Source organism: Panthera tigris, chromosome B1 (assembly GCF_018350195.1).
Source record: "Panthera tigris isolate Pti1 chromosome B1, P.tigris_Pti1_mat1.1, whole genome shotgun sequence".
NCBI lineage: Eukaryota > Metazoa > Chordata > Mammalia > Carnivora > Felidae > Panthera > Panthera tigris.
Genome location: NC_056663.1, coordinates 203988836 through 204110731, shown reverse-complemented (window position 1 = coordinate 204110731; position 121896 = coordinate 203988836). Strand labels below are relative to the sequence as shown.

The 121896-nt window shown below is 52.9% G+C and overlaps 5 protein-coding genes across 13 annotated transcripts; 3 read left to right on the top strand and 2 right to left on the bottom strand.

Moving 5' to 3' along the window:
- The first annotated feature begins 277 nt into the window (after positions 1–277).
- Positions 278–34691, top strand: PDE6B (phosphodiesterase 6B). The gene is made up of 22 exons (XM_042982769.1): positions 278–760; positions 4974–5126; positions 5431–5520; positions 22172–22312; positions 22403–22477; positions 23413–23477; positions 24357–24423; positions 24602–24649; positions 25351–25500; positions 25793–25936; positions 26389–26454; positions 26854–27000; positions 28344–28451; positions 28804–28913; positions 29097–29184; positions 29555–29655; positions 29796–29903; positions 30492–30555; positions 30879–30953; positions 32100–32183; positions 33448–33604; positions 34524–34691. The coding sequence occupies exons 1-22, from the start codon at positions 293–295 to the stop codon at positions 34583–34585; spliced, it is 2571 nt and encodes an 856-aa protein (XP_042838703.1). The 5' UTR covers positions 278–292; the 3' UTR covers positions 34586–34691.
- A 1611-nt stretch (positions 34692–36302) lies between these two features.
- Positions 36303–37926, bottom strand: ATP5ME (ATP synthase membrane subunit e). Its single transcript, XM_042985220.1, has 4 exons — positions 37800–37926; positions 37524–37578; positions 36863–36961; positions 36303–36377 (listed from the first exon to the last, which is right to left on the bottom strand). Exons 1-4 carry the CDS (start codon positions 37833–37835, stop codon positions 36352–36354), a joined length of 216 nt encoding a protein of 71 aa, XP_042841154.1. The 5' UTR covers positions 37836–37926; the 3' UTR covers positions 36303–36351.
- Positions 37927–37931: 5 nt separating this feature from the next.
- Positions 37932–44864, top strand: MYL5 (myosin light chain 5). Its single transcript, XM_042984806.1, has 8 exons — positions 37932–38066; positions 38284–38385; positions 41963–42070; positions 42259–42334; positions 43115–43219; positions 43690–43768; positions 44427–44475; positions 44763–44864. Exons 1-8 carry the CDS (start codon positions 37932–37934, stop codon positions 44862–44864), a joined length of 756 nt encoding a protein of 251 aa, XP_042840740.1.
- Positions 44780–53385, bottom strand: SLC49A3 (solute carrier family 49 member 3). Of its 5 annotated transcripts, none has more exons than XM_042985216.1 (10): positions 53223–53385; positions 50152–50310; positions 49754–49967; positions 49516–49592; positions 48378–48515; positions 48124–48240; positions 47231–47383; positions 46832–46989; positions 46496–46605; positions 44780–45943 (listed from the first exon to the last, which is right to left on the bottom strand). In XM_042985216.1, exons 1-10 carry the CDS (start codon positions 53355–53357, stop codon positions 45771–45773), a joined length of 1434 nt encoding a protein of 477 aa, XP_042841150.1. In that variant the 5' UTR covers positions 53358–53385; the 3' UTR covers positions 44780–45770. The 5 variants fall into 5 exon arrangements, 4 of the variants coding, with proteins under 4 accessions (XP_042841150.1, XP_042841151.1, XP_042841152.1 ...); XM_042985217.1 differs by having other exon boundaries at positions 44780–45903; XM_042985218.1 differs by lacking the exon at positions 48124–48240.
- An 11820-nt stretch (positions 53386–65205) lies between these two features.
- On the top strand, positions 65206–118602 carry PCGF3 (polycomb group ring finger 3). 5 transcript variants are annotated; one of them, XM_042985212.1, is made up of 11 exons: positions 65208–65429; positions 80685–80725; positions 81046–81195; positions 85525–85642; positions 86917–87013; positions 90408–90463; positions 99552–99662; positions 100603–100691; positions 110719–110856; positions 116862–116942; positions 117396–118602. In XM_042985212.1, exons 4-11 carry the CDS (start codon positions 85534–85536, stop codon positions 117441–117443), a joined length of 729 nt encoding a protein of 242 aa, XP_042841146.1. In that variant the 5' UTR covers positions 65208–65429; positions 80685–80725; positions 81046–81195; positions 85525–85533; the 3' UTR covers positions 117444–118602. The 5 variants fall into 5 exon arrangements, with proteins under 5 accessions (XP_042841148.1, XP_042841149.1, XP_042841146.1 ...); XM_042985211.1 differs by having other exon boundaries at positions 81043–81195; XM_042985215.1 differs by lacking the exons at positions 116862–116942; positions 117396–118602 and adding an exon at positions 111954–114101 and having other exon boundaries at positions 65207–65429; positions 81043–81195.
- The last annotated feature ends 3294 nt before the right edge of the window (positions 118603–121896 follow it).

Below are 121896 nucleotides of genomic sequence, written 5' to 3'. Positions count from 1 at the left end.
CTGGAGGATTAGGTGTGAGGGGCTCCTCCGGTGGAAGCCAACTCCCTACCCCCAGCTTCCCAGGACCCCTGCCACAGGCAGAAGCCCCTGAGCTCCCATCATCACCCACCCCTGGGAAAATCAGACCAAGTCCAAGATCTAAGGCAAGGGGGGCAAGCGTGGGTGAGTCAGCTGGCGTCCTCCCAGTCCTCAGTAATCGTCATTAAGAAAGGCTTTGCTGATGACAGTGTTTGCTGGGAGTCTGTGTGTGCCTGGGGACCGGCCACGACTCCTGGACGGGCAGTGGGACACCATGAGCCTCAGCGGGGAGCAGGTGCAGCAGTTCCTTGACCAGAACCCCAGTTTCGCGGACCGGTACTTTGGGAAGAAGCTGAGCCCCGAGAATGTGGCTGGCGCCCACGAGGACGGACAGCCGGTGGACTGTGCCAGTTTCCGCGAGCTGTGCCAGGTGGAGGAGAGCACGGCCCTGTTTGAGCTGGTGCAGGACATGCAGGAGAGTGTGAACATGGAGCGGGTGGTCTTCAAGATCCTGCGACGCCTCTGCACCATCCTGCATGCCGACCGCTGCAGCCTCTTCATGTACCGCCAGCGCAACGGCGTGGCTGAGCTCGCCACGCGCCTCTTCAGCGTGCAGCCCGGCAGCGTCCTAGAGGACTGCCTGGTGCCCCCCGACTCTGAGATCGTCTTCCCACTGGACATTGGGGTTGTGGGCCACGTGGCTCAGACCAAGAAGATGGTGAACATCAAGGACGTGACGGAGGTGGGTTCTGGGCCACGACTGGTGCGGTTGGCGAGAGGTCCCTACCCGTCCCACGGCCAGCCTGCAGGCCATGTGGGGACCTCTTCTTTTAGGAAGGCAGCCGGGGGCAGTGGGGTGAGTGGGGTGAGTGGGGTGGCTTGGTCCAGAGCTCACAGAAAGGAAGGAAGCCAGCCTTGAGGTGGCTGGGAGGGTGGCCCGGACAGGCCCTGCTGCCTCCCTGACGCATAGGCCCCTGCACAGGAGCTTGCGGTTGGGGGGGGGGGGGGGGGGAGGGGTCAGAGCAGGGGCTGTGCAAAGGCCCAGAAAGGAAGGGCCAGTTGACCCTGGAGCCTGGAACTCACAATCCCATAGGAGACCATGCTGCTTGCTCGCACAGGCAAGTTTGGGGGTTCGGGAGAAGCAGCAGGGAGACCAGGGCTGGTCCAGGTGGCACAGGAAGGGTAGGCAGGAATTCGTGTTGCTGAGAAGCAGGAGGACAGGCTCTTGTTGGGTGGGAAGGAGGGCGAGTGTGGGGCTAGCACAGCAGGAGGACAGGGGCCCTGGGGTGGAGGCCAGGGCGGTTGGCACTTGAGGGAAGGAGGTGCCTGTTGGACATGTGTGAGGGGCAGGGGCCTCCAATGTGGGCATGGGGTTGAGGAGCTCCTAGAAGGAGCAGGAAGAGGCCGCTGGGGCAGAATGGGAGCCACTGCCTTCTCCCCTCTTCTCCCTTCTCGCCTGTGAGAGGGGCAAGCAGGAGCCCCGAGCTGGACCAGCCTCTTCCACTCTCAGTGAAGGAATCTAGAGGGGGTTGCCCACCAGGGTGGGTTTCTCTCAAAACAGCTTCTGTCCCCTAGTTCCTGGAGGCGAACAGACACGTGCACGTCCCCCCAGGTCCCTTGGGAAGGAAGTGGTGGCAATCCTCTTAAACTTATCTGCTCTAAACAACCCCAGGTCCAGCGACCTGAATATAGTAATCTCTGGGATTAGCTTCATCTCCACTCCCGTTTAAGAAATGGGTCACCCATGCATCAGAATATCAGGAGCCTGAATTAACAGGAAAATAAGGAATTCGGCAGTGGGGAAAGGTGCAGGGGGCTTGCACTGAGTGACTTCCCCTGCTCCTTCTCTCTCTACATCTTGACCCCTCCCTTCTTGAGTCTGAGGCAGACCCCTCAGCCCCCAGGGGCCTGTCCTCCGATTGGCCTCCCAAGCCTGTGCTGGGTGAGGGTCTGGGTCAGGTGGCATGGCCATCCTGGGTCCTGTGCCTCCTCTATCCCTGGGCCCTCGGCTTCTTCAGACCCTTCCGCCTCCATGAGGACAGCCTGCCCTAACCTGTCCCCCAGTGGCTCAGGGGCATAGCACTGGCCTCAGTCTTCAGGGCTGTGCTGGCTCTTCTTTATCTCAGACGCGGTAGAACTGAGAACAGAGCCCACATCAGCCAAAAAGCACATTTCCATTAAGTATGTCACAAAGCTCTAAGCATTGCCGATGTCAGGCTCCCAGACCCAGGTTGTCGTCAGAGGGGATACTGAGACAGAGCCTTGCTCCGTCTGAGGTTCCAGCACCCTACTCGCAGGATGAGAAAAGCATGGAGGCTGTTTTTGGAGGGTAGTGTGTGCCAGCGGGGCAGGGAACCCTTGCAGGCAGCCAGGACAGCCAGCGTATGGTGGCAGGAGGACAACGCAGGGCTGCAACATCACCCCACCACTACTTTGCAGCTCCTGAGACCCCCAAGGGTTCATGGCAAGCAGCCAGGCAGAAAGGACATGGTTCTGGGACAGTCTCTGACTCCCCTCCAAAGAGCTGTGGGCCCAGAAACAGTCCATCACAAGGGTCCTGCGTATTGCCAAGGCATCCAGACCCCAGTTGGGGCAGCCAGCCGCTGGGGGGTCGAAGGAGGCTAGACTGGCGTTAGGGGCACGGCTTTGTGGGGAAGGTCTAGGAGCCAGGCCAACTCTGAAGAGGGAGGAGGGCGACAGCACCAGGCCGGCAGTGCAGAACATGGATAGATGCTGCAGGAGAGCAATGAAGAGAGTCTGGGCAGTAGGGACAGGGTTGGGGGCACTTTCGAGCAGTCACGGGACCCCTAGACCCACTGAGGCCGAGGGGGAGGGAGGTGCCAAGGAGACACCAAGTTCCCCTCCATGGGGTGGTGGGTGGCTTCCAACCCCTGGACTGGGGGCACAAGAGGGCAGACGTTTTGGGAATGAGGTTTAGGATGCCGTGGGGCTGGGGCTGCTCCTACTCTCACACTCTGCTACAGGAAGCTCTGGTTCCAGGACTTCTGGGAGCCTGAGCATAGCCCCCTGCCCACAGTGTGGTAGGGGCTCTGAGTGAGGTGGGGTCTGATTCAGCAGAGAAGCCGGGGTGGGAGCGTTGACATGGACACAGTGGAGAAGAAGACGCAGGCAGGGAGCCTGATTGGGTACAGGGTACAAGGGTGTGGCACGCAGGTGACTCCAGCCCTGGGGTGACTCTGCTCAGACCGCACAGCTCTGGGCCAGAACCTTCCTGAGGCTCCCTTCACCTTGTACCTAGGGTGTTGTGGGAGCTGACGAGCTACCTGCAGGGACAAGGAGAGGCTACAGCCACGGGCGTCAGAGTTAGGGTCCCAGTGTGGCAGGAACAAGAGGGGGTGTTGGTACGGAGGGGGGCACCTGGGAGTGGGGGTGCTGCTATGGCGGGGGACACCTGGGAGCAGGGGTGCTGGTGGGACCCCAGATGGGAAGAGGGGAACACAGCTGAAGGACAGTAAGGAAAGTCTGGGGCAGAGTCGAGGGCCTGCCAGGAGACCCAGCCGTGTGGCCAGGAAGGTAACTGGAGAGCTCACAAACATCAAGGATGGGAGCGTGAAAAGGGCCCTGAGCTCGTGCCTGTGCTCGGCCTGGGGTGAGGTGGAACACCCCCCTTTGTGTCACGGAACGCTGGTGCCACTGCCCACGCTGCTGCCACCTCCGGGGCTCAGTATTGATTTCCCTTTGTGGCTGCAGGTGACAGCTACCTCTCCAATCATCAGGCAGGAGAGGAACTGAGAAGATTGGTGCCAGACGCATGCACCTCTTCATGAGAGCATGGGATGTCCTCGTCCCCAGCAGGCTTCCTCTGACCTCCCATTGGCCTGAACTGTGGCCCAGCTGCCCATGCAAGGGAGTCTGGGCAGCGGACGCAGCGTCCTTGGGCCACATGAGGGCGGAGCCACAGAGAAGGCGCGGGAAGTCACATGGGGTCAGTGACTCCTGTCTGCCACAGGACCAACAGTCCTTGAGTAAACCCCAAAGAGCTCTTTTAACAAGTAATAATAACCAAATGTAGGGAGCGTTTACGGAGATTGCCTCGCTCAACCCAAGCTGACAGGTGAAGAGAGGAGCCCAGGGCTGTCCCACCCTGGCTGGAGGTGACACGGTGGCAAGCCCAGGCCCTGACCCAAGCAGCCCAACTCTGAGCCATTCACTGCAGCTCTGTGTCTGGTCACTTGGGCCTCATGTAAATAAATATGAGCACCAGGAAGTATGAGGGTAGAGCTGGAGTCACATCCACTCTGAAGGACAGTCCCAGTCACCTGGGGGACCTCATCCTGGTGACACTCCATCACTTGTTCCCTGTGGGAAGTCCGTCAATCAGCTCCCAATCAAGGAGCGGCCCGGAGGAGCAACCCTAAAGCTAGCGGGACCTGCCCTGGGAGCCAGACGCGGACACATGCCTTATCATAGGGGCAACGGACCCCACGGAGCACCTGCTGGCTGGAGCATGACCCCAGGAGACTCCCAGGGGACCCTCCACCCCAACTCACACTCACCCTTTATTCAGCCAACACACTTTTTGGGAAGGAGCATGTGGGGGCTGGCCCAGAGGGAGGCGAAGGCAGGAGAGGGCCGCCTGATCTAGGAGGGGCTTTGGGACAGGTATCCAACAGACCTGCTTAACTGGATGGCAGCAGGTGCGGAGGGACCCAGGCCTGCCACATCCAGGCTTGTGAGGGCTCAGCAGAGTCTATGATGGAGAGCTGGGGTAATTGGCTCCAAATCGAGGGATAGGGACTGCGCCAGGCTAGAGCCACAAGGACAGGCCACGGGCTACGTCTTCCTGTGCTGCCTGGGCTCCCGACGCCAGCACCTGGGTCTTAGCACTAGCCTGGGCAGTGGACTCTGTGCAGCTTAGGCCTGGCCTCCCCAGGGTCAGGGTGGTCCAGGTCCACAGACTGACTGCCTCTCTTTTCTCCCCTCTTGCTGCCCAGTGTCCCCACTTCAGCTCCTTTGCTGATGAGTTGACCGATTATGTGACAAAGAACATCCTGGCCACACCCATCATGAATGGCAAAGACGTCGTGGCCGTCATCATGGCCGTGAACAAGCTCGACGGCCCGTGCTTCACAAGCGAAGATGAAGATGTGAGTGTTGGGGGCCCTTGCGGGCATGGGTGCCTCCGTATGTGGGCCACCCCGTCCCCAGGTCTGTCCTGTGCTGGCGGGGTGCACGTGTGTTCTCTTGGTGTCTGTGTGTGGACCTCCCCTCCTCTTAGCTCTGAGAGCTCACGTATGTGTGTCTCCTACACGCCATGGGCCTGCGTGTGTTGCGATCGGTGTCGCATATGGGCCCTGCTCCGGGCAGCCGGGTGTCTCTGCACCCTTGCACACCTGAGCACCTTCTGACAACTGGGGTTTTAAACTCCTGCTGTTGTAATTCCTGTCTCAGGTCTTCCTGAAGTACCTGAATTTTGGCACGTTGAACCTGAAGATCTACCACCTGAGCTACCTTCACAACTGCGAGACGCGCCGAGGCCAGGTACCTGTGCGTGCGCCCAGCTAGGGCCATCCCGCCCCAGCCTCCCAGCCCTCCAAGATGTGCACGTGTGTCCAGGTCCTTGTGCCAGTCTCTCTGGACAAAGACGGTGCGCGTCCAAGCTGGGCCAGTTCCAGAGAGCTCCAGGGAGGGTCCCATGGCTTTTGTGGTTGTGGGATGATGCTGTGAGTGGGCCGGCTACAGTGAGGCAGTGTCGGGAAGCCATCGTGCAGCTGGGACCCCAGAGAGGTTGGGTCTCTCATCCCGTCTGCCCACCCTGACTCTCCCCCAGCCCAGGCAGGTGTGAGTGCCTGTGAATGCTGCAGGCACTCCTTAGAAGCTCCCTCAAACCCTCTGTGGCAGGAGCTGGGGCGGGAGAAGAATGGACAACAGCCACTCATTGCCTGAGTCTCCTGGTGGGTTCAGCCCTTGCTACACAGGATAGCAATTGCTTCCGGGGCTGGAATCTGCTTCCCCCCAGCGAGGAGGGTGTGGGGCCTGATGCAAGCAAGGTGGGGCCTTGTGTTTCGGGAGGAGGTGCAGAGCTCACGGGCGCATGAGGTAGGTTCCCTCTGTGTCCTCCTGCCTCGGGCCTGGGCCCACTGGAGCCCTGGAAGACAGTGAGTGGGCCTGGCAAGAGGACAAAAAGGCAGCTCCTGTCACTCCGGGCCTTGGGCTGGGAAAGCTGTACGAGACGTGGCCTTCAGGCTGAGCCTCAGAAGATGCTGAGGATGAACTGGTCACTCTAGGCCATCCCCACTGTCTGTTCTGTCTGCAAACGCTGGGTGCATCCTGGGCACCTGCTGTAAACTTGCTTAAAATGATGAGAGGTTCCTGTGCTTCTCTCAGAAAGGTTGTCTGGGAGCCCCCTCCTGACCCACGAGCTACAGAAGGAGCCGCCTAGGCAGGTGGTCTGGGATCCCCTGAGGATCTTTTGGCCAGAGGCCAGCCCTATTGATGGAGAAGAGAAAAGCCTCTGAGAGAGACCTCCCACAGGCTATGGCCACATGGGGCTAGGGCCAAAGCCCAGGGGGACAAGGCTGGCCATCCTGGTGCTCCAGCATGGCTGTGCAGAGGGGGTGATGGGAGGATCCTCTGGTGAGGACAAGAGGGTGCCCTGGGCAGAAAGAAAAACATGGCCTGAGGCCTTAAAGGACATGATTGCTCAGTTGGGGGCTGGTCAGGCAGGGCACAGAGCCGGCTGGGGAACAGCTTAAAGGGCTGTGAGGCCAGCATGACACTGGCATCTAGAAAGGCCACCAGGTTGACGGTGCCCTTTGGAGGGAAATCGCTGTGAGCCCCACACTGTGGGAACAGGGGTTTGCACTGGAGATATGTCTCCCCTCGCCCATTTATTAATTTATGCAATAATTTATTTTCATCAGTTCGGAGTCCTGAGTATTTCGATTACAACCCTAGTCAACTTTATTGATTTTGTTGTTCAATCTGTTCTGACTGTAGCCACTGGGAGCCTCTCAGTGAGCTCCTGTGCCATCTGACATAACCCATTGACCCCATTATTCTGGGGTGTTTTTGTTCGTTGGGTTGGTGGATGGGTAGGTTTCTTGGTTGGGGGGGAGGGTTTGCACATCACTTTCTTTCTATTTTAATTTTTTTTTTACATTTATTTATTTTTGAGAGACAGAGAGAGACAGAGCACAAGTGGGGGAGGGGCAGAGAGAACATCACTTACTTTCTGATGCTCCAGGATCATTTGTGTATTTCCTATCCAGTCCTGAAATCAGCAATTCCTCAAGGACCCCTGGTTCCTTGTATTGGGGAATGTCTTAGAAACAAAGATCTGGGCACTGGGTGTGCTCATTGCTACTGGGGTGTCAGCTTCAAGGTCTTGTCAGCTGACAGAGTAAGGAAGTCTATGTGTGCATACTAGCCTGTGCATAGACACATCTACAAATATTTCTACATGTAACCATGAATCCATAGTAAGTTAAACTTGAGTTCTTGCTGGTGTCCACAATGTAACCTGACACCACAAGGATGTTCTGGCCTCCTCCTCTTTCTGGTAAGCAAGTTTCCACTCTGACAGCGAGATACCTGGCTTCCGTCATCCACCACTCATTTACTTAATTGTTCAATTCTAGTGCGTGTGCGCAGCAAGAACAGAATTGTTAACCCATGGGATACAACTTTACCAAGCAGAGGACAGTGTTTAGTCTTACAAGTCTCTGCTCATTTCCAAAAATACTTCCATCAGCACCTTTTCTCTGCCTCCTTCAGTGAGGTAATTTCAAGTGTTACAGTTTGATTTTCTTGTCAGAGTCTGCATTCTTTCATCCCCCCCCCCATCTGCTAAATTACTGTGCTATTGGCACACATTAAGGTTCATTCTTTGTGCTGTAAATTTCTACCGGTCTTAACAAATGCATCATGATAGTTATAAACTGTCACAGTATCATAAAGAATAATCTCACTGCCCTGAAAATCCCCTGTGTTCCACCATTCACCTCTCTCTCCCCATCTCCACTGAACCACTGGCAACCACTGATCTTTTTACTGTCTCCACAGTTTTGCCTCTTCCAGAATGTCATATAGTTAGAACCATGCGGTGTGTAGCTTTTCAGATTGGCTTCTTTCCCTTAGTAAAAGGCATTTAAGATTCCTCCACGTCTTGGGGCGCCTGGGGGGCTCAGTTGGTTAAGCATCTGACTTAGGCTCAGGTCATGATCTCACGGTTTGTGAGTTTGAGCCCTGTGTGGGGCTCTATGCTCCCAGCCCAGAGCCTGGAGCCTGCTTCAGATTCTGGGTCTCCCTTTCTCTCTGCCCCTCCCCCCCTCAAAAAAATGAATAAACATTAAAAAAAATTTAAGGGCACCTGGGTGGCTCAGTCAGTTGAGCATCCAACTTTGGCTCAGGTCATGATCTTGCAGTTCAGTTCACGAGTTCAAGCCCCAAATCGGACTAACTGCTGTCAGCGCAGAGCCCAATTTGGATCTTCTGTCCCCTTCTCTCTGCTCCTGCCCTGCTTGTTCTCTCACTCTCTCTCTCTCTCTCTCTTTCTCTCTCTCTCAAAAATAAATAAACATTATTTTTTTTTTTTACTCTAAGATTCTTCCAAGTCTTTTTATGGCTTGATAGCTCATTTCTTTTTAGTGCTAAATAACATTCCATTGTCTGGATGGACCACATTCACCTATGGAAAGACATCTTGATTGTTCCCAGTTTGGAGCAATTGTGAATAAAATTGTTAAAAACATTTGTGTGCGGGTTTTTGTGTGGATGTAAGTTTTCAATTCAGCTGAGTATATACAAGGAGTGGAACTGCTGAATAACATGGTATAATTACATTTAACTCTTTAAAATTTTTTTTTCAATGTTTTTTTTTTGAGAGAGAGAGAGACAGAGAGAGAGTGTGTGTGAGCTGGGGAGGGACAGAGAGAGAGACACAGAATCTGAAGCAGGCTCCAGGCTCCAAGCTGTCAGCACAGAGCCCGACGCGGTGCTGGAACTCACGAACCGTGAGATCATGACCTGAGCTGAAGTCAGCTGTCCAACCAACTGAGCCTCCCAGGTGCCCCTAATTGTATTTAACTTTGTGAGAAACTGCCAAAAAGCAACTGTGCTATTTTGCATTCCTATCAACAATAAATGAGAATTCCTATCATCTGTTTTCAGTATTGTCAGTTACTTGGATTTTAGTCATCCTAATAGGTGTATCTCATTTTTGTTTTGATTTACAATCCCTAATGATGAATGCTATTGAGCATCTTTTCTTTTCTTTTTTTTCTGGATTTTTCTTTTTTCTTCTTTTTAACTTTATTTTTTATTTTTTTAAATTTACATCCAAATTAGTTAGCATATAGTGTAACAATGATTCCAGGAGTAGATTCCTCAGTGTCCCTTACCCATTTATCCCATCCCCCCCCCCACAACCCCTCCAGCAACTGTGTTTGTTCTCCATATTTGTGAGTCTCTTCTGTTTTGTCCCCCTCCCTGTTTTTATATTATTTTTGTTCCCCTTCCCTTATGTTCATCTGTTTTGTCTCTTAAAGTCCTCATGTGAGTGAAGTCATGTGATTTTTGTCTTTCTCTGACTAATTTCACTAGCATAATACCCTCCAGTTCCATCCACGTAGTTGCAAATGGCAAGATTTCATTCTTTTTGATTGCCAAGTAATACTCCATTGTGTGTGTGTGTGTGTGTGTGTGTGTGTGTGTGTGTGTACCATATTTTCTTTATCCATTCATCCATCGATGGACATGTGGGTTCTTTCCATAATTTGGCTATTATTGATAGTGCTGCTATAAACGTGGGGGTGCATGTGTCCGTTCGAAAATGGCACACCTGTATCCCTTGGATAAATGCCTAGTAGTGCAATTGCTGGGTCATAGGGTAGTTCTATTTTTAGTTTCTTGAAGAACCTCCATACTGTTTTCCAGAGTGGCTGCACCAGCTTGCATTTCCACCAACAATGCAAAAGAGATCCTCTTTCTCTGCATCCTCGCCAACATCTGTTGTTGCCTGAGTTGTTAATGTGAGCCATTCTGACAGGTGTAAGGTGGTATCTCATTGTGGTTTTGATTTGTATTTCCCTGATGATGAGTGATGTTGAGCATTTTTTCATGTCGGTTGGCCATCTGGATGTCTTCTTTGGAGAAGTGTCTATTCATGTCTTTTGCCCATTTCTTCACTGGATTATTTGTTTTTTGGGTGTTGAGTTTGATAAGTTCTTTGTAGATTTTGGATACTAACCCTCTATCTGATATGTCATTTGCAAATATCTTCTCCCATTCTGGCAGTTGCCTTTTAGTTTTGCTGATTGTTTCCTTCGCTGTGCAGAAGCTTTTTATTTTGATGAGGTCCCAATAGTTCATTTTTGCTTTTGTTTCCCTTGCCTCCAGAGACGTGTTGAGTAAGAAGTTGCTGTGGGCAAGATCAAAGAGGTTTTTGCCTGCTTTCTCCTCGAGGATTTTGATGGCTTCCTATCTTACATTGAGGTGTTTCATCCATTTTGAGTTTCTTTTTGTGTCTGGTGTAAGAAAGTGGTCCAGGTTCATTCTTCTGCATGTTGCTATCCAGTTTTCCCAGCACCACTTGCTGAAGAGACTGTCTTTATTCCATTAGATATTCTTTCCTGCTTTGTCAAAGATTAGTTGGTCATACATTTGTAGGTCCATTTCTGGGTTCTCTATTCTATTCCATTGATTTGAATGTCTGTTCTTGTGCCAGAGCATCTTTTCATATACTATTTGACATCTGTATATCTTATTCTTTGGTGAAGTGTCTGTTCAGATATTTGCCCATTTTTAAATTAGTTTTCTGTTTTCTTATTGTTTCATTTTTAAAGTTTTTATAAATTTTGGATGCAAGTCCTTTATCAGATTTCTGTTTTGCAAATATTTTCTCCAAGGGTATAGCTTGCCTCCTCATTCTCTTAACAGTGTGTTTAGAAAAACAGAAGTTTTAAATTTTAATAAAGTCCAACTTATCAATTTTTCCTTCATGAATTATAGTTAGATGTTGTATCTCAAAACTCATCACCATGTCAATTGATACATGAATGGATAAAGAAGACAAGGCGCATATATATATATATATATATAGTGGAATATTACTCAGCCATAAAAGAGAATGAAATCTTGGCATTTGTAACAATATGGATGGAGCTAGAATATATCATGCTAAGCTAAATAAGTCAGTCAGAGAAAGACAAATCATACCATATGGTTTCACTTGTATGTGGAATTTAAGAAACAAAACAAACAAGCAAAGGGGAAAAGAGAGAGAGAGAGAAAGCAAACCAAGAAACAGACTTCTAACTACAGAGAACACACTGAAGGTTAGCATAGAGGAAGTGGGTGGAGGGATGGGGGAAGTAGGTGATGGGGACTACAGAGGGCACTCGTGGTGATGAGCACCGGGTGATGTCTGGTACTGTTGAATCACTATATTGCATACCTGATTTAACATAGCACTATATGTTAACTAACTGGAATTAAAATAAAAACTTAAAAAAAAACACCTCATCACCAAACTCAAGGTCATCCATATTTTCTTCTATATCATCTTTTAGGAGCTTTATAGTTTTGTGTTTTAATTTCTTTAAATGTTTATTCATTTTTTGAGAGAGAGAGAGAACATAGCATGAGTGGGAGGGGAAGAGACAGAGGGCACAGAATCAGAATCAGGCTCCAGGCAGGGCTTGAACCCACAAACTGAGATCATGACCTGAGCCAAAGTCAGAAGCTTAACTGACTGAGCCACCCAGGCGCCCCTATAATTTTGTGTTTTATAGTTAGGTCTATGAGTTAATCCTTGTGAAAAGTGTCAGGTCTGGGTCTAAACACACTTGTTTGCATATGGATGTCAAATTGTGCAAAGATGAACCTTTCTCCATTGAATTGCCTTTGTTCCTTCATCTAACTGCAGTTGTCTGAATCTATTGCTAGGTTCTCTATTCTGTCTTATTCATCTATGTGTCTATTTTTTCACCAATACCATAGTGTCTTTATCATTATAGTTTTATAGCCTTGAAATCAGAAACATCAATTCTCCAACTTGTTTTTTCTGTAGTATTATGCTGGCTATTCCATGGGTGGGGGGAGGGGCCTTTCCAATTAAACTTTAAAATCAGGGGCTCCTGGGTGGCTCAGTCAGTTAAGTGTCTGACTTCGGCTCAGGTCATGATCTCACAGTCCATGAGTTCGAGCCCCACGTTGGGCTCTGTGCTGACAGCTCGGAGCCCACTGCTTGCTTCGGATTCTATGTCTCCCTCTCTCTCTGACCCTCCCCCGTTCATGCTCTGTCTCTCTCTGTCTCAAAAATAAATAAACTTTAAAAAAATTTTTTTAAACTTTAAAATCAGTTTGTCTATATCCACAAAGTAGCTTTCTGGTATTTTAATTGGGACTTCGTTTAATCTGTACATCAAGTTGGGAAGAATTGGCAACAATAATGGGTCTTCCAGTTGATGAACAGACAATCTTTCTCCATTTCTTTAGATCTTCTTTGGTTTCTTCAGAATTTTGTAGTTCTTGCATATAGATTCCATATATATTTTGTTAATTTGCACCTAAGTATTTCATTTTTATCCTAATATAAGTGATATTGTGTTCTTAATTTCAAATTCTAATTATTTATTGTTGATATGAAGAAAAGTAACTGACTTTTGCATATTAACCTTATATCCTGTGACCTTAAAACAATCTCTTTCTTATTAGTTCCAGGAAGGTTTTTTAAATTGACTCCTTGGTATTTTCACATAAACAATCATATCATCTGCAAACAAAGACAGTTTTATTCCTTTCTTCCCAATCTATATGCATTGCATTTCTTTTTCTTGTCTTATTGCACTTGCTAGGACTTCCAGTACAATGTTGAATATGAGTGGTGAGAGGGGACATCCTTGCTTTACTCCCAATATTAGCAGAAAACATCCACTGTCTCACCATTAAGTTTGATGCTCACTAAAGGTTTTTGTAGAATTTTCATCTAGCTAAGGAAGCTCCCCCTCTGTTTCTAGTTTGCATAGAGTTTTTATTCTGAATGAGTGTTGGATTTATGTCAAATACTTTTTCTCCATCAATTGATATGATTGTGTTTTTTTTCTTCTTCAGCCTGTTAATGTGGTAGATTATATTAATTGATTTTCAAATGTTGAAACAGCCTTGTATCCCTGGGAAAAATACCACTTAGTTGTGGAGCATAATTATTTTTATACATTACTGGATTGATTTTGCTAATATTTTATTATGAATTTTTGCATCTAGGGGAACTGGGTGGCTCAGTCCATTAAGCAACTGAGTCTTGATTTTGTGTCAGGTCATGATCTCATGGTTTGACATAATTTCTTCCCTGTGTTTGGTAGAATTCATCAATGAATTCATCAAGGACTGGTGCTTTCTTTTTGGAAGATTATTAATTATTGTTCTAATGTCTTTAATATGTACAGTTCTGGGGACGCCTGGGTGGCTCAGTCAGTTAAGCATCCAACTCTTGGTTTCAGCTCAGGTCATGATCTCACAGTTCATGAGTTTGATCCCCACATTGGGTTCTGTGCAGACAGCTCAGTGCTTGCTTGGTATTTTCTCTCTCCCTCCCTCTTTGCCCCTCCCCTATTTGTTCACTCTCTCTCTCACTCTCTCTCTCTCTCTCTAAAAATTAACAAATAAACTTTAAAAAATGTTAAATGCATACAGTTCTATTCAGAGTATTCTATTTCACCTTATGTGGGTGTTGGCAGTTTGTGTCTTTCAAGGCATTAAAAAAATCATTTTACCTACGTTGTCACATTTTGGGGCATAGTGTTGTTCTTAATGTTTACTATTTATGTATTATTTTTTTTCTCCTGCTTGCTTTAGGCTTAAATTGGTTTTCCTTTTCTAGTTTATTTTTCTAGTTTATTTTCTAGTTTTTTTTTTCTAGATTATTGATTTTGGATCTTGCTTCTCTTCTAATATGTGCATTTAATACCATAAACATCCCTCTAAGCACCGCTTTCACTGTATCCCACAAATTTTAATAAGCTGTATTTTCGTTTTTATTTAGTTCAAACGCTTTATAAATTTCTCTAGAGACTTCTTCTTTGACCCATGTATTATTTAGAAGAGTTTTTTGTCTCATATATTTTGTAATTTTCCAGCTACTTTCTGTTTAATTTCGGATCCTTAGTTTAATTCCACTGTAGTATGATAATATATTACTCCTTGTGGTTTTTATTCTTTCACGTTTGTTAAGATGGGTTTTATGGCCCAGAATATGGCCGATGTTGGCGGCTGCTCCATGTGACCTTGGAAGTACATATTTTCTGCCATTGTTGCGTGGAGTGTGTGTTGGTGTCTGCTGTCTCCGGTGCTCTTTTGACGACTCTTACTGATGTTCTGGCTGCCAGATATATCGATTACTGAAAGAAGAGCACTGAAGTTGCCGACCTGTTGCTCTCTCAAGTCCCATCAGTTTTTGCTTCTTGCGATTTGCTGCTCTGTTGTTAGATGCATACGCATTAAGGATGTTATCTTCCTGGAGAAATGACCCCTGTACCATAATGTAATGTCCCTTTTTACACCTGATAATTTTCCTTCTCCTGAAGTCTGCTTTGTCTATAACTGACATGGCTACTCCAGCCTTCTTTTGATTAGTGTTAGCATAGTATATATTTCTCCCTCTCTTTACTTACTTTTCTAATTATCTTTCTTGTGCTAAAAGAACACTATAAAACTTGGTATCTTAACCATTTTTAAGTCTACAGTTCAGTGGTATTAATTACATTTATATTGTGTAACCATTATCACCATCCATATCCAGAACTCTTTACACATTTCCAAATTGAAACTCTATCCTCACTACTCACCCCCCAGGCCCCGTGTCCCCAGCACCTGGCACCCATCACTCTACTTTCTATCTCCATGATTCTGACTACTCTAAGTACATTATATAAGTGAGATCATACCGCGTTTGTCTTTTTGTGACTGGCTTGTTTCATTTAACATAGAGTCTTCAAGGTTCATCCATGTTGTAGGAAGTATCCAAATTTCTTTCTTTTTAAGGCTGAATAATATTCATTGTCTGGATAGACCACATTTTGCTATCCTTTTGTCCATCAATGGACACTTGGGTTGCTTCCACACTTTATTGTGAATAATACTGTTATAGGTATGGGTGCACAAACATCTCTTTGAGACCTTGCTTTCAATTCTTTTGATTACATACCCAGAAGTGGAATTGCTGGTTCATATGGTAATTCTATTTTTAATTTTGGGGGGAATTGCCATACTGTTTTCCACAGCGGTTACACCATTTTCCATTTTCCCACCAACAATGCACGGGGTTCAAATTTCTCCACATCCTCACCAATACTTGTTATTTTCTGTGTGTTTTTCATAGTAGCCATACTAATGGGCATGAAGAGGTACTTCATTGTAGTTCTGGTTTGCACTCCCCTAATGGTTAGTAGTTATTGATCGCCATTTCACATGTATATTGGCCATTTGTGTATCTTCTTTGGAATATCTGTTCAAGTCTTTTGCCCACTTTTGAATATGTTTTTTTTTCTTTTGTTGTTGAGTTTTAGGGGTTCTCTACATATTCTACATATTCACTCCTTATGAGATATGTGATTTACAAATATTTTATCCCAATTTAAAGGTTGCCTTTTTAACCTGTTGATAGTGTCCTTTGATGCACAAAAGTTTTTAATTTTCAGAAAGTCCAATTTGCCTATTTTTTTTCTTTTGTTGACTATGCCCTTTGCTGCCCTATCCAAGAAATCATTGCCAAATCCAATGTCATGAAGCTTTTTCCCTATGTTTTCTTTTAAGAGTTGTGTAGTTTTAGGTCTTATGCTTAGGGCCTTGATCCATTCTTAGTTAATTTTTGCAGATGATGTGAGGTAAAGACCCAGCTTAATTCTTGGACTCTCTATTCTATTCCATTGATCTATATGCCTGTCTTTATGCCAGCATTAAGGAAGCTTTGTAGTAAGTTTTAAGTGCAAGTATGAGTCCTCTTTGTTCTTCTTTTTCAAGATTGGCTATTCAGGATCCCTTGAGATTCCTTGAGATACAAGGATTTAGGATTTAGGATTTTTTAGGATTTTTTCTAATTTCCACAAAAGAATTTATTCAGATTTTGATAGAGATTACATTGGATCTGTAGGTCACTTTGGGAGGTATTGATATTGTAACAATATTAACTCTTCCAATTCATGACTAAGGCAGTTCTTTCTCTTTATTTATGTCTTCTTTAATTTACTTCAGCTATGTTTTCTAGCTTTCATTGTTACAATAATGCTACATTTTATAATTATCCATGTATTCGCCTTTATTGAAATCTTTATTTATTCATGAAGCTCTGAGTACCTGTCTTGTGTCCTTTCATTTCACCTACAGGGCTCCCTTTAATATTTCTTTCAGGGCAGATCTAGTGGTAACAAATATCCTCAACTTCTGTTTACCTGGAAATGTCTTAATTTCTCTTGCAATTTTTAAGGACAGTTTTGCCAGATATAGGATTCTTGGTTGACAGAGGTTTTTTTTTTCTTTTAGCACTTTGAACATACCAACCCATTGTCTTCAGACCTCCAAAATTGCTGATAAGAAATCTGCAGACAACCTTACTGAGGATCCCTTGTGTGTGACAAGTCCCTTTTCTCTCACCATTCTCAAGACTCTCTTTGTCTTGGGTGTCAACATTTTGATTATAATGTGTCTTGGCGTGGATATTTTTAATTCATTTTACTTAGAGTTTGTTGAGCTTCTTGGATATTAATATCCATGTGTTTCATCCAATTTAGAGGGTTTCCAGCCATTATTTCTTCACTATTTCTGTGTGTCCTTCTGCCTTGGTAGGGTCTAGCCCACCTCCCTCGCAGCTAGTGTCTTGAGTGGCTCTCATTCTGCCCTTGCTCTGTGGTCCCCTCTTCTCCCAGGAGTAGTTAATGCAGCTTTCTCTTGGTCAGGCCCCTTAACTTAATTGCTGTGAGGACATTTCCCCATTTCTTACCATCAGCTGCTCCCAAGCAGTGACCTCAGGCTAAGATTCAAATCCAACCCCATACTTTCCAGGTATGTGCCTCAGAGAGGCAAGTCTGGGAGCATTCTCTTGGCCCTATCCCACCATGCACACTTCCCCCCACTGGGTATTCCTCAGAGGCAGGGGACACAGTTCCCTCCAGGAAAGTTGCATCACAGGAAAAGCCAGGTTTTCAGTTCTCTGCCTGTCATATGCTGAGCCCTTACCTCCCTCTCCAGCTACCCCTGCTTGACTGCTCCCCTTTATAAACACAAATCAGGGCCTTGTCTGCCACTGTCATGGACACATCACAGGGTCCTTCTCCCTCTGCATCTTGTCAGCCCACTCCCACTCAGCAGTCAGAGCCATATTTTGAAAACTTAGGTCATGTCACTGGATGACCTCAGGGGCTCCCCTGCACTGCCCTCTCCCTCCTTCTGGCTCTCCCCACCCTTGCTCCACCCCAGCCATTGTCCCTCAAAGGGGCCTTTACACCTGCATGTCCCTCTGCCAGGAACACTGTTTCCACACACCCTGTGGCTCGTCTGCAGAGAGCTCTCCCCTGCCCTGAGCACCCCCACTTGAGCCCCACATTCCCTACCCAACCCTGCCTCCTGTATCCCCTCTGTCTATTCATCTACTTGCAACAAGCCATAAGGCTGTTTATTCTGTTCATGTTCTAGCACCCCCTGTCCCCACTTAGAAGTGGATTCTGAGACGCGGGGATTTTTGTCTGTCCTGTTGTCCAGTTATGCTAGACCTAAACCAGCAATAAGTATCATTCTGGCAAATGAATTGCCAACGCTTAGGAAATGCATTGTTTCCAGCTCCTCAGACCACACGCATGTACAGACATGCTTTAAGTCAGAGCTCTACTGTGGGCTTCAACAATGGATTCATGTTTCATTTGGGTGCTTTGATTTTCCACTCAGACATCACTAGTCCTAGTAAAAAGCTGTTTCTGATACCTCATACTATGAACAACGTTTTTAAGAACCCTAATTAATTTGTACAGAGCACAGGGCTCTACCTCACAATCCCTTTTGGAGCGGAAACTCTAAAGTAACTGAAGACTGGCACCAACACCGTTTACAGTTAAGCCTGGCACCCGCTCCTTGCTTTCTTTCCCCCTTGTGCTGTAGGAGAGCAGCCACTTGGGAATTAAAGCAGTTCTCATGAAGCGGGTGTCCCCCCCCCCTCCTCAAACCTTAGCAGCTCTCAGGGTCCTCAGACCTGCCCTCCATCCCCCAGTCAAGAACTACTCAACCCTGACTCTGCTCCCTGCAGACTCCACCCAGGGCCCCCTGCCAGCCCCTTCCTGAAAACACCGAGACCTCTTTAGTCAGAGGCGACAGAACCAACAGGGTACACATTAGGTCTGGTCAGAGACGGTGGAACTCTCCCTGATCTACCACATCAAGCTGACTGGCCCACTTTAGCTGAGTGATCCCCACTCCCCAGCAGTCCTTGTTGCCTCGTCGGTGAGGACTCTGGCCTCTCCACCTTCTAGGCTGCCTGTGTGCCATGGCCTGCTGGCTGGCTGAGAAGACCAGAGGATGCACAACTCCTGCCAGGACTAGACAATTTCAGAAAACCACACAGACAGTTGGGAGGAGATGTGCCCTATTCCAGATCATCTTCCACCATAAGTAGCCTCAGGAGCACAGGTGATAGCGAACTGCAGTGGGATAACGAGGAAGCAATAAGGTTGCACATTGGTTCATTTGTTTTAATATACTTTTCTTATTTTTTAAGTTTACATCATTTCATTTTAATAATGGCCATGTCTAACCACTGGGCATCACAATCTCTGAAGACTGAGCAACCAGTTCTCAAAAGCTTACAACTCACTAAGAGCCCTGGGAGCCAAGGCTGACCAGAGCTCACTGGGTCACCTTTCTTGTCTGCCCCCCACCCTCCACACATCCTGACCTCTCCCTCCTGGAGTATGAGTGCCAGGTTGGGCCTCACAAGACCAGCCTCTCCATTCCAGGAGGCTGTACAGGCCTCTGTGTTGTCTGTCCCCACATGCAATTGGGCGCCAGGGGACTCCTCACCATCACCCCCGTATTTCTCATTTTGGAGCACGAATCTATGAGGGGCAACACTGCAGCCCCCAGCTGATCCTGGCTCCCGGTCCTTCAATCACCTGGTGCTGGGTTCGCATAACATGTGGCGGCACTGGTGTGCTGATGACAGCAGGCACAGGCTTGAGGTCAACATGTGGTGGCCACTCCCTGGAGAGGAGCTGAGGTCCAGAAGACGAGAAGTGAGCTGCACCCCGAAAGGTGGGACATGTCCTGAGCCACACAAGGCCCCAGTCTGATTCAACAAGTTTTCCTATGTTTTAAAGGCTGGATTTCACTTAAGAATCTGGGTTTCTAACTTCTCTTGAAAACCTGAGGCCCATTTACTGACCCTTATATTTACTCCCTGAGGGTCCTGGCCTGCTAATCTCCAGCAGGCAACATAGACGTTGTCGGGCAACGGGTGTCAGAACTCTCCTTGGTCTGAAGTCAGGGGTTGGGGAGGCTATGTGGGAACTGGATGAGCAGGAGCAGCCTCAGATGGTCCCAGGTTGGAATCAAGGCGGTGGCAGAGAGGGCATCCGGGAGGCCCAAGCCACTGGGGATTCAGGAACAGCACCCCAGAGTGACACAGAGCAGGGACTGCATAAGACATCTCGCTGAAGTTCCAGAACACTCCGGGGCCAGAGGTCACAAGAACCGTTGCAAAGACAGAGAGGGTGCTATGTCGACCAGGGACTAAAATGCTCTAAATTCTGACTGCACAGGTGTGTGCCAACATAAAAATCCACCCAGCTGTGTTCCACCGCACTCGCCTACTGAATGTGCCAGACTCAACTCAGAAAGTTAAAAAAGGAAACAGGGAGAGAGGGGAATGCAGAGGCCCTCAGTGAGCCAGGACGCCTGGCTTCAGAACACTTGGATGTGTTGCCTAACCTGCTAAGCCCCTATTTCCTCAAGGCCATGGAGAACCTGCTTCAGAGCAGAGTCCAGCAAGTGGCAACGGGCCCCTGGTCTGACTGGGGCAGCTGAGGGGCAGGGCGTGACAGGAGGCGCTCTGCAAGGAGGGCAGGATGGGACGGGGTGGGGGGTCACAGAGGGTGTCCCTCAGATGCTGTACTGTGAGGCACAAGTCCTTCTGCTCGCTGTCCTCCTCCGGGGGGACAGGCTTTGGGGACCAAAGTACTCAGGTGACTCAAAACTTGGATGTGCGGCTCAGGCATACACCCCTCCCTGTGCCCCAGCAGGACCGGGGACAGCTGACTCTGACATCTCTGAGCACCCAGCCTTCCCCCAGCCTGACTCCCCCAATTCTTATATCTCTGGTGTGTGTTCTGGTCCTAGTCAGGGCTTTGTACCCAGGGGAAGCTTGGTGAGTATCTGTGGAATGGACACCCAGGTGACTAACACACTCATGTGCACACTCATAGACATGGGCTCCTGAAAGCCAAGCACTCTTCTCAGAGCCCAACTCCTTTTCCATCATTCCTCTTCCCAGCATCGTCATCCCCATTTTACAGGTGGGGAGGCTGAGGTCTGGAAGTTAGCCAACCTTCCTGAGGTCATAGAGCTGAAGGGAAGCAGATCAGCACCCTTATTCACCATGTGTGGGGGAAAAGGATGAAGGCTTCTGTGTCCAAGCCATTAGCCGTGGAGGACCAGGTTGCTAAGCCAGCGGCTCAAAGGTGAAGGAGACACAGTATGGTGGGTGTGGGTGACCACAGAGTCCTGCCCTCCCCTGCCGTGCATGTGCAGTCATCCAGGTAGCAGCTGGCTACAGGACCTGGAATTCAGACAGTCTGCCTTAGAGCTTCAAAGCTCACAGCCTTCTGTGCAATCAAGAAACACACAGGTTGCAAGGCACTCAGGCGTGAAGTACCGTGTAGCCATGAAGAAGCTATGCCTTCTGGCCTTATGGAGCTTGTGGTGGAGTAGGGAGACAATGAAACTGCACCTGCATGAGGTCAGAACAAAATGGAGTGTTGGGAGGGGTCAGGTTTGGTGGGTGCTCAGACATGCCTCCCAAAGATAACTTTAGGCTGAGACCCAAAGATGAGGAAGCCCTGGAATGAGTGCTGTAAAAGCAGAGGACAGAGCTTGTGCAAAGACCCTGTGGTCAATCACAGTGAGTGCTGAGGGCACTTGGTAATGCCTTGGAGAGGGATGGGCAGAGAGGGGGTGGGGCCAGGCCACCAGGTAAGCCTCATCCACCGATGGAGAGTGGTGGGTGGGACCAGATCTCCATGAGCCTTGTGCACCAATGGAGAATGTCAGGGATAGGGTTAGGGTTAAGCGCCTCCTGGTGAGAGGCTCCAGGGCAAGTGGGGCCGCCAAAGCCCATTCTGCCTGTGACAGTAAAGGGTGGGAGCTGCAGAAAGCCTGAGAGGGGCTGGCAGGAGGGGAAGCGGCATGGCGGCAGGAAGGACTTGCACCAAGCAACACTCCTTACGGGCCAGAAGACATGTGTGGTGGTGGGTGGCGCAGGCTGGAGTCACCTGCCTTTGGGCCCTGGCTGAGGAAATAGAGAAATTCCGCCCGGGGAAGGGGAGGGGAGAGCCCCACAGGGTTCATCTGAGCCTGGTCAGTGACCCTGGACAGCAGCCGGGGTTTAGTAGGGGTGTCGACATCCCGGGGAGGGTCTGGCCAGGGCTTCGTGGAGCGTGTCAGTGACCTGTTGCTCTCAGCTTGCTTTGTGACATCCAGAACACAATGACCCCATGTTCTCAAAACCCAGCTTCTCAAGGCTGATAAGGGAAGGCTGGTCAAAGCTTTACCTTTCAATTCTAATGCATTCACTCTTTCACTCATTGACCCAGCCCAAGGCCAGCACGAGACAGTGAAGGTCTGCAACGCGGCCAAAGCTTGGAGGGCTTACCTTCCAGTAGGTTTCAGGGCACCTGGGTCAAGGAGCAGATAGCCTTGTGCTTGGATGAAATCCTGGGTGACGGCACTCTGTGGAGATGCTGTTGGAAGAGGCACCATCAACCAGTGTCCCTCTGGGGCTCTGTGGTCAGCTGCATGTGTGCCTGTGTATGTTTGGTGTGACAGTTCACACCCAGGTGCTGCTGTGGTCACAGAGGTGTGTGTGTGTGTGTGTGTGTGTGTGTGTGTGTGTGTGTATGCGTGGCACCACAGGCTCACCAGTGTGCCCCCCCACCAGGTGCTGCTGTGGTCAGCTAACAAGGTGTTTGAGGAGCTGACAGACATCGAGAGGCAGTTCCACAAGGCCTTCTACACTGTGCGGGCCTATCTAAACTGTGACCGGTACTCGGTGGGCCTCCTGGACATGACCAAGGAGAAGGTGAGGCCCCACTGTTCCACCAGCCTCCTGGCCAGGCTTGACCTGCTCCAGACTGACTCACTAACTCTCTCCCCTCTCTTCCCGGCTCAGGAATTCTTTGATGTGTGGCCTGTGCTGATGGGAGAAGCTCAGCCGTACTCAGGCCCACGCACGCCCGATGGCCGCGTGAGTCATGGTGGAGGGGGGACGGGTCCACTTGGCACACTGTGGTTTCCCTGACTCCAACTCAAGTTCCAGGGCAGGAAGGGGTCTGTCCCAGCTTGACCCAGGGTGGGAGAGGGAGGGTTTTAGGAAGGGTGTGGGGAGGTGGGAACAGACCACTGGGGCCGGCTGGCTGCCTGACTGCTCTGAGTGCTTGTCTGCTGTCCCCCCTGACTCCACCCCATGCTCTTGGGCCAGGTGGGGCAGGTGCTTGTCTCCCAATAAGTGTCATCAGCCTGGTTGGAATAACCAGCATCCGTCCTGATTGGGTGCTCGTTCCGCTGCCCCACCCTTGAAACCACTGTAGCTTCTCCCTAATAGGGCCATGTGTATGTGTGTGCACACGCGTGTGCATGTGCATGACAGAGGCAATATGAAAAGTGCATGGGAACATGGGCAGATACCTGTGCCCCTTATCGTGTGTGCATCCAACCTGGTACACACCACCCAGCCTGGCCATGCTTCAGTCTCCCCACGTGCTAACTGTGCCCTCCTCACAGGGTTGTTTGTCAAGTGTATAGATGAGTTCCTGCACAAGGCTGGGCTGTGACCGTGACTTGCCACAGTTTGTGTGTGTGTGTGTGCACGCACGCAGGTCTGGGTGGCTGTATGCACATGTATGAAAGGGTACGGGACCCAGTTTGTGTGTGGGCTTGAGTAGGACACAGAGAGAATGAAGATAAGTGTGTAATGTGTGTTACACAAGTGTCATTGATGGTCTGCACGTGTGTGTGCACGTGAGGGTTGTGTATAACTCTGGGTGTGGAATGTGCTGTGTATGCACATGCATGTGTGTGTCTGGGTGGGGCACCTGGGTGGCTCCTCTCACCCCTCAGGGAGGCTCCCGCTGGGAAGCTGGCCCGGGGAGCACCTCACGACTGCTGTGGTCCATTTCACAGGAAATCGTCTTCTACAAAGTCATCGACTATATCCTCCATGGCAAGGAAGACATCAAGGTCATCCCGTAAGTGCCAGGGCTTTGAAGGAAGCACCACCTGAGGGTGGGAGCACCCTCAGACCCATGCTGGGTTGGCTTTGGGGATTTATCACAATGGATTCAGCAGCCTTTGGCCCCTCGCACAGACCATGGTGCTCCCTAATGCTGTAGGGCAAGGCAGAAATGGGGTGAGAAGGGAGGGTGACTCACCAATATGGGAGGAAATGAGTGGGGATGTGGGGAGGGAGGCACAGAGCATGTCCAGGGCGCACTTTCAAAGGCTCAGGTGAGCTGTCCAGGTAGCCCTGGCAGCAGCAACTGACCTTTGAGGCCTCAAGTCTCATCCTGGTTCACCCAGCCACCCACACAGGTGGGGGGGTCCCCAGAAGGCACACCCAGTGGGGCAAGATAGGGGGGATGTCTGTCCCAGTGGAGGCACAGCTAGGCAGAGGGCAAGGAGGGGCTCCAAACTAGACAGGCTGGGCAGAGGTGTTGGCCATTGCCAACTCTATAACTGCATGGCCATGTGACCCTGCAACCCCATAAGCCTGTCAGGACCCCACCCTGCATGTCCCACGAAGGGTCTGGGATCCAGGTGTGAGGCCACAGGATAGGTGACTGACACTGAGCCCTGGGGCTGGGTTGAAGTGTGGGGCCCCCAGTGGTGAAGGGGGCTGCTACAGGGTAAGGGGCCTCAGCATAGGCAGAAGAGGGATAAAACAGCACAGCCATCTCCAAACTTAACCCATGGCCTCCTCCTGATCTCCCTGAGGCACAACCTGCTAGCCTTCCCGCCCCGCCCAGAGCTCAGAAAAGGGAATGAACGTTAACACACACACTGTGCCAAATCTACATGCACACATCGGACAGCCCGTCCACCATCTGCCCCTCTGTTCTCTCCCCCAGCACACCCCCAGCCGATCACTGGGCCCTGGCCAGTGGCCTTCCAACCTACGTGGCAGAAAGTGGCTTTGTGAGTCTGCTGAGGCTCTGTCCTCAACTGGTGCCCCAGCCCTTCCCACCAGCACGTGCACCTCTCCCAGCTGCCCTGCTTCGCCTACTTAGAATCCACCAGGCTGGATAGTCTGGTTTAGAATCATATGGTACATTTGGCTGCTTCGGGTGAAATTGTTTTCCTGATCCTCTTTCAGATCTGTAACATTATGAATGCCCCCGCCGATGAAATGTTCAAATTTCAGGTATCTATCCATTCATTAGAGAAAGTATGCCGTACTTAGGGAAATGATGGACTGAATTAGTTTTCGCTCCTCAAGAAAATCTCAGGCGCTAACAGCAGCAAACACGTACTTCCCATGCTCAGGTCTCGGGTTGGTGGGGCAGGGCCAGGCCACAGTGAGGTTTCCTGCCCCTTGGGTCCTCCTCTGGGGACACAAGGCCCAAACACGCTCTTTTCTGGAGGGGGCCAAGAGTCAAGTGGGCCAGTGCAATCGGCCTTTGTCTCCAAGGCCTCTCCCAGGAGCTGGCCACTGCTCATATCTCACTGGCTATGACCAATGGACAGTGAGACGATTCGTGGGGCCCAACAGAATGGGATGCAAGGCCCCATGCTCGACAGCCATGAAAAACTTTAAAAGCATGGCAGCAGAGATTCAAATGAGTGTGGGAGCCTTCCAAGAGAAGGATCCTGTGTGACCACAGAACTCACACCATGAAGCCGCCCTGGTGGGCAAAGAGCATCATCCTTAGCTGGTGGGAGAAGGCACAACACAAACCCATAGACGTGAGGTGCTCGTGCATGGGGGGAGTGAACAGACAGGAACAACAGCCCAGTCACCGCAGTTTGAGGGCAGCAGAAAAGAGGTTCACACTCTTTGGGTGACAAGGCTGGGCCAGGGCCAGGCCCAGAGTAGCAGGTGTCTCTGGACGCCTCTCCCTGCAGGAAGGGCCTCTGGACGACTCAGGGTGGACCATCAAGAATGTCCTCTCCATGCCCATCGTCAACAAAAAGGAGGAGATTGTGGGGGTCGCAACCTTCTACAACAGGAAAGACGGGAAGCCCTTTGACGAACAGGATGAAGTCCTCATGGAGGTAAACACCTGTCCCAGGTGCAGCTCTCAGAGGTGACACCTGTGTGATGGCATGGGACACAGCCATGTGGAGTCCCGCCCCCCGTCACCTACTTTAGCATTTGGACCCAGCGTGAGGCCCAAGGAGCGTGGGGACGAGGGGGAGCTTGAGGCCCCATCCTGGAACCCCCTTCCACCCCGGAGACCCCATTAGAAGCACTCACTGCCCCAGAGTGACACTCCACACACCAGGACACGGGGCCTGGCACCCAGCGGGCACACGGCGGGTGGTGACGCTGCTTCTCTGTCTGCAGTCCCTCACTCAGTTCCTGGGCTGGTCAGTGCTGAACACTGACACCTACGACAAGATGAACAAGCTGGAGAACCGCAAGGACATCGCGCAGGACATGGTTCTCTACCACGTGAGATGCGACAAGGACGAGATCCAGCTGGTCCTGGTACCGCTCCTGTCACACCCTGGCCCCCTCTCCACAGGCAGCACATCCCAGTAGTTAGGGCACGTCCTGTGGTCAGAGGGCCCAGCCGGTCCTGGAGTCCCACGTGCTCTGCGTGGCCAGGGGCAGTCCCTGCCCTGTGTCCTCAGCTGTGAGCAGCGTCCAGAGCCCTCCTGGTTGTGCTGTGCAAGGGCTCCATCAGTTGTCCATGTGGACAGCACAGAACAGTGCCGGGGGTGGGGGGGACACGCAGGAAATGTGCGGTACCCCATAGGCACTGTCACTTACCTCTGAAGCTAGAGGCTCCAGCTGTGGCTTCCCAAGGCAATTGTTGTCTTGTGCCAGATGTCACCTTGTCTCATAGTCATGAGGGGTGTAGTGCTGTCACCTCGTCCCATGCTCGTGAGGGGCAGAGCTGGCACTTTCTCTCTCAGTGCCTTTGTTTTCTCTCCTAGCCAACAAGGGAACGCCTGGGGAAGGAGCCTGCTGACTGTGAGGAGGATGAGCTGGGGACAATCTTGGTCAGAACCTGACTCCCACCCCTCAGGTGGAGACTGGAGGGGCCTGAGGGTCGGGAGAGACTTCCTCATTCCTAGGAGACCAGAGCATGTCACTTCCTGATGTCTGCTGCTGTCTGCGTATCCCTGTGCCTGGGTCCGTGTGTGTGTCTGTGCATCACGTGTGTGCCCGGATCTCTTTACGTGTGTGTTTTTGCATCTGTTTTCCTGACAACACCCCTGTACTTGTTGTGGGGCCTTGGGTGGGGGCTGAAGCGCAGGGCATGTGAGTGTCCCAGCCACAGGCCAAAGCAACCGCAAGGGGGGATGCCACCACACAACTGGGGCATCTGAGGCTGGACAGAGGGTCCTGGGAGGGAAGAGAAAAGCCTCCCTCCCTCAGCCCCACAATTCTTCCCACAGAAGGAAGTGCTTCCGGGGCCCAACAAGTTCGACATCTATGAGTTCCACTTCTCTGATCTGGAGTGCACAGAGCTGGAGCTGGTCAAATGCGGCATCCAGATGTACTACGAGCTGGGCGTGGTCCGAAAGTTCCAGATCCCTCAGGAGGTGGGGTGGAGTCGTGGTGAGGGGGGTCCCAGATCCACTATGAGGTGGGGGGTCCTGGTGAGGGGTCCCAGATCCACTATGAGGTGGGAGGTCCTGGTGAGGGGGTCCCAGATCCACTATGAGGTAGGGGGTCCTGGTCAGGGGTCCCAGATCCACTATGAGGTGGGGGTCCTGGTCAGGGGTCCCAGATCCACTATGAGGTGGGGGTCCTGGTCAGGGGTCCCAGATCCACTATGAGGTTGGGGTTGTGGTGAAGGGTTCCAGATCCAGTAGGAGGTAGAATTTGGAAATGGTTGGGAGCCCCATACCCCACAAGAGGTGGGAGAGATGTGGTCAGAAGTCCTAGGTCCTATAGGAAGTTTGGCCACATGCTCATTACCGAATACGCACAGCAGGTATGCCTAGAACACATCACCGGATGAATGTATCCATGGATAGATACATGGATGGAATGTCTGATAAATACTTGTTCCTGGCAATTTGATCATCAAGTGCCTTGTTGGGCAACAGCGGGGCTTTGGCGTGGGGTGGAGAGGAGGAAACAGAAGGAACCCATCAGCTGTGCAGAAAGCACAGACCTCTCAGCTTGAACAAGAGAGCCCCCAGAAGTAACCCCAGGGAGGAGGGGTGGCCCTCCCAGCTCTGCCCTGAGCTCTGCTGCTGTCCTGCAGTTTTCTGCCACCACACTTCCACCTCGTGTGCCCCCCCCCCCACCGAGAACAGGTGCAACAGGCTGGCATTGTCAAAAGAAATTTTACTAAACACTAAAAGAAAACACAAAGGAAAAAGGTGTAGAAATCATTAATTGAATTTCTAAACTTCAGAATCATTTTCTGACACTAAAAATCACAGTGGAAGCAGCAGGGGCTCCCTTGGCCCACATTCTGTTGTCCAGAGACAACCGCCCGGCAGAAAATGTGTCACATTTTATTTCTGCATCACCCTTGCCAAGTACCCACAAATACTGCCCCGTTCAAACACGCATGCCCAAAACAGACCTCTTCTTCTAAAACACCCTGTAGCCCTTGCCTGGGGTCCTCTTCCCAATTTGGGGCTGGGAAGTCAGGTGGAGGCCCGGGAAGCCCCAGGAATGCTGGAGCTATTCCTAGCTTCGACTCTGTGCCCCACAGGCTGCTTGCCACCCCTCGTGCACCCTGCAGTGACAAGCAAGCCCCTCCCACCCAGGAAAGTCGTCAGGGGCCAGTAGTGTGGGACAGAAAGGGTCATGGAGGCCTCGGGTGCAGGAGTGAGCAGGGTTTTCACACCAAGCTGTCAGTCTGTGAATGCTCTGGCGGGACTGACGTTCAGTGTCCAGAGCCCGTGCTTCTCTTGGCTTCCCGCAGGTCCTGGTGCGGTTTCTGTTTTCCGTGAGCAAAGGGTACCGGAGAATCACCTACCACAACTGGCGCCATGGTTTCAATGTGGCCCAGACCATGTTCACTCTACTCATGGTGCGTGTACCGTCAGGGGCCAGACACGCCTCCCTGTCATCCCTCCCGTCTGGCCAGGGTCCTAAGGCCTCTCCTGGTTCCAAGGGCGGTGCCCCAGGTGCTTGGAGGTGGGGATTCCTCTGCGTGGGAGGTGGAGGCCTTCAAGGGCAGAGGGCAGAGGAAGTGGAAGCCCCTCCCACCGGTGTGCACCCCCAGCCCCAGAAATAGGTACAGAACACCAAGTCTGGGGAGGGCCCAGCTCCCCCCCATCCTGCTTGCCCCCCCACCCCACCGCCCCCCGCCCAGGGAAGGGAGGGTGGGCGAAGGGGCTGACAGAGCTGAGCTGCAGGACTGTAGGTGCGTGTCTCCTCAGACCGGCAAACTCAAGAGCTACTACACAGACCTGGAGGCCTTCGCCATGGTGACCGCTGGCCTGTGCCACGACATCGACCACCGTGGCACCAACAACCTGTACCAGATGAAGTAGGTGGCTCGCCTGGGCGCCCTGGGGCTGAGCAGGAGAATCTGTCTCGGGGTCCCACGGGAGGCGCCTGCCTACAGCTGGCTGAGGGGCAGGGAGGGGAAGGACAGGAAGCCTAGCAGCCGCAACCAGCCACTCTGGGGGCTTTTGACCAAAGTTTCATTTTAGTAAAACCTCCGTAACAGATCCCAGAATCCCTTAGCCAAGCTCCATGGCTCCTCGATTTTGGAACGGCATCACCTGGAGTTCGGGAAGTTCCTGCTCTCAGAGGAGGTTCGTGTCCAGTTAGTCACTCAGGGCGTTTCTCCACCCACTGACCGACTGACCGTCGCCTGCACCCCTGGCCCCTCCCACCTCGGTATCCCGCGGGTGCGGGCGGGGGCGGGGGTGGGGGGGGGTGGGGGGGTGGGGGGGTGCTGGAGGAGGGTCATTGGTGAAGCACCCACTGCAGGGCGGGGTGGGCTCAGCCCTCAGGCCAAGGTGGGGAGGGCCACCTAGGGGTCAGCGAGCGAGGCCACCGGGGTCTGGTGCCCACGACCCAGGAGGAGGAGCAGGCCAGCAACGTGCGAGGGACAGACGGCCGGATCCTGGGAGGGGGAGGGCACAGGCGGACCGCTTCTACCACCTGAGCCCCTTCCCGCAGACCCTGAACATCTACCAGAACCTGAACCGGCGGCAGCACGAGCACGTGATCCACCTGATGGACATCGCCATCATCGCCACGGACCTGGCGCTCTACTTCAAGTGCGTGCCGCCCTCCCTGCGGGGAGGCGTCGGTCAGGGGCTCTGGGAAGACCCAAGGGACCCCTAGGAGGTGGTCCTGGCTCAGGGGTGGGGTGAGGGGCTGGGGGTCGATCCCCTCTCTCTTTGTTCTTGGGGTGCAGGAAGAGGACGATGTTCCAGAAGATTGTGGATGAGTCTAAGAACTACGAGGACAGGAAGAGCTGGGTGGAGTACCTGTCCCTGGAGACTACGCGGAAGGAGATAGTCATGTGAGCAGCGGGGGAGACAGGGGCCATCTCTGCCCTGCTTAATCCTCAAACCTCCTGGGACAAAGGGTACCGGACCCTTTGGTGGGGACCACCCCACCCCCCACCCCCCCCCATGACCCGCAACAAGAACAGCTGATCTCTAAATGGCTTTGATACGTCAAAATAAATGTCCATCTAACCTGCTCCTCCTTTTCTGGGAAGACCATACAGGATTTGGGGTCAGACAGTCCATTTCCTTAGTTTGTGGATCTGGCAGTATTTTACTTACTTTATGAACCTCCACAGATGCATGTACAAAATGGAGATTCAGAACTACAGTCCTCCCCCAGGCCTATCCCAGAGATCCACCAAAGAAAACTGTAAATCACGGGCACTTAGAAGCTGCCTGATAAATATTTGTTGATTTTAGTTTGTAGCTGCAAGAAGGAGGGAGAGGTGGAGTATGAGGGGGGTGGGCTGAAGTGTGTGTGTACAGTAAGATGCCTACTACTAGAAGGACTCTGGAGCTTGGACCTGTGCCCAGAGGTGGAGGTGGAGGGGAGGGAGGGAGGCCAGCCTGGGCATGCCTGGAGCTCCATCTCCCTGCAGGGCCATGATGATGACGGCGTGTGACCTGTCTGCCATCACCAAGCCCTGGGAAGTCCAGAGCAAGGTCAGAAGTCATGCAGTGCCCCCACCTCTTGTCAGTGCCTCGTGGGATTGCATCTAGGGGAAGCCTGAGATAGGCGGACAGAGCCTTCATTTGCAAGTAGCACTGAGGGCTGCCCCTTTGCTCTGGGGATGGGCCAGCAGCCACCATATTGGAAAGTGCCAATGTGCTCACTGTGTATTAGGCCCAGTCTGAAGAATGGGGATCCCAGAGGGTCTGGGGCAGAGAAGACTGAAGACACAGAGGCTCCAGGCAAGAGCCTCCTTGGTCATTCTCTGACCAAGCACTAAGCTCCACAAGATGACTGCCTTTTACGTACCTCCCAGGTAGCTCTGTTGGTGGCGGCTGAGTTCTGGGAACAAGGTGACTTGGAAAGGACAGTTCTGGATCAGCAGCCCATTGTGAGTGTTAATTCCAGCATCTCCATTGTGGTCCCTGGGAAACTCAGGCCTCACTTAGTGGAAACAGGGGACTCCCAGGGATTTGGGGGTCCTGGGACCTCAGTCTCACTTTGTGGGGTCATGTGACGTGAGCTGAGTGTGAAATTAGGTGACTCAGGAAATGGGTAAAGTTATAGAAATAATAGGGTTTGGATAAAGCTGTGGTGCCCATGCAGAGATGGAAAGCCATTATCAAAGCTGGTAGAAGCAGGCTGTGGCCCATAACCCAGAGCCTCCATGGCCTAGGAAGCTCTACAGAACCTCAGCCAAGCTGTGAGCTGCTCCAGAAAGGCCTTCAAATGGGAAGACTACGGTGCCAGAGGGAGCCAGTGGCTGCAGTCCAGGGGCCCACACCGTGGCAGATGGACAATGCTGAGATCTTCGGGTCAGCAATGTGGGGCCAGGAATATGCTGCTAGACTACAATGGCACCTGCATAGGAACCAAGGGTATGAGGAAAGCATAGTGTTGTCCAAAAGGCATGTGGAAGAAATGGAAAGTCAACCCCAGTCAATGAGTAGCTGTCTCAACCCTATGGGGTTGAGAAGGCTTTGGGGCCAGGTACAGACTGCAGGTAAGGGTATCCTGACCAACCAGCCAGGTCCCTTGGGGGCCAGGCCTCTAGGTCCTGCATGACTCACCCTTGCCACATGGAGCTTCAGACAGTGGGTAGCTATGAAGAACAGACTAGCAAGGGCCAACTCAGGCAGTCTGGAGTGTGTGGACAGTATGGACAGCCCCTCCAGAGGCATCTGAGTTTTGCCCCCCAGGGGTCTCTGGTCAGGTCTTGAGTCAGCACCATGGATAGCTCCCAGGCGACTGGGAGAAAGGGGCTCAGGGGACAGGGAACTGGGAGCACCATGGTAGACCTAGCCCTGGAACTACTAGATGGCTCAGAGGGGACAGGGGTGTCCTAGCTGTCTCCTTTCAAGGGCCAGCATCTATCAAGGCAGGCCAGGCCCCAAGGCCAGAGGCTTCACCTTCATCCCATGGACACTGCTTAATCCGTGTTTCTGTGGACATGTTCATCCAAGCTGGGTGGGGCTGAGTGAGTCCTGCAGGCTCAGAGAAAGTGTCTCTGCTCCCCCCCCCCCCCCCCGCAACCAAGCCAATGATGGACCGGAACAAGGCAGCCGAGCTCCCCAAACTACAAGTTGGCTTCATCGACTTTGTGTGCACATTCGTGTACAAGGTGAGCAGGGCCTGACTAGGTTCACAGGAGGAGGAGGGGACTGGTGTGGGTTCACCCAATGGCCTGACTTGCCATAGCCCCTATCTCCTCCGACTTGCACTTAAAATCTGAAATCCTCAGCATCACCCCAAGGAGAACCTTCCCACCTTCACCTAGCCAGCCCCTCAGAAGCACTTCATGCTTACCCACTGGCTTCCTCCCTCTGGAGGGTCCTCCTGCTCTCCATCAGGTCTCACCTCAAATGTGCTTTCCCAAGACCCTAAGGCACCCCCACTTGTGGCCTGTGTGTTATTTTCAGGGCACTGACTGCAGTTTATCTGTGGGTGCATTTGTTCAGTGCCTGTGAACCCAGGAGGACAGGGATGGGTCCACCTGTCACAGCTGGGAATTCCTTGCCCAGCAAACACATGTTGCACAAGTGACAGTGGGACACTGTGCTGAAGACATGTGCTGTGACGTCACTGGCCAGGGAATATGTTGGCGGGGGTGGGGAGGGCTCTGCAGTCAGAGCCCCCCCCCCCCCCCGCAAGTGATGCCCACATGCCCATGGACTCCACTCCATCTGGTCCTGGGGGCTGCAGGGTCCCACGCTCTGAGGAGGAGGTTGTCTGGTTCTGAGTAAAGTCACCCCTGACTGGACCAGTCCCACCCCCCCTTTGACCCCCACAGCTCCTGTGCTCCCCTTTACTGAAACACCATCTCCCTTTGCTACCCCTTCATTGGGGCTATAAGTCCTGGGAAGGAAGGCAGGACCAGGATGTACATCCCAGTCCTGAAGGTCACAGGTCACAACCCCACTACACTGCTCCCCTCCCACTGCCTTCCCCAAGTCCATCCACATGCTCCATAGATTGTATGTGTGTTTGTATGTGCACACATGTGTACATGGGTGATGTGTGCATAAGAGACCAGAGAAGGAGCCTCAGGACTTACTTGTCTGCCCCAGTGTTCCCGCTCCCTCTGCCAAGGGACTCCCCTTCTGCCATTGTTATTTTCTATTTTATTCTTGGGGGGCCTCATCTGTGCCATAAGCATTCATACCCCACATCTCCCCATCCTATCTTCTCCATTTCCAAGGCTTTGCTGGGAAAGTGACGTCTCAGTGGCAGGCAGACCCCCTCCCAGGTTCTCCTCTTGGGGGAGTGGGGCAAGGTGGTGGGGGGACAGGCTGGTGCCAGCAAGGGCCAAGGCGTGGGGAGACCACCTGCCCCAGCGGCCCAGGAACAGTCAGGTGGTGTGGGCAACTTCTTGATTCCCTGTCCAGGAGTTTTCCCGTTTCCACGAGGAGATCCTGCCCATGTTCGACCGACTACAGAACAACAGGAAGGAGTGGAAGGCCCTGGCTGATGAGTACGAGGCCAAAGTGAAGGCCCTGGAGGAGGAGAAGCAGCAACAGGAGGAGAGGACAACAGCCAAGAAAGGTCTGGGCTGCGGGGGTGGGCACTTGGTTAGTCCCCACGTCGAAGTGTATGAAGAGATGGAGTTAAAGACCAGAGTCAAGTCTCAAGAAAAGGCAGGTGCCAGACAGCACTGTGGCTGGCGTGCTCTGGTTCCTCACCGCAGGGGCGGCCATCCCTCAGGATCGGCCCTGCTCAGGCAGTGCACCCAACACTCCCAGACTGGAAGGTCTCCTTGTGTCTCTAGCCAGGAACTCTCATTTTCCCTAATGAAGTAACTGAATGTTACTTCCCTTGTAAAGGGGAGGAAATCCCAGCCAAACATTGTGAACTCTCAACAGGTCTTTCTTCCACCATCAGGCTGCAGTTCCCTCCTAATTAACTCAGAAAATCTACCTCTACTCCCACGCTACCCTCAGAAACAAAACAGAAGACCTTAAAAAATAAGTGAGCTGTTTAAAAAAGAACAAAGAAAATTAAAAGAAAAAAAGTGAGCTAAAAGAGCCAAGTGTGCATGAACCCTTCCCTGTGCCGACTCAGAACGTTTCTTTACCTGTTCGCCCCTCCCCTTGCTGTGGGAATGTGGCTTCATCGCAATGAGTCAGCACACCCCCAAGATGGAATCCCTGAAGTTGTTGCCTGTGCTTGGCCACCTCAGCTCTGGGACTTCTGTTGCTATTTCCTGCTATGGGGAGGGAACCAATGTAAACAGGACTGTTTCAGGGTTGGGGGGGGGGGGGGGGGACGGGGGCGGCAGAACTGAAAGTGTCACCAGAGCTAAGATAAGAAAGGCTGAGCCCCGGCTAGACTAATCGGCTTAGGCTCCCCGCAGGTCCCACACTCTGCCCTTCATCCTGCAGGGCTGGTAGAGGACACGGGGCGGAAGGGAAGGAGCAAGGCCAGTGCACACGGTTCTCACTCAGCATCTTGTTTTCTCTTGCAGGGGGCACAGAGATTTGCAATGGCGGCCCCGCCCCCAAGTCTTCAACCTGCTGCATCCTGTGAGCTGCCCCGGGTGTTCGGACCGCTCTTTCTTCCCGTACACCTCCTGGGACTCCACCTCTAACCCTTTGCTACAGGTTAGGAAGCCCAATGAAGTGACTGAAGACAATTTTGAATATTTTGAATTTTTTTTAAGGCTTGTGTTTTTATAAATGAAAGTCAACTATGAATAATTTAAACACTTTAGCCTACCTTACGCTCATCCATCTTTTGGGTACATAGCAATACCACAGAGATCTTCGGAAAGGGTCTGCGAACTGTGTCTGAAAGCATTGGGTGAGAACATTCACGACTGCACATTTATGTGTGTATGGGCAAGTAAGATACGTAGGTACCATTGCCTATCTGGTTTAAGGGAAAATAGGACCAGAAATTCAGAATAAAAACAAAATACATCACCCTTGTTTTAATTCGGCAGAAATGACAGGCACATCACATATGACCTGTTGGAAAATTCTGCCAGAAAGCTCAAGGCCACTGCTCAAGTGAGGCAGTGATCAGACACAAGTGACCTGTGCATAAATACGTTTAACAGCCCTGTGCACAGAGGTGCACTGACAGACCCTGAGATCAGGGGGGCACACTGCCATGCCTAGGGTCTGCCCAACTCCTATACAAGTGAGGGTTCCCTTAATGTTTATGAATTGGGATAGCCACACCCAAACAGAACACTACTCCCATTTGAAACGTACTAATTATCTGGTAGAAATTAAGGGCTTTTAACTTGAAGTCCTTATAATGTGAACTCCAAAGCATTTGTTGCCCAGCACTAGTCACTTAACCCCACAGCAAACTCCTCTCAGCTGCAGGTTGAGACTGGTCGCTGTAAGGCCAACTCAGATGCCACCCAAGCCCTCTCCTAGAGCTCCAGAGCTCATGGGGTAGGTGGGGAGAGAGAATGGGGAGCACCCCCCACCAAGCCATCCAGTCATAGATGGAGGCAGTTTCCATCTCAGCAGTGACACCTGGTGACCGCCTGTGATTAGGGCCAGGTGCTCCTCCAGAGGGACTCAGCACCAGCTGGCCACACTGGAACAGATCCCACCAAATTCAGGAGGAGCTGAGGTGGCCTCACTCAAACCTCACCCTAACTAAAACCAAGGCTTTAAAGTGTTTATATGCTTGCTTCTCATTTTCTCCTCACGTTTGCAAATGAATTCGTCTTACCAATGAAATTTGGGCTCAAAGCCTAGGGAAATCTGCTCAAGTCCTGTGACTGGGAAATAGTAACATTCCAATACCAGGCCTCAGAGGTTGGAAGGGGCACAGCCAGGAGGGGCAGGACCCGGCTATCAGCTCGGCAAGAGCCTGAGTCCGATAACGAGCTTGTGCAGCACCCCAGTCGGGTCCCCGGGCGGCCACATGTCTTCCTGTGGGTCGAGGAGAGGATTCACAACAGGGGGATAGAGATCCAGGTCCCATCCTGACACCTGCACCGCCCACCCAACAGGTGGGCTAGGGCTTAGCAGAGACCAAGCAGCACTCACAGCACCCAAGCTGGCTGTGTCGCTACTATAAACTGCTCCCTTTGGGGTCCCCCCCGCAGACGCCCAAGAGAAGTGGAGGAGTTTCACAGGCTCATTCGCGCACTGCATCCTGAGTCTGTGATGGCTAGTCAGTTCTTCTGAATTCCCCCTCCCCACCCCCACTCCCACTTGCACATAAACCAAGCCCAAGTCCAGAAATGAGACAAGCGGGGACAGTCCAGGAGAGCATCACGTAACAAGAAAGAAAATTTTATTCATCCACACTGTTCCAGGGAGGCAAGCTCATTTTAGTATGCTGTCATCTTGGGCTGAAAGGTTCAAAAGAAAACATACGTGTTATTACAGCCTCAGGCAATCCCAACAGACCATCTCAGCTCAACATCACCCAGTATCCAGTTACGCTAGATATCAAGGCTACGCTCTGCTTAAAGCCTTGTCCTTGGTCTTCCTTGTGCCCGCATGTTCTCACTGGAACCTGCCAGAGCAGTCAGTGGGATAGGTGTGCCTGGTTCCGGTCCTGTGGGCCCCTCTCAGGTGGCACCACCAGGTCACATTCCCAGACAACTAACCTCTAAGACCTAGGGACCCGAGCCTCACCAAAGGCAAGGTGTCATCATGTCCCCACACCCACGCCTCTGCTCCATCTCCCCCCCCGACACACCCCCAGGACCCACTGGGCCGGTGCTGGATGAAGAGAGGGGGCTTCTCCCTCCGCAGTGGGGCCCCGCGAAGCAGCACTGTGTGTCTAAAATCCGGCGGAGGGCAAATCTGTACGATGCAGTAATTCGAGTACCTTCTGCCAGCTCTCTCTCAATCCGTTTCCGTTCATCCTGCTGCTTCTTCTCCTCAGCGGCTATCCTCCTTTCCTCTTCCGCCCGGGGTTTCAGGTAGCCTGTTTAAGGCAAATGGGAAGGTGGGGAGACACTTGAACTTCCTCACTGAAACGCTGCCTAGCAGGGCTTCAGTCTCTTCAGGTGCACTGGGAATGCCGATGCCCCGGCTTCCCACCCTTTACTTCGATGTAGAAGGCCTGCCGCTCCCGCTCCGCAGAGAGCCCAACCCAGAGAGGGCAGCTGCAGGGTCCCCGCTGCCACCCGGCTGGTACTTCGCCCAGTCCTTTAGGTCGCCAGAGGCCGCCCCGCGTCAGACCGCAGCACTCCTCCCACACCCACCTGGCACCACAGGTGTCAACTAGAACTCACCGTTTTTCTGTTCCCCGGGGGCTGCCCTGCGTCAGGATGCACTTGGGGTCCTGACCGCCTGAGCCAGTCCCAAATCAACCCACACACCTGCCGCGACCGCTCGGGTTTCTGGCGCCTCCCACTCTGCCCCCCTTCTCGCCCTTCGCTGGGGTTTAGCAGACGGCCCTGGGGAGCCCCAACAGGCTTTGAGAAGCCCCTGCGCCCCCTCTGCCGTCGGCCGAGACAGCGGCGCGGCCGCCCGCGGTCACTCACTGTAGCGCTTGGCTCCGTAGGCCACGCCGAGGAACAGGGCGGAGTAGCGGCCGAGCTGCGGGAAAAGGGCCGTCAGAGGCGGGGTCAGGGTCCGGTGGGGGTCCCAGCCCGCGGCGGGGTCGGAAGCGCAGGGCGGGGATCGGGGGATCGGGGGAGCGCGGGGAGGGGGGAGGGCAGGTCGCACCCGCGGGGGCGCGGGTCCAGGGTTCCCTGAGGTCGCGCACGCGGAGCCCACACGGAGCCGAGCACGCGGCGACGGCCGCAAAGCCTAGTCACCTTGATGAGCGGAGAGACCTGCACCGGCGGCACCATCTTGTCGGTAACCTTCACGCCGGAAGCACAATCAGAGGAGGACGCCGCAAGGGCTCGGAGAGCCGCGGAGACGTAAAAGCGTACCAGGGCGAGCGCATGCGCCTGGCGACGAGCAAGGGCACCGCTGCGCCCCCCGGTGGGCGGAGGTGGAACGGCGTGCGCCCGCTCGGGGCGGGGAAGTCACCGGGCGCGCTGTTCGCGACCAGCTGCGCGTGCGCGACTGCCGAGCAAGCGGGTTCTGGCTGGGCGGCGCGGGTCATTTTGTCCTGGGTGTGAGGCGCTGGCCTCCCGCCACGTCTCCTGCAGCCCCGGACGCTGTCAGGCCGGGTCGAGCAGCAATCGAGCCCGCCCTTTATATGTCCAAATATTTGAAAACTACAAGTCAAAGTCACAAAGTGTAAAATAGATTGCACCGTATCCTCCTGCTTTGCCAGGGCTCTCCCGTCAGGGCCTGGAAAGTCGGGGAAGGAGCCCACCACCACCCACGCCGGGCGGCTGGAGTGCGGCCTGCAGCCCCGCCCAGGCCTGTCCAGGTCCCTGGCCGTCCCAGGTCAGCCTCAAGGACCGACTGGGAGGGGGCCTTGGCCGGTAAAGGGGTTTGAGGTTTTGGACAGGGAATACCGGGTCTAGGTACTAAGTATGACCTGAGCGCTGGCCCCCTGGTCCCCAGGCTCCTCGCCCATTTGTGGGGGGGGGGGGGGGGGCCGCGGCCAGACCCTCTGCACTCAGGCCCCGCTGATTATGGTGGCCTCAGAACCCCCTGCTGGGGCGGCACTGCCTTGGGAGCCCCTTCGAGCCACCACCACCACCCCCCCCCCCCGCCCCCAGTCTCAGTCCCCAGTCCCCTGGCAGAGCAGAGCAGAGCAGAGCAGGAGCTTCTCCGGCACAGGGGGCTGGGGTCTTCCTGGGAGCTAGCAGACCTGCTCCCTGACTGCTGCCCTCCAGACCCTGCAGTTTGAAGCTCCAAGGTCCACCTCAATCAGGGCCCCTGGGTCCACAGAGCCCCCAGATGGGCCCTCATTCTCCCACTTCTGCTGCTTAAGGTGGGACGGGCAGGGGGTAAACCTTCCAGTTACTCTGTCCCCCTCAGAGTAGCCGGTTTCCCCCACTTCTGTGGTTAGTCCTGGTGAAGACGTGACAGGTCAGCTGCAGCTGTGCAGAGACTGCCCAAAGACGGGGCAGTGGTGACCAGCCAGCCAGCCTCCCAACAGCGCTGGCTGTGCGGACACGTGGTTCCCAAGGCAATCAGGTGGGGGTGGGGCTGACAGGAGGACCACTCACCCCCTTGGGCCCTGCACGGATCCAGGCAGAAGCTCCCTGAGAACCAGAGTTTGGGGCTCACTAGGGCCCCCAATACGACGGAGGGAGCCCACTTTTCCCTACTCTTCCATACCCTTCCGTTTCCAAAGACAGCTTAACTATAAATCTAAAGAGAATGGAATGCAGAGGCTAAAACTCCAGGGCACAAAGCAGGTGCTCAGTAAATCTGCATGGAGGGAGGCCCTTCTGGCTCGGCAGCTTGCTCTGGAGTCCTGGCTCTGGGACTCCAGCCGAGAAATTGGAAAATCACCTGCGCTGTTTCCTGGGATGGCGGCGGGAATAAGGAGGCCCATCCTAGAGGGTCACCAGGCTCTTCTCTAAGGACTCTGAGACCTCTGCCTGATGCCTCCACTGGTGCTTCTGCCCGGCCTGGGGTGGGGGGAGGGCCTTCCCAAGCCCCCTCATTGCTCCCTGAGGAGACTGTACGCACATGTTGACCCCACAAGGCACAAAATAACCCTCTTTCACCAACATGCCATGCGGCAATCCGGAGTGCACACCCCTACCCCCTTGAGCAGCTAGGCAGATGACCTCGGGTGATGAGTGTGTTTTCCCTTCCCTGGATTTTAAAATAAACAGGACTCCTCAGCAACTCCTGCTTCCAGAATCAAAAATAAATGTCTCCTGGGCTGAAGATGAGGCCAGAGTGCTGGTAGAGAGCACATACCAGTAGCTTCCAGTGGGGCGGGGGAGACGGGGAGGGGACCAGTGGAGGGCACACACAGGCACACATGCCCCTGTGTACATGGCTGCCCAGGGAAGACCCCTAAAGCTGAGGGAGACTTCCTTTGGCCCAGGGCCCTTCCTGAAGGCTGAGGGGGCTCCCACCTGGCTCAGAACACTGGGACCGCCTGCTGATGCCCCTGCACCTGTCAGGGCCAGCTGTCCATGTTGAATCCCGATATTCTCCCAGGAGCCAGACTCCACGGCTATCTTTAGTGCTACCAGCCCAGGAAACCTCCCCAGGGTCCCTGCCAGTGTCTTCTGGCCTTCCTCACATCAGGGGCCTCCTGAGCACAGATCCTACATGCCTTCCCTTCTCATTGCAGTGGTCCCCACTCCTGCAGCCCTGCTAGGGTCTCCCCAGGCATCACGGTCAGACCCTGCCCAGCTGAGAGTGCAGCCCTGCCTGGGTCTCCCACATTAGTGACAGGTTGTCCCTCTGGGAGTCCTCCAGACAGAACCCCAGGAAGCCCCCAAGTCCCCCCAGGCATGTCACGCCTCCCTAGGTTCTGCACAGTGTCTGTTGTCTCATACTTAGTGGAGACCAACAGTGAGCTGCCCCTGGGATCGCCTCAGGGGTGTCACATGATGGAAGGTGTGTGCCCCAAGGGGCAGGACCCTGCTACAGTGGCACTCACATGTGATGTGGTTCCCAGACGCACCTGCAGACTGGCTGCAGCTGATGCTTCCCTACCAGGTGCAGGCACAGGGGCTCCGAGGGCTTGTTCCCCAGGTCTGGAACTGCAGAATCCTGCCTGCCCACTTCATTCGGCCACCAAGCGCCCTCCTCCTGCTCAGCCTACAGACCCCACCCCCGTCCTTTCCCACCCCTAAGCTTCACTCCCCTCAACCCAGGACCAGGACATTCAGCCCCTGATTCTGTGGTGACCTTGGTACCTGGCACCATTCACAGGCACCTGTGTGCCCTCCCCAGCTTCTGCCTGCTGGGCCCCGATGTAGGGGGGAAACTTGCCCGAGTAATGGCCCAGGGCCCAGCCCATGTGGATGGCCCTTCATCCCAGAAATGCTATCCCCACTGTGTCCCAGGCAAGGAGTTCCCTGCCATGGGGATGGGGCCCTGGGACTTTTCTGCCACCGAGGCAGATAGATGAGGGTGCACACAACATGCTCAAGGAGCGCGTGGTGACCAGCCCCCAAGGCCACTCACAGTAACTTTGTGCAAATCTGGGAAAGGTGCTCCTTCCTCTAGCTCCCATAGCTCCCGGGTCTTTGGTCTACATGTAGGTGGCCCTGGAGGTGTACAGAAAACAGGAGAACAAAAGCTTCTGGGTGAGGGGCAGTGGGGAGGTGCCTGGAAACCTGGGGGCCCTGCCGGGCAGGGCAAGATGGGCATCTGAGTCGCCCGCCAGCTGCCAAAGCTCACTCTGCAGTTGTCCAGTCCCCAGGGTAGCCCTGCGCCTGCCCTTGTAGGGAGCGGCAGCCGGAGCCCGAAGTGTCCTGGGGGACTGGGTAGGAGCTTAAGACAGGCGACCTAGGCAGGGAGGGCACAGACCATCGCATCAGGCAGACCTAGGCATGGTGAGTGTGGCCTGCAGGCCACTGGGGCAGGAGCGAGTGTGAGTGTGTGTGTGTTTATGCACAGTGTGCGATTGTGACTATGTACACTTGCGTCACCTGCACAAGCCTGTGGTGGGTGGGTGTGTGCACACAAGTTGAGTCTGTTTACATGTGTGAGGGTGTGTGCAGTGGGGAGGAAATCTGTGCTCCGTGGCCGTCTCCATGCAGGTCTGGGGTGAGAGACGAGGGCCCTGGCCTTCACCCTGGCAGGGTCCCGAGAACAGCCCCACCCACTTGCTGGCCACCCGCACAACCCATCCGCTCCTTGGGTATTCAGGCCCAGCCGGTTCCTCCTGGCTGGATGGCAGGGCAAAGCTCAAGATGAGCTGCAGGTGCTGTGCTGTCAGGGCTCCTCACACCCACACCGGGCACCTACAGCCATCCCAGCCCAGGGACCCGGGCTTGGGGTTCCCCCGGAGCCCCTGGTGCTATAGTCCATGCGTCCTCTGCCTTGCCTTCCAAAATGCCAGCCTGGAGGCCCCTCAGCCTCGCTGTTCTCACATTAGGCCAGCAGGAAGACCAAGAAGAAGGAAGGGGGGGGCCTTCGGGCCCAGAGAGCATCATCCAACGTCTTTTCCAACTTTGAGCAGACCCAGATCCAGGAGTTCAAGGAGGTGAGGCTTTGCTCTTGTCCCAGGGCCCCTCCACCCAGAAGCTCCTGACTCAGGGGCCCCCTGGGAATCATAAGGCAGGTGACCCAAAGACCCCATGTGAGCCTCTCTCCAGAGCCAATGAGAGTAGATGCCTGTCCTGACACGGTGTGGCTGGCCTGGCAACCTAGTGACCCTGGCTTCGGTTTCAGGCATTCACACTGATGGATCAGAACCGAGATGGCTTTATTGACAAGGAGGATCTGAAGGACACCTATGCCTCCCTGGGTATGTGCCGTGGGGCAGAACCCCGCCACACCCCACCTCAGAATGTCCTCCAGCCCTGGAGAGCCTTGCTCTACACTTGGGCCCTACAGCCTGACCTGACATCCCACGTCCCATGGGCCATGAGGAGGTGGGCCGGGTCTCCGCTGGGGGAAAAATCCCTCTCTGGTTTGGCCAGGGCATCACTAGATGCCCAAGCACAGGCATCATGGATGGGGGAGTTGGGACCAAAGCTCCAGGGGAGGGCTAACCTCCCAGAGGGACACCACTGCACGGGGAGGCTTGCCCTCCTGCCCCCAGGCATGCTAAGGAAGCCCAGAAACAGACCCGGGAGAGAATGTGGAGCCAACTTATGCTCCTCTGAAGAGCCAAAGACTGGCCCTTTCCCCCTCAACTTCCCATCTGGGGCCACGTTCTCAGCCTGAGGCAGTCCCAGGGGAGGACAGGTAGGTTTCTTTCCTCTGGGCCCCCTTACACCCAGGTAAGATCACAGTCTCCCTGGACGCCATGCGTGGCCTCTTCCTCCTCCTCAGCAGTCCATCTCCCCGGGGCTCAGGTTTTGGGGTTCTGCCGATGTGCAGAACCTGTACCCCACCACACCTGGGCCAAGTGTCCCCCCCCATCTGCTCACTGCCCTCCTTCTGGTCTCCCCAACTTGATTCTGGGGTCACCTGGAGAATGATGGAGTTGGGAGGCCAGTGGGGACAGCAGACACATCAACAAGAACAGCCAGGGTGAGTGTGACATTCCTACCCAGCGCCCCCTGTCTTGTATTGGCGACAGGCAAAACCAACGTCAAGGATGATGAGCTGGATGCCATGCTCAAGGAGGCCTCGGGGCCCATCAACTTCACCATGTTCCTGAATATGTTTGGGGCGAAGCTGACGGGTGAGAACCATGGGGTGGGGAGCACCATGGAGCCAGGTTTCTCCCTGACCAGGGGCAGCCTTCAGGCCAGTCTGCCAAAGCCATCTATATTTCATTAGCTCCTAACACTTACAAACCCAGGCATTTCACATAAAAATCCAAATTTTCCAATTTGATGAAAAGCGTAGCATTCTGGTACCCACGTCTGTGGGTCACACGCCCAGCCTACCTCCCATCTGCCTACTGGCGACAGCCTCTGTCCCTCACTCGCTGAGCACTCGCTCCACCTCTGGGCCTGGGTAGAACTCTGGGGACCCCCAGAATAGTCCCCTCAGGGTGGGTAGAACTCCAGAGACCCCAGAACAGTCCCCTCAGGGTGGGAGTTGTGGAGTCTCCCAGGCGCGCAGGAGCTGGAGGTGGGAAGGCTCTGGGATGGCCCAGAGCAGGACTGGAGCCCTAAAAGCCCCTGGTTCAAGGCCTTTTGTGGGCAGGTACGGATGCCGAAGAGACCATCCTAAATGCCTTCAAGATGCTGGATCCTGAAGGCAAAGGCAGCATCAACAAGGACTAGTGAGTTTGGTCACAAACGCCTGGGTATCTCCCCTGAGGGGCACCAAGCCCCCCCCCAACCTGGGCATCTCTTCTGAGGGGCACCAAGCCCCCCCCCAACCTGGGCATCTCTTCTGAGGGGCACCAAGCCCCCCCCCACCCCGCCCCAGGGTCCGGGTGTTGGGCTGCCTGCCCCAAGGTCCCAAGTCCCTCAGGGCAACTGAGGGCAAAACCAGTCCTACCCACACCAAGGCCAGGGCACCCAGTAACCCAGCTGGTCATGCCACTTGTACCATCACTGGGTCTTTAACCCCCTTTGAGAGCTACATCAGCCAAGCACTGGGGGTGGGCATATTTGGTGTGCCAGGCACTTGCCTCTAATCCCTCCTCAGTCTCCTCCCCGCAGGTGGAGCCCCCCACAAGGGGTAGTGACCCCTGAGTGTCAGGAAGGACTCCCCAGTGACCACTCCCTGGTGCCTAGGACTCCCCCTAGAGCCAGGCTTCCAAAGACACCTGCACTGTGAGTGGGTGGGACTAGAGGGTGAGCGCACCCCCCTTGAGGCATCCCACCGCAGAAGAGCCAAGTCACGGGGCTCCCCTGGGCCACCCCTCCAGTTCTTCTGGTGACGGTCCCTTTCTTCAGAGCAGCCTAATTCGGCTTCTCCCTCCTTGTCCTCAGCATCAAGCGGCTGTTGATGTCTCAGGCAGACAAGATGACCGCTGAAGAGGTAATGGTCCACTCCGCTCCCACCCCACCCCCTCCCCCATGGCCCTCCGTGCAGCTCCAGTGTGGCCCTCTGGGCTCCAGGGGGGATACTCCCTGGGCCTCCAGAAGCTGCACCATCAGGGTGGGCAGGACACCCAGTGGCTGGGCCCTGGTCCCACCCCTGGCTCCCCACAAGCAAAAACAACACTGGGAGCTGGCTGGAGTTAGTTGCCTGTAATTCAGCGGACCATTTTGCTCCTTCCCCTCCTCCCTGGGCCTGACCCTCCCCCACACCACACTGGCTTGCAGGTTGACCAGATGTTCCAGTTTGCCACCATCGATGCTGCAGGCAACCTGGACTACAAGGCACTGAGCTACGTGCTCACCCACGGGGAGGAGAAGGAGGAGTGAGGGGCACGGCCCCCGTCCCCACCTGGGCTGCAGCCAGTTCAATAAACATGAACCCACAAACCTGCCTGCCGGTGTCTGCAGAGGGAGAGGAGGACGTGTCACCTGGGGGTGGGAGAGTCTGCAGGTGGGGAACCTCCACCTGGGTGGGGGAAGTGTCTGCCTTGGCAGGGAGAGTGTGGGGAGGGTCCACTGCGGGTGGGAGTGTTTGCTTGGAACTAGGAGAGTCTGGAGGGGAAGGGCCTGCTGGGGTGGGAGCATCTGCCTGTGGGGTCCTCCCTCTGCTTCCCCTCCCCACCCAGCCTGGCCCCTCCCGCCGTGCTAGCACTCATCCCAGGGCACTAGGCCACTCAGTGGTCAGCAGAGGTTGAGTAAAGCTACGGCTTGGGATCCCCCAAACACGGCCTTTCTCACACCTGTCGACTCCAGACTCGGTCATGCTAGGGGCCCCCAGGGGCCCCAATCCCTCCATGTCCCCCTCGCTCTTGCCTCTCTTGCTAGGTCCACACCCATACGCTGCTCCAGCACCAGCCGCCCTGGGTCTGGCCTGGCCACTGGGGTGTCTGCTTGTCACACGGCTCCAGCGGTTCTTGCCACAGCCACAGGGTCTCCTCTGGGCCACCCTGCTTTGCCCCAAGTCCCTCTGGCACCTGCATGAAGATGTCACCCTGTGGCCAAAGCCTGTCTCTCCTGGCCTCCCCTTCACGTCCCCAGAACCACTTCTTGATGCACTAACTGCTCTCTTAGCTTCCAGATCTCGTCAGGGACCCTTGTGACATCTCTGCAAGTCCTGAGGGTTCCAGGGGCTCAGGGCTCCCAGGAACAAGAAGGCGGGGCCAGGAGAACAGCTCTAGGGATGAGTGGCCCCGAGCTTCCTAGGGCGCCAGTGCCGGAGGTCGTGTGGATGCCTCAGGGGGTGGCTGCCGGGTGGGGTTCGCGGTCCACGGTCGCAGGGGACATGTCCTCCTGGATGGAGCAGCTCGCACTGGCCTCAGCCTGGAGGCGCCGGTATGGAGTGTGAAAGAAGAGAACCAGGAAGCAGCTGAAGAGGGTGCAGAGGCCAGCCATCAGCAGCATGGACACTGGGGAGACACAACCCAGCTCTGTTCTGAGGCTCGCCCAAGCGGCCAAGCTCCCCACACAGGACCCAGAGTAGCCACACGGCTGGCAGAGCCCCCGCGGACCCCACTGGCCATGACCAGAGAGTGACCTGGAAACAGATCTTGCCCAGCATCCAACGGGCCCTGAGGGCATGTTCACAGACCCAGGTGTAGTGAGATCCAAGGTCAATGGCATGGGGTCCCTGGACGTGGCCATCCTCACCCCTGTCACTCTCTCTCTTTCCTCTCTTTGCCTCGCTCTCTCTTTCCCTGATCTCATTTTTAAACAACTCCCGTGGGCTTAAAAGTTGAGCCTTCATCAGGGCCTCAGGGCTGCTCCCACCATACTAAGCCTTGGTGGGGAAAGGTCGGCCTTGTTGCCCTCCAACTCTACCCCGCCCTAGCCCTGTGGGTGCCCTGCACGTGCCAAGGAGAGCAAAAGATGCCGAGAGGAAGGGGCCCGTGGAAGGGAGTTTCCAGGGCCAGAGGTGGGGGGGCTAGGCCCTGAGGTCCCATGTAGGCCGGGGCACTCACCCCGCCAGTCCAGTGGGCCCTGGCCATCCTGGCAGGTGGAGACAGACGGCTCCGCACGGCGCACGGTCAGGGCAGTCAGCAGGACCATGATGAGCACGCCCTCGGCCTGCCTAGACAGCCACGAGGCCTTCAGCCCTGCCCCAGGCACCACTCACTGCTCTCAGTGCCGTCGGTCATTCTGAGGGCAGCATGCTGTTCCGGTCAGTGTGGACCCCAGCAGCCAGCCTAGGACTGCACGCAGCTCAGAACGTGCAGGTGACCCACTGTGTAGCCTGGAGTGGGGTGAGGGGAGGGTCTCTGGGGTCCCAGGGAAGTGGCAGAGGGACCGACACTCACCCCAGCACGAAGATCAGGCCCGCAGCCGCACCCTCACCCACAGGGAAGGAGCACTCAACGGCCAGCTCCATGGCAATGGGTGCCACCGCGAAACCAAAGAGGCCAAGCAGTGAGCAGATGGCAGCCAGCGCGAGGGTCTGTCCCTGCAGCTGAGACACCTAGGGGGCAGTGAGCCACACAGAGGGATGGGACACCCAGACCCAGCCAGGCCCTGTACCAGCACCCTGTCTGAGCTGAGCAGGGGACAGGGTCAGGGGACCGGGGAGCCCATCCCACCCAGGGACCACTCCAGTGGGCAGAAGGTCGAAATTTCTGCTTTGACCCAGTTGCCAGCTGCCCTGCCCCAGAGCACCCCACTCCCACCACTGTAGGGTAGTCTTGGTTCGAGGGGACTCTCACCAGAGCGAAGGCCACACAGACCACGGAGGTCAGACAGAAGCCAATCTTGACCGCTTCGGTGAAGAGCTTGGTCCGGTCCACATACAGGCTGAGAACCAGGGCCCCCAGGACCCCAAACACAATGAAGAGAGCCCCACAAAGGCCTATAAATTCCTGGAGGGGGAGAGGTGGGGGGCACCCCATCATCGGGGCACAGTGACACCGGGGCGCCAGGAGGAGGCACTCACCTTCAAGACACACACCATCACCAAGAGGCCCATGGCAGGGTGACAGGGAAGGCTCAGCTGTAGGATTAGCTATGAGCCAGGGTAGCATGTCCTCCACTGGAGGCGCCGCTTTCCTGTGTCGCCATGCCCCGGGGACTCAACAATTGCTAAAGGCAAGGGCCTGGTTGCTGTAGACACCCTTCAGTGCCCACGGACCCCTCATGAGTTGGGAACACACCAGGCATGAATCCCACACCCAGGGCTGATGCCAGACGGGGGAGGGCATGGCCAGAGATGCTATGAGCAGAGCAAGGCCTTTCCAATCTCCAAATATCACAAGAGGACACTTCGGCCTTCAGGGTTGAAGCCATCCTGGGTGGGACACTGGGAAAGATAGCGGAAAGCACACGCAAAATCCCAGGCCACTTGGGCACCGCCACCATCCCCTCCTCAGGGCCACCACTCATCCTCAGACTGTGTTTGGCACCTGACACAACTTTTCACACACGGCATCTCAATACCACCCACAACAGGAGGTTACCCTGTCTAGGTGTGGAAATGTAGCACTTGGGGGGGAGGTCCTGGGCCACCTGACAGAGGCAGAGGCAGACGGCCTTCAGGGTGACAGTAATGCCCCCAAGCCCCACCCTTGAGCAGGAGAAAGGGTCAGGGCGGGGCAGCACTCACGTTGGAGTAGCCCCTCACACAAAGGACCTGCTCCAGGAGGGCCGAGAAGCTGGAGAAGATGCCGATGCCGCCCCCGAAACACACGGCCAGGACGACATAGGCTCTGTTACACAAGAGCTGGGGGAGAAGGCGCCGCTCAGCACAGGAGCTCCCGCAGGACATGCAGAGGCTCCGACGGGGCCTGTCCTGACCCCCTTCCCTCCTCAGCTCCTCCCCACCCCGATGACCCCAGCCCGGGATCCCACGGCACCGACCAGCTTCAGCCCATCCAGGAACTTCTCTGAGGTGGAGTGGATGGCCCTGGCGGAGGGTGGGGTGGGGGGCACGCTCTCCAAGAGGCAGGCGGTGGCCAGCAGGCAGGTGATGCCGGCAGGGATGATATAGATGCCCAGCTGGGGAGAGGGTGCACGTGAGTGTGCGTGCGTGTGCAAGTGTGTCTGCGAGCACACGAGTATGTGTGCGTGCGCAGGCCCTCGCAAACACGTGCACATGCACACGAGGGCTTCACGTCCACCGCTCTGGGCACCAGGTGGCACACGGCCCCCCTTGCTAGCTACCCCCGCCGGCCTTCCCTAGGCAGACAAAGGCAAGCCTGGGGGTCTGCTCGGCTTTGCTCCATCCGGAGCCCTGGCTTTTGAAATGTCACACAGAGATGACTTCCTCGGTGACAACCTTAACCCCAGACTCACCCATCTGCCTGCCAACTGAACCTTCCTTCCTGCCTTTGTGAATGACCCAACACTTACCTGGCTGCACAGCTGGAAGCCCCTCACCTCTCCCAACCTGGCCTGAGCTACCACCCCCCGCCCCACCCAACCGAAGTCCCAACGCCCCGCCTGGACGCTGCAACCGCGTCTTTGGCTCCCCGAGTCTTTGGGCCAGGTTGAATCACTCTCCCCCTAGACACCCCCGGGGTTTCCATCACATCAATGGCAACCACCTACCACCTGGCTGACCCTTCCCTCCACAGCAGACACGCTGGCCTCTGGCTGCAACCCCTACCCCTCAACCTCACATCCACCTCAGGGCCTTTGTTGGCCCCTCGTCTCCCTCTCCAGCCCGCCCCATAAACACTGCCTCCTCCTGCTCCAGTCAGCCTCTCAGCTCACCAAAGGCCTCTCCCCACCAAGGAAACCAACATCCTGGTCCCTAGAGCTGTGTCTGACGAGGTGCCTAGGACTCGCACACGTGGAGAAATCCCGCGTGCACCGGGGCCACTTGCTGGTGTGGCCACAGGGAGGGGCAGGTGCATACTCACACTGGCTCGTGCACACATTCCACACAAACACTCACGTACACACGTGTGTGCACACGCGAGCCCATCATGCCCACACACACACACACCGCACACAAATGCACATGCGTGTGCCTGTACCTCATGAGCTCCCTCACCATCAAGGGGATGTCCTCCTCCTTCTTCACCAGGGCAGGTGACAGCAGGTTGGCCACCAGGATGCCCAGGGGGTTTGCTGGATGGACAGATGGAGACACATGTCAGCTCAGCCGTGGCCAGGCCTGGTCCCCAGCCCACAGGCAGAGCCCTTTGCTCTCTGAGAGCTGGGAGCACAGAGGTGGCAGGACCCTCTCACTAAGCCGCGGGAGACCATCAGCCTCACCCCCCGCCACTCACACATGGTGCCAATCATGTTGGCCGTGGCTCGCTGGTGCTCAGGGAACCACAGGGCAGCCAGCTTGGCCGGAGAGAAGACGACCAGGGTCTGGGCCAGGGCACAGAGGCTCTGCCCACCCATGAGGAAGGCAAATGGGTCCTGGATCCCGCCGACCATGAAGGGCAAGGTTCGGAACACACTCCCGGCAAAGTTCAGCCATGCGCACACGATGGTCTGCAGGGATGGGGTTGGAGGGCTGCCTGGCCAGCCCGGACTCCCGGCCCAGAACCCTGCCCTCCACCCTGCCACCCCAGTGGCTCTGCCTGGAGATCCCCAGAGAGGAAGCAATGGCTCTCGAGCCCTCACTCGAGGACCCTGCCCCATTCAAGAGCTGACCCTCATGTGGGGTCTGACTCACTGCCCAGCGGAGCCCAACAGAATCCAGAACCCAGATGGCCACCACGCCAGACGGGATGGACGCCACGAAGTAGACTCGCGAAAGCCAGTTGATCTGCTCGGTGGAGAGGAGGAAGTGGTGGGCAATCATGTCGGCCACGGGTGCGAAGCTGAGCCACAGCTGTGGACACACGCTGGCATCAGCCCATGGAGCAGGTGCCACAGACGCCACAGCCACCCACTGTCCCAGGCTCAGCCAGCCAGTCTGAGGGAGAGAAAGTGCCTGGCGGTCCCGTAAGGGCCAGTGTCTTCATCCAGTCACCTCCAAGGGAGTGCACCAGGTTGGGGGGGTGGCCAGACAGTGTGCCCGGGATGCAGAACAGCACCATCCTGCAGGCACGGTCCGGTGGGGGGGGGGGGGGGGCGGAGACAGAGGCTGAAGATCCGGCCAGAGTCTGCAGGATCATAAGCCCTACCGAGACTGACCCTCTAAGGAGAAAGCCCAGAGGGCTGCCAGTGAGAGGCAGATGTCTGCGCATGGGCATGAAGAGGCCTAGACCAGGTACTGGACGGCACCGGAGCCTGGCAGGGTAGAAGAGGGGGTCTGGATCCTGGCTTCCCAGTCGCACAGATGTATAGATGGCCCAGACTGGCTGGGCAGAGGAGCACATTTGGGGGTGCTGTGGTGCCTGTGGCGAATACCCAGATGAATAAGGGCAGGAGGCTGGGTGGGCCTGCAGCCACTGAAGGGATGTTTCCACGGGAGGGCGGGGGGAGAGAGGGGCCCAAAAGGTCTCTCTAGCTTGTCTGCAAACTCAGTGATTGAGTCCCAGGTGGAAACACCTGGATTATGCGCTGGCCCTGCCCAAAGCCAGCCCCACCTGTCCTACAGGAGACCCAGGTGTTTGGGACGTGAGGCCCTCCCTGACAGGTGACATTTCCCAGCTGTAGGTGCTGTCAAGTGCTGGGACTCAACTCCACAGACCTTCGGCCAGCAGACCTGAGGCAAGACCTTAAGCTCGACTGGGTCAGTGGGGAAGACCACTGACCTTCCTGGCGGAGCGGAGACCCCTGCACGGGTGAGGCAAGAGGGGAGGAGGGGCTCTCCAAGGGTTACTGCAGGTGGGAGAGGGGAGATGGGCCAGGGATGGACCAAAGACAAGGGCAGCACAATTCAAAGTGCACAATCACTGCAAATCTGAGAGACCCAGAAATGCAGGGGCTGGCCCCAGACCACACCCTCCGTGGTGAGGCCAGTGAGATCCAGGCTTGCTGACCCAAACAGACATTGACCACAAAGTCTCACATGACAGAGAACTTGGGCAACAGCTGCCTTTCCTTCCTTTTCCACCCCCTTTTTTAGGACAAAACAGAGGACAGATCTTCCAGGTCCAGAAAAAGACCTGTTCCTGCCCAACTGATCCAGCAAAGACAAACCGCGGGGTCTGTGCTCCAAACCCACCCTGCTGAGCCAAGCCCATTCCTTGCTCCTCCCCAAAGCTTGTGGCTGGCAGGGCAGAGACAGGTCTAAACTGTGCAAGGCAACATGGGGACAACAGTTTATCTCCACTGCATACAAGAATTCCCTTCAGGCCGCTCCAGCCCTGCCAGGTGCCTCCTTGTATCCCTTTGAGTGTGCTGACAGATGCCCCACGTGCTGGCTCTTGCCCAGACCACTAGGCTGTCTCCTTGGGTCACTCTGAGGCCACCCAGACCTCACTCCAGACACTGTTCCACCTGCCTCTGACACTGCCCTCTCAGAACCATAGAGCTGTGGTCACCTGGCTGCAGACAAGTCCACGAGGGGACATGGCTGGGGTTAGCCTCATGGTCAGTGTTTATCGTGGTGACCAGAGCAGGGGTCGTAATTCCTGATGAGAGTCCTGCTTGCTCCGTAATGATTTGTGGACCAAAGGAGAGTGCAGCAGGATACCGCCTCAGTGTCCAAGGGACTTCTCGAGGCCACTCATGATACCCATCCCCTCTCAGAGTCATCAGAGCAGTTCTAGGGGCTGTGTCCTCAGACCGCTGGGCCCAGAGCCAGCTCCGGCTTCCTAGCAGCTAGAGGCACCTGGCCGACAAGCCACTGTGCAGAGTCCCATAGAGAAAAGAGGTTTCCAGAGTCACAGCAGACTTCAGCCCAGGCCATGGATGCCACCTGGTCCCAGCACAAGGCTGGCTCTCCACACGCAGTCAGCAAGGAAAAGAGGCAAAAGGCCCTGATCAGTTTGGAATAACATCCAAGAGTGGTTGGACACCTCCCTGAGGTGTCTGCCCACACCCCCACTGAGCCTGCTGTACGTGACGGGCTAGGGAAAGAGGGGCCCAAACCTCTGCACAGAACAGCTGGGGGCTCAGGGGTGAGCTGGAGAGAAGCAGGTTGGGGAGCTGAGCCCCTGTAAGTGGTAGACCCTGTTCTCACTGCTCAACCGGTCTCCGGTCTCTGCAGGGTCACTGCCAGCAGTGGGAACCATTCTAGAACAGGTAACGGGTCACTGGGGACCCCAGCTGGGGAACTGTGGAGAGGCTGTGCACACAGGTAAGGAAGGCCCCCTGTGAGGGTCCCGCATACTGACTCAGAAACCCAGTGAAGGTTCCAGGGCACAGGTAAGCAAGGCGGCTGAGCCCTGACTGCCTTGCAGACTGGGGTGGGAAGTTTGGAGAGGGAGGGCAAGAGCCAGATCATGAAGGCCTGTAGCCAGACGTTGGGTGTTCGGGAGGAAGACCCCTCTCCAGCTATGACAGTGACCCCCACCTCCTCCTGAGGAATGGAGGGACTCTTTCGAAACTACCACAGGTCACAGGACTCAGGCTGGGCCGCCTGGAGGACAGATGCCAGCTTTACTTCCTGTGCAGCCACAGCTGGGAGAAGGGCCTCTGGTCCCGCGGCCGCGCGCTTAGGTCGCCGGCTCCCCCACTCCCAGCGGTCCCATAATGCACACCGACCCCGCCCTGGGTGCAGCGGGACACTGGAAGGTGCGAAGCGCGCCGACTCAGGCGGGGTCCCAGCTCGGGCCGCCCGCCCCCGCCCGGAGGCGACCCCAGACCCCCGCACCGGGGCATTGGAGACGGAGGCGACCCCAGACCCCCTACCGTGGCGTTGGAGAAGCTGAGAAGGCTGAGCACCAGCAGAAAGACCCAGCGACGCGCGTAGACGCGGTAGTCCCACAGCGCGCTCAGGGCCTGGGTCGCGTCGGCCCCCGGCCGGTCCCCCGCGGGCAGAACCATCGCCCGCCGCTCCCGCCGCGCGGGTTGAGGAACGCGGCGCCCGGGCCAGGACCGCCCCGGAAGGTGGTGCCAGGCGCGCGGGGCGGGGCGGGACGGGGCGCTCGGGGTCAGTCCCCGCCCCGAGGGACGGCGGTCGCTGCTCCGCCCAGGGGGAAAGATACCAGTCATGAAGTTGGACCCAGCTCCGTTGGCCAGGATGGAAGTCTCTGCCACAAAAACAGGGACAAAGTCCCCTCGCCGGGGCGAAGGAGGTCACGGCCTCTGTGCGGTCGCAAGGCGGACACGCCCACGCGGGTGGGTACAGGAGAGGGCACCCATGAAGTAACTCTGCCCGGCACGAGGTCCGCATTTCCTGAAAGGGGTTGTGGAAAGGTCCCCTACACTTTCCCCCACCCCAATTGCTGCTGTCCAAACAAGTCACAAGGAGCGGCAGGAGGCCAGCGTGGAAGAGGAGGCTGGGGTCAGTTTGCCAAGAGCCTCGAATCCAGACGAGGCATTAGATTGGGCCCTCGTTGGGAGCAGGAACCAGGGGACTGGGCAGAGTTGGTGCTGCTCAGGAGGAAGGCAGGGTCCAAGGCTAGCCTGGCCTGCCCAGGGAAAGGGCCTGGGGGCCTGGGGGCACTCAGCCTCCCCCATCCGGTTATTGTCTGCAGTCTGCAACTGAGGAAACAGCTGGGGCAGAGTGGGGCGAGAACCGTGAGCTGCAAGGCAGAGAGGAGGGGATGTCTGCTGTCTCTCCCACAAGAACACGCTTGTGGTGGGCCAGCCTCCTCTCCAGCTTCCTCCTCACCCAGAAGTCCACCTTGGAAATCTTCCCTTCTACTCTCCAAATACTACTCTTCCTAAGGTCGCCCGTGATCTCTATGGGGCTGACATAAATGGACAAGATGCTATTCCTGTCCACCTCTGTGACCCTCCTGCTCAGCTTGAGAGGGCCCCTCCTCCCATCCTTAGGGCTCTTACCTGGAGTAGGCAGCTCAGTAAGGTCACAGTCGTATTTTTTCATACCAACGATGGACATGTGGAAACTAAAATTAAAGACACAATACCATTTAAAATTACTTTGGACAATTAAAAATTTTTAATCTTTAAAAAATTTTACAGACCCTCCCCCCCCCCGGGGTCAGTAAAAATTAATAAAAGGAAACCTCAATAAAAATGGAGTCAGTGGGGTGCCTGGGTGGCTCAGTTGGTTAATCATCCGACTGCAGTTCAGGTTATGATCTCCTGGTTCGTGGGTTCGAGCCCCACGTAGGGCTCTGTGCTGGCAGCTCACAGATCCTGAAGCCTGCCTCAGATTCTATGTCTCTCTGTCTCTCTCTCTCTCTGCCCCTCCGCTGACTCTCAAAAAAAAAAAAAAAAAAAAAAAAAAAAATTAATGGAGTTAGGAGTCCAGAAGGGGGAGCTCTCATGCAGTACCATTCAATATCAGAAATTGCCAGTACAGACCCTAACAGAAGAATTGTCAATAGGAAAGAATCATCAGTTACAGGCCCCAACAGGAAAAGATACGCATGATGCATCTCCTGCAAGAAATTAACCACCCCTACAACTCAGCCAGTGAGAAACTGTCATCCCTGTACACTCTTGTCTTTTTCCAATGGACTTTAATTCAAAACAACCCCTCCCAACTTCCTCCTTCTCTTTAAAATAACATTCTTCTCCTTTGTTTGTTCGACTAGCCTGTGATTTTGGCCGTAGCTTGCTCGTCCCAAATTGCAATTCTTTGCTATTCTCGAGTAAACTCATTTTTTTGCTGGTAAAATAATTGACTTATATTTTTAAGGTCAAAAGGTATAAATTTAGCAAACTGTACACAGAACTTGAATGCTAAAAATTATGCAACACAAATGAAAGAAATCAGTGAAGACCTATAAAAAAGGGAGAGATGTACCATGTTCATGGATCAGAAGTCTCAACATAGTAAAAATGTCAGTTCTCCCCAGATTGATCCATAAGATTAATACAATTCCTATCAAAAGAGTTTTGTAGGGGCGACTGGGTGATTCAGTTGGGTAAGCCCTGGAATCTTCTTGATTTTGGCTCAGGTCATGATCTCCTGAGTTCATGAGTTCCAGCTCCTGGAAGGGCAGAGCCTGCTTAGGATTCTCTTTCTCTCCCTTTCTCTCTGCCCCTCCCCTGCACACAAGCACACACATTTGCTCTCGCATGCTCTCTCTCTCTCTCTCAAAAGTAAATAAATAAACAAACAAAGCGTTTTTTAGACATAGAGTGGGAGAAAATATTTGTAAACCACATATCCAACAAAGGACTGGTATCTAGACTATATAAAGAACCCTTAAAACCCAACAGTAAAAAAGCAAAGCGAAAGTTCAATTAGCAAAAGACATGAAGAGACATTTCACTGAAGAGGAAATACAAATGGCAAATAATAATGAATGGCTAACATCATTAGTCGTTAGGAAAATGCAAATTAAAACCACAATTAAAAAAACACAATGGGGACGGCTGGGTGGCTCAGTTGGTTAAGCGTCCGACTTTCGGCCCAGGTCACGATCTCGTGGTTCATGAGTTTGAGCCCCGAAGTCAGGTTCTGTGCTGACCGTTCAGAGCCTGGAGCCTGCTTCAGATTCTGTGTCTCCCTCTCTCTCTGCCCTTCCCCCACTCGTGTGGGGGGGGGGGTGCGCGCTCTCTCTCTCTCTCTCTCAAAAATAAATAAACATTAAAAAAATTCTTAAAACCACGATGAGATACCAGTACACACTTCTCAGAATGGCTAAAATAAAAAACAATGGCATCAAATGCTGGTGAGGTTGTGGGTAACTCGGTTACTCATCCATTGCTGATAAGAATGTAAACGGTACAGCCACTGTGGAAAACAGGCTGGCAGTGTCTTATAAACCAATAAGCAGTTATCTTATGACCTAGCAGCTGTACTTTCAGAGTTTATCTCAGGAAAATAAAAACTTATTTTCAACAAAAATCTGTACCCAAATGTTCCTAACAGCCTTATTTGTGATACCTAAAAACTGGAAATGACTCAGATGGCTTTTAGTGAGTAAATGTTTGAGCCAACTGCAATGCATCCAGACCGTGGAGTGGGCTCACTGGGAATGGACTGTTCATACAGGAAGCAGCCTGGGTGAATCTCAGGGTAATTATGCCGGGGGGGGGGGTGCACAGAATCCAAACTCAGAAGGTTATATCCTTTATGATCTATTAACTTTAAAAATAAAACCGCCACTTATTTTACCAGCAAAAATGTGTTTATTTGGAAACAGCAGAGAATTGCAGTCCAGGGCAAGCAACCTACTGAAAAACCATAGGCTAGTTTGGAGAACAAAGCAGAGGAGGCTCTTTCAGAGAGGAAAGAGAGAGTCAGGAGGGCAGAAAGTCCAGCTAGGAGCTGGAAGTGTAGCGGCTTCTCATTGGCTGGGCTGTGGCAATCTCTCATTGGCTGGGCTGTTGCTGGGGGAGAAGGAAACCTTCCTCCTGGTGGGATAATAAAGCAGTGGCAATATAGCACTAACCTAGGAGGTCCCTCCCCTCCTGTTGATTCTGCAATTAAGAGCTTCACTTGTGGAAACTCCCTATTCCATTTTAGTGAACTTTCCCTTTATTAATTTTCACAATTCCATTTTTTAACATTTTTGAAAAGATAAAATTTTAGAAGTGGAGAGAAGATTAGTGGTTTTAGGCATGAGAGGGCAAGTGGGAGATAGGGTCCTCCTGGTGATGGAAATCTCTACCTTGGCTGTGGCAGTGGATACAGGAACCAATATGTGTGAAACAAGCACGTGAAGCTAAGTACACACATATGAGTGTAAGCAGAACTGGAGAAATCTAAGATTGTGATTCATCAATGTTGGTATCGGGGTTGTGATATCATACAGTTGTGTTTTGAAGATGTTATCTTTGGAGAAGCTGGGCAAAGGGTACAAGGAATCTCTTTATTATATCCTACAACTGCATTTAAATCTATAATTATCTCAAAATAAGTTTAATTTTAAAAACTCACATAGGGCACCTGGGTGGCTCGGTTGGTTAAGCGTCCAACTTTGGCTCAGGTCATTATTTCACGGTTTGTGAGTTCAAGCCCTGAATAGGGCTCTCTGCTGTCAGCTCGGAGCCTGCTTCGGATCCTCTGTCTCCCTCTCTCTCTCTCTGCCCCTCCCTTGCTCACACACGCGCAAACTCTCTCTCAAATAAATAAACATGAAAAATAAAATAAAACAAAAACTCACATAGGATGGAAAGCACATTTGTTTGGAAACAACTCTTTCCACTCTCACATTTTATTGAAATTATGGACAACTATCTTCAACGTAGCATCTACGCTTCTCAGATTTTGAATCCAGGTATAGCACCACCCACAGAAGTGTCTTCCTGAGCCCAGAACACATCCGCACACCTTTGGGACCACCGCATCTTGAAGGGGCCCTTTAGTGATCTCCATCTGGTGTCTTCCTTTTGACACGACCTTTAAAGACTTGTTTAAAATAACACTCAACACACAATTATGACTAAATGTGTTTCAGTTTTTTATCTCCTTTTTTCTTAACCAAATACAGACTCCCATCAGCAACCCAAACTAGCACCAGTCAAGACTTCTTCAGGCTACCCGTGTCTTCCCTAAATACTGTCTTGTTCACAATTGAGCGATTGAGAGCAGTCCCTTTGCCAAGAATAGAGTAGAGGCAACGCCTTCTTCACTGACAGTATCAGGGAAGAAATCTCACCTTATCTGATGAGATGGCCACAGCCCATCCTGTTTGTTTGGTCTTTACTCCTCTTTTATCTGCTCCTCTCAAGAGAATGTCAACTATTTGAGGGCAGGAGCTGGTATGTCCACACCCAAATCCCTGGAACAGGATACAGCCAGCACACAGCTGCGGGAGAAAATAGAAGTGTGTGGGGTGGGTGACCTTCTGGCCTGTCTAGCAGGTTCTCCACAGGGTGGCCCTCTCCCCTGACCCCACCCTGCAACGCACATCCTGGACAACAGCCTCTGGCCTGTCTGATTCCAGAAGCACACCCTCCCTTCCCAACACCCACACCTTCGTCCACTCCGTGCTGCTTTCCCTGAGTTCAAGGCTGCTGAAAGCCCACACACACCAACACTGCCCCACAGCAGGGAACTGAGCAAGCAAGCAAATCAGAATCTGGATTCGCAGACTGCCTCAAAAAGGACGGTGTGCCCCAGTCCTTATCCTTATGGGAGGCCAATCGGGGAGTCGATCTGAAAACAGTTCACAAATCTGCACTGGAATGTGTACCTGTTTAGTTAAATGAACAACACCCCTCGTCGCTGTGGTCTGCACTCCAGTTGGCTCTCACCAGAAAAGCCCTTGGGTTGCCTCCCCTAATCTGCCCTCTGTGTCTCTGCCACAGTCCAGGGAAGTCAGCCTGGGAGGCTCATTACATCTCAAAGTCATGACAAGTATCCTCCGCCCCAGCTGGCCAGCCCCTCCCAAGGAGGACTCTGGGGTCCATTTTTTACGTGCTGCTCAGACCTGTTCAGCCAGCTAAAGAAGAGGGGGGAATCAGAGTTCTCACAGGTGCATATGCACACACTGTGAGGTGGCCAGTTGTTCCGTATGTGCATGGTGTGAAGTGGCGTCTAGTATGTATACGAGAGAAATAAGGATCTAATGTTGCGCATGGCCTGACGTGCACCTGTTTTGTGTGTCTGGTACGGGATGGTATGATAGTGTGTGTTCGTGGTGCGTTATGTAAGACTGTATGGTTTTTGGTACGTGCGGTGCAAGATGGGTCTCTCGCACGTATACGTAATGGTGTGAAATGCTTATCTGTTTTTTTCTGTCTTGAATGGGTGGGAAAAACAGGCATCTAATTCTTTGGTTGTATTATGTGAAGGGTGTGTGTGTGTGTGGCATAAAATGAGCATGTGTTAAATCAGAAATTGTGCTGGGTCTGAAATTTTGCTGTACTTGTAAGCTAACAAGGTAGCCTACCACAGGTCACGTATGTGTGTATGCAGGAAGCACAGGACCCAGGTCGGAGGTGAAGGGCAATGCTTTGTGTTGGCTCCTCGGGTCTTATCTCCATGGGCAGACAGGTGGCACGCACGCAGTGGGGTACGTTTCAGAGGAACCCTGAAATAGGAAACTCTTATCTTAGACAGGACTACTGTGACTTTCCCCACCCTGCGTTCCAGAGAGAGACCTTCTCTTCGCACTGGAATATGAGCAAATCTTCTCCAGGGAGGGGAAGGATGGGTATTTTTCCTGACTATACTGGAATGTCTCTGAGACAAACATTCCTAATTAGGCTCTAAATGACTTTGCTCTGACGACCTGGACCATGCAGAAACAGAAACATGAGATATTCATGGAGAACTGCCTTCCAATAGGATCTACTCTTCAAAAACACCTCTACAAGGACCTAATTTTTTGTTTGAGGATATGGCATGATGAATCTTTTAGCATGGTGTTCTGAGGTGGAAAGTAAGTATTGGGGGGGTGGAGAAAAGGAGGAGGCATGAGTGTTTATTTGTGAGATGGGTGTCTAACCTTTTTCTCTGTATGGTTGAAATTAGTATCTCAGTTTTCTGTGTATCATGTGGTATGACATTTTGTGTATGGTATGATATACTTAGGAAATTTTTCATGTACATTGGAAATGAATGGGTATCTGTTTGTGTAGAGTGATGTCTTTATTTGTGTGTGTGCTTTGAGGTCATTGCAGCCCACCTGATTGTTGTTTTGTTGGGTTTTTTTTAAAAAAATGTTAAGGCTGGGGCGCCTGGGCGGCTCAGTCGGTTGGGCATCCGACTTCGGCTCAGGTCATGATCTCGCGGTCCGTGAGTTCGAGCCCTGCGTCGGGCTCTGTGCCGACAGCTCGGAGCCTGGAGCCTGTTTCAGATTCTGTGTCTCCCTCTCTCTCTGACCCTCCCCCATTCATGCTGTCTCTCCCTGTCTCAAAAATAAATAAACGTTAAAAAAATTAAAAAAAATGTTAATGCTTATTCATTTTTGAGAGACAGAGACAGAGCATGAGTGGAGGATGGAGCAGAGAGAGGAGACACAGAATCCGAAGCAGCTCCAGGCTCCGAGCTGTCAGCACAGAACCCACAGGGCTCGAACTCACGAACCATGAGATCATGACCTGAGCTCAAGTCGGGCGTTGAACCAACTGAGCTACCAAGACGCCCCGTTCCTTTTGTGGTTTTATCCCTCTCTGTTTTGTGAGGGGATTCAGAGAGACGCAGAAGTCCTGCTACTGCCACCAGCCTGCGGCAACCCACAAGGATCTTAACACGGGCAAGCACATAGGAAGCAAGCAATAATCCCCATTTACTGGGCAAGCGGCAGCACTCTGCACACCCTCTGTCCACACTGCCTATCTCAACAATGTGGTCTGGCTCTCGTCGCTCGTGGCAACCCCGTGACAGCATAGATGGGTATTTGCCTCTCTGTTTGCAGCCGCCGGGACCCACGGGGTGCAGACTCGATTGTTTATTAATTACCACAGGTGATACCATGTGGACTGGCTCCAGTTTTTTCTATTACAAATTATGCCTCAATTAGTAGCCTTGTTCATGCTTCAAAAAAAAATTTTTTTTTTGCATTTTTGCCAGTGTTTTACCAGTTTTCCCAATTTATCTTTGGGATAAATTCCTACTTGGGGATTGCTGAGCCAAAGGATAGATGCCCACGTAGTTTCGCAGGTTATCGTCAATCTCCCCACGGTTTCCAATAGCAACGTATGAGGATCTTGCTATTATATATTGGCTCCGTTTAATAAGGTGAGTTATCAAATGGTGAGGCTTTGTCACCAGACTGGTCAGGAGAGGCCTCGGGTGATATCTGACCATAGGCCTGAGGGAGGAAGGAGCCCCACGGGCATCAAGGATGGGCCATCCAGGTCTAGGAACGGCTCTGCCAGGCCTTGAGATGGGAGGGCCTAGCGTGTCCAGGAGAGCCATGTGGTTGGAAGAAGTGAGTTGGGGAGAGCAGCCAGGGCCGGGCCAGAGTCAAGGCAGGGCTTGGGCCCAAGGCAAGACCTTGGAGGCTCAGAGCATCCACTGGGCTGCTAAGCACAGGCCTGGCACCCTCTGACTTAGGTACTGAAGGATCAGCTTATTGGCTGCTCTGTTCAGCACAGACTGGGGGCGGGCACAGAGGCTGTGGAACCAACCCAGACAGGATAGGTGGGTTCAGGCCATGTCGGCGGCTGTGGAAGCCATGGCTGGATTAAGGCATATTTGAAGACAGAGCCAACAGGACTTCCCCAGGAATTGGATGTGGGAAAACAGAGAAAGAGAGTCATCAGGAATGAGTCCAAATGTTTGTGCCCCAGTAACAGAAAAGGTAGAGTGGCTATGAGAGAAGAAAATGGAGGGAAGCGGGTCACCCGGGAAGGCCCAGAGTTGTGTCCTGAACCTGGTGGGAATGATGTCTGCTGTTCACTGGAGGGACACATAGTGCATAAACATTGGAGGGTAGCCAGCATCTGGACTGAGCTTAAAACCATGGATGGAGTGGGGCGCCTGGTGGCTCAGTCGGTTAAGCATGCAACTTCAGCTCAGGTCATGATCTCATAGTTCACGAGTTCGAGCCCCGCATTGGGCTCTGTGCCAACAGCTCAGAGCCTGGAGCCTGCTTCAGATTCTGTGTCTCCCTCTCTCCCTGCCCCTCCCCTGCTCATACTCTGTCTCTCTCTCAAAAATAGGTAAACATTAAAGAAATTTAAAAAAATAAAATAAAACCAACAGGGGCAGAGCGATCACCAGCCAGGAGAGGAGCCTCAGGGAGAGGAGAGGAGGCCTGACAGGAAGAGCCCAGGAGGAGAAGAGAATGGCAGAGGGGCCAAGAAAGTGCTTGTCAGGGGGCAGAGCATGAATGGAGAACCAGGCAAAGGGAAAGTGTTTCAGGAGAGAGCAGCACAGGGGTCACGGAGATGACCCTTGGAGATGGAGATGACAATGGCCCTTGGTACAGCTGCACAAAGTCTTGGATGTCTGGACAGAGCATTTTGCTGGAGAGGGGCAGGACAGAAGTTTGAGGGTTTAAGAGAGAACATGGAAAGGGAAAATGGAGAGGCTGAGTGTAGACAGCTCTTCGGAGAAGTCGTGCTGTGAAGATAAGCAGAGAAGTACACCATCAGGAGACAGCCTCACTCTGAGTTTGTAAGCAAATGTAGTGATCCAACAGAGAGGATGGCCTGTGGGGGAGGGGGGGTGAGGAGGGACAGCTGGGTGGGTGAGCAGAACAGGCCAGTGCCCAGGGATGGCTGGGTGGCATAGGAGTGAGGACAGCTCACCTTCCAGGGAGGAGGGAGCAGTGGGCTGGGGGGCAGGCTCCTCTTACCGTTTGTACCCATGGTCTCTGGTTTCTTCTTTCTTTACTGCTCTATCAGGGTATAACCACACATACGTAACCTGTACACTTCGATGAGTTTTGACCCACGGATACACCCATGAACTCATCACCACCATCAACACAGCACACATTTCCATCTTCTCAGGTTTCCTTGGGTCCCCTGTAATCTACCCGCTCTTGGGCTTTTGTTCTGAGTGACACCCCTTTTGAGCAGAGGAGAGACATACCTTGACTAATGCGTTACGGCAGTTACTCTTCTGTGTTGAGAATAGATTGGGCAGGGGGCAAGGAAAGAAGCAGAAAGACTAGTCTGGAAGCCATGCACTAATCCAGGAGGAATCAGTAGACTTGGGCCAGGGTAGGGATGGAGAGCCATAGCCAGATTCTGAGGGGTCTGCTGACAGCAGTTTTGGGGTTGGAAGAAAAGACCCCACTGTCTTGGCTTAGCCGGCGTGATGGAGCCGTCTCCTCTGCAATGGGAGCTGGGGTGGGTAGCAAGGTTGGGGGAAGATCAGGAGTGGATACTCTGATATCAGAACCTGAGCTCCCTAAAGATATCCCAGTAGAGATGTGTCCAGCCAGTTGAATACAAGAGCCCAGGGTTCAGGGTCAAGGTCTGGGATGTTGTTGCTGACAAGGTCCCGGGAGACAGCAGGCAGGCCAGATGTCTGGTCTGCATCCTTTGAGAGAGACAAGTGGCCATGCGTCATGCACACGCTCCTGGCTCTCCCCCCTTTGCAGACAGATGGCTACGGTGTCAGAGGGCCCTCAAATGACTTCCTAGGGTCACTGTGCCCTCCACCCAGAGCTGATCCCGGCCTGTCATCCCCATTTTTGACATCCAGGCCTCTACTCCAGTCTGGGCCAACTTAGCTGCCGTGTCACTGGAAAATAGAGGCAGCTGGATGAGATGGTGCACAGACCCCCCCCCACCTCCTGCATTGGGGCTGCCTCCTGCAGCGTGAGGGCTGCCACAGCCCCATCTCCAGATCTGGTCCCTGGCCCCAGGTGAGGACTTGGGCTCAGGCAGCCTTCCCTCTCCCCAGCGTGGCCAGCCTCCCCCTGCACTGCACCAGTACCACTGAGGCTGCAGCCCAAAGGTGAAGCAGCCCTCTAGTCCCAGAAGCTCCTCCACAGCAAACCACCTGGAAAAGTTGTCTATATTTACCCTCCTCTCTTGAGCCCACCACAATCCAGTTTTTACCCCTACGTAACCTGTACGTAGGCCAAGGCCCCAGAAGGGTCTCACTCCCCTTGCCCCTTTCAGCAGCTGACCAGACATCACTCCTTCTCTCCAGCTGGCTCAGTCTCAGTCTTTGTTACTGGATCCACCTGGACTTGCTGATTTTTCCACGTGGGCAGGGGGCTCAGCCCCCCAACCCTCACTCACTCTTTTGACCAGCTCACCCATCTCCGCACACTGCAAACTCATACTACACGTACTACACAGCGGCTCCACTGGGGGGCCAACGGACCTTAGGACTACACTCTTGACTCCACCCTTGCGCACTCCATCATGCTGCCCGGACTGTCAGCAGCTGCCCACCCTTCCAGTTGTTCCCCACCCATCCCTGCCTCTTCTCAGGCTGATCCCCCAGCAGTTCACACTTCCTCTCCTCCAGGGCACCACTTGCCTCCTGCTCTGCTCCTGCCAGACAGACACAGCACAGCCAGAGGGAGGCTTACGATGCCAGCACCGTGCCGTCACCCCTCCGCTCATAACACCCAGGGACCTCTCCCTCTGACCTCATCTCCTGCCTCCTCGTGCCCCATTCCCTCTGGCTTCCATGCTGGCTCTCTTCAATCTCCCCACTGTGCAGCTTGGTGCTGGCGGGACAACTAGCCTGTGAACCCCACCTGCCGACACTTGCAAGGCCGTTACCTCTATGTTCCTACACTGTGCTTCTATGGCGCCTTCCCCTCTGTCCCTTCCATGCCCACCCACCCTATTGTAACTAACACTCCAGACATCCACGGCCTCCCCCAACCAGTTTATCTGGCTCCCACATTATATCAGATTTACTTTTTCTTGTTATTGTCCCCCTCCCGCTAAGGTGTGGACCGCACGAAGGGGTGGACGTCACGTTCAGGGCAGGGCCTGCTCAAGGGTGGACACACAGAGTTTCAGGGTCGGCCCTGCTGCCCACTGGACCGGGGCCCCGAAAACAGGGCCCTGTCCGTGTGCGGCCCCCGGCTCCTGCCTGGTGCACGGAGAGCTCTCGCTGCTACGTCCCAGGAAGGACTGAATTGCAAGAACGAGACGGATTCCGCCAGAGGAAAGCCCCGGTCAGGTCCCGGAGCTGGAGTCGGCGTCAGCTGCCTGCTGAGTCCAGTGTACAGCAAGACTCCTGCCGCAGACCGCACCCCCTTGGTCCACGCCCCCTCGGGCCACGCCCTCACGAGCCCCCGCCTCCGCTGAGGGCCCCGCCCCCGACGCCCTCCCCTCTCCAGATCCCTCGGCCTAGCCCTGCCGGAACGCGCCTGCGCCTTATGACCACGCCCCGGCCCCGCCCTCGGGCTCCGCCCCCTCCAGATCCCGCCCCCCTCCCGGCTGCGGGTGGGAGCCGGGAGGGCAACGCGCATGCTCCATGTGCGGCGCCCCCGACTCGCCACTCGGCTCCGCTCGGGCATTTCCGCCTCTTTGTTTTAAACTCCGGACGGGTTTTTTTCTCCTGCTCTTGGGGGGGACCCGGAGGGAGCGGCGCCCCCCCCCCGCTCCCGGCGCTGCCCCCGCGTGCGCCCCGCTCGCCCGCAGCCGAGACGGCAGGTCAGTGAGTCCGCACCCCGCCTGGCCTGGCCCGAGGCGCCCGCTCCTCAGGCCGCGGCCTCGGCCCGTGTGCGGGCCCCTGAGGCTCGGAACCCCGGCCCGCGCCCCTGCGCCCCTTGTTGGCTCGGCCCGCGGGAGCCCCGACACCGCTGGGCAGGCCCCGGGTGCGGGCGCGACCCACGGGGTCGGGACCCCGGGCGGGTCACGGGGAAGGTGGCCGGACCCCAGGACGGGTCATCGGGGAGGGACCAGGGAGGACCGGATCCCGGGACGGGTCAGCGGGGAAGGCCAGACCCCAGAACGGCTCACCGAAGAGGGCCAGACCTCAGACCCACTATACAGGGACCAGGAAGTGCTAGACCCTGAGATAGGTCACCGAGGAGAGTCAAACCCTGGGATGGGTCATCCAAGAGGGTCCAACGCCAGCTCGGGTCACTAAGGGGGATTGTGACCCTGAGACCCGACAGGAACCAGAGATGGCTGGACTCTGAGACAGGTCACTGAGGGGGGCCAGCCCCCAGGATCTGGCAGGACCTAGGGAGGGCTGGGACACGAGGCTGGGTCACTAAGGAGGGCCAGGACACCGAGACTGGTCCCAAAGAGGGCTGGCATACTGGAACAGTCCTGTGAGCACTTCTGAGACCCTGAGACAGCCCCTTCTGAGTGGGAGGCCAGGACCCTGGCATCTGCCATGAGGAGGGTTCATCCCATGTGACAGGCTCCGGGGATGACCAGGCCCCAGCTAGGTCATTTAGGGGTATTTGGATGCTGGAGCGGGACCGTGAAGAAGTGAGGCTCTCAGGGAGGGCCAGGACACTGATAAGAGCTGGAACTTGGAGACCGGTCCCTGCCAGAACTCCTGAACAAGTCAGTGGGATGCACCCAGATCCCAAGAGCAGAGAGGAAGGCTGGGACCCTAAGCCAGCCCTCCAGGGGTTTGGACCCCTGGGGCAAGATCCAGGGGTGCCTTTAATGTGCCCATCCTACTCAACTGGACCCACGGCTGTGAAGGCTTGGGGGCATCAGGGACCCTGCTCACCTGAGCCCCACAAGTGCAAACCTCCCTGAGGCCCCCGATGTTATGAGCACCTGGGCCAGCCCCACAGACCTTCTGACCTTCAGCAGATGCTGCCTGGCTGGGCCCCAGGGGCAGGTGTGAGGCAGGGTTAGGGTCTGTCCTCTTCCTTCTAGGGGTTCAAGTGGAGCTCCTAGTCCACACTGGCTCCATGCCCCAGTGCCCACTCCCCAGATCCAAGAAGCTGTCTCCTACCCTGTTCTTCCAGCCCCTACTGCAGGGCTGCTATTCTTTCCTTGTGGTCAGTGTCCATCACCTTCAACCACTCCTGGCCTCCCCGCCCTCCGCTGTTGGAGGTCAAGTGGTTGGGTGGGTGTACCCTCCATCCAGGTGTGTTTTTAGTGTCCAGGAAGTTCCAGGAGGAGTGGGGTTCCTTAAGGAGTGTTGGAAGCTTAAGGAAATATTTGGGGGGCACTGGGCCCAGGGTAAGAAGGTTGGAGTAGGTGAGAGCATACATGTCAGGTGAGTGGGTCAGGCACCTTCTCCACTCCAGGACAGGAAAATATTAAAGGACCTAGCAATGGGGGTCTTTGCTTCTTTGAAACCTTTGGATGAGACTTTCGTCTAAAATTTGCCCGTGTGTTCCTTTAATTTGGAAGTGTTGATGAAAAAGAAGGGTATTGTATGTGCTGCTCTTTGATTGGGTAATGACTCCAGAGCGTGTCCAGTAAGGTAATGCTGGAGGAGTTTAAGAGAATGAAGAGCCAGGAGGGCAAGGGCCTTGTCCAGCTCAGCTGCCAGAACTGGTTCCCTGGCCTGAGGTCGGCGGGCAGTGCACGACTATTGAATGAAGTGAGTGCGTGAATGAATGGATGAAAGGCAGGAGTACTTTTAGAACTTGTGTTAAGTTTGCAAACTTATCCACAGGTTGGACAGTAGGATGAGGTACAAGTCTAAAACTCTGAGCTGTATGGACTCCCAGGGGAGGCACCTGAATCGGTCACTTCAGCGTCTCATTTTGTGCCACAACGTTGCCGCTTGGTTACTTAGGAGAAAACCTAAGATTTCCAGTTGAGATTTTCAGATTGACATTTCATAAGACCGAATCTTAACCAAATGGAGTCCCTGAATGGTCTAGCTTAGGAACTTTTATTTGCCAAATGTATCCATACTTGGGACCTTCCTACTCAACACTTCTGGTTTTTTTTTTTTTAATACACACTTTACTTTTTTAAAAACTTATTTTTGTTTTGTGAAGTTTTGGAAAAGACTTGCAAAACTGGGCATTCAAGTTTGGTTAGGCTCTATTTTCCTATTTTCGGATTTTTAAAGGTACAATAGTGCTGTGTGGCTGTATTATTTATATATTGCTGTCCAACAGATTACCCCCAAACATAGTGCCTTTAAACAACATCAGCTATTATCTTACAGTTTCTGTGGTTCAGGAATCTGGGCGCAGCTTAGCTGAGTCCTGTGGCTCTGGGTCTCACAAGGCTGAACTTAGGGCACTGGCTGGAACCGTGGTTTCATCTGAAGGTTTGACTGTGGGATCTGCTTCCAGGCTTGCTCACTCAGCTGTTGGCTGAAGATGTCAGTTCCTTTTCACGTGGGGCTCTCCACAGGGCAACTCAGAGGGAGCCAGTGATAGAAGAAGAGAGCGAACAAGGAGGCCACAATCTTGATGACCTAATCTTAGCGGGGACATCCCATCCGTTTGGCCACATTCTCTTTGTTAGGGCCTAGTCACTAGGCCCAGCCCTCACTCAAGAGGAAACACGTGTGTACTGGAAGGAGGGGTGACACACACTGTGGCCATCAGGGTTTCGCTGATCTAGGGCTTGCACCTGAGAAATACCCAAGTAAATTAACACTTGTGTAGAGGGTAGCACGTTGAAGTACAAGGTTACAGCAGCCCGGCTGTCTCTTTAATTGTATCGGTTCCTCTGTTGTCGCCATAATGACTGAAACCACTGGAACTTACACATGAGGGAAGATAAATTATAAATAGGGAAGATTGTTGGGAATTAACTTCTAATGTAACACACCTGTAGCAAACCGTGAGCCGCCCCCTCCACCCCCACCCCCGCGCTCAAATTAAGTGAAGTGGTGTGGAATTCATTGATAGCTTCAAGTGCAGTGATTTCAATGTTTCCCAAGAGTCATTTTATTCCTAGCAATGATTTTGCTCCAGAAATTGTAAACTGACCTTTGTAAGAAGTTTTTAAGAAGTCAGATCCTGAGATGTTTTGGATATTTGACCTTTGTAAGGAAGTCATGCTCCAGGAGCCTGTATGCAAGGTCCTCGGTGCTTAGGACCTGTGGCTCTGGGGTACCTCTGTCTGGCACTCTGGGCTGGGCTGTAGCATGGGGCTGGAAAGGACACCATCCGGGGCCCGTGTGGGAGGCCTCCATGCAGGACTTGTCCCAGGAGCCCTACGTGGACGGAACTGTCACCTGCTGCCCAGCTCTCTCTAGATCTGCCAAGGCCCCACCCAGCCAGTGTGAGGCGGGGCCCTGGGCCAGTGACTGGAATTACTTATTTGGGTTGTTTGGGTCTATACTGTTACTCTTTAATCTATTAAATGGCAGGATTTATTAATTCATTTGGAGCTATTTGCTTAGTGGTGAGAATCAAATTTGAAGTTGAAACGTATTTTTCTTTTACTATTGAAATATGTTGAGGTTTGGGGACAGTTTCTTATTACCCTTCTGGTATTTGCTGTTAATAGTCCAAAAATGCTTCACAATCCCTTGTCCTTCAGAAAATGGAACCACAGGATACTGTTGTACAAGTGATAGTGTATCAATTCAATTGTAAGAAGACCTTTAAAAATAATAGGACTGTCATTTCTGATGTGGCATGTTCCTCCCTACAGAACTGAATTATCTGAAGGCCAAAATGACAAAGAGCTATAATGAAACACTTAACACGTGACGAGAGAGTTAGTTAGGGTGTGAGCCTTGCTTAGACACATTTTCAGAATTGTCTGTTGAATTAAGCAACGGCGTCTGTTGAGAAGAACTAAAACTCACTTGAAAATACAGTCCTTAAAAACTGATTGTTGGGTTGATTGTTTTTTTTTGAAGAGAACTTCTAATATTTAGGTGAATTGGGAGAGTGGAGGTTAATTGGATTATTTTGCAAATGAATCAATATTTGCTGGACTTTGCTACATTAACAGCAAGTTCCAGATGTTTAGCAAGAAATATGCAAACTGTGGAAAGCTGTCTGCATACTTCTTTGAAGCCCCTGCTAACTAACTGTGGGTTTCATGGAGGCAGTGGGTGTTGTGAATGTCAGCCAAGCCCTGGCTGGTGTGTGTGGTCCCGTCCCGGAGGCACGGTGTGTGCGAACCTGTTTAGTTCTCAGAGCCATCCTAGGACTGCTGTTTGACAACCCCCCCCACCCCCGCCCCCCATTTGCCTGATGAACATGCAGGCACAGGGCACAGTCACAGCTAGGAAGTCAGGAGCAGAGAAAGGGTAGCCTTTCCTTTTTTTAAAGTTTCAAGTGATTTCATTTTACTCCTCCCCCCCCCAAGTTTTAATTTCAGAGAAAACACAGTGGAGAAGAACAGAAAGAATTCTGCACTGAGCAGTCTTACACCCCTGCTCCGACCCAACAGCTATTCATACTTTGCCATATTTGCCTCATCTCTTTTTTCTAAATACATATTTATTGTCATTGAGTCATCTGGAAGTAGTAGCCACAGACAACCTACCGTGTTCCTGAAGTAGTTTAGAGCACACAGGTCACAGGACAACCACGACATCATTATCACACCCGAGAAGTGGGCTCTTACTTCACACACTAGCTAATTTCCTGTTCATTTTCAAGTCTCCCCCCTTGTCTCAAGAATGTCTTCCATGTGTTTCCCTTAACCAGACCCAGGCAGGTTCCTGGTGTGGCACAGCGGGTCACGTGCCTCCTGAACCAGACATAACTGGGTTCCCAGAGTGGCACTGGGGGTCACGTCCTTCCTAAACCAGACACAGGCAGGTGCCCTGAGTGACACTGAGGTCATGCCCCTCCTGAAACAGACAGGTAGCTTCCCTGCATGGCACTGGGGGTCATGCCTTTTCGGAACCAGACAGAGGCAGGTTCCCCGTGTGGCACTGGGGTCACGTCCCTTAGTGTCTTTTCAGGTTCCCCACTTGCCCTCCACAGGGTTGACTTTTCTAGGCCACCTGTTACATCTGGATTTTTCTGAGTCTTCACTATTTGTGTTTCCTCACTTTTGTCTGTTGTCCCTGTGTACTCTGTAAACTAAAGGGAACGAGGGAGAGGCCGAGTCGGGCTCGAGATTTGGATCACTTCATGGGAGCCGTGAGTGAGTGCTTCACGCGACTTCAGGGACATGTGTTCAAGTGGTGGTTACTCGGGTCAGTGCTGCAGGCCATACTTCTGGCGCCCCGGTCCCCAGTGCCAGGAGAGATGTGGAGCCCCAGCACAGGAACCCAGGGGAGAGTCCCACTGTCTTCAAACAAAAATTTTTTTTAATGTTTTATTTATTTTTGAGAGAGAGAGAGAGAGAGAGAGAGCGAGCGTGGGGGAAGGGCAGAGAGAGAGGGAGATACAGAATCCGAAGCAGGCTCCAGGCTCTGAGCCGTCAGCACAGAACCCGACGCAGGACTTGAACTCAGGAACTATGAGATCATGACCTGAGCCAAAGTCGCACATTTAACCAACTGAGCCACCCAGGCGCCCCAGAGAGTCCCACTGTCTTGCGATAGGGCATGTCCTTCCGGGCCACCTCATCCGTCTCTGATGGGGAGGTGCCCTTGGCCCTGTTAACCCTTCCTCACAGGCACACAGGGGCAAGTCCTACTTGTCAGCTTCCATACTTTTTAGCAGACTTCATAAAAGGTTTAGTGGGTGGAAAGTGTTTGAAATTGTTCGTGGAAATAGGACTTCTGCTGACAAATAACATTATCCTTGCATAAAGCAAGTGCCTTTCTTGCTGTAGAGACACGGCTGGCTAGAGGCAGTTTTTTGCCCCCGGCCTTTTATTGAAGGCAGCCTGGTGAAGAAGACAGACATCAGAAACCAGGAAGGGGCTCAGTCAGCTCAGCCGCTGCAACAGAACGTCGTAGATGGGGTGGGGTGCTCACACGGTGGAGACTGAGAGGCGGCGAGCCCTCTTCTGTCTCTTGTAAGGACACTAATCTCATCACGGGCCCACCCTTGGGAATCTAACCCGAATCGCCCCATGGGCTCCGTATTTGGAGATCGGGGCCTAGGGTTTCAGCACATGAATTTTGGGTAGGCACAATCCAGTCCCCACCAAGGGGCTCTAGCTTCTTCTGCTGGTTTGTTAACCTGTTCCTTGTCGCTCCAGTTGGGAGAATAGTTGCCTAATGAAAATGTTTCCGGGGTTGGTGGCCACTCTGTATTTTACATGCTGGGGAAACTGACCCTGTCTTCTGCTATTAATTTTGTAATTCTGCATCGCAAATTGCCACAGAATTAGTGGCTTAAAAGGACACCAACTCATTAGTCACAGTTCCATGGGTTGGAAGTGTCGTGCAGTGTGGCTGCCACCCCCCCCCCCCCCCCCCCCCCCCCCCGCTCAGGGCCTCAGAGGCCGAAATCAACGCGGTGGCTGGGCTGCAGCTCTCATCTGGGACTCGGGTTGTCTTCTGAGCCCGCCCGCTGTTGGAGAATCCATGTCCTGTGGTTGTGGCACTGGGGTCCTGCTGTTCTGCTCGCTGTCGGCTGGGGACTGCCCTCAGCTCCTGGAGGCCCACGGCTCCTCACCCCAGGGCCGTGAGTGCTTGACGGATCCAGTTGCCCTGTGCCAGGCCAGTAGGACTCGTCCCTCCTCTTCTGCCACCAGCTGGGAAGAGCATCGCTTTGAAAGGCCATGCTACTTGGCCAGCAGATACTTGCTCTGTTTCAAGGTCAGCTCATTTGGGACCTTAATTTGCTCCTTAAAAATTCCTTTGCAGCAGTGCCTGGGCTAGTAAGGCAAGAGGTATGTGTATGCCAGGGCCTTCTCGAGGCTACCTCGGAATTCCGCCTGCTACAGTCCTGGCCCTCCGAAATTGATATGCCCCCAAATGCCAAACACACCTGCCCTTCTTCTGAGGTTCCCCGGGGTCTCCTCCCACTGCAGCACCAGCTCAGAGTCCCAAACCTTGCCTGAGTCCCAGAATTCCAGAGTCTCATCCCCTGGGTCACCCGCTGGGTGCCGCTTCCGGGCACTTGCAGACCAAGCGGCACAGTTCGCCTTCCCAGCGACCCCCACGCAGCGGACCGGTTGTGGGACCACAGGTGTAGATTGGCCAGTTCAGAAGTGGGAACTGGACACAACAGGAAGTCCTGGGCCCAACACGGTTCTGAAACCCAGCGGGGGATCCCCAGTCAGGAGCTCGGGGTGACCCCCCTGGCTCCCTGCTTCGCTCCCTGGGCTCCTGTTTCTGCCCTGAGTCAGCCTTCCTCGTGAGGGGGATGCGTGTCTGTAGCCGAGCGGCTTCTGTTGGTAGAAAACCTGGGGCCCCACAGCCCCTTTCACAGCATGTTATTTGTCTTCTCCAGGGGTTGGATCTGGCAGTTAAAATGGATGTGATTGTATCATGATCTGTTATACAGCTGACTTCTAATCTCCCTTCCTTTTTCCTTACATTGCCTGACGTTACTGTCTCCTGTTCCAAATTCTCAAGGGTTGCGTCTGAGCCCTTGTCCTCCTTGCTCCTCTGTCCTCGTCCCCCTGCCCTGTCTGGATGCCTCATCCTCTGGGCCAGCCGGCTTCAAAGTGGTCATAGTACGCTTTGGGGGATCCCTTGCCCCGTCAGTGGGGTGTCTGCTGCTCTGGCCCCTCCCTCCAGGCCCAAGGTCAGATGTCCCTCTGCACCGGCTCTCCTCTGGTCACTTTCTAAAGCAGCCCCTCCGCCTGTTCTCTGCTTCGCTGCCTTGACCTACTTTCTCAGTGGTGCTCATCTCTCTTTGCTGATGAGTTTGTCACGTCTCGTCACCAGCTGGAACGGGAGCTCCATGAGCACCAGGCCTGTGATTAGGTGTGAGCACCCTGGTTGGCTCAGTACGCATGCTTCGGCTGAGCATTTGAGCACTTTCCTCAGTGCTCTGAAAGAATCGCTTTCTTACTGGTAGGGTTCACTGTTGCTGATGAAAATGCTATCTGATTCCCAGTCCGTCGTGGGGAGGGACCTCCTCTCCTCCCAGAACCTTTAGGGCCCTCTCTTGTACCCTTGATGTCTCAAGATTCTAGGACTTGGTTAGACATGGGTCATTTTCATTCTCTGTGCCTGGCACTCGGGCCTTTGCAGCCTCATGGTTCTTCCAGTGGGGGGAATACTTGGATAATTTTTTCCAAATCATGAAATAATAGAATATTAAAGTATATTTGGAAGCTCCATATCTCGGTTTTCTGTTTTTTCTAAAACACCTGTTGCTTGGATGTTGGCTCTTTTCTGTTTCCTGTCTTTATCTGCTCTTGGAGAAGGTTTCTCAGCTTTATCATATAACCCTTCCATTGAATTTTTAATACTGCCAGTCACATGGCTGGCATCGTAGTGTAGGGAGATGGGTAGTAACAAAATAAGTAAATTATAAATTCGAGGGTAATGTCTTAGATTTGTGGTGTGTACCCACATAGCATGGAGTTTTAAGTCAGATGGTCTCTAACAGTGTTGCTGGGGGTAACATCCGAGGAGAGGCTTGACAGAGGTGAGGGGCCCCGTGTAGCCATATGACAGAGAATGTTGCAGCTACAGTAAGTGCCAGGGCCACGAAGAAGGAGCACACCTAGAATGTTCTAGACCTAGCAGGGTCCACCGTGGCCACAGTGGACTGCGAGGCGGCTTGGGCATCGCTGGCCACTGGAGCCACTGGAACACTTTGGAGAGTCTGTGCCACAGCCACCTGCTCGGGTGCGTTTTCACGGGATCCCTGGGAGCCGTGTGTGGGCAAGTGTGGCATGGTATGCCTGGACAGCAGGGCCAGATGGGGTAAGTGTGAGGGGTACAGCCGCCCCTGTCTCTTGCACACGGGTGTGAGGTGGGCAGAAGGTGCAGGAGGGATGGCGGACACGCAGAGGAAACTTGGAGACGCTGGCACCCGCGTGGAAATGCCCGGCCTTCCGAGTGGAGCATAGGGAGTTGACGTCTGAATTTGGGGTCCGGGAGTGTCGAGCTGGAGGAACAGGAGGTACAAACACGGAGGTGGGGGGCCAGTGGGACGTGACTGGAAGTGAGGGTTGGCGTGGGCTCGGCCGCAGGGACCGGTGCCTGGGAGCAGTTCGGTCCGCTTGCGGTGGATGTCACTGATGTGGGCGGGCCTTGGTGCTGCTCAAGACATGTGCCTGGGATCCCACCCTGGACTGTATGTCAGGTCACTAAGTTACACCCAGATATTTGTACAAACTCTTAATTTAAGAAGTAAAAATTGGGAGTAAACTCACCAGTAGAAATGACCATCAGTCTGCCGTATCGTTGAGCAGGTATTCATTGAATGCATGTTAGTGGGGTACTGTGTGAGCCTCCGAGCACCCAGTGATGCAGGAGGAGTAGCCGGGGGGGGTGGGGCACGGTGTCCCCGAGTGGGGAAGCGAGGACGAGGCCTGGGGAGGGAGCCCCGTGCAGCTTTCTGCAGGGCCGAGACCATGGTGACCTGGGGGTGACGGGATGGCAGGGGTGGAGGTGGGGCGTCGGGTCCAAGTTAGGGGAGAAGGTGGAGCAGGGATTTATTTCACTGTCCTTTGAGTCACGAAGCCTCTTGAGAGTCTAAATTCAAAGCACTTTTGTTATTTCATTACTTTTTTTAAAAGCTTTGATGGTGCTATGTAGCCATGTAGAAATACATTTAAAGTTTCCCTTTTTCTCATAATCTTGACCTGATTTCAGTGACCCAGGGAGGAACATTCGTGATCTGGTTCTGTTTATCTGGAGGTTGCGATAAATCCTGGGTGTTTGGCCCCCGTGCAGAGAGCCCTGCTGGCGGCTCCTCCAGGCCCGGCTGGAGGACCTGGTGACGCCCTCACGGGGCGCGCTGGCTCGGCAGCTGTCAGTGCCACGGCCCCACTGGTGAGCAGGACTGCACCGCGAGCGGGCAGCAGTGTGCGAGTGAGTTAGCTGGGTGTCGGAGAGAGAGCAGTGAGGAGCCGGGGGTCTGGGAGGTAGGCCACAGGCAAAAGGCTGCAGCGGACCAGGTGGCAAAAAGTAGGGTTCTTTCTTAAGCACCTGCTGCGTGCTGACTCGGGCCCTCTGGCCGGGGGGAGAGAGAGGCCCATCAGATGGGGCACGGCGTGCGGAGGCGGCTTCCCTCGGCCTTACACGTAAACATCCCAGACCGTAGCAGGCTGGTTTGTGAGGCGAGGGTGTTGGACATGGGGGAGGTTCAGCAGTTTGGTGATTTTTGTGTAGAAGTAAGTACAGACAGGACCTCTAGAGTGCTTAGGTGAAGATAGAAATCTCTCTCGTTGGTTGCTCAGTGTTGACTTCCTGAGCAGCAGCTCTGGGGCGGGCACTCCGCCGGACACGACGTCCCCCAGGGAGGTGCAGCCTCAGCCTGCCTGGGGGTTCACAGTGCCATGGGAAGCGGCCTGGGCACGGCTCTGAAGATGCTGACGGCGTGGGAGTTAGAACAGCAGCTGGCTTTAGACCTGGGGTTGGGGGGCCTCTCCAGGAGGCTCGGGGTCTCACTGACAGCCTGCTGCCCTGAGGTTGGAGGGCCGGGCTGGCAGGAATGGTGCACACCGGTGGCACTGGCACGGACGAGCGCCCCGACACGGACGGGCTCTGCCCGTGGATGGAGCCTGACCTGGACAGACGTTGTTAATGGACGGGGCCGGTGTGGACAGAGCCTGACGTGGACGGGGCCAGCGTGGATGGAGCCTGACCTGGACAGACACTGATAATGGATGGCCCTGATGTGGACAGAGCCTGACGTGGACGGGGCCAGTGTGGATGGGAGCCCTGATGTGCATGGGGCTGGCGTGGCTCATCAGGAGTCTGGACCCTTTCAGGGATTTCGTGCAGGAAGGACATGTCTGATTGGCTTTTCTACATGTTGCTTAGACTTGTCCATGAGACTGGGTGTAGGAAGGCCTGTTCTGGATGGATCTGCCATCCAGATGGGAGCCATGGAGTGTCCAGGGAATGGCCGTGGGCTCAGAGGGCGTGGCATTCAGGGAGGAAGGGGCAGGACTGGGGAGAGGATGGTGTGGGGAGGAAGGAGAGAAGACAGAAGGACCCCCACAGGGCAGCTGGAGCTTGGAGGTGGGGGGCGGGGGGGAGCAGGTTGGCGATTTCTTAGAAAGTTGTCAGATAGCCGTGTGTGGCTCCCCGTGGTGGGCATTTACTCCAGAGGGTCTGTCCGCCCAGAGGTGTGGCCGTGAGTGTTCACAGCAGCCTTAGTCCTCACAGCCCCACAGGAAACAACCCAAATATCCATTTGCTGGTGAGTGGGCCAACAAAATTTCAGTGGACGCTGCTCAGGAGGAGAACGAGCTGTTGATGTGACAACGTGAGCGAGCCTGGAAACAGGATGAGGGAGACAATTGTGCTGTGTGACCCACAAACGCAGTGCCCAGAACACGCCCCCTCGGTGCAGTTGTTGGGCAGACCGGGGGTCTCTGGGGCGAGGGTCCTCATCTCCGTCGTGGTGGTGGTTTTCAGGCAAACGTCAAAACTTACCAAGTTGTCTCTTTAAAATACGTGCAGTTTGTTTTGTCAAATATTTCTCCTTAAAGCTGTTTAATAAAGGTTATGGGATAGATAGATGAATAATCTAGAAAAATACAACTTAGCAAAGCTAATGAAAAAGCAAGTGGATGGGACGCCTGGGGGGCTCAGTCAGTTGAGCATCTGACTCTTGATTTCAGCTCAAGTCCTGATCTCATGGTTTGTGGGATCGAGCCCCACGTCAGGCCCTGTGCTGACATCTCGGAGCCTGCTTGGGATTCTCTCTCTCACTCTCTCTGCCCTCTCCTGCTTGTGTGTTCTCACTCTAGTGCAAAATAAATAAATATACTTTAAAAAAATAATTGGAAAACTTTAAGATTCTTGTAAGATGTGGTTAACGAAAGGAAGGGATGACCCCTGGGTGTTTGCACAAGGGGGTGGATGCAGGTCCCTTCTCCTGAAGGGTCCCCGGGGCAGGTGGGCCTAAGGAGGGTCCGAGCCGCACGGGAAGTTGGGACCAGACGGAGGGGGTGCTTCCGTCGGGGACCCCACGGTCACGGAGCCTCCATCGTGCCTCGCATCTGTGGGCAAGGCACACCATATAACGCTGTCCTCACTCAGCTGCGGCTGAGGCCCGAGGGCCTGAGCTCTGGAGCCCACTTGCTGTGTGTGCTGGCACGGGAAGGTACCCCCAGTGGTTGACTATAAAAACCGCATTGTAATGCATCATATTGTAGTCCGAGGTTGGCTTTTTAGTAAAGATGGAGATCTGTGTATGCGTGTGAAAAGTATTTAAGTGTAAACCCACAGAGGGAAATACACCTTCACACTAAGGACGACAGCTCCTTTTTGGTGATTAGGGTTGTAGGGTTTTTTTTTTTCCTTAATATTATTCTTTACTTTCCAAATCACGTTCACTAAATGTGCGTATTGCTTTCATATTGCAAAAGAAACCCAATGTACTTACCTAAAGGACAGTAATGCAGGATGTGGGTGTAATACGGGGAGGGCGGTGGGGAAGTATCCACTGAGCAGTGCCCAGGGGCTCGGAGGGAGGGCGTGCTCCAGATCGTGGAGCAGTGTGCAGCAGAGTGGCCGGGACGGAGGCACTGGCCTCACAGGAAGGACTGTTAGTGGTGGAGGAGGCTGATTGGAGGGGCGGGTCGAGGTGAGTGGACAGGGAGGCAGGACCTCTTCACACAAGCATGGCTGCCTCTGGGTCCGAGGTGTGCCTGACGCACCACCCACGCCCTTCTGGAATGCTCCAGCACCAGTGCAGCCAGCCTCCGTGCACCTCGGCAGGGAGCCACCTGGGAGAGGCTCGGGTCTCAGACCGGAGGGGTTGGCCAGACCACGGTTGGGGCAGTGACCAGTGATCTTGGATACAGGTTGTGTTGGTAGCATCCTTGTCACTGGAATCTTGTCAAGAGCAGTTTGATGGAGTCAGGGGGTGGCAGATGCAAGGGAAAAGAGTGCGCTGGTGTGGGGGGCCTGTAACACCCTCGCTGAGTTTAGCTTGCATTTTCTGGGTTACTAGTGAAGCTGAACATTTGAAAATATGCCTGCTTGGATTTCCTCTTTTGTGAAGTGCCCGTGGTTCCTCGTACGGTCCGGAGCCGACGTTGGCAGATGTCTCGTCTAAAGAACCGGACAGCAAATACCTTAGCTTTTTGGGTCATCTGGTGTCGAGAGTCCTCAGTCCCAAAGCAGTCACAGACGGGACACAGGTGAGGGGGCGCAGCAGGCCCCATCTCGCTTTGTTTACAGGCCAGCCTTGCCGAGCCCTGTCTGGACTGTAGTCTTACCCACGGGGGTGTTTTCGTCCACCGTGGCCTTTTCCACTCTTGTGGTTTTCGATTATCTGATGCCCTTCTCTTTAACCAAGTTGCTCTTCTTAGGGCAGTCCGTCTGTGGTTAGCGCCTTCTGATTGTTTGGTAACCTTTTCTCACTGAGGTCAGGATGATGTCCTCCCCGGGATCTTCTCACGTCTTGAATTGTGCTTTCACACGCGGGCTTCATCCACCTGGAATTGATTGATTGGGGGTGAGGTAGGGGAGATCCCTGTTACGAGGTAGTAAGAGTCGGTTTTCCTGTTTCATCACTAGGGATGGTGTTGACGGTAGTTTTCTTCATTGTAAAATGCACTTTTTGTGGAGGTGTCGTCTACACAGCCTGAAGCTCACCACAGTCTTCGGTGTGGCTGGCGTCTCTTGGTGCATCTGTGACCGCTCCCCAGTCCCGACCCCGACTGTTCATCCCCACAGACTTCCAGCCACCAGTCCCTGCCGCCGGCCGGTCCACAGGCACCCAAATCTGCCTTTTCTAGAATCGTGTGTGCACTGGGACACGCACTGTGTGGTCCTCGTGTCTGGCTTCTTGCCTGCAGCGCAGATTTCGCCCCTTGTTCATTTTGGTTGCTGAGAAGTACCAGCTGTGTGGATGGGGCAGTTTCCGACTCCCACCACCCGTCGACGGGCACTGTAGCTGTTTCCAGTGCGGGCTGTTATGAATAAAGCTGCTTTGAACATTCAGGCATAAGCCTTTGAGTGCGTATTCGTGTTTGTGTCTCTTTTAAATTAGAGAACTTTTATTAGCTTCTAAATTGGTGAAGAGGTTTTTGGTGGTTTTTTTTAATGTTTATTTTAGAGAGAGAGAGAGAGAGAGAGAGAGAGCCCGCAAGCAGGGGAGGGGCAGAGAGAGTGGGAGACAAAGAAATCCAAACAGCTCCAGGCTCCGAGCTGTCAGCACAGAGCCTGACGTGGGGCTCGAACCCACGAACCATGAGATCATGACCTGAGCCAAAGTTGGATGCTCAACCGACCAAGCCACCCAGGCATCTAAGAGTTTTTTTAAAGTCATGAATGGATAATGAATTTTATCAAATGATTTCTGTGCATCTTTGGGAAGATCTTGTCATTTTTCTCCTTTTTTGTCTTTTGTGAAATTGCTTCTTCTTCTCATATTAAGCCCCCTTGTATTTTGGGGTAAACCCAGCTTGTGAGGCACGAACCTCCTTCTCAGACACTGCTGGGTCAGGTGACTCCACGTGCTGTGACTTTGACACTAATGTCCACCAGTGAGGTCAGTCTGATTTTCCTTCCAGTTCTGGTCTGGTGGGTGTGGATGTTAGTTTCATAAAAAGAGTTGGAAAATACCGTCTTGTTGATTCTCCAAGTGGACTTGTTTGAGTAGGTTTGCTTTGGCTCCTTGAACGCTTGGTAGGACTGCCCTCGAGATGATAGGCCTTCACAGACCTTCACCCTGGCTCCTTGGGCTTCATAACATGGGATGTCCCCTGCCTGCCCCCACAACTCCCACATGCTCCCCGCGCACTGCCTGTCTCCCGTGCCCTTCCAGCCCACCAGCCCCTGGGCCTCAGTGACACCAGACTGCCACTGAGATCTGCCCGTGTGTCTTTGGTCGATCCTGGTTCTTCACTGTCTCAATTCTTACTTTTCTCTTGGTTTGAAGCAAGCAAACGAACAGACCGGTGTAGCTGGGCAAAGCCAAAGCTGCTGGTCTGGGGACGTGGGGGGAACACGGGCTCTGTGTGGCCAGCACGTGTGGGATGACGCTCCCATGTTGTGTGTCTCCACAGGCTTCAAGATGTAGCGGAGGGCTCCGGGCTGCCGTGTACAGGTAAGTGCGGTTTGAATTTTCTTTCAGTGCATGCGAATTGCTTAAATGTACCTTGGGTTGTACTTTGTGAGATCATGGTAGCCATAGAAGAAGTCAGTTCCTTCTGACTCCTTTCACATGTCATCTCAGACAGCTCTGGAGGAGATTAGGGCACAGCTACTTACCCATGTTCAAGTTTTCTCTTCATTAACACTTCTGCTTGACTCTGTCGTGTTGTTTGCTACGTGGGACTCACCTAAAAGTTCTAGAAAGAACTTAATGGCAGGACTGTGTGCATCAGACAAAGACGTGAAATAACACGTGCGTTTCTGTGCCAGAAGATGGACAGAGAGCAAGGGACGGAGGGGAGGCACGGAAGCGAAGACCCGCAGGGCAGAGTGAGGCCGCTGGCGAGGTGCCCCAGTGTCAGAGCAGCGGCCTGAGCGCCCAATGCGAGGGCAGGAGGAGGGGGCCGAAGACGTCTAGAGGAGGTGAGGCACGGTGTCCCCAGGGTCCCCAGCCCTCCGTTCCCACAGCCACTGGTGTCGGGTGGGGAGGAGTCCACAGCCGTGAGAAGCCCACCGTTGAGACAGGGCCACGTGCTCACATTCGCTGCCGACATCCCCTGGTGTCCCTCCTGCCAGGAGGTCGGAGACGGGCCAGGCCAGGCGTCTCAGGGTTTGCCGGCAGGTGCGGCTTGTGGAGGGTGCGGGACTGGAAGCTTTGCACCCCTTTTGCTCTTTGCACCCCCACCTGGTGTCCAGTGTCCAGTGCTGAGTAGGGGCCGCCGAGCATGGGAGGTGCAGAGACGGTGACAGTGGACATTTCCCTCCTGAGTGCAGCTCCTTGTGGGCCTGGGGGCAGGACGGTGGCTGGCCATGGGGCCCAGCGTGGGCCGAGCGGGCACTCGGCGGCAGGGGTCTCTCAAGTCCGCTCTCGTCTCCGAATGCGGTGGTCAGCAGGCAGAGGGTTCCTCTGCCAGGCTGTCAGGGCCATCCCCTCAGCCAGGTGCTGCGCTTGGGTGGCCCGCCCCTCCACCTTCCCTTGTCCCCTGTGACCTCCCTCCCTCGGGGCTCATCCGGGGTTCCCTGGCGGTGAGACTCTTGTAGTGGGAGTCTCCGAGGGATGCTGTGTCTTTCGCAGCTTGAAGGCACTCCTGCCGCCCATCTGGTGCCCACCTGCCGTCACCCGGTCACTCAGAAAGTGACGTCTACGCAGTGTCTCCTCACTGAGGCCCTGCTCTCACTCTGCCTGAAAAGTGGTAGGGGGTCTTTGAGCCTGAATCTTCTCTTCCTCAACAAAGCCTCCACTGGTGACTCCCGAATAAATTGTCACCGCAGTTACTAAGGTGGTGGTGACTCCTACTCCACACGATCAGCTCACCTTCTTCTGGAAAGACACGTGTTCCTTTCTTACTCATCTGTCTCCCTGTGGACTCGTGAGCTTCTGGGTTATTCTGTCAATTGTCATCCGATTCATTCTGTTCGCCTAATGATAGTTACTGCTTATCTTGAAGTTCTAGTTGCCCCCGGGGTGTCTAGCGGGGCCCCTTTGAGCTGGGGCCAGGCCCCCCTGCTCCAGTTCTGTTACCTTCCGGGCCCAGCCTTGGGTCAGTCACCTACTCACGCACCCTGGTTCCTCGTGGTGGATAGTGCTGTAAGCTGGGACCTAGGCTGCCAGGGAGGCTTACTCCCAGGCCCTCTCAGTGGATAGAGCTGGGGAGGGGGTGTGGAGTCCACAGCCACATGCACCCACACGTCTTTATCTCTTTACCCACCTCCTCATAAGCATGAGCTCACACTGACCCTGGTCCCTCAAGGGGGCCAGAGGCCCTGTCAGTGCCGGCACGACCATGGCCTCTGTTTTGTCCTTCTGAATCTGCTTGTCACCCTCACGCAGGGCCACGCCAGTCTTCTCCACGTCGTTCTGATTTCAGTGTGTGTGCTACTGAAGCGAGCACTGTTGCGGCTTCCGTTCCGTGGTTCAGTCACCTGGGGGTTGGGAAGACACTTTGTCGCTGAGCACATTCCTGTCTGACGGGAATATTTGCGCGTGGTCGCATCCTCAGTGGCTGGCTTGGAAACAGCTCCTATAGAGGGCTGTGGACATGAGGGCAGCACTCCCTGGGGCCAGCGCGGGGCCTCACGCCAGAGTCCTTCCATGTCGGCAGGGCCCTGTTTCCTGCTCTGCTCTGCTTGGGATGATTCCTGGGTTTCCCTTCTCTCGGGTGTCATTCTCTATCTGTCTTTTTTTTTTTTTTTTCCTTCTCCTGGCTCCACACGGTGGTGCTGGGTTCCCAGGTCAGTCACCTGGCTGGCCTCAGTGCACACACTCGCCGAGGACAGACTTTACTAGATTCCTAGTAACGTCCGTGAACCCTGACCCACAGACACACCTCGCTGCAGGGAGTTAGGAAAGGTCATCTCCAGTGGAGACCATGTGTCTGCTGCAGCCTGATGTGCAGGGAGGAGAGATGTGGGCGAACGCCTAGGGGTGTCAGCTTCCCCCTCACTCTCCGTGGAAAGCCCAAAGCGGTACTGTGGTCGAGAGACCCGCCGCGTTCCTTCAGCGACGTCAGTGGGGCGGTCTTGCTGATTGCATTCGTTTGCTCTGATAGTTTGTGGGTGCCACTGGGTCTCAGGATGGGTGACGGTGTGCCTCCAGATCCTTGCTCCCTCCGGGTCCCTCACTGCCTCTTCTAGCCAAGAGCCCTGGCCAGGCCCACGGCGGCGGGCGTGGCGGGCATTTGCCCTCGGACTTCACGTGAATGGAAGTGGGTCTCAAGTCCTCCAAGTGGCTTGCTTTCTTTTTCATTTTCCTCAAATGGCACTGAGCAGTGAACGTCCTCGCTGGCGGCCTGGGAGCCGTGTGCGCGACGGCCACTGGGTGCGGCCAGCCACCCTCAGTGACGCCTTTGACTCTGATGTCTCGGAGCATCTGTTTCTGTTAGTCATCTTACCGGGAAGACATCCGTTCTGTAAGTATTTTCCGGAGCAGCGTTTTGTGTGGGTTTCCTGCTGCTGCTGCTGCAACGAAGGGCCACAGGCTCGGTGGCTACAGCAGCACAGACGTGTCACCTGACGGTTCTAAACGTCAGGGGTCCAAAAGGGTCTCAACTGGGCTATAGTGAAGGTGCCCGCGGGGCTGGCTCCTTCTGGCTTCAGGGGAAAACGGATCTTTGTCTCTTCCAGGCACCCCACCCTTGGTTCATGGCCAGCAGCCTACCACTCCCAGTCTCTCCGACTCGGACCCTCCCATCTCCCCTTTTAAGGGCCCTGTGATGACAGGGGGTCTGTGGGGTCATCTGGGACCATCTCCCAGCTCAAGGACTTTTTGCCTTGTGAGGTGACACGCAGATTTTGGAGTAGGACATGTAGTAGGACAGTAGTTACACCTCCTGACACAGCTCCGGAGATGCGGTGACAGAACCCAACCTCACGGAGCCTGTGGTCCAGCCAGGGAGACGGGGAAAGCTGGAGCAGAGCAGGAAGGGGCCCCGGGACAGAGACAACATGTGGGCACTTTGGTGTGCAGATGATTGGACTTTGATGATGCCACGTTGTGTGCAGCGCTGACGTTCTGTGTGATAGTGACAGGGATCAGCAGGCGGCCCAAGGCGGGGGCTTCTGTGTGCCCCCCTGCTTCTGGGCCTGGGCTTTCCTGAGCCAAGAGGCTCCTGAGTCCCGGGGAGGGGTCCTGGAGGGCTGGTTGGGCTTTCCCTGGACAGGGCAGGGGGAAGCGGGGGAGGGTCTGGAGCTCATGCCGGCTAAATGAAATCGCTTTCCGAGCCAGTCCTCGGTGGCGGTTTTCTGTGATTTGCCATTTGAAACAATTGCAGCGAACATCTTTTTTTTTTCTTTTTCTTCTTTTAACGTTTACTCGTTTTTGAGAGACAGAGAGAGACAGAGTACAAGCAGGGGAGGGGCAGAGAGAGAGGGAGACACAGAATCTGAAGCAGACTCCAGGCTCCCAGCTGTCAGCACAGAGCCCGACGTGGGACTCAAACTCATGAACTGTGAGATCATGACCTGAGCCACAGTCGGATGCTTAACCGACTGAGCCACCCAGGTGCCCCTGCGGCAAACATCTGTTGAACTTGTCCAGTTATTAGGATAAATGTCTAGAAATGGGATGGCTCCTGTTCCATCTGGGCACATCTGGGCCCCTCTTACTGCCTGCTTCCCTGGGTCTTGTCGGGACTGGACATTGACTTTCCTGACCCTTCTGATGTCAGAATCACGTGGTGTGACTGTTTGTATCAAGGTCTCATCGAAGGACTTTGCTTCTCCTTCAGGTTTGGCCAGTGCTGCCCTTGCTGGTGCCCCTTGGGGTCATTCATCCCCTAGGTTTACAGAAGAGCCAGAAGCTCTAGGAGTGACCCCTCAGCCTCCTGCCCCAGACTCAGCACAGCCCGCCTATTCTCCCAGCCTGTCTCCCTGCACCTTCACGACCCTCCTTCACTTGCCTGCCACCTCACCAGCTGGCCTCAGCTCAGTCCTGAGCAAGAGGGGTCAGGGGAGCCGAGAGGGGCAGTGCCACAGGTGGTTAAGGGAATAGTAACGTTTGCAGAGAGCTGCCCATCAGGTGTTCGGCGGGACAGTCCCAGTCCTCTGTGGGAGGACTTTTGGCAGTTCCTTCTCCAGACGGAAGTCGGCCCACAGAGCCTTTGTGGCTTGGACCTGCCCTGGCAGGTGGCAGCCTCTGTCCACATGATGCTGTGCCCTCCTGGAAGGATGTGCTGTAACTTGATTTACATTTAGCCTGAACCTTTGATAACACATGGGAGTATTTCAGATATTGATACTGGTTTTCTCTTCTAGAAGCCAAAGATGTTGACCAGAAAGATTAAACTCTGGGACATAAATGCCCACATCACCTGCCGCCTGTGCAGTGGATATCTCATCGACGCGACCACGGTGACCGAGTGTCTGCATACGTGTACGTGGATAATATTCTAGAACATGGCCTTTGACAGCTGTGGGGGGTGTGTGTGTGTGAACTATCTGCATATGTGTATGGTGGAATGATCTAGAACATGCCTTTGACAGCTGTGGGAGGGGTGTGTGTGGACTGTCTGCATATGTGTTTGGCAGAATGTTCTAGAACGTGGCCTTTGACAACTTCCAGCCTTGTGCTTTCTTAATACTTGTGGTTTCTTATTTTTCCTTCCTTCCTTCCTTCCTTCCTTCCTTCCTTCCTTCCTTCCTTCCTTCCTTTCTCCACCAAAAGCTTTTAGCTCAAACACAAAGCAAAACACAGAAGCAGGAATAAAGATCTTAAAAATAAATCAGAAAAATTACTTCAAATTAAAAACATTGTGGGTACTTTCAGTAGAGATACCATTTAGGAAAGCTAAGTACAGGAAAAATTTAATTATTTCTATGTAACAGCAAAACCAGTAACTGTTATGACAGAATATTCATTTCTAGTGGACAGAAATGCTTCCTTTTTAAATTTTTCCAAATGAATTCCTTTAACATTTTAAACACAAGAATGTGGTTCGGCTCCTCACAACTAATAAGCCTGTGTTCTGATGTTTAGAAGACTCTTAGCTGTGCCGAGCTTGCGGTTTTAATGCCCCAGCTCAGCAGGAGATGCTGCTGTTTACCCCGAAGCATAGTCACCGCTGGGGTGGTTGAGGAGTCAGGCCGGAGTGTCTCCGCTGGCTGTGGTAGGCACGCCGTGTAGATAGGGTCTTTGCAATACAGCCAATGGGTGTAATGCAGATGACTTTTGACTGTGTGTTTTCCACTTCAGAAAATAAAATATTCGACCCCTTAGGTAGAACTTTCATTTTAAAGGTAACTATAGTTTTTGGATTATTATTTTCATTGAATTTCCTAGAATTTTGGTGTACAAAGAAAATCTTGTGGTCTTTTTTTACACACATGAAAATTGTAATTATTGGCCCCTATGGTGAAGATATTTGGGGGAGACAAGTACTTTCTGATGATTTCTCAGCTCTTGGCCTCTGAACACCTATTCACTTAGGTTCTTTGCCCCTCTTATCCCTGCACCTCAAATCTGCTGAGTGAGGCCGCTGACTGAGCGCCTGGGGCTTCTCCGTCATTGCTGAGACCTGAGAGGTGGCAGCTCCATCACAGCAGCCACGTGCGAGGTGGCCTGCGCCTCAGCCCCCGTGTGTGCCGTGCCCGAGGGGGTGCTGGCATCTCCCTCCCTGGTTACTTTCTGACACAAGTGTGCTTTTGCAGTCTGTCGGAGCTGCCTGGTCAAGTATTTGGAGGAGAACAACACCTGCCCCACGTGTAGGATCGTGATCCACCAGAGCCACCCGCTGCAGTACATTGGGTAAGTGTGCCCAGGTCCCGGTCCCAAAGCCACAGCTTCCGGCATCTCCCGGTGTGTCAGGGACCCGCCCAGCACGGGACACGTGTGACTACGTACGGCAGCCGATCCAGCCAAGTCAGGCCAGTGAGCGCTGGGGCTGTTCCCATAAGTTTCCAGGAATATTTGCTCAAATTGAGTATTTTGAGGAACCTCAGGACCCACCTGTATTTCACTAGTTTTGCAATAAATTGGCTGAAGTTTACTCTGAAGTGGATAGCAGCCCCTGGTCCACCTTCCTGTCATGGGACAAGTGGTCCTAGGCCCCGGGTGGCTGCCCCTTGTGTGTGGCCTGCGTCTTGCTCCCCGCAGCTGATGCTGCAAAGAGTCCCCTCCTTTGGTTTCGGGGAGATCGGACCCCCTTGGAATCAGCACCATTTGTGAGGGAGGCGTCAGGGAGTTGGCACGACCAGACTTGGGGGTCAGGCTATGATGGGCAGGAAGTGCTGGCTTATGGCTTTTACGCAGAGTTTTAAATGACTTCAGATTTGGCTGGGGGGGGGGGGGTGCTCTAAAGGAAGCCAAGCGCTGCCTGCACCACATGGGAGCAGCAGAGGTAGGTCTGAATATATGTTTTGAAGGAAGAGAGGGACGTGTGTCTCCACTTCCCAAGTTATGAAGTATGTCATGTGCGCACAAGGCGTTGAAAAACACATGAATGGCTTATAATGGCATAGCAAGAAACCACTCCCAGATGGAGAAGTAGAAATCACCAGGCCCAGAAGCCCCCGCCCCACCCTGGCCGCTGTCCCCACACAACATAGCTTAGTCTCCTGTGGTCCGGCTCGCTACATGGGGAACCAGCTGTGTTTTCGTGGCCCTTGCCCTTGACCCAGCCTGTTCTCCAGATGGGTCTCTGTTAGTGGGGAGGTCTGTGCAGGTGGACAGCAGGGTGTCCTCTGTGGGCCCTCCGTGCTGCTCTGGGCATTCCCGTGCAGGTGTCCCCCCTCTGTCGGCCCTCCGCAGGCTGCTGGGTTGTGGAGCTCCCGTGCCTTCCTGTGCGCTGCTGGGCTGCTGTGCCGTGCACCGTCTTGATGTGTCCTGTGGGTGCCTGTGGACTGCGTTCTGGCCACATGGTGGCTCCGTAGGGTATCTTGGCCTGTCGCCCTGATTACCAGTGAGCACGGTCCTTTCTCAGATGTCACCTGGCCACTCGGGCTGCCGGGAGATGTCTCTTCACATCTCATTTTTCTCTTGGGTTCTTTATTTTACTTGTTTGCTTTGAAGAAATGCTTTATATGCTCTGGGTACTAATTGTTGGCAGTGTGTGCACGTTACCTGCGTTGGGGGCATAGTCTTGCAGAGCACGGGGTTGCTTTCCTGACATGAACTGTAGAAGGCAGGTGGTGGTAGGGGCTTCATGCTAGTGGGAAGCTGTGGTGACCCTGCCCCTACCCCCACCCCCGTGCTTTGGGGAGACAGCAGGCAGGGCTGTCTGGAGAACTGAAGCCCTTTAGCAATCTGAGACCCCAGTGTTCCAGGCAGAGCCTAGCCTGCTAACACACAGGGGGGGCCGATGGGAAGAGAGCTGGCCAGGTGTGCAGGCCTGGGTCCAGAGGGCCAGGGTCAGCGAGACGGAGGTGCAGAGCTGGGAAAGATGCGCAGCCCCAAGGCCTGCTGTGGGCCCTGGGCTCCAGGGTGGCTCTTTCCTGGCAGTCCTGTCCCTTGCTGTTTGCTCCCTGTTCTCTGCCTAAAGCTACACTGGCCCAGGGTGATTTTCTTGTTCTCCCCTCCTGATGCCAACTCTGCACTTGGCTCAGAGCCTTGTTCCTGACACAGCTTCTCCAGCCACACCTGGCCCAGCCTCCTGCTCTGATTCGCTACCCCCCACTGTGCAGCTGCCCCAAGGGAAGGGCTTTCAGCTTGGGGCTGGGGCAGTGTGGGGAGAGGGCAGTTAGGGCGGGGCAGCGGGGCCTGGGGGCACCGTGCGGGGCCCTGGGCAGTAACTTAGGCCTTACGAGGTGGGATGATGCCGAGTGGTGCTGGCCGCAGGCGGGTGCTGGGCCTGAGCTCCTGGTGCCCGTTGGATCCCTGAGGCAGCTCCACACTTCAGGCCTCATCTTAAAGCCAAGGGCTCTTGTCACGTGGGCCCAGCAGAGACCTCGGCACAAGCGAAGGGCTGGGAGAGGGTGTGTGGCCTGTGGCCTAGAGTGTAAACACGAAAGCCTCTTTCAAGGGGCTGCCCCTCCAAGAGCCTGGATGTGGCTGACACCAGGAGAAGCGCGCTGTGCTGTTCTGCCCTGCCTGCCAGCACCCTTTCCAAGGAGAGCCCCCCCAACCCCTCCCCTCAGCCCTATGGGTCTGTGGCCAGGCAGGCGGGGCCTGGCACGGTCATTCGGAGGACCCGGAGTCAAGCTCTGTGGCGGGGATCTCTCCACCATCCTCTCCTCGTGCAGTGGGGGGAGCTTTCCACAAGGCCATGGGGGTGTCCTGCGTGCTGCGGGCCAGCTGTGGTCCATAATCTTCGCTGTGGGCACGTGCGCATCGTGGTCGGAAATTTGAGAAACCCTGCTTTGGTCTGCCACAACACAGGCTGAGATGTCAGACTGATGTCTGTTAGAACTTAAAAGTTCTTCCTGGTAATGGTGAATGAGGGTCTCTGCAGGCCCTGGTCACCCGCCGTTTGTGGCCTAACCGTGAGCCCATTGAGTGGCTGCTGTGTGCCCGGCCCTGGACTAGCCCTGACAGCTAAATGTCTAGAAGTTTTGTGGAACCCCATCGTTTATCCGTTATTTACATGCTACTTGTCTGGGTACTTACGGGTTTTCATTTTAACGCATGATGTTTGAAAATTAACGTTGATTTGAAAAGTTACTTAAACATTTGAATAAGTTACGTTTAAAAATAGCAAACTGGAGTAGAAACTATATTTGAAATGCTGTGCTTATATAACCTTTTCAGAAAACCTTTATAGGTAGATCTTAAGGACCACAGGGAGGGCCTGATCTTAGGGCCTTTCCTCTACATTATTCAGAACATGAAAGAAAAGTTTCCTGTCTAGTGGAGGCCCAGGAGGCACCGGTGGAAGAGGTGGGGGTGGGGGCCTGTGTGGCCCCTGGAGGCCGCATCTCTGGGTGTCCGGACCACGTTCAGCAGGCAGAGGGCACTCATCATCTAGAGGGTCTTGTCTGTGCCGCCATTCCTTGAAACTTCTAGAACCTGAATTAAATGATACATTGATTCAGGTTGTTTATAACTTTTGCTAGCACAAACATTTTTTTAAGTGCAAACTAGAAGCAAAACTCAAGCAAAATTTCAAATTCGCGATTGTGGAGTCTGATACCGTTAATGGAAAATGCGCACGGATTGTGGAAGTGGCGTTTCTAGCTAACCTCACCTGTTATGTTCTCTTTGCCAGTCATGACAGAACCATGCAGGACATTGTTTACAAACTGGTTCCAGGCCTTCAGGAAGGTAAGTGTCAGAACGTCCACCTGGACCCCTGAGTCTGCGGCTCAGCCTCTGAGTACTTTGCTCCTGGGGGTCCCGGCCCCGTCCCCTCTTTGGGAACAGCACCATCTCGCTTGTCCCTGCTCTGAACTCGTGAGCGCCGTGTTGCTGGCTTCTCCCACTGTCTCTGTCTTGCCGAGCGTGCTGCCTTGTTGGGGCAGTGGGGGCACAGCAGGGCACGGGGGCAGCCTCCTCAGTCACACGCACACGGACGTGAAGCCGGTAACCAGTGTGTGGATAAAGTTTGACTGTATTTAAAGTCAAGTCTCACTGAGAATGAAGAAGAAACATTATGCAGTGTGAATACCCTCAAAGTGGAAATGGCTGTTCTTTTTCAACCTTTTCTGCAATTCTGAACGCAGAGACTGTTGCTCCCCCTCTTTGTGGGGCTGGTGATGGGGAGGGGAGGAAGACACTGGCCTCAGAATCCCACTCAGGGTCTGATGGTGGGCGGGCGTGGTGGTGCTGGCTGATACAGCTCAGGTACACTTTGTTTTAAAGATAAGATATGTTAGGGATTCACTTGGGCTGTGTTTTCTCATTGTAATGTTTCGGAAGAGGGTTAAAATTTAAAATACAGCTTACTACCTTAGATCAAGAGATAGATAGTACACCTGGCTTTTCCTACAGAACTGTCCCCCCCCCACCCCGCCCCGTCCCCCGGTTTATTTATCCTTGAGAGAGAGAGAGAGACAGAGACAGAGCATGAGTGGGGGAGGGGCAGAAAGAGAGGGAGACACAGAATCCGAAGCAGGCTCCAGGCTCTGAGCTGTCAGCACAGAGCTCGACGCAGGGCTCGAACTCACGAATCATGAGATAACGACCTGAGCCGAAGTCGGAGGCTTAACCGACCGAGCCACCCAGGCTCCCCTCTTACAGAACTTAAAGAATAATATTGTTAAGGTCTTTTTTGTGCCATTCACCAATTCACTCATACAAGAAGAATTCAAGTTTCCCGTAGAATGCGGACGGAAACAATCTTTTGATACCTAAAAGTTTTTGAGTCCTCAGAAAAGGCAAAGAATACGTCAAAATAAAATACCAGTAACTTGAAAAATGATCACAGGGTGTTTTAAACATAAGAGCCGGCAGAACCACATGTAGAACCCCATGTGTGTATTGCCCAGCCCCTGCAGCTCACGCAGAGCCCCGTTGCATCCTCTGCTTCCAGCCATCTTCCTGTCCCAGAAGATACCCTCTTTGTAACACGAGTAACCACAACACTTCGTAAACCTAAGGAAGTAATAGTAATCCCTTCGGATCAAATACCTGCTCAGCGCCAGCATTTCTAGCTGCCTCGTGAACACCACATGTTTTGAGTTTCCTTGTTGTCATTTATTTTAATCAGGGTTCAGGTCAGGTCAGCCCCCAGGCCAACTGCTCTGCCCCGTCTCAGCCCCTCCTGTCACCAAGTCTGGACTTGTTGAGGAGGCCCCATTCCTGTGAACCGTTGGCGTCTGCAGGCCTGACAGGATTCTGACTCATGTTTTTGGGAAGCCCACCCCCGGGGGTTATTCCGCCTGGACGGGTGCAGTCGGCCTGGCTCCCGTGTCACCCCAGCCGCCCTGCCCCGGCAGAGCATCCGTCCACGATTCGTTAGAAGTGGCCAACCCGTGCCTGTCCTGGCGCCCAGCCCGGCCCGCGTGCCAGGTGGACCGCGGGGTTCCTGAGGCCCGTTTTGTACCGACCGGCAGATCGGAGCCTGTCTTTCCTTTGCGCACGGCACGCTGCCTTAGTTCTGGCCCCTCCGGCCACGGTCAGGGCCGTGTAAACGTACACATGTGTTCACAGTGCTTCGTGGTCCTTGTCCTTTCTGAAGCACGCGCCCCCCCCCCCCATTCCCCCCCTCCCCCGTTGGCAGCTCCCGATACTGCCCTGGGAGTCTGGGGTGACCGGGCGGGTCCCGGGCTCCTCCTGTTGACTTCCTGCCCCAGGCAGTGCCAGCCGTCTCCCCGCGGAGTCCAGGTGCCCTCAGTGTAGGGGTCGCACGGTGACAGAGTTGTAGTGGAGGGTTTGTTTGTGAAGAACGTGGTGCGGGTGTGTGATGACCCTGCATGTGGGACGTGCCCCCTCTTGCCCCTCGGGCAGGGTTTCTCTTCCAGCAGGCGCTCAGCTTCTCTCTTGCTCAGGCTCTCGGTCGCTTGCTGCCCCTAAGTAGAAGGAAACCCTTCCCGGCAGGAGGGCTTCCTCCACACAGTCTGTCTGCTTGTGCCAACAGTCGCAAACCCGGTTTCTCAGATGGAGTCCCCTTCCTGGCAGACGAGCTTCAGCTGACAAGGGCCGGAGGCAGCAGGATGCCTGCCCGTGCTGCCGTCCAGGCCTCCCGAGTGGCCGCTCCCCGGGGTTGGCTCCCCGCTGCTGGCCCCGCACCAACTCGGTTTCTCTGTTCCCTTGTAGACGAGGCCTTTTTGCCGGAGAGTTCATTGTTCAGTGGTCTGTTTCCTTTTTCAATAATTTTTAAAAACCCGTCTTTTAGAGGCAGCATTTTAAGTTTTTATTTACTTTGAGAGAAAGAGCATGCATGCACGCGAGCAGGGGGGGGACAGAGAGAGACAGGGGGAGGGAGAGAACGCCAAGCAGGCTCCACACTGTCGGCACCCAGCCCGACACGGGACTCAGTTCCACCAACCATGAGATCATGACCTGAACCAAGATCAAGAGTCAGACGCTCAACTAACTGAGCCCCCCTGCAGGCGCCCCAAAGAGGCAACATTTTATAAAATTTACCAAATTATTTTTTTATGTTGAGCCACCCCCTCCCTTCTTTGCCTCACACTGCCCGCAGCTGGCTTCTTCTGCTGGCATGGCCAGGACGCCGGGCTGGGCCCTGTCGTGAGGGTGGCTGCGTGGGGTTTGCTCACTCCCGTATGCCTCCTGAGGGACACTCAGGACGTTCTCGTCCTTGGCTTTAACAGAAGAGGGGGTGCGGTGACACCTTTCGCGTAATTTTGTGTGGATGTGGGTGGATGTATTTGGCTTTATTCTGGAAGTGCAATCACTAGGGCAAGGCTTCTGCATTATTTCTTTCTCTTGCCTTTTCGCCCTGGCTGGAACAGGGTTGGCGAACTGCAGGCCGGATCGGGCTTGCTGCCCATCTTTACGTGGCTTGTGAGCCAGGAATGCTTTTTATACTTATAAATGGTTAGAAAAAAGTCAGTAATATTTGTGATGTGAAAATCACAGCTCGCTCGCTCCTGTACCGTTTGTGTTCACGTCACAACGCAGAGCAGCAACCGGCGGCCGACGGGATGTGCACTGTGGCCGCTCCTCACGCTGCAGAGCTCAGAAATGCAGTGGTAACTCGACGGTGTTTCAGGAGCCATGTGAGCCACTGGTGCGACTCTCCTTGTTGCCAGTTCATACCCGTCACGTCGAAACAGGAAGAAGGGAGGTATGGACTTCAGATGTTGCCCTTTTAAGCCACAGTGAAGCGTGGACGGTTTTGTGCTCGTGAGCCGACTGCGCCATGAGGCGCGTGCCGAGCTGGAGGGGCAGAGCGTGTGCAGGCATCGCCAGACGAGTACACGGCGCTCCCAACGCACAGGAAAGCGACGTTTGGAAAGAACTGAAAATATCAAACGGAATACCTCATCGCGGAAATAAAATGTGGATATCAGGCTACAATCGAAGTAGGTTTCTGACTGACTCCTTTGTTAAGCCAAACGAGGAAAGCCGCTTAGTAACGTAAGTTAATTAGATCTCGTTTGATTGTAGCCGCTGAGCCAGTGCGTCCAGAGAAGACGGGCTTGTTTTGGGGAGGGAGCCTCTGGGAGGCAACATCAAGGGTCCACAAGAAAACGAGGCAGGCGGTTTTGAGTGGTTTTCCTTGGCCTTGGTGTCGCCAGTCTGCTCAGTTGTTCATTTGGTGAGTCCGAAGCGACTGAAGAAATAACATCTCTGAACAGTCTGCAGAGAGCAGCTGCGGGCAAGAGTGTCGTCCAGGGGGTCGAGAAAATACTAATTCAGTGCAGCCTGAAGTGGGGTCTGCCAAGACGTGTTCCATCCAGCGGCAGTAGAAGCGTCTGGGGGTCAGGAAGATGCTAACTCGGGCAGACTAACCGAGCTGGTAAGAGTGTGAGGTGTTCAGAGGGCATCGTATTCTGCATCAGAGCAGGTACTCTGTGGGAGGCGAGTCTTTCATAGGTCACTGAACCAGCGGAGTCTGCAGCAGGCTTCCTTCACTCTTTCAGATGTCACTGTCACCAGGGAGATGAATTTGTCAGGAGTGGAGCCTAAACACCCTGACTTTCTCCCCCAGACGGCACTTTAATAGTGGCTTAGTTGTGGTGAGTGTGTGTGTGTGTGTGTTCTTGTCATTTTGAGCTAAGGACAAATTGAAGTTTTTTGGAATGGAAAGAAGTTCCTTTAACCTGGAATGACTATGGAAATTAGCTTTTGCTAAAGATTTGATAATGTTTCCCAACATTACGTTGGGATGAATTCAGCCCAGCATCATAAGGCACAACGGGACTACTTGTATGCAAACCTCTGTTGCGAGTGAGGTCGCTCAACAGCAGTGAGTGCTGTCTGTGCTACGTGACTTCAGACATCCTGCTTTCAGAAGAGGGGGAGCGAGATCTCTGATCCCATTCAGGTTTGTCGCAGGCTGATCTGAGCTCTGGCTCCGGGCCCAGGAGCTCAACACACACGCGAAGGCAGTTTCCATATTTCAGAGTCCATTAACCGTGCCACGGAGGAGCTTTCGTCCGCCCTCTGCTGGACGCGCTGGCTTGCGGTCGGCGCCACGAAGGCCGGCACCGGGAGGAGAGTCTGACGGAGCTCCCCGAGCGCCCCCACGCTGACACACGAGCCACACAAAGTCACGTGCTTGTGGACCGATGTCCGCATTTCTGTACGAAAAGACACTTCCAAAAATGAAATGTGTGAAATATCATTGAGATGAACACGTGTAGTCAGTTTTGATGATAAGGAACACTAACTTTTAACACCAATTAAATATTATTCCCCCTAAAAGGAGCCCATTCTTCTTGTCAGTAGCCTATATTACAAAAATTGTACTCGGTTATAATTACTGTTTTTTGAATTTCGTGACTTCTGGTTTCCACTTCCTCATATAAGGAACTCGGAAGTCTCCACTTTGTTCTAACAAATAAAAAGCTGAACAGCCTGAGAAATCAGCCAGCTTTCTTGGATCATAAAGAGGGAGGGACACAGGGCAAAGTTCTGCGTCAAGAGTAGAGAGACTGACAGTGGATTTGGGGACACGGCTTCCCAGAGCAGAAGCCTCTGCAGGAACCAGCTCAGGGCTGAAAACCTGAGCTGTGGTTGTGGAGCTGCTGGAGGCCCCGTGTGGACAAGTCTGGAAAACCTGTAGGAGATGTAATCATGGCCAGGGCCTCACGGTATCGTGAACTTCACCTCCAGGAGCTCGGCTGAGGTCTCTCAGCAAATATCAGAGAAATCTCTCATGCTTCCAGCAGGGGGTAGAAAAGGAGCCATTCTGAAATATGTCTAACAAGGCCTGCCCCCGGGGACACTAGTTAACCGGAGCCAACCTGAGCAAGGGGAGCCGGTCAGCTCCGCTCACCCCTCCCCACCGAGGGAGAGAACACAGCTGGGAAGCTCTGGTGACGTTCAGTGTGGAGGCGCCACCCACGGAGCCCTTCCCCCGCCCCCCTGCCCCACATCACCGCAGGCCTGGGCACACCAGCTCTCTTCCCTGGCACATCACATCTGACTCACAAGAAAAAAATCACAGGGCACACTCAAAGAAAAACACAGTTTCTCGAGACAGAGGAAGCGTCAGAACCAGACATGGCAGGGATGCTGGTGTCGTCAGACTGGAATTTAAAACAACGGGGATAGGGGTGCCTGGGCAGCTTCAGCTCAGGTCATGATCTCATGGTTCAGTTTGTGAGTTCGAGCCCCGTGTCGGGCTCTGTGCTGACAGCCCGGAGCCTGCTTCGGATCCTGTGTCTCTCGCTCTCTAACCCTCCCCTGCTCACACTCTGTGTGTGTCTCTCTCTCCAAAATGAATCTTAAAATAAAATAAAATAAAACAACTGTGATACATATGCTAAGGGCTCTAACTGGTAAAGCGGACTGCATGCCAGAACAGGTGGACAGTGGAAGCAGAGAGATAGAAATGCTGAGAAGGAGCAAAAAATGCTGGAGCAGAAATGAAGAAAGCCTCAGGTGGGCCTCCTGGTAACAGGACTTGTATGTGGAAGAATCTCGAGGTTGAGGACCTATCAACAGAGACTCTGAGGCTGAAGATGAAAGAGCACACACTAAAACAGAGTCAAAATCTCTGAAGACGTGGGATGGCCCCAGAGGTGTGTTGTGTGTGTAATGGGAACAGGAGAAGCAGAAGAGAAGAGTGAGAAGGAACAGCAGTGAAATGATAATGATGAGATTTTCCCCAAATTAACGTCAGACACCAAACCATGGATCCAGGAAGCTCCGAGAACACCAGGCAGGATAAATACCAAAAGCACAACACCTATGCATGCTCTTTTCAAGCTACAGAGAAACAAAAACAAATAAGCCAGAGTACAGAGGAACAAAGATCAGAATTCACCTGACTTCTCCTCCAAAACTGTGCCTGCAAGGAGAGTGGAGGCTGAAATGTTTAGTGTTGAGAGAGGAAGGCATCCACCAAGAATTCTGCACCCTGAGGAATTACTCCCCAGACGTGGAGAAGTAAAGACTCAGTCAAACAGAGATGGAGGGAGTTTGTTGTCTCTAGACCAGCTTTGCAAGAACAGTTCCACGAAGTTCTTCAGAGGAAGTATGGGTCAGAAACTCTGACCCACAGGAAGGAGCAGCAGTGAAGGTAAAGTGAGAACTTTTGTTTTTCTAAATCTGACAGGTGACCATTTATTCAAAGTGATAAGGAGCAAGAATGTACTCAATTACTTACTATGTTTGGGGATGTGTGTATATTTCAATAAAAGTGCACCTTCTTCCTGTTATACAAGTGCCTGCCTCATATCACAGTTTTGCTGCTAAGCTCACACATCCCCTCCTCGAAGAGACGTTTGTCAGCCTGAGCTCTGACTGTGACGTTGAGTCCAAATGGCAAGCGTGGACGTGGACGTGGGTGGGGCCGGGGTGGGAATGCAGTCCACCTTCCACACCCGAGTGTGAGGTCGGCCATGGGGCCCCGTAGGTGCCCTTTGTCATTGAGGAGGTGCCGAGAGCGTCAGGAAGGGACACTGGCTTGTGCCCAGGGTCACATTGTGTTATCGCTCCCCTGGATTCTCACAGCATGGTAGTCACACCAGGATTACGACTTGTAGTTTTTACCTATGACATCACATAACCTGTCCTTTGCATGACAGCATATCGTGGTGCTGGCTCCACATCAATAAATATGATCTGTATCATTTTTTTAAGGTTTATTTATTTGGAGAGAGGGTGTGCGCCAGCAGGGGCGGGGCAGAGAGAGAGACAGGGAGAGGGAGAGAATCCCAAGCAGGCTCTGCGCTGTCGGCACAGGGCCCGACACGGGGCTCGATCCCATGACCCTGGGGTCATGACCAGAGCAGAAAGCAAGAGTCCTGATGCTCAACCGACTGAGCCACCAGGAGCCCCTTAAATAGCAAGTTACCTTGCTGAAAATCATCCCAATTAACATTTCTATGCTAGCATATTCCTGGCAGAGAATATTGTTATTTTCAATCTTTTTTCATTCCGATAGGTGAAAAATGTTTAAATGGGAATTAAAGCAAGGTAATGGGAGCTGCCCCATTTCTACAGGTGAGGAGAGAATTCTCTCTCACACTGACCAGCAGGACTCCGTCACCCTTCTTGGAGAACCTGGGAACAGCCCCACACCATCTCACGCCTTTATTCCTGAGCCAGCTCTTATAGGATTGTTTGATTTCTTTTCAAGCTAATCCAAATTTTCCAGACCAGCCTTTTGGTTTGGCACTTGCCGTATTTGGTTCCAGCAGCCCATCCCTCTCTAGTCCGGCAGTGCTGTCCCTTCAGTTCTGAGGGCCACCCTCTTTCCGCCAGAGCCCCACCCCCTGCATCGATGCGCTCCCACATGACTGGGCACGCCAAGCGTCTGTGTGGGTCCAAGATGTGACCAAGATGTATTCCTGGCTCCGTTGAGCTCATGGCGTATAGAAGACAGACATGCAGGTAAAAAGTGCAACAGTTACCAAGTGAGCTCCACAGAAATGTTTTTCATGGAGTGATTTGTAGGTTATTAGTTGGAGCAACTTGGGTGTAAGTTTTCTTTGCTGCTGCTGTGCGGCCCTGAGCAGTGACTACTTGCTTCATTACCCGGGTGTACGCTTCAGAGCCACTTGTTGCTAAAAGCCCATCCGTAGCTGCCTTGTATCATATGCTCCTGCCCTCTCATTGTCCGGCCCGGCCCCCACTGCGTTTGGGGAGCCTCCTCCGGTGTAGCCAGCAGTGACTGGAGTGCTGACTGTGGGGAGCAAGAATGCTGACTGGCGTTGCTTCTGAGGAGGAGATCACAGGGCACTGTGGTGGATGGCCTCTGTTCCCCAAGGAACCTTCCTCTGGCTTCCTCCTCCGGATGCGGCGAGCTGTGATGGCTGGCCACGGACACCAGGGGGCAGCCTTTACACACCGTCTGGCACACCTGGGTGGCCATCTAGCTGTGAAAGCACAGTGCGAATCAGGGGCACTGCTGGTTTCTAAGCTGTGGCCGTAGGCATGAGGTGCTAGAAGGCCCGAGTCTACTACTGAGCAGCCTAGAGGTCAGCGGGTCGTGTTTGCTGTGCCCCTGAGGAGTCCCAGAATGTTGACCAGACGCCACATGTTGAAAACAGCAGTCTTGGGTCTTGGGGGTGGGGGGGAGGATGGGGGTGGGGGGGGCATCTCTTCACACAACTGCCCCGTCCTGCAGCCGGGAGTCTATGCATCGACAGGGCGGGGTGGCAGCGGCTCCAAGATCCTGAGGATTCGGTCCAGATTTATCTTCTCATTAGTGGCAGCCGTCGAAACCTCCCAATCCCAATCTGTCGTTTTCTTCATGTGGTGTTTGTGAACAGAATTTTAATGTAATTCGTTGCCTCCTTAAGATTAAAGAGCATATATTCATTTTTAATAGCGGAAATGAGAAAACAGAGGGAATTCTACCACAAGTTAGGCATGGAAGTGCCTGGAGACATCAAGGGGGAGACCTGTTCTGCAAAACAGCACCTAGATCCCCATCGGAACGGTGAGTGGGCTTCTGCACACCTGCTGCCAAGGCCGGCCTTTATTATGAACCCCTTTCTCAGGTGGCCCTGTGCCTCCCTCCAGCGTCCTCCGGCACTCCTGGTGCCGATGGGAATGCGGGGCGGAGCTGAGAAACGGCTTGTGGACAGAGGGGTCCTGCGTAGGCGAAGTGAGGGAAGCATGGGGGCCCCGAAAGTACCTGGAGGTGGGGTGCAGTGCAGGCGGGCCTCCTGAGACTTCCCCTCAACTGTCCTGTTGTAGAATGGCAAAATGACATTTGGATTCACTGAAAAATTAGTGGGATTTTTAAGTCCACGTGCCATAACAAATTATTCAAATCTTTGATGCCATGGTACTTTTCTAGTGAGCACAGGGATTCCTGAGAAGCTTCTAGACCACTCTGTGTGTTTCCCATAATCTTAGAAGAAAGGAGACGTCCTGGCTGGGACCCCTGGGAAAGGTGGAGCCCTGCAGAGACGGAAGGAAGGCAGTTGGGGGCTGTTTGGGAAGCCAGGGGTCTTGTCCCAACTTCTTACGTACAATGGAGTCTTCATTTTAAAAGTAGTGTTGGAACAATAAATATTGTGGGAGTCCTGCATTACTCGTGGGTAGTTGGTGTGTTAAGCATTGAATAGTATTGGGTGTGGGGGGCTTCTCTGCCCCTTTCACCCTGTCCCTGCCACCCTGCTGTGCCCTTGTTCACACACTCACAGACCCATGCACAGCTGACTTCAGCTTCCTGGGGCCCCTGCACTTTACAGAAGACGGAGTTTTAGCAGGTGCTTTGGAGACCAGCTCTCCCCAGTTGCATATGCTCTTAAAGGTGCAACTGTCTTATTTGAGTGAATTTTTAGAGCATTTTGAGTATACCATACAGTTTAAAAAGTAATGGTTTAACATTCCGGATTTCATAATATAGTGTCTTCTGTTTTTGCTGAAAGGTGAAACCAAAGCAGATGACAGTTCGAACAAAGAGGCCGCGGAGGAGAAGCAGGAGGAGGACAACGACTACCACAGGAGCGATGAGCAGGTAGGTGGCGCTCTGCCTCCATGGCCGCCCCGTCCGCCCCCTGCAGGTGCCTCATACCCCGTCCCAGCGAGAGAGGTGCTGCAGACTGTCCCGCAGGGGGCTCCCTCCACTTAGGAAGGAAAGGCCAAACAGCCAAGTAGACATGTTAGAACGTCCAACGTCTTAGTTTTTCCTTCTCTTTCTTTTTAATTGCCACAGTAATATATGCTCACTATAAAACATCTTAAATATAAAAACATTAAAGTCCATTCTCCACACATCACTCCACAGGTGGGAAAATTTGGTGCCGGGCATTTTTCCGTGCATGTGCCCATATTATATAAAAGAAGGTACGGTCCAGTCCTGTATTAAAGGAAAAGAAAAAGTGCACCATTGAGGAAAATCTGTGCAGACGTCATTTACTGCATTACCAATTTAAAAAAGAAAACAATCACAGAGATGCTGTTAAGAGCATTTGATCAAGTCCTATAGCCATTCCTACCCAGCTTTTAATACAGCATCCTATACCAGTGAGAAAATTAAAAGGCCACAGAGTGGGGGAAAATATTTGCAAATCATATTTTTTGTCTTTTTTTTGTCTTTTCTATCTGTGTATCTATTATAATTTATTGTCACGTTAGCTAACATACAGCGTATACAGTGTGCTCTTGGCTTCGGGAGTAGATTCCTGTGATTCATCACTTACATACAACACCCAGTGCTCATCCCAAGTGCCCTCCTCGATGCCGTCACCCGTTTTCCCCTCCTGCCCACCCCTCTACCCCCACCATCAACCCTCAGTTTGTTCTCTGTATTCAGGAGTCTTTTATGGTTTGCCTCCCTCTCTGTTTATAACTTACTTTTCTGTTCCCTTTTCCAATGGTCTTCTGTTAAGTTTCTCAAATTCTACATATGAATGAAAACGTATGATATCTGTCTTTCTCTGACTGAATTATTTCACTTAGTATAATACCCTCCAGTTCCATCCACGTTGTTGCAAATGGCAAGATTTCATTCATTTTCATCACCAAGTAATATTCCGGTGTATATATAAACCACATCTTCTTTATCCATTCATCAGTTGATGGACATTTGGGCTCTTGCCATAATTTGGCTATTATTGATAGTACTGCTGTAAACATTGGGGTGCATGTGCCCCTGTGAATCAGCACTCCTGTTTGGATAAATTCCTAGTAGTGCTATTGCTGGGTCATAGGGTAGTTCTATTTTTAATTTTTTGAGGAAACTCCACACTGTTTTCCGGAGTGGCTGCACCAGTTTGCATCCCCACCAACAGTGCAAGAGGGTTCCCCTCTCTCCGCATCTTCACCAACATCTGTTGTTTCCTGAGTTGTTAATTTTGGCCACTCTGACTGATGTGAGGTGGTATCTCACTGTGGTTTTGATTTGTATTTCCCTGGTGATAAGTGATGTTGAGGCATCTTTTCATGTGTCTGTTGGCCATCTGGATGTCTTCTTTGGAGAAGTGTCTGTTCATGTCTTTGGCCCCTTTCTTCACTGGATTATTTGTTCTTCAGGTGTTAAGTTTGATAAGTTTTTTTCTAGATTTTGGATACTAACCCTTTATCTGATATGTCATTTGCAAATATCTTCTCCCATTCTGTCCGTTGCCTTCTAGTTTTGTTGATTGTTTCCTTCACTGTGCAGAAGCTCTTTATCTTGATGAGGTCCCAATAGTTCATTTTTGCTTTTAATTCCCTTGCTTTCGGAGATGTGTCGAGTAAGAAGTTGCTGCAGCTGAGGTCAGAGAGGTTGTTGCCTGTTTTCTTCTCTAGGGTTTTGATAGTTTCCTATCTCACATTCATGTCTTTCATCCATTTTGAGTTTATTTTTGTGTCTGGTGTAAGAAAGTGGTCCAGGTTCATTCTTCTGCATGTTGCTGTCCAGTTTTCCCAGCACCACTTGCTAAAAAGACTGTCTTGATTCTATTGGATATTCTTTCCTGCTTTGTCAAAGATTAGTTGGCCATATGTGTGTGGGTCCATTTCTGGGTTCTCTATTCTGTTCCATTGATCTATGTGTCTGTTCTTAGGCCAGTACCATACTGTCTTGATGACTACAGTTTTGTAGTACAGGCTACAAGGCTGGGATTGTGATGCCTCCAGCTTTGGTTTTCTTTTTCAACATTGCTTTGGCTATTTGGGGTCTTTTGTGATCCCATACGCATTTTAGGATTGTTTGTTCTAGCTCTGTGAAGAATGCTGGTGCTATTTTGATTGGGATTGCATTGAATGTGTAGATAGATTGCTTTGGGTAGTATTGACATTTTAACAGTATTTGTTCTTCCAACCCATGAGCATGGAATGTTTTTCCATTTCTTTGTGTCTTCTTCAATTTCCTTCATAAGCTTTCTGTAGTTTTCAGCATACAGATCTTTTACCTCCTTGGTTAGGTTTATTCCTAGGTTGTTTGGGTTTGTTTTTTGTTTTTGTTTTTTTTTTTAGCATTTATTTCTTCTTGAGAGACAGAGCACAAGTGAGGGAGAGGCAAAGAGAGAGGGAGACACAGAATCCGAGGCAGGCTCCAGGCTCTGAGCTGTCAGCAGAGAGGCCAACCAACGAACCGCGAGATCATGACCTGAGCCAAAATCGACTGCTTAACTGACTGAGCCATGCAGGCGCCCCATTCCTAGGTATTTTGTGGTTCTTGGTGCAATTCTAAACGGGATTGATTCCTTGGTATCTCCTTCTGTTGCCTCATTATTGGTGTATGCCAATTTCTGTACATTGACTTTATATCCTGTGACTTTGCAGAGTTCACATATCAGGTCTAGCAGTTTTTTGGTGATGTCTTTTAGGTTTTCCATGTACAGTATCATGTCATCTGCAAAAAGTGAAAGTTTGACTTCTTCGAACTGCCAATTTGGATGCATTTTATTTCATTTTGTTGTCTGATTGGCTAGGACTTCCAACACTATGTTAAATGACAGCGGTGAGAGTGGACATCCCTGTTGTGTTCCTGATCTCAGGGGGAAAGCTCTCAGTTTTTAACTGTAGGCCTTTCATATATGGCTTTTTTGATGTTTTTAATATTAAAAGAATTATTCACCATGACCAAGTGGGATTCACTCCTGGGGTGCAGAGCTGGTTCAGTATTTGCAGATCAATCAACGTGATACATCACATTAGTAGAAGAAAGGATAGAAACCATATGATCCTGTCAATAGGTGCAGAAAAAGCATTTGACAAAATACAGCATCGTTTCTTTATAAAAACCCTTAAGAAAGTCGGGATAGGAGGAACATATATGTTAGAATGAACATGGCAGAAGACACTCTTTTCCACAGTAGTCTGCAGAGCTGCGTCTTTGTGGAGAAAGTCACGTTACAATTGGGCTTCAGTAATTTAGGTTGTGCTTGTGGTAATGTCTCTGGTCTTTTGTAGTCTTTGCTGCTTTCCACTCAGAGTCCCCCTTAGGATCTCCTGCAGGGCTGGTCTAGTGGCCATGAACTCCTTTAATTTTTGTTTGTCTGCAAAGGGCTTTATGTCTCTTTCTATTCTGAATGACAGCCTTGCTCGATAAAGGATTCTTGGCTGCACGGTTTTCCTGTTCAGCACATTGAGTATTTCCTGCCACTCCCTTCTGGCCCGCCAAGGTTCAGTGCACAGCTCTGCTACTTCCCTTATATGTCTACCCTTGTAAGTTAAGGACCATTTGTCCCTAGCTGCTTTCAGAATTCTCTCTTTATCCTTGTATTTTTCCAGTTTCACTATGCTGTGTTGTGGTGTTGACCTGTTTTTGTTGATTTTGAAGGGAATTCTCTGTGGCTCCTGGACGTGGATGTCTGTGTCCTTCCCCAATCTAGGGAAGTTCTCAGCCATAATTTGTTCAAATAAACCTTCTTCCCCTTTCTCTTCTAGAACTCCTGTGATACAGATATTATTAGGTTTCATAGAATCACTTAGTTCTCTAATTCTCCTCTCGTGGTCTAGTAATTTCCTAACTCTTTTTCTCAGCTTCATCATTTTCCATAATTTTATCATCTCTTTCACTTATTCTCTCCTCTGCTTATTCCATCCTTTCTGTCACTACATCTAGTTTATTTTGCCCCTCATTTACAACATTTCTTAATTCATCGTGACTATTTCTTAGGTCCTTGATCTCTGCAGCAAGAGATTCTCTGCTGTCTTCTATGTTTTTTTTTCCAAGCTAATGTCTTATGACTATTATTCTAAATTCTTGTTCAGACATGTGGTGTATATCTGTTTTGAACAATTCTCTGGGTGTCATTTCTTCCCAGAATTTCTTTTGAGAATTCTTCCGTTTCGTCATTTTGGCTAGTTTTCTGTCCCTTATGTGTTTTAAAAGCTTGTTATGTGTCCTGCACCTGCAAGCACTACTATATTAAAAAGAAGCCATACAGAGTGCAATGCCTGACCCTTAAGGAGGTGTTTTTGGAGTGTGTTGCATGCTCTCTGTTATTGTGACTCTGGTTGCTTTATCTCCCTATTTGTAGTGGTGGTTTGGGCCTTCCATCAGGTGTTCTTTGATTTGTTTGTTGAAGTAACCCTGGAAGAAGGAAAAAGGAGAGGGGGAGAAACATTATCCCATACAAAGAGAGAAATGAAAGATGTGGGAAAAAAAGACCAGGCAGAGAATCAAAGAAACTATAAGGCTTAATCCAGAGAGAGAGGAAAATAAAGAAGAAAGAGATACAGAAAAGGTAAAAAGAATAAAGATGCCTGATTAAGCAGACAAACAACCAGAACAGAGAAAGAAAGAAAAAAAAGAAAAAAATATATATAATAAGAATTAACCAAAAATCAAATCAGAAACCATGAGGCTGATTCCCAAGGGAGGAGAAAAAAAGAGGAGAGTGGGAAGAAAAAGAAGGGAAAAGAGAGAGAAGAGAAAAAAATAATAATATTAAAATTTTAAAAAGTACCAAACAAAACCACAGGACCATTCTGTGTTGGCACCTGGGACCGGTGGCACCTCTGGTCTGGAGGAGGGGCCGTCTGGTCGGGTCAGTGTCAATCTCACTCTGGTCGATACGCAGTTACCAGGCACGGAGGGGCGGGTTTGGTGTAAGCAGGTCCCGCCTCCCCTGGGGGCCGCTGTCCTGTTCCCTGAAGCCCCGCTGTGTTGGTGATTGGGAGAAAAATGGCAACACCCCAGTCTCTCCTCCCTGGACTGGGTGTCCCAAACCACGCTGTTCAGGTGGTCCTCACAGAGCAGCGTGGGAGGCCAGCTTGTCTCGCTCCACAGTCTCCCGTGCCTCCCAGGCACTCAGCTGAGATTCAAAACCTGACGTCTTAAAGAGTCCCATTCTACACGGTCCTGGTTCTGGAATAATGCCACTCTGCCCAGCCGACAAAGGGCGTCTGGCTGGCACCTGCAAGGTCTTTTGTCCTTGAGGAGGGCAATACACCTTCTTCCCACAGTACTCAAAGGAGGGACCGCTCTCTCCCAGTGTGCCCCTGAGATCGCTATCACGCCCAAGCTGGCTCCCTCCCCACCAGGCCCATGCACCCGGCTCTGGTCTGGAGAAAGTCACACACCCCTGATAATTACCATCTTTAGCTTCTGAGGCTGTTTGCAAAGTAGAAACTGGCACTCTCTGTGTTTCTCGTTCCCCCGGCTGTGGTCCGGAGAGGTTTTTCTCTTGTCCAAATATAATACCACACTTCCACAGCCTCTCTTTCTCTTCCTTTTGTCTCCACTAAAGGGTTTCCCTGCTCCATGCTTACACTGACCGTTTTATCTTTTCTAATTCGCATACACACACCTCTGTCCTGCCAAGCTGTCTCTGTCCACCTGTGGAGATTTTTCTGTCTCTCCGCAGACTGATTTCATGGGTGTTCCAAGTGTTGTGACGTCGATACTCCTGTGTTTGAGGGACGAGGGAAATCGCGATCCCTCTACTTGTCCACCATTTTGACTCCGATACAAGTCATATTTCTGATAAAGGACGTATATCTAGACTATATATCTGTTATAACTCAGTAAGAAGATAATCCAGATAAGAAATGGATAAGAGATTTCGGTAGATGTTTCACCAAAGAAGACATAAAACTGGTTAGTAATCACGTGAAAGGACGTTCAATGTCATGAGTCTCTTAGGGAAATAGAAATTAAAACTATAATGAAATCCCGTTTTATACCCACTAGGATGGCCGCCATCAAAAAGACAGCCACTGGCAAGTGTTGGCAAGGATGTGGAAGAATGGGGCCCTTGTAGCGTGCTGGCAGGAACATAACATGGTGTGGCCACTTGGGAAAACAGTGTGGCAGTTTCCTAAGGAGTTCAACATAAGCTAACCATACAACCCTGCAGTTTTCCTAGGTGTATATGGAAACCTATTCACACAAGGATTTGTACATGAATGTTCACAGCAGGGCTATCATACTTACGATAGTCAAGCCGGGGAACAGTGCGAACTTCAGATAGACAAAATGTGGTCCACGCGTACAGGGACGTTCTGGTCAGCAGTGAAAAACAATGACCCCAGCACCTGCTACACCACAGTGACACTCGGAAGGACTTTACAAGGCAAAGAAGTCAGATGCAGAAGACTGCATGTTGCACAATTCCATTTGTGTACGATGTCCCCCAAAGGCCAATCTCAGAAACAGGAGGTAGTTGGGTGCCTGGGGCTGGGCAGGAGCAAGGGTTGAGCACAAAGCAGGATGTGGGTCTTTATGGGGTGGTGAAGATTATGTAAAACTGGATTCTGGTGGTGGCTGCACAGGTCTGTAAGTTTACTAAATACTATTGAAGTGTATACGAAAAACATACGTATGAATTATACTCCAATGAGGCCGTTAAAAACATACTTTACTGTGTTTAAACAGGTGACACACTCATGTACTTCCGAGTTCATATCATATGAAAGATATAACCTGAGCACCCCTGTGACTGTCCCTGCTGCCCCCACATCCACGCAAACCTGAGTGAAGCAAAGAGTTTCTTACCCCCCTTCCCCTGCGCACACGGAGAGCCCGGCGGTGGTGCTTAGGGCTTCTTGTTGGTCTCTGACTTGCATCTGCTTACCGCACCCTGGTCTGCATGATGCCTGTTGCTCTGGGCTTGGGGAGCAGATGGCCAGGTGTCCTGTGTCCTGACAGGTGTCCACTGCTGGGGACAGAATTCAGTCTGTCACTTACAGAGAAGCACACAGGAGGCCCCCGTCACACTTAAGGATTTTACTGTCCCTCAACCTTCATTCAGTTTAAGGTTGTTCCCAGGTGCACTCAAGTTTAGAAGTGTTTCCCATCCTTGGGAATTTTTTGTGATTAAGCTTTCTTTCTTAAAGTCTGCTTTTTCTAATATCAATGCAGCTGTGTCAGCTTTCTTTGGTTAATATTTGCTTGGTATTTCCATTTTTTTCCTAACTTTCTTAAATGTGACGCCTGTCACAACACAGAACTGGGTTTTTTTTAAAAATCAAATGAGTGGGGTGCCTGGGTAGCTCGGTCGGTTAAGCGTCCGACTTCGGCTCAGGTCATGATCTCACGGTCCGTGAGTTCGAGCCCCGCGTCGGGCTCTGGGCTGACAGCTCAGAGACTGGAGCCTGTTTCAGATTCTCCCTCTCTCTGACCCTCCCCTGTTCATGCTCTGTCTCTCTCTGTCTCAAAAATAAATAAACGTTAAAAAAAAAAATTAAAACAAAAATCAAACGAGAAACTATCTTTAGCTGACAAGTTATTTCACGTTTTCCATTTACCGTGATTAACAGTAACTCTGGGTTTCTTTGTGCTGTCCATTCATGTTTTTTTATGTTCCCCCCATTCTTACCTTCTATTGCATTAGTAAGTTTTCTTCAATCCCTTTTTTGCCTCTACTTAGCAACTAGTTGACAAGTTATATGTCCTATTTTTATTCTTTTAGTGGCTGTGAAATTCTAAAATGAATATTTACATTTTTTAAAGGTCTGAAGTTAACAAGAGTCTCCCTTTCCCCGAATGACACAAGGGCCTTGCTCACTCTGCCTGGGGCCACCCTCCTGCCTCCTTTCTCTCTTCCCAGACCCAAACCCGGCCGCGGACTCTTGTCCCGCCTCCCGGCTCACCCTTCTGTGGCTTCCCATGTCTTCCTCCTGGACATGGGTCTCTTTTCTTCAACTGTACCCCCTCCTAGTCGTTCTCTGTTTTGTTTACAGATGGCTTTGTTTCATTTTAAGTCTTGAGTGGTAATTTCTCTGTGCATTTTCTGCCAGCGCCTTGCTTTCCAGGCTCCGTGGCCACACCTGGAGAGCCGTCCACTGCTCCTTCCTGGCGCCTTCCCCACTCGTGCGTAGGTGTAGGGTTCCTTTTCTTTCTTTCTCCTTTTCTTTCTTTCTTTCTTTCTTTCTTTCTTTCTTTCTTTCTTTCTTATTATTTTGCTTCCTAAATCTGAGAATTTATGTCCTCCATTATTTTGGGGAGATCCTTAGTTGTTATTTCTTAAATTTTGCCTTTCCCTTTTTCTGCCTTCTTCCTCCAGAACTCGTTACGAGTTTGTCAGACACCCGGTCCATTACCCTGTCTCTTACTTTTCCTTTGTTTTGGTATTTTAATTGATCCCTTGGCCTCTGTACTTCTTTTACGTAATTTCTTCATATCGGTCTTGTAGGAAATTAGTCTGCCTTCAGCTGAGACTAATTTGTGGTTCGGCCACCTGTGAGTTTTTAGTCTAAGTGACTCTGCTTTTATTTTTAGAAGTTGTAGTTGCTTATCTTTTATACCTGTCTGTTCTTAATTCACAGTATGTTCTGTTTTTAATTCCTTCTTTTGTATCTCTAGTGATTTTAGGCCTACATATTTCCATTAATTCCTTGTTAATTCTTTTATCTGAGTTTTCGAGAGTCTGTGCCAGCTTTTAAATTTTTTTTAATCTTCATTTATTTTTGAGAGAGAGGGAGCGGGGGAGGGGCAGAGAGAGAGGGAGACACAGACTCCGAAGCGGGCTCCAGGCTCCGAGCGGTCGGCACAGAGCCCGACGCGGGGCTCGAACTCTGAGTGGCGAGATCGAGATCTGAGCCGAAGTCAGATGTTCGCCCCGCTGGGCCCCCCGGGCGCCCCCGATTGTGCCATTGTTTCGTGGCTGCTGCTGCAGACTCACTCTCTGGAAGCGCTGTCCGGCCGCACCTGCTCTGCAACGCTTTGTGGCCCTTGTGGCCTGGGGTCCGTGGTGTTGCATCTGCCAGGCATCCCGTGGGCTAGAATCCCTTCTGTTTCGTTACCTTGTGGTTCCTTGTTACATGGCCTACTGTGATCCCCTGTCCTGTTGATCATCCAGGAGGGACTCTGAGCTTTCAAACTTCGCGGCTTCGCTCGTGGTTTTTCCTCGTACTTTTTCTCTAGTGAGTCTGCCACCCTCCCTCAAGGCCACGCGTCACACTCACGTCCTTTACGAAGCCTTCTGTGGTGCATCTCGCGTGGGCAGGGGCACCCGCTTCAGATGGCCGTGTGCCCTTCCCCCTCATGCCAGCGGAACACTCGGCCCGGGGCCTGTGGGAAGACACACATGTGTCCCACCAGCCGGAAGCTCAGGACAGGCTGCGTCTGCATCAGCCAAACTCTGAGACCAGCGCCGTCTGGACAACGAATAAATAATTCTCGGGTTTACTTTAAATATTTGTTTGTTTATTTTTATTTGAAAGAGCGAGAACACACGTGATCGAGGGAGGGCAGGGAGAGAGAGAGAATCTCAAGCAGGCTCCGTGCTCGGTGCGGAGCCTGACGAGGGCTTGATTCCACGACCCTGGGCTCTAGACCTGAGCTGAAATCAAGAGTCAGACGCTCAACCGACTGAGCCACCCAGGTGCCCCTCAGATTTACTTTCAAGTAGTATGTTTATAAGACAGAATAGAAGACACTTTTAGATTACATTTCACAAAATGGTAAACAGAGATTTTAAGAGAATGTGTGTAAAACGAGTAAAATGAAACCCTCTCCCACTGTGTTGAGGTCAGACAGACGTCTGATTTCACGAAGTCCGCGTTCTCGCGTCTGACGGAACGAGCGGGCACGGGAGCAGGGGCCCCGAGAGGCAGCCCGCGGACCCCTGTCTGCGGGGCTGCCCAGCCGTGTCCTCCTCCCACAGGTGAGCATCTGTCTGGAGTGCAACAGCAGCAAACTGCGGGGCTTGAAGCGAAAGTGGATCCGCTGCTCGGCCCAGGCGACCGTCCTGCACCTGAAGAAGTTCATCGCCAAAAAACTTAACCTTTCGTCTTTCAACGAGGTAATAGTTAGGCCACAAATAGAAACTATGACAAGCCGGTTCTCATTTGTAAAAGCGATACTTCTACGGTTCTTTGTGGGTTTTTTGTTGTTTTGACATCTCCGTTTAGAGATTTTAAGTCAGAAAACAAAACTCTCAGTTTGTTTTGCGTACCCCCAGACAGCGTGACGCGGGACATGGTGATGACGAGAAAGGAGGGAAGGCCAGACGGAGCGTGCGGAGCCCCCACAACGGGAGAGAGTGCTGGCGGGCGGTGGGGACAGTGTGACCGTGCTGGGGGGTTTCATCTCAGAGAGACTCTGTTCTTTCGTTTCACAAATGGAGGGCTGACTGCCTGCCGGGTGGCAGCGAACGGGTGGGCAGGTCAAGATCTTGTGGGGATGACGGGCCGCGGGTGTGCGCGGGGCTGGTGGACGGAGGGCCGGGCGAGCGCTTACGCTGGGATGTGAGTCGCCGGTAGGAGTCAGTTGTGCGTAATTAAGTGCAAGGAGAAGGCGGCAAGAGGTATGGCTTTAAAATAGTCCTCAGGCCGTGAGGAAAATGGGTCACTGGGGCCCAGAAACGGAAGCAGGAGAGGCCCGCAGGGGCATCAGTGGCAAGAGTCCAGGGGAGGTGGACCAGGGTGGTGCACTGCAGACGGCAGAATTGGACAAACTTGAGGGACGTTTCAGAGGGAGTAGTAGGTTGAGCAGTAGCCCCCCAAATATGTCCACATACCCCAGAATCTGTAAATGTGACCTTTTGGGGAAAAGTAGTTTTTTCTAAATTGAGTAAGGATCTATAATTAAGATAAGAATCACGAGATGAGATAACCCGTGAATGTCCCGAGTGGACCCTAAATCCAATGACGAGCGTCCTTACAAGAGAGAGCAGAGAGAATTGAGACACACACAGAGGAGAAGGTGATGTGAGGGCAGAGTCACAGGGGGTGATGTGGCCACAAGCCCAGGAGCACCTGAGCCACCCAAAGCTGGAAGAGACAGGAAGGATCCTCCCCTAGAGCCTCCAGAGTGAGCTCAGCTTTGCCAGGGCCTTGATTTTGGGCTCTGGACTCCACATCTGTGAGGAAGTAAATTCCTGTTGTTTTAAACCACCAGGTTTAGGGTACTTTGTCACAACTGCTACAGGAAACCAGAACAGATTTTGGTACCAGGAAGTGGGGTGCTGCTGTAACAAATACCTAGAAATGTGGACATGGCCTTGGACTTGAATCACTGGTGGAGGCTGGAAGCAATTTTGAGAGACGATGAAAAAGGCTGGATTGCTGTTGGAAATAAGGTCATTTAAGGTGACTCTGGTGGCCCCAAAGGAGGTGAGGGGCGCAGGGAAACCACTCTGTCACCTAGGAGGATACATGTCACCACAGGCACAATGTTGGTAGAAATAGGAACGTGAAATATGCTTCTGACAAGGAAGAGAGGACGCAGAAGCAGTCACCATCACACGGTGGCAGCCAGCACGGGGGGACTGTGCTCTCCGACCACGTGGAGGTGATGAACTTGGGCATTTGGCCCAGGAGGTCTCCGAGCCCAGTGTGAAGGTGTGGTCCGGGTCTTGCTGCTGTCAGTAAAATAGGAGAGATGTGAGTTGCGGAAGGGACTGCTAAGCGAAAAGGAGCCAGCACTTAGGCCTGTCACGACTACAAACGGACTGGAATACTAGGGTTTCGCTGTTGGGAAAGCATGCTCTGGAGGGAAGATGGAGAGTGTGGCTGGACAACCTTTTGCTGAAGACATTAGATGTGTGACTCAGCTGTCTCACAGAAACTAGGAATGGGTCTGTGGAGAACCATCCTGTCTAATGGCCTGGATCCATAACACATATGGGAGACCCACAACATTTTTGAGAATGTTGTACCAGCAGAGTGACCATCACCTTTTCCTGAAGGGGACAGAGACGGGAAGAAACAAGAACAGGCTGTCAGACTTCCAGAGTTTTGCAGGCAGGAGATAGGCTGACAGAGCTACGCTTCGTGAAGAAGAAATGACGCCCAGGGCAGACAGAGCCTTAGGCCCAGATGGTGAGGCCGTCGTGAGCCCAGAGAGCAGAATCTCACTCAACCCACCGTGCTGTTTCTCTGCTGGGTTTACAAACTTGCTTGAGACCAGTGACCCCTCTATTCTTCTAATATATTACCCTTTGGAGGAGGAATATCCTGTGTTTTTCCCAACCTTGTATATGGGGAGCAGACAATGTGATTTTAGTTTCATAGGACCCACAGGTAGAGAAGAATTTCAACCCGGGTGGATACCCAGAGCCTCACCTCTGCCTGATTCATATGCTTTGGAAGGGAAGGTCTGGGACTGTTGGCTAATGGTGTCCGAGGAGATTTTGGAATTTGGAGTTGCTACCGCAATGGGTTGAGACTCTTGGGAATGTTGGGATGGGGTGAGTATATTTTACATGTGGGATGGGTGTGGACTTGGAGGGACCAGAAGGCAGACTGTCTATCGCAGGTGAAATGATGACTCCACTAAAAGATGTGTTCATTTCCTAACCCCTAGAACATGCAAATATGGCGTTATTTGAAAAAAGGCCTTTGTCGATGTGTCAAGACTCTTGAGATGAAGAGATCATCCTAGATCCTCTAGCTGGACCCTAAATTCAGTGACAAAGGTCCTTATAAGAGGATGGCAGGCACAAATTGCCTCAATAGATTTTAAAAGAGAGGTACTTTACAAAGCACCTTCTCTGACCACAGCAGCGTGACGTTAGAAATCACTAACAGAAGGAAGACTGGAAAGTTTGCAAAATTGTGGAAGTTAAACAACTCACTTTTAAAGAAGTAATGAATCAAAGAGGAATTAGAAAATACTTATAGACAAATGAAAACGAAAACACAACTCACCAAAACCCTTGGGGTAAAGCAAAAGCAGTGCTGATGGGAAATTTGCAACTATAAATACTTACGTTAAAAACAAGAAAGGTCTCATCGACAACCTAGATTTACAACTTGAAGAAGTAGAAAAAGAACTAAACCCAAAGCTAGCAGAAGGAAGTAACTAATAAAGATTAGAGCAGAGATAAATGGAATAGAGAACAGAAAAACAGTAGAGAAATTCAGCAGTTCTTTGAAAAGATCAACAAAGTTGACAAAGTTCTAACTAACGGACTAAAAAAAAATTACTAAAATCTGAAATGAGGGTAGAGGCATTGTCATAGTTCTAGAGAAATCAAAAGGATTGTGGGGCGCCTGGGCAGCTCAGTTGGTTAAGCATCCGACTCCTGATTTCGGCTCGTGTTGTGATCTCGCAGTTGTGGGATCGAGCCCCATGTTGGGCTCTGCAATGACAGTGAGGAGCCTGCTAGGGACTCTGTCCCTCTGTCTCTGCCCCTTCCCCGCTTGCGCATGCACTCTCTCTCTCTCTCTTTCTAAATAAATAAATAAACAAACAAACAAACAAACAAACTTGAAAAAAATTGTTAAAATGTTAATATTACCTAAACAATCTACACTCAAAGCAATGCCTATCAAAATCCCAATGATGTTTTTTGCAGAAATTAAAAAACCCATCCTAAATTTTATATGAAATTTCAGGGGACCCTGAATAGCCAAAACAATCTTGGCATAAAGACAGACATCTAGGTCTATGGAGTAGAATAAAGAGCCCAGAAATAAACCCTCACGTATGTGGTCAAATGATGTCCAGCGAGGGTGTCAAAACCACTCAATGGGGAAAGGACAGTCTTCTCAACAAATGGTGCTGGGGAAACTGCACATCCACACACAGAAGAATGACGTTGAAGAGGTGCGTGCACCCCACGTTCACAGCAGCACTGTTCACATCAGCTAAGACGAGCAAGAACCCAGAGTCCGCCGACAGACGCGCGGGTGAGAAAACGTGGCCCATCCGCACGGCGGAATGTTCTCGGCCTCGAACGGGAAGGACGTCCCGCTGCCGGCCGCCACACGGATGGACCTGGAGGACGTTGTGCTCCGTGAAATAAGCCGGTCGCGAGGGGACGAGCACCGGATGATTCCGCTTACGGGAGGCCCGTGGGGGACGCAGATCATAGAGACAGACAGCGGATGGTGGGGGTCAGAGGCTGGGGGCGGGGGAGACGGGGAGCTGGTGTTTCATGGAGCAGAGTGTCCCCTGGGAAGATGAGAGAGTTCTGGGGGTGGAGGCTGGGGATGTTCACCGCTGCGAATGTGCCCAATGCCACGGAGCTGCCCACATGAAAAACGGTTAAAATGGTAAATTTTATGTGTATTTTATCACATTAAAAAAAAAAAAACAGTAAAAAGGAATGAACTGATGATAGAAAGCCCCAGAGACCCCAGGGGAGTGTGGCCTCCTGGCGTCCAGGCAGAACTCCAGGAGATTACGTGTGAAGCCCCCCAGTGGTGGTGTTTCAGGGAAGGCACAGGGGACTGATACTGAGAGAGCCAAAATGATGTGCTGGTGTTTTCAGCGGGGCTACTAGAGGGAAGAAGGGGTCGGGAATGAGCACCCAGGTGGACGGCCCCTCGAGACAGGCCGCCGTGGCCACTGCCTGCACACAGTGGAGAGGGAAAGTGGGAGGTGAGTGTCAGGGCCCCGGGTCAAGGTTGGGGTCCTTGGTGTGTGGTGCCCTTTGGCCCCCGGGGTCATGGTGAGGTTGTCCAGAGGAGAGGGTTGGTGTGGGTGAGAGGCACGCCTGGGAGAGGTGGGGTTCGGCGTCGGGACAGTCTCCTCCGAGTTGGCCCCAGGTGGCCCCACGTGTGTCCCCTGCCCAGCCCTCATGCAGGTGTAGGGGGCTTCTTCCCCTCGTCCCGAGGGAGTTGAAAAGACCACTTGAGTCCACATCATTTGTCATCAGGGAAACAAATTAAAACAGTGAGATTACGCTCCACACCTATCAGAACGCCAAAGTCCAGACCTCTGACCACCACACGCGGGAGAGGGTGTGGAGTAACAGACCCCTGTTCGCGGCGGCGGCAACACAGAATGCTGCGGCCAGTTTGCAAGACAGTCTGTCAGTTTCCTACAAAATGAATTACACTCTTACCGCATGATCCAGCAGTCCTGCTCCCTGGCGTTCGCCCGAATTAACTGAAACCTTACGTCCACACGCACGCACCTTGCCCACAGTGTTTGTAGCAGCTGTGTCCATAGTTGCCCAAACTAAGAAACAACCAAGATGTCCGTGGTAGGCGATGGTAATAAACTGTGATCCACCCAGACAGCGGAATCTTACTCATGCTAAAGAGAAGCCAGCTATGAAGCCATGAAAAGACCCGGGGTGGGGGGGTGCGGATCTTCAATGCACGTGATGAGGGAAAGAAGCCAATCTGTTTCCAGCTGTGGGACCTTCTGGAGAAGGCGGAACCACGGGGGCTACGGGGGGAGGGGAGGGGGGAGGAGGGTGAACGGCCGGAGCCCGGGGCAGCTTTAGGGCAGCGAAGCAGCTCCGTGTGGCGCCAGGGTGGTGGGCGCCTGCCACCACGCGCTCGTCCAGACCCACGGGACGTGCACCACCGAGGGTGACCCTGCTGTGGACTCGGGGTGATGGCGACGCCTCGGCTCCAGCAGGCGCACCGCCCGGTGGGGATGTGGATCGCGGGGGAGGCTGGGGGGGGGCCGGGGGCGTGGGACATCCCCGTGCCTCCCTCACGTTTGCTGTGAGCCTAGATCTGCTCTCAGAATAGCCTTTTTTTAAAAAGAAAGGAGAAAGACCATCTGAAGAGCCCATTACCTTTCTCCACTGAGGTAAGAGGAACAAGCTTGGCCAAGAGGTGGACTGAGGTGGAGAGACAGGTGCTCTGGGGTGACAACAGCTGAGCGCGCCCCCTGGGGGCCGTGTGGTGGGTGTGGACCCAAGCCCCAGGTGCTCTTGGACCTGGGATAGGTTGGGGCGGGGCCTCCCGAGTGCTCCCCACCTGTGCCACCTGGAAACGGGGCCCGTCGGCCACAGGCAACTGACTTGTGTGACCCGACCGGCATCGCTGGCGCAGCCCGGAGGCCACGTGTGCTGAGCACCGTGCCCAAGGCACCCTGACTGAAGCCTTCTTCTCCCGCCAGCTGGACATTTTATGCAACGAGGAAATCCTGGGCAAGGACCACACGCTCAAATTTGTGGTTGTCACGAGGTGGAGATTCAAGGTGAGACCCGTCACTTTGTAAAGATTGGGTTATTTGATTTTCAGAATCTGCTACAAATGGCAACTGCTTTTCTGTGCATATTTTCAACTAAGAGCTTAGAAATAACAACTCAGTCACAGGATTATTCTGGAATCATCAACACCAGAGTCGGTGTGGCCGGGGTCCTCAGGCGAGCACCGCCCCTCCTGGCCAGGCTGGCTGCCCGCAGTCAGCTGTGGGGGTCAGAGGATGCCCACAAGCCTTTGGGTACCGCTCTAAAGCAGGAAGCAGATGGCAGGATCCCCGACTTGAGGGGCAGCCCGGAGAAGGGGGTGACAGCCAGTAGGACCCCAAGAGGAAGGGCGGGGCCGGGTGGGGCAGCAGCTGTGCGGAGGGAAGGGGCCCGGCCCGTCCCCCTTCCCTGCCCCCGCGGCTGGCGATGGTGACGCGCCGCGCTCTGACTTTGTCTTGCAGAAGGCGCCTCTCCTGCTGCACTACAGACCCAAGATGGACTTGCTCTGAGCTCGGCCCTGGGCCGGCCCCACCGCGCCCGGGCTGTGGCCGCCCTGCAGGTGTCGTGGGGACCAGATTTCTGAACAGAGTATTTATAACTTTTGTACGAGAGAACTCACACTCACCAAGACACTACCAGCACCGCGGTCACGAGACGACGAAACACTTTACTGCACAGTCTTAGTGGCCGAAGAGGCGCCTCTCACAGACTGGATGGTAAACACAGTGGCCACGCGACCTTCGCTTGCTTTCCAGGCCTTGGAAATCTGGTCATTTCAGTTTAGTTGATGAATTAGGGTTCACGATAAGCCTCGAAAATACTTGTATGTTTATTGAACCCTTCCTAAGTTATTGAGAAAATATCTTTTCATGGTGAATGACGCTATTTATGTTGCCTTTAGCTTCCTGAAGACTTAGAAGGTATATAAAGGTTTAATTTAAAAGCATACCAAAAGGGGTTTCCATTAATGAGTTAGCCACGGTATTTAATTTCCACATTAGGAAACGGGAAAAGCTGACGGCGCCTCTGCCTCGCCTGGCGCTCCGGGCTCCGAGGGCCACGCGGCCCCGAGGCGAGGAAGGGCTCCCACCGGCCCCCGGACGCCCCCAGACGCGGGCGCGGCGCACTCAGCAGGGCGGGGTGGCTAGGCCAGCCGCACGCTGCCTGGTGGAGCCGCCCTTGTTCTCAAACATCACCGGTGCGCGTCGGGTTCCGAGGGCTGAGGGCCCCGCTTAATTCTTCCTATCTGCATCTTGCTGAAGGGAGGGGTGGTGGCTCTGGGGGGCGTTCCCGTCGGATGAGGGCCGGTGCCCCAGGCGTGCCGGCTCCGGTCCCCCCACCACGTCCACCCTTGGAAAGCTGTCCCCCGCCCCTGCTTGTGCACAAAGCTGGCACTCTGTTGCTGTTCCCAGCCGAGCCTGGGAGGAGCCCGCTGGCTGCTTTTTCAGTGACTTAACGTTCTCAAGTGCCGGTCACAGGCAGCACACATTTTGTCAACCCCTTTCTCCTCCCAAGTGTTAATATTTTTGTGGAATTAGAGAATCAATATTTGTTCCTTGAAAATAGTAACTTGGAACACGTAAAGCAAGAAGGAGAAAGCAACCATTTTCCGGGGCAGTGAAAGTGTTGTCCTGGGTTCTGTGTCTGTCCTTGTCCTCTGCCCCCCCCCCCCCCCCCCCCCCCGCACCGTGCTTCCTCAGTGAGCTTTGGGTTCCTGCCCCACCCCCACCCCCCGCCGTCACCTCCGCTCACCCTGCAGGCAGGCTGGGGGCCCTGGGTCCGTCAGCCCCCGTCCACCACCTTCGTTCGTGGACTGTTTCACCTTACCAGAATTTTTTTCTCCCTTTGCTTCGAAAGTTACGGTTGGGTTTCTTCTGCTTCCCATTTCGTACAGGTAAATGTCAGGAGCAGCTACTAACGAGACCTGATCTGGGTGACGAGAAAATCATCCCAATTAACTCAGTCCAAGGGATTCTAACGTAAGGCCTTTTACAAACATAGAAACAGATTGTTAGGGACTGGTCAAAATTCACGTCTTCATTTAAGCCCATGGACTCCCAGTACTGTTCGAATCGTTCAGTTACCTAAGCTTGCTACTCATCCAAATCATGTTTTAGAGTTGCTCTACTAGGTTTAATGAGTAGATGTGTATGAGTAAATATTACCTGTCTACCTCAAAATACACATCACTGCTGAAGCACTCTGCACAACCATACATTACCACAGTGCGGTTTTAGGGTTAGCGTTAGAACTTGGGTATTTGCCTGTGTAGTGGAGGGGGGGTTAGGGTGAAACAGTGTAAGCACCCACATTCAAACAGAATCGGCTCACGGTTCAGATTAGACTGAGTATCGCCGTAATCCTCTCATAATATATATTTGTAACTTTGTAGCTATCTTTGAAATCACTTGAATTTGCTATGGTGCTAAGTGGACGTACTTAAAGACACAGAGAGGTGGAGATGGTCGGAGCCAGTGCTGACATGGCCGGCAGGCTGCTGGCCCTCCTGTGACCCCTTTTGTGATCGTGTCAACCTGACGCAACCTCAGCAGCAGAAGTACCTATTTTTCTAAGATTCCTCGTGCGGACTGTCTTCGCTACAGGACGGCCCCGGGGACCCCGCCCCTCAGCTGACAGGAGCCCAGAGCCTGCGTCCCAGGGCAGCTTCCGTGGCCCCTTCCCCGCTGTCACGCTTTCGTGTCACATCAAAAGGCTGAATTTAATTTCTCCCAGCATGAAAGCCAGGATCAGTTAGTGATTGGATCCTACGAAGTTTTTTTTTTTAACAGATGGAGTTACTGTGAAGTAGTTTTCACGACCGTTTATGCTGGTAAAGCAAGAGCTGTTCAGTTACCTTCCCGCGTCACTGTCCGCGGCAGCGGGACTCCCTGCCCGGCGCGTGGTCTCGCTAAATGCAGTTTTCATGAAAATAGAAAATTCAGATAGAATATATAAATATTGAATTTAAGATTTGGGGGGTTAAAAAAAAAGAAAACTTAACTTTATAAAATTATTTATTCTATTTTAAGCCTTCTATCATATTTTCCCATTCGATTGTTTGGTTTCCGTGGTCCAGCTTTATTTACAGGCATATAAAATGAAATTGTGACATGTTTTGCAAGCTTCTTCTTTTCCTTTGAGTAGCTTTTAATTTGTACGTTTTGTTTTATATAGATACAGAGCACTGTTTATGCTTTTGTGCAATAGGTCCCAAGATGCATTTACTAGACATCTGTTTAAATTGTAATGCCGCATCTCTTCTGCTCAATTGAAAGGGAATGTAGGTGGAATTTCAAAATATGTACATTCAGCTATTTGGTTTCTCCTTTTCACTGTTGTTACGAGAGTGCTGTTTTGGGGGATGGTGTGTGTGTGTGTGTGTGTGTGTGTGTGCGCGCGAACACCTGCCAGCAATATCGTAGGGCACGAGACCCAGCAGGCCGCCGTGGAGCGACACGTGGCCGTCCCGGACCGGCCTCGCGGCCACCCTGGGTCCCCTATTTTCAGACCCCGTGTGCGGCCCTTGGGTGCCCTGCCCCACGCCGACCAGACCACGGATGTGTGGGTGCTACTTCCACAGGGGCTCCCGAGCCCTCCAGGGCGTGTGGCCTCTGATGCCTCCCTGTGACGAAGTCTTTAGAAATCCATTTCGTTTCTTCCTCAAAGTGCACAGGATGGCATTTTACAGCAGTTTAAAACGTGTCATTGGGCTGAATGTTCCAGAAACGAGTCAGCTGATTTCTACTTTACATGCGAGTGTTAGATGTGCTCTTAAGACACTGAAAATAAACTTAGCTCAGAACAAATCCTGTTTCTGTTTCCTCAGGAAATCATTTACGCTCCATCATGTGTGACCTTAGCGCCATAAGCCAAGTGTCTCTCTGCCTTGGGATTTAAACCAACTACGTAGGTCAAGATCAGTAGATTAGAAAACCGTGATTCAAACCAGCCGGCATCTTGACACATTCTGTCCCTGCGAGGCAGGGACAGGTGTGGCGCGGCTGTAGCCGCCCGGGCCATCAAGGAGGCTCTGTTTGTGCGAATGCCCGCCCACGCTTGGCCTACATCACGGGGGGTTCGCCACGTCCACGAGCGCATCTGAAGGAGGGACTGTGGTTTGAGTGTCCCCTAAAACGTGTGTAGCGTTAGCGTAAATGTCTGTTCCAACAACTTAATTGGGTATAAGAAAACCATTTTTCCCCAAATGATGTAGGGTTCAGGGGTGTGAGCCACCACTAACCTGACCGTCACACGTGGCAACATGGAAGCTGTCGCGGTTTGTTGAGATGAAAATGCAGATACATATTTTTGACTGTTTAATTTGAAAGTTTACATTTTTTATGCTTTGTGTTGGTGTGTAATTTTTGTACTATTGGTGGCTAGTTTTTGTCTAAAATCTTTTTTGGAATATTGCTTAAACGTTTTGATTTTATGATAGTGAAGCTTGTACTCAGTGTTTTGCCAATTAATATTATATGCTTGTAATAAAAGCAAAAGAAAAACATACCTAAAGTTTTTTCGGGCTGGAAGTTTATAAAATATTTCAGGAGCATAACATGGATGATCTGTTGGCACCGCAGTGACCTGAAAATTACCGCAGGCGCTGTTGGCACACACCCCTCCCCCCATTCACTCCCCCCCCCCCCCGAGCCCCGAGCCCTCCCCCGCCCCGAGCCCCATGCCCCCCTCAACCCCTCACCCCGAGCCCTCCCCCACCCGGAGCCCCGTGCCCTCCCCCACCCGGAGCCCTCCCCCACCCCGAGCCCCGAGCCCCTGCCCTCCCCCGCCCTGAGCCCCGAGCCCCAGCCCTCCCCCGCCCCGAGCCCCACGCCCTCCTCAACCCCGAGCCCCAGCCCTCCCCCACCCCGAGCCCCGAGCCCCAGCCCTCCCCCGCCCCGAGCCCCATGCCCTCCTCAACCCCTCACCCCGAGCCCTCCCCCACCGCGAGCCCTCCCCCACTCC

Excerpts from the sequence above, each read along its gene's own strand:
- ATP5ME (XM_042985220.1), bottom strand. The coding sequence starts at position 37,835 with ATGGTGCCGCCGGTGCAGGTCTCTCCGCTCATCAAG. Across the intron at positions 36,962-37,523 it reads CTACGGAGCCAAGCGCTACA|GCTACCTGAAACCCCGGGCG; the intron begins GTGAGTGACCGC and ends TGCCTTAAACAG. Across the intron at positions 36,378-36,862 it reads TGAGAGAGAGCTGGCAGAAG|CCCAAGATGACAGCATACTA; the intron begins GTACTCGAATTA and ends TGAACCTTTCAG.
- SLC49A3 (XM_042985216.1), bottom strand. The coding sequence starts at position 53,357 with ATGGTTCTGCCCGCGGGGGACCGGCCGGGGGCCGACGCGACCCAGGCC. Across the intron at positions 49,968-50,151 it reads CTGTTGGGCTCCGCTGGGCA|ACCATCGTGTGCGCATGGCT; the intron begins GTGAGTCAGACC and ends CCATCCCTGCAG. Across the intron at positions 48,241-48,377 it reads TCCTGGATGGGCTGAAGCTG|CTCTTGTGTAACAGAGCCTA; the intron begins GTCGGTGCCGTG and ends CTTCTCCCCCAG.
- MYL5 (XM_042984806.1), top strand. The coding sequence starts at position 37,932 with ATGCGCCTGGCGACGAGCAAGGGCACCGCTGCGCCCCCCGGTGGGCGG. Across the intron at positions 38,067-38,283 it reads CGTGCGCGACTGCCGAGCAA|GGCCTGGAAAGTCGGGGAAG; the intron begins GCGGGTTCTGGC and ends CTCTCCCGTCAG. Across the intron at positions 38,386-41,962 it reads CAGGTCCCTGGCCGTCCCAG|GCCAGCAGGAAGACCAAGAA; the intron begins GTCAGCCTCAAG and ends TTCTCACATTAG.
- PCGF3 (XM_042985212.1), top strand. The coding sequence starts at position 85,534 with ATGTTGACCAGAAAGATTAAACTCTGGGACATAAATGCCCACATCACC. Across the intron at positions 87,014-90,407 it reads CACCCGCTGCAGTACATTGG|TCATGACAGAACCATGCAGG; the intron begins GTAAGTGTGCCC and ends TCTCTTTGCCAG. Across the intron at positions 100,692-110,718 it reads ACCACAGGAGCGATGAGCAG|GTGAGCATCTGTCTGGAGTG; the intron begins GTAGGTGGCGCT and ends CTCCTCCCACAG.
- PDE6B (XM_042982769.1), top strand. The coding sequence starts at position 293 with ATGAGCCTCAGCGGGGAGCAGGTGCAGCAGTTCCTTGACCAGAACCCC. Across the intron at positions 27,001-28,343 it reads AGTTCCAGATCCCTCAGGAG|GTCCTGGTGCGGTTTCTGTT; the intron begins GTGGGGTGGAGT and ends GGCTTCCCGCAG. Across the intron at positions 33,605-34,523 it reads GAGGACAACAGCCAAGAAAG|GGGGCACAGAGATTTGCAAT; the intron begins GTCTGGGCTGCG and ends TTTCTCTTGCAG.